Raw genomic sequence first — 144,179 nt, 5'->3', positions numbered from 1 at the left:
AAAAACTGGTAGGCGGGGGTGTCAAAGTAGTTGTTTTTTGGATGCGGGGTTAAATCTTATGTGACGATTAAGACCCGAAAACCTTCACCTCCCTCGAAGATTAAATTACTCCAATTTCCGTTTCATCCGAATACCCCCCGTAGGACCTTAGTAGTGTATATATACGTCGAAACATTCTATTTTATTTACGTAGAAAAGGGAGAAAAAATAAAACCGTCACGCTAAAACAAATTAGTGTTTCGTTGGCGATAATTACACTGGCGACTGTACGAAAGCTAGTATTTTTTATTTTATATTTTTCAAATTACTCGTCTCATTATGTTAACGAATATTAATCATTATTTTGTTTTTTTCTTAAACTTCGTCTCATTTAAAAACTATTATTTTACACTATATCCATATACATAATTATATGCATTATAAGATTTAAACACATGTGGTTCAAAACGTTATTTTACAGAACTACCGTGGACACCCGATATTGTACTGTATGCTGTATTTTGTTTGCAATAATATTATAATTTAATTAATACGAATGCGAATGCCTACGATTTTTAAAGGATCCATTGTATACAAAAAATACTACTTTAATAACGATACATATATGCTGAAATCCGTATAATTTATATTCTGTACTGCTCCCATGGCTCATACCCTAATTGATCGATTGCCCAGTTATCCATAACTGCCCCGTACGTTTTCGAGGTTTTCGTATTATTTCGTCCATTGTTTTTGAAACAATAATAAAACCGTTTTCGGTAACAATGCGGATATGCATATTTTATTTTTTGTATAAGTTTTACCGAATCGAAATGAATACCTTTACATGCTAAATCTCTTTCCATGCAAACATTTATAAATTCACGAGAGAATATTTGAACATTATGACAATTTAAGATATTATTTTGAAATAAATGAATATCGTTATCGTTGCGTGTGATTGATATTGAACGACAAAAATCGGGAAAGATTATAAAAATAATTTATTGATTACGTGTTTCTCAATTTTTTTAATAGTATTTTATCCGTTACATTTTACTCGTTATGAATTAATTAATACATTCATGGAGGATAATAAAAGATGTTATTGGTATTGGAGAAAACGATAAATCATTTATTTCTTTGTTAGTAAATACAATTACAGTGCAGTTTTTGTTTTTTTGGAAATATACCTCAGATTACTTAATTAAAATATGTAGATTAACTTGATTGGATACATTAAATCATACAGTTATAATTTATGTAACATAATTAATTTCATAACTGATATAAACTGTTAATTAATTGTGTAGTCTTTTTTAAGCATAATTTTTACAACACAGAAATCATGTTAAAAAAGCTGTTTGCAAATAAATCACAAGATATTTATTTATAATATTTTTTTTACAATCAATCATATTATATATTATATTATATGATATCAATTTGATATATAATTAGAATCATAAAAATAAAAATAAAAAATATCAAATTGAGTAAAAAGTGATGAGATTTCAATTCACCGATAAAATCCACAAAATCCAAATTAATATTTATCGAAGCAGCAATAATACAAATACTAAATGAAGTGTAAATCCTATACCAAATAGAAAACCATAAGCCAACATTGGATGTACTTACATAATGATGGTTACGAGTAATTTTTCTAATTGTCTGAATTCATGCGTTTGAAAACAAACTTATTGTACATGAAAAAACAAAATATTTCAATGACGAAGTCCAATTACATAGACCTTGGTTTAATTTTTGTAAAAAAATTATCTCCTAAATTAATGTTAATGTTATGATATAAGTTAAACAACATTTAATAAAATTACTCCTTTAATTTGTTCAACTATATGTGGAAATTTGTTTTGTTTAAATTTACAATAACTATTGAATCAAGTGATTTATTGTTATTAAATGGATATGATATTAAAAAATTCGATGGATTTATACAAGACAAATATATATTGTTTTATATAATTTAAACATAACAATGAAGTTTTTGGTCTTATTATGACAATGTTTCACTTATAATTTTTTTGGTTAGGTATTTCCAATACACAAGGAAAACTAAAAACAATGATAAAAATGTCAAAAAATATCATAAAACAATATAAAGCAATATAAAACAATAAAACAACATGACGTTCTTAAGAAAATTATTGTATTTAATTGATTTATGTTTAACATTTTGTAGAGTTTCTTATGAACTTATAAATATTTCTTCAAATCTTGGTTATATTAAATTTAGAAAATTACGTAGATATTGCATGTACATATTACCATGTGATCAAGTAACGTTTGAGTTTTTCGTCATATTATAATTAATGGCAAAATGTTTGCTGTTCGTGGTACACCATAGATAGGTTAAATTTGCAAATACAACTGAATAAAAAACTAATCAATTGAAAAATGTTCAATAATATACTGAAACAAAATATTAACAGCAGAGCGTTATGCATAATTATCATTGTAGTAACTCACACCCATTGTGCCAAGTATGGTAGGACCAGCGTGCGGTTCTGTAGATTATTTGTATTGAAAGCATTCTACTGAAATAGATATTTATTTTTTCTTTTCGATTTATTGGAAACGATTTTTTTTTTTTTAATTCGTTCTATATTCGTAAAATCGTTCTTAAAATCGACTTTACGAGAGAACGTATGAAAACTTGAAGAAAATTTGACTTCGTAATCAACTGAATCACGAATATTTAGTTATGGTTAAACGTTGTATAATAATTCATGACTACAGAGCCAGTGTTCACACTTTTAAAATCCAGTTTTCCAGGAAACTATTATAAATATATTAAAAGTTTGTTTCCAAGTATATTTCATTTTTCCATCAAATAATCCTAAACATCTTTTTTCTCATTCCCACCGAACAAATTTTTGATTTAAATAAACGGATCGATACCATGAACGTTTACAAACGCACGATTTAATTTCGTTTTTCTATTATCCGTTCCAAATACACTGTTCGTAGGTCGACGGTTTTGAAGCGCGGTAAAGTTAGGTGATCTTATGGTTATGGTGATTCGAATGGTAATCACCGCCATAGGTATGTTGACCTATATGAAAATCAAATTACCTTCGATTTTATGTTAATGTCAGTAAAATCGGAGCTCGTCGACGTCGTTATCGAACGGCTTCATATTATTACGTGCCGGGTACTTTGTGCGGACATCCGTTACTGGTTCTTGTGCCCAAGATAAGTGTTTATGCGCGACTCTTGCACTGCAGGAGACGAAACGCGTTGGAAGTCTATGGGCATTATCTGCGGGACGGTTATGGGCCATCGGATGATTTACAGCACCCATCCCTCAAATGTGCACGAACCGTTTGTCTTTATTACACGTCACGGGTTCGGAACGGAAACCTGCGAATTTAGACATGATTTCGAACTCTGTACGCTCTACCGTTAACCAATCCACGTGCCAGCCATCAATCCGTATGCGTACAAATTTCAAAGCTAAACTGAAATCGTCATTTCAGTTATTACTAATAACCTAGTGAATCAATGATCTACGGTGATCACGTCGCCATTGAAACAATTTTTGCTTCGTCGTGTTTTTACGAAACCAAACATTGATATTTATGAAATAATGTGAGCGATTTGGTTCGAACTCGATATTTAAGTCCTAACAGTGTGTGTGTATACATGTTATTGGAAATGTGTTGGATATAGGCATTGTAGAGAAATCTTAGGCATTCTGTTGCCTGTTTGACAACGCATTCAATTTAAATGTTATTTTAAATAATGCCTAGGCGATTTATAAAATCCCAAGAGTTTCTATTGAATATCGCCAAATGTTACGTTAAGTATAGTATAAATATTAGTTGTGTATTTAGTCAAAAAGTATTCATTATTTTCATAATTTATTTTTAATTTATTTATAGAAGCATACAGCTGATGCGTGTCATTTGGAATAATATAAGCATTGTTTTAGTTTCACATTTTGTATTTTTGCATGTACATTAAGAAAACAATCCGATAATCGCGTGATGTTTTCTTTTTCTTCAGACCATTTATAAATGGAACAACTTCGCCTAATATTTCATCGAATTTCTCATTTGGTAGAAATACAGTATTTTTTCAGCTTTTCTGGTTTTATTTTATTTGGTATAAAACATTCCGACGTATTTGTATAATTAGTCATCAAAATACTAAAACTTAAATTTCATCAAATCGATTAAATATAAAGTGATAAATATCACTTTATCAGATATGTTATAACATAATTTTGCTTATTTTTTCACAATCTGAGATGATAAACCATTTATCTGTGATATTGAATACATGATTGTCAAACATATAAATGTATGTAAAATATAAATTTTCTTACTAAGATACACTAAAATATAATTATAGGTAAATTATATACATTATCTACTCGAGTTTCGGTATCTATAGAGTACCTAGTAATTTTATCAATTTTATACTTTTCCTGCTCATTTTTGATATTCTATGGAATGCCGGATTAAACACTTTGCCGGTATAATAAATATATAAGTAATTTTGGTACTACTCAAAGTCGTTCTAGCATCGTAAAAGATTGCATAATAATAATATTTCGTTGATAAAGTAATATACCGAAATCGGAATAGTAATTTCCACGAAAATATACTTAATATTTTTCGTACTTGCGTAGTTTGTCTTTACTGTTAATAAAGGAAGGAGAGAAATTTTACCATGTTGCGAAATGTGTTTGATCAAAATGAAAAATATTCTTGAAACTTCAAAATTCGTTTTTTTCACGGTCATATTAGTTTTTTTTTTTTTTTAGTTTGTAAACGTTCGCGATAAACACTTAATAATGCGAAATATTTTAATTATTTTTTCCCATTTTTTCCGTAAGAACGCGTGATAATTAAAGTAGTTTAATCTGTACAAAAATATCTTTGAGTAAGTATAGTACATAAGACAATTTAATCAATTCGAATGCTGTAGTAATTCATATTTCGTTTCCAATACATTTATGAAAGCGAAACAGTGGTGTTATTTTATTGACAATACATTTGTTACGACAACGGGGTCAATTTTTATCAGGAAACAACAGAACAGCCAAGTCCACTGCTGTGTGTCCATAAAATGATATTTCCGTAACAGTTTTCGACGTATAAATACCAAACCTATAAATTATATTTCGAAATTCTGTTTAAGAATCAGTAAGTTTCCTCTGTAATACTAAAATATGACTTCATGTCTCAAGCATAGTTTTTCCTTTTTTTTTTCTTTACCAATAACTTTATTTTATGTGTACTATTATTATACGTCATTTTAATAGTTTCTATAACGGCTCAAATATTTTCTGTAAAATAAAAACCATTCCTGTGCTTTAAATCTTCTTAGAAACACATTTTATTTTTATGAACTTTAAATTGTACTGGATGTGTATAAAAGTATTATTAAACAGTTCTGTGTACTTACAATTAGAAATTGCGGTAAAAAGAAAAGAACGATAGAGTAAAACTTTTAGGTGGTGATTGTAAATAAAAAAAACCTAATAATAAATAGGTATATGCATTTGGAGAAGCGTTGTTAACAGTTCTACCAAAACCACAAATAAACCAATCCATACCAATGAAGATTAATAGGTAACGTAATTACAAAGTGTAAAATATTCAACTGCAATAACTATTTATTTCTCTGACTTTTCGATTTGGTTCTTAGACCATTATTGATAAAACAAATGTTATAATTTACGTATATACGTATATGGTTGCGGGTTAGAAATAACTGATATATCTTGTAATAAAAAGAAATTATTGGTTTGAAATAATTTACGATACAGATTTTTTTTATTTACTTCGCAATATGTTACTATTACGAAAACTACGACTTTTGTAAGTTTCGTAATTTTTAAAACTTGAGTGTTTTATTAAAATGTCAAAAAAAAACTATTTTATGGCATGATTATTTTGTCTTTGTACATACATATACATTTTTTAATATATATATATATATATATATTTAAATATTAATTATATTTCATAATTAATTGCTATTTTTCTATCACTCAATATTTAAAAAAATGCATCATCGTTTTGTATTTTCCATCAACAACTCAAAAATGTATGCTTAGCACATCTCGTTGTAAAAGCAATTCACGAACACCTAAATACCAAAACACTATTTGAAATCAACTATCGTTAATTTTATTATACTTAATGGTAATGATGTTTTTTTTCAGTTATTGTTATTATTTAAGAATTTTTCAAAGGAAAATTTGTAAACTCATCTCAAAATTTAAGTCAACCTTAAAAGAATTATTAGTTTATTTTATGTATTATAATTTAATAATTAATTAACTCTACGCCCTAATTAGTATTTATTTGTTTACGGACTATTGTGTATTCTCGTATAGTTATTAAAATGTTTAAACATTCCGTTAAAAACTTTTTTTGAAAAAAACTGTGAATGATTATGCTAACTATGTTTAAATATTGAAAATCAAAATTTAACACTCGATGTTTAATCATAATGTCGAATACGGTTTACGTAATAAATAATATTTTGATTAGATACTTGATTATTTATCAGTATAAAAAGTCTATTAAAATAAAACGGAGTCCATTTTTCGTGAATACTTCACATTTAAAATCGTAAATAGTATAAACCAACAATTTACCAAAGGCAAAAGGTTATTATATTTTATTTTCCTCTAACTTATCTCATAAATAATAACTAATAATCAGATAGTAACGAAATCATTGAATTCAAAATTATTATAGAACGTGTGGATGTACGCACTCAGTAAGTTATTATTCATTTATATGTGTTTTTATACTTTAGTGAATTTAATGTGAAACCGTAATGATTAATGAATATTTTATTCATTTAAAAGTAAAAACATTCGTACGAGGTTTAATTTAGAATTTTAAGCGAAATACCATTTTGTCCAATTCGTGACATTTATTCTTTTATGGTTGTACAAAAATGTTATTATTTCAATACCAACGCAGATGAAAATATCTCAACATTATGTAGAGCTGACAGTATTGAAAATAATTTTCGGTATTATGATTTCGATTTGAATACCGATTTATAATGGTATACCGAAAAAACCGAAATCATTTGGTATACCTACCGAAAAATCGTAATGATTCGGGATATTAAAAAAACAATACGGTAAATAAAATCTACCAAGTACCAATATATTTAACTTTAATATCGTTTCACTAATAAACAACTAGTTTCACAAGTAACTAGTAAAACAAGTGGATTTTGTTTAACAATACTTAACTATCTACTATAGGTACCTTTTTTATTTATATTTTGTCATTTTTTAACAGATGATGATGTGGGAACTGCTTTCACAATGCTTCTGTGTAGTCGAAAAACCTATAGGCTATAAAATAAACATGAATATGTATTTTATATTTATGCTGTTAAAGTTACAGTATTAGTTTAAAACTTTGAACTTAAAATGTAGTAAATTTGGAGCTACGTAACCAGTAGATAGATGCTGGTACTCAAGTTCTACTGATGTTAAATTAATTGCCTATAGCCATAACCTAACCATAGTAGATATCGATTCATAATATACAAAATATATTATAATAAACATTTACAATAGTTAAACATAATATTAAATATAAACAGAAAATTTTCATCGTCTATACGGTTAACGGTTTTCACGGTATATCGGTATTTCGGTATACCGAAAATACCGTCAGCTCTTACGCTATGTAATCATAAATCGTTCGAGCTTCAAAATGTTCTTTAACCATTATCATTCCATGGATAAATCTCGATCGTGGCTTGATACCTTTATAATTTATTATCTACATGTTAGTTTAGGTACCCGTACAATATGTTACATTGATCGCACGATATAATACACACATAATTATGTCACTGTGCCACGAATAATGGTTTACGTGTGCATCGCGATGATGTACCGTTTGTATTTAACGTCTCATAATAATTAGCAAAAGGCATTATTAATATGAGTTACGACATTTTAAAGAAGTACAAATAAACTGTTTTCTAAAATTCTAGATGGCTGCACCGTTAGACGGTCTTTCTTTGTTGATATAACGGGTGAGATAACGTTTAAGATCTTTTGTTTTCTGTAATGAATTCTATTACGGGTACATCGAGTACAATTACATTTTTCTCAAAGTAATTTGATCGTCGACGATAATACCCAGTACGGAGAATTTTGATGTTCATCTAAAAAAAAAGCCCAAGTTAATCTAATCCTTGATACTTTATATGTTATAAGAACACAGTCAACAGTTTTGTAAAAAAATAATTTAAAATAATTAAAGCTGTAGATGAACAAATTCAAAGTGAACCGGCTTAAAATTAAACTACTCGTATACGATTTAAATTTTAAAATAAATGTTAATTTTTTTTTTTTTTTTATTTGCGTTACATAATCTATACAATTTGAATAGATACAATAAGCGTTAATGATAATATAGAAAAAAGACATTGAATTTGATTTGAATAAGCCGCCTATCGACGACACTTCTTATGGCGTTATATTATACAATTAGAAGTTCGTGGCACCATTTTTTTTTTTAGTATTTTGGGAGGGTTTCTAGGGATAGGTAAAGTCAAATATTTTGCGAAGTTGTTCTGGTGATTTTTTAAAGAATTGTGGTACCGAGTGTAATAATTTGTAGCAGTTTGTTCAATTGTTTTCATTTTTAGGTCGGAATGTAATGTTTGATTTGTTACGTAGAATGGAGCATTAGTAATTAGGCAGAAGATTTTATTTTGGAATATATGGATTTTATTCAAGTATGATTTTTTGACAGATCACCAAATCTGAATACCATATATCCATATTGGTTTTAGGAGGAGCTTATAGAGATTAAGTTTTATGTGAAGAGTAAGTTTCGACATCAAATGCAGGATTTGTCTAAGTAAACGTAGATGGGTGTTTACTTTGAGCTATGTACAGTGGATATAGTGTGACCAGTTCAGTTTTTTATCGAAGTATATTCCAAGGTATATTGTTGTATTCGAAGTTGGTATTATAATATTATTTAATGTTATTGGTGAGCAGATTCCATGTTTGAGTGTAAAGGTAATATGCCATGACTTTGTTTCGTTAATTTTCCAGTTTTTATATCAAAATTCTAGTTCATGAAGGTGGGATTGAAGATTTTAAGAAGCCATGAAAGGATTTTTGTGAACGGAAAGAATGGCTTTGTCGTCTGCGTATTCAGCTACCAAGGTGTTTGGTGAGGTCGGTTGGTCAGCAATGATTATGTTAAAAAGAAGAAGGGCAGATATCGCTCTTTGTAAGACTCTATCGTTGATTGTGGATAATGATGATAAACTTGTGCGATATCGAACAGCGAATTGACGTTCATTGAGGTACGATTAGTAAATTAAGTAAAATCAAGGTGGTAGAATCTTTTTAAGTTTATAGAGGAGACTATCATGCTAAACCCGGTTGAAGACTTGTGCGACATAAAAAAAGACTGCGGTACAATATTGTTTTTTTTTTTCAGTGAAACTGTGATTGTATCCGTTATGCGATTTATTTGATGAGTAGTGGAGTAAAAATTACGGAACCCAAATTGTGTATTTGGGATAATTCTTGAGTTAGATATTATTGAAATTATTCTTTAGAGGATTAGTTTTTCCAGAACTTTTGAAAAAAAGGAAGGAGACTTATAGGTCTGTAAGAAGTTGGAAAATCTTGGGGTTTTCCAGGTTTTGGAATCACTATTATAATAGAAAATTTCCACTGAAGCGGGAAGCGCAAGAGACGAAGTATGGCGTTAAAAATATATGTAAGAAGAATTAGAGTTTTCCTCGGTAGGTGTCTTACGACCTCATATGTTATGAGATCGAAGCTAGGAGATGTTTTTTTAGGAAAGTTTGATATGCAATGTTTGACTTCAATTGGTGAATAGGCTTTTGGTGGTAAGGACATTTGCAGCGGTGATAGCAAGAAGTTTAATATGAATTGATTTTCTATATTGGTGTATGGTTTAAAAACTTCGGTTAAATAGTTTTGGAAGAGTTCGGCTTTTTCTGAATCATTAATGGCCCATGTGCCATCAGGATTTTTAAGAGGAGGGAAGCAAGATTTGTCTCTAAGCACTTTTTTTGTAGTTATCTAGATTGAGCCGTCCTGGATAGAGAGATTCTATGTATTTGTAATATGAGTGGTTTCTAAATTTAACTTGTAACATCTTTAAATGTGCTGTTAGCGTATTAAGACGTATTTTAACTGATGGATATTGCGACCTAGCACGCCGTTTTTCAGTTATTAGGTTACGTATGTTTGTAGGTAAGTTTAACTGAAAGGGTTTTTAGATATTTGTAGTTGGGGTAGTAGAATTCCATGTAGCACACCGAATATAAGTTGTTAGTTTTGTTATGGCGTCATCGATATTGTCTGGATATTTTAATTTTATATCAAGTTTAGTTGTTTTTAGGAGCAAATCGTTGAACTTTACCCAGTCGGTGATTTTATTTACTAAATAAGGGTTGTTTGAACTGATGGTTAGTAGTACAGCTGAGTGTTCGGAATGTAAGTCATTGAAGTTTTCTACACGGTAAAAAAGGTCGTTTAGAGCTTTTGAAATAAAAAAACCAAGTATACCGTTAGACGTTTGTTTGGGGATGATGATTAGTAAATTGGGAGTGAAGAAAAGTAAACTTGGTATTGTTTAGGAAAGATGAGCTGTTATAGGTTATTACCAAGGGGTTGCTTATTCGGCAACCCTAATGAGAATATTTCGCATTAAAATTTCCGTCAACAATGAAGTTGTGGCCAACCGAAGTGAAAAACTGTTTAAAATGCTGTGTCTAGGAGATCAATAGGCCGCGGCTATTGTTATAAAAATGTGGTTTAAGTTTATAGAGATTGCACAAGCTTGTAAATAGTTATTGGTTGAATTCGGAAGAGTGTTGAAGTGTATAGAAGTTCGAACTAGTATTTCAGAGCCAGCATATGCAGTACCATTTGGGTAATGAAACGTGTTTAGGTGATATCCAGGTATGTTTAATTCAGAGCGTTCGGTAAGATGGGATTCGGATACAAATATATATTATAAGATACATAGCTATGTATATTCATTTCTCGTGTAACACGACTGTTAGTTCATTTACGTAATTTAGAATGCTATTGCAGTTCCAAAGGAGAATAATAAGAGAGTTTGATGTGAAATAGTTATTTATCATTATTATTTTCAATAAAACGTGAAATAACAGTAGTAAGAAGAGATATAAGTGGGGTTATTATGGACCTAAATTTTCATATGAAGTTGTTCAGAGTTGAGTTAATATCGGTTTGTTGATTTATGTTGGGGGGTAAGGTATCTTGTTTTATGCCAAAGGTTGCTTGAGAGTAAGATTTTTGTGGCTGGGAGGCTACAAATGAAGAGGATTGAAGTTTCGTTTGAATGCTAGCTTGTGTTTCGGAGGGATTTACATTTTGGGGGGAAGGTAAATGTGTTGGTTTGTAGCGTTATTTTTGTAGTTGCTTATGAATCTGATATCCTCGGTAGTTGGACGGATGATTTCCTTCACAGGTAGCACAGGTAGTTGGAACGTTATCTGGTTTCTCGCAAGATTATAACGCATAATTTTTACCGCAGCGGACGCAGCGTGGAGTATAACTGCAGTAGGTATAGGAGTGGTATTTTTGTATGCCATTGTCGAACGTTCACTACTTGTAATATAGTGAGATTAAAGTTTTCTAAAGTTGATTTTATATCTTTGTAGGTTGAAGAAGGGTGGAGGTTGCGAAATTACTTTTCGCTAGCGAGTTGAAAAGTATGAAATTGTGCGTTGCTTTGGCCGTTAAGGAAATGAATAACTTGACGATAGTCGTTAGAGATGTTGGCTTGAAGCTTTATGTTTTTTTGAGAAGTCTTGCAATAAAAACCGTTTTCTCCGTCAATTTCAACGATTGATTCACAAAGAAGTTTGTAGTGTTTTGGTTTGAAATGAAAATTGGTGGTATTTTGTCTTATTTATTCCGTCTCATTTGATGCAGTTATCTCTATGAGGTCGGTACGGTCGCGGTTGTGTGATTTATTTATATCAGTGTTAGTAGTTATATCGTCAAAATTAAAAGTGCTTGTACCTTTAAAAACTGCGAACGCTTTGGTGACGAGAATATTTTCGGGGTGGTTTGTGGTGGATTTTTGTTGTGAGGGGTTCTTGGAGAACGAAAACCGTTGTCATCCTCGGATAAACTTTTTTTGTTTACTCGGCTTATTTTTATTTTTAGTTAAGGCACATTACACAGGTATTTGTGTTGATTGCTTTGGCATATTTGTAATGAAAGCGGCAGATGTGATAATAATATGATTATGATTATTGTGGTAGTGTGTGTGTGCGTGCGAGCTTGTGAACTGTGCTGTAGATAACGACGAGCTGGTTTGTTATCGGTAATCGGCTCTGCGCGCCGCGCTATCGCGCGTTGGTTGCGTCCTCATCGTCAATGATGAATTGCATATCAAATAAACTGTTCCAAATTTTGAAAACCACTTCTTTCTTCGACGACATAGTCACGTACCCTGGACGTATTACACTTGGAAAACATTTTATCCAAGAACACAAAGCGTATGACCCGGAGTAGAATACACATAACACGTTGTCAAAACAAAAGACTCGTAAAAACGAGTACATTGACCAGAAATAATCTTTAGCAAAATTGTCATATACAGGTCTCGTTGTAACTGATTTTTGAATGATGCCCGATGAAAAGATAGGAAAACATGATGGTGCGAGTTTTAAAAGTGCGTTGATTGTTGTCCGTTCGTATTAAAAATATAACGAATATCTTAGTATGTGCCGCAATAAACTACACTCGTGACTCATATGTTGACGTAGAATCGACGAGGTGCGTTTTTAAAAATTATTATTATAATACATTTTACGCTACAACATTGTACGCTAAATTTCAATCGGAATACAAATATCATGGGCTAGAGGGCTTTCTGCAATTACGGATTTCGGATGACGAATTCCTAACACACGTGATCGGTTCGGACTTGAGGGAGAGCACGACGCATTATTCTTGGCGCGGGTATAAGCAGATGATTCCGTGAAATCAGGATATTCGGCAGAGTACGATTTATCCCGTATATTCCTAGTGACATCCAGTTAACGAACTCGTATTATTTCGATGTTTTGTACGGTTGGCTATCAGGCCATCATTTTTAGTCCCTGCTGAGTTCGGTGCCGGTATCGTTTTCAAACCCGTATCGAATATCTAATACACTAAAACGTTTCGGAAATGTCATGTACGTAATCGTTGTGTCACGCAATGATAAATTTTGTGATTTTCAAACGTAATTCGGTATTTTATATTTTTTTTATGTATATATATATATTAAGTTTTTTCATAAAATATTCGAAAAGAACATTCTGATTCAAAATGATCGATCGAAAAACCATCGATCACGCTATTATAGTTATAAACATATGTTCGGACTGAAAACGAGCATTCTGTGGACACAATTATTTACCGTCACGGTGTATACGTCGATTTCAGTATTGATTTACGTGAAACGAAACACTTTTCGACTTATACACTTCTTTTAACGTTTGAAATGTATATTTGTATACGTTTTCACTACCATGACGTATGGACGCCCATGGTGCATTGTAACGGCGTTAAAGTCACGAACCATGTCGATATTAATCATTGCAGTGCAAATTGTGTATTATAGTCACTTGCGCATTGTTTACACGACGATCGTCGGAAAATCGCACCGCTACACTGTGCCCGCGAGGAATCTCCCGAGTGTACACTTAACCTGTCCCGCGGTCGTTGTTCCCAACGAACACGTATTTCACCCCGACGCAGAAACATCGAAACGACCGGTGTAACACGCGGTGGACACTATAACAACATTGAATAATTTAATGTGTCATTACGATTTTAGAATATTGCATATTGCTCCGGCAATGCTGGTATGCGCACAAGAGACACGCAGTAGCCATCATCAGAAGTCGTGATAATCCTTTGTGTTGATCCGGACGGAAACGGCATTTAGAACGTTATCGTTAAAAATCTATTCGGTGATTATTCATTAATAATACACGGGCAATAATAAAAACGCTACGGAACGTTTAAACGAAAATATGGTACTTATTCGGATTGATAACGACAAGGTAACGTTTTGTCGCTCTACGAATTCCGCGTTTAGACCACTTGGGTTTACAACGTTATGTATGTTGTTTTGCGTTGATGTAAAAGTATGATAATTGACTGGGTAAAAGGCTACATACGAATTGCGTCCCAAAATAAAAAATGTAATAAGTGAGTAAACGAATTGCGTCTGACCTTATCTAATCTACTACGAGTACATGAATTGCGTACGGGTTTGTTTAAATGATTACATGTTCGATGAACATGCTTTAAGCATATAATAATTTTTGTGTGGCCGTTAATTTAAATGTAAGGATGTAGGTTTCATTTAGGTCAAAGTTGGTGGAGAAAAGTTCAAACGGTTGGCTTAAGCCAAGAATACAAAAAAAAATCAGATATCAGTATTTTCTTAAAATATTTTTTTGGTCTCCCATTTTTAAAACCAGATGAAGTGGAGGATTGTTTTACGGACGATATTGTATTAATTTTACCCGAAGATGAAAAAGTACAGAAATTTTCTGATTATATATTAAATACATATATAAAGCCTGATTGTGACTTCCCGCCTGTTTTGTGAACAATGTATTCATGCTCTATAATTCGAACTACGAATATCCATGAAACTTTTCACTCCAAGTTTAACAGTTTGTTTTACTCAGCACACCCCAATATATTCCAATTTATAAATGTTTTAAAAATGTACAAAAAGAAACTTATATTAAACAACGAAGTATTCATTTAATTGAAAATAGACGTTAGATGATGATGGTGTGTGAAAAAGAAGATTATTTAAGACAAAATATGAAAGTGGCCAATTGACCTGTCTTGATTATATTAAAAAGGTATCATTCAAGTTTTTACCAATTTTTTAATTTTTTAATTTTATAATTATAACTTTTTTTATTACCATTTATTTCAATTATTATATTACATTCCTATAATTTAAACCTACACATTTCATTTACTTACATATAATTGCATAATAACGATAAAAATCAATATTTTTAACCTACCAATAGTCATAATTTGCTATCGACAGTCCAAAGTCTGTATGAAACGGGAAGGAAATTAATGTTTTTACATTGGTACGCAATTTGTGTAGTTGTTATGTATGATCAGGACGCGATTCATATGCAGCGAGGTATAACACGATTGCGTACGTTTGTCATTGACGATATGTTTTTAAGCTATACAATTCCGTACGATTTTACCTGATTTTTAACTACACGATTGCGTACGAAATTTTAATCGTTGATGCCAATTTTCATACCAATATTGGTGTATACCACATGCCTCTATAAGATAACTTAAAAAAGATAATAAATAATTTGTGTTTTATTACTTTTATTATCTATGTTTATTGTATCTGATATAAAATATATCAGATACAAAAAATTTTTGTTATTCCCGTTATATTATACGATATTTTCCGAGTTTCAATAAAAGTAGTAGGTTATAGATGTCAAGGAATCCAAATTTAAGCATTTTCAAATAATTTATTAACAATAATTTCATTCAAATAAAAACTGTCAATTTTAATTATTTATTAATTACTTTTCTTTTATTTGGTTATCCTCATTTTATTTATTATTTTATTATTATTTTTTTTTTATGAACTATTATAAAACTGCTATTATATGTATTCTATATATATTAGATATAATATGGTGAAATTAGTAAATTTGACAACGTAGTATTTATAACGTTATATTTCATACGCAATCGTGTTTATTCATTTTTCTTATCTACCTTTTTGTTACTCATCTACAAACGTACGCAAACGTGTTGACAAAAAGGACAAACGTACGGAATCGTATTCTACTCAGTGGACTCCATGCATAATAATTACGTTTTTTACTAACAAATATGTTGAAACGTATAATGATTATACTCACAAATTGGGTGGAGAGTAACCTATTCAGATCGACTGAACGTCCGAACTTGCTTTAAAGTTTGTACTTTTTGTGCCGATAAACTATAATCTTGATTGTGATATCGTATCTAAACATATATTTTACATCCCGTGGGATTCCAGAAAGTTCCGCTGGTTTCTTTTTACATGAAATTTCAGAACCTTCGATCGTATATGGTTTATGAGTTATCTATACGCCACGAGGATTCCACGATTGCGTGTTCGAATATTCTGTGATCGCTGCAGTCTTATTTTATAAATTCAAACGCACGAACTACTACAACGACGTTCGAAAGCTGCGTCCACGTAGGCACTACCAATTTTCATCACATAATGGCGTGTATTCTAGAAAACAATGGTAGCAATGACTATACAGTAAGCTGCATCGAGCCGTTTACTTTACCATTATGGGCCACGTTCTGTTTGAAACGCGTGATACTAGTATTCCTACAACACGAATAACGCGATGAAATCTTACAAAAACGAATACATTACTAGATAAAAAAAATGCATTATATGTACATTGAAGTCTAAATTCTTGAGAGTACACCATAGAATCTACGTCTTACATGCCAATATACTACTTAGTACTTCAATATTATTTAAAATATAGGCTCTTGTTTAAGGTATTGACGGTTGAAAGCGATCTATATTCACGATCATATTTTTCACGTTGATCGTAATGTATAACCGATGGATGAACGCGCACTCTGCCTACCTGGTTTCGACGTTGATGTGATGTTTATTCAATAAAAAGGTCGGGGTGGACCAACCTCGAGGTTGTTCCGGGCGGGTTTATAGGCCGATTAAAAAAAAAAAAATGTAAATAAAAAAAAAAAAAAGGAGTCGGCCGGGTCAGTGCACGGTTCGAATGTTTAGCAAAATAGGTTTTTGGTTTCCACACCAGCAGCCATTGTTCGTGCCACCCGATCGCTGAGGTCAAAAGATCGAGAACACCGTTAACGAGAAACCGCTTCGTTGCTGTCCCGCAGCGATCGTGGACGAACGATTTTTCTTTTCGACGCGCAGTCGAAAAAACATAACGTATAACGCAGTCAGCGTTATACGTCCGGTGTACGATGGGAAAGACCGAAGAAAAGTTTTTACGCATTCCGATGGTGAAATGATGATGTTGTGGCGGAATTCCGAAATCTTTCGTTGGAAGCCGTCTCATAAGGAACATCAGACGAACACTATCCGACGATAGATACAAAACAAAATTCCTTTAACGGTTCCGAATATTGTTTTAATTCAACGATTCGTATCACCCGGGACGAGTGATCAATTGCAAACAATTCGAAATAAAAATATATAATGTCTTAACAACGGAAATGATACTGCGTAGATTAACATCAAATACCTACGAACCATTTGGGTATTATGTAAAATCTAAAAACACATACGCAAGAAGTTAGATTTCACAATAATTAGCTTAGGGATCATGGTGGATAAATACTTCATGTGCGAGTAAATATTTAAAACGAATATAAACCAGGTATTATTTAAAATCGATCAGGTACAAAATCTTTTTTTATACCTTATTATCTTTATTGTGAATTATTGATAATGTTCAATGTTTTAAAATAATTCTGCTCGTCTCAGTTTTTGAAGAAAAATCAAAATGATTCATTCCCCGGTAATGTACCTACCTAAACTTTTCCCTGAAAAGTTGCTTTTTTATTTTTTATTTCATTGATATAATTACAAATAAAACTTGTTATCATGCAACAATTATTTAACTATATATTTTAATAACGCAGTACCATTTTAATACTCGTATGTTTTACATTGTGAACATAAATAAAAACGGTTTTATACATTTTTTTTTTAACTTTGTGTTACAACTATTCACAATAGTTATTATCATTATTACATCATTATGAAAAAAAAAAAAAAACTTATTACAACTAAACTAAGAGTACAATTATTACAATTAAATGAAATGTTAAATTAAAAAGCCTGGTTAGAAGAGAGAAATAGTAAATACGATTACTGGAGGTGATTGGGAAATAAGAGAAAAAATAGCTTTCAGTTTATAAAGGATCTTAATAGAATTTAGTAATTTTAAAAAGCACGTACTTGGATAAAAATCGACAGTCAAAGAGAATATAAGGAATTTCGCAAATAGATGGAAAGTTTGAGAGGAATCTTTCAAATAACGGCTATATAACAATAAAAATAAACAGAAGTAAAAATAAATTTAGTTTGTAATTATTCTATCAATTAATAAATTAATTAACAAATTAAATAATTAAAAAAATAAAAAAAGAGTCAAGAATTTTTATGTAGTGTTACTTTGAAACCCACTTCAATGAAGTCCACCAGCTCTGTAAGCAATTATCTATATTCTACATTACTTGATTACTTATAATAGAAATGAATAAATATTGTATATTATTGTTTGTTTATTTAAAAAAAAAAAAAAAAAACTATTTTATCAGTGAACATGAAGTGCATAGTAAATGTCATTTCATAAATTAGACTGGTAAATTATAAAAACAACTGTAGAATTTATAACCTCAATGTCCGATTCACAAAGAAGTATACACTTAATGAGTATATTTTTTTTTTGAAATAAGAAAAATGATTTTTTTTAGTTAAAGCATTTTTATAAATAGAACAATATCTTCAAATTGATGTAACATAACATTATATTTTGCTTTGTGTAATATTATTATGCTAAAAAGAAAATTGTGAGTACACAAAAAAATTGTTATTTGAAACGAATTTTATAATATTATAATAATAATATTAATATTTTTAAATATTCCATACATTTAGTTAAAAATAATATTATTTTAATTGCTTCGTTTTTAACTTCCATGTAATATATATATATACTTATACATAAAGATGGTCGTAATAATTTTTGTTAATATTTCAGTGTATAATTTTGTTTATATTTTATAATATTATTTTAATGACTAAGTATGAATGCCATCCGTGATTACATTGCGAAATCCCGGTTATCTCGCACAAATTAAATAAACATAATTTAATGTAAAATCATTAGTAATTTAAGAAAGTATTATAATGACGTAAAAGTTCCATAAAATCGAAAACTGTCACGAATTATGGTGATATTACTATACATCAATTTTTTATTATACTTATATTTTTTTCACACAAGACTTGAATATTTTAACTTAAAAGTCCAATGCAAATAAATTACAATCAAATTTAAGATTTGTAGAAGAAATCTACAATCAACAATCTATTTTATTATTAAATTTTAAGTTTTATTGGTTACTATAGAATACTATAGAATGATTTCAAGAAGTGATAATACGTAAAAGAAATGCTTTAAATGATATAGTTTGTAATTACATGGCTTTTATATACGTAAATCAAACTATGGCTGGTTGTTACTTACTATTTATATTTTTTGTTCAATTTTTACTTCAAAAACCATAATTTTATTAATTCTGTAACAATAGTAATAACTGTAGTTTTGACATTTTTTTTTATTTTCATTTTCTTAAATTTTGCTGTATTATATACAATCTTTATGCAAGGCACAAGATATTCAGTGTTATTTTTATTGAGTATACATAAAATTGTAATAAGTCACGATACAATGATCTTTTTAGTCTATCACGGAGATTTCCAAGAAGAATTAAGATGGACAGATTTTTTATGAGTGGATTGTAGTGGTTTGGAAGTTTAAAGTAAAATATTTTGCAAGATAATTTGGCTTCTTGGTTAATTTTCTTTATATTGAGGTCATTATGAAGTGTATGATTTGTAACAAAAAAAAAAGCATAGGTGATTTTACAAAATAAGATATTTTGAAAAATTTAAATTTTCTTAGTATTTGGTTAGCCAAATAACTCCCCATAGTTGGAGTCTGTGATTCCATATAGGTTTTGAAAGAGATTTGTAAATAATAATTTATGTTTTTAAATTTGTGAATTTTTTATTTAATAGGAGTGTTTTAAGCAAACGGAGTGTGCATTATGAAGTAGTCTTTTTGTTTTAGTATGTTTATTCCATGTCAATATTTTATCAAGATCAAGTCTAAAATATTCAACCAAGTCTGAGGTTAGAATAGGAGTATTGTTTATAAAAACATTTGGAAAGTCTCTGAGTTTTTACGAGAAAGTGACATAACAAAACACAAGAAAATATTATTACAAATTATTATTATATATTACTGGCAATATTATTACCAGTCTTATAAAAAATACTTTTGAAAAAGTATTAAAATACTAATACTAGTATTCGAATAAAATAGTGTTAAAAATACTTATAAAATACTATTATAAAAATGTATTTCACGAATACTCACTAAGTATTTGAATACAAATACAAGTATTTTTTTTTAATTTTATATTATATAATATTATAGTTAACCCCCCCCTCCCCCACCAACAGAAAAAAATTGTGTCTATGCCACTGATTATATATAAGTTTAGGTACCTATATTATGATACTAATTACTATAGATTTAACAATTTGATATATACAAAACATGTCTGACTATTTGGAGGTCATGTTCACATATTTCATTCACATATTATATATATCTACTATTATTAATACAATTAAATGACAAAAAAATAAATAAAAAATGGTATTAACTATTAATATAGAACTATTTGAAAAAATTTCCTTAAAAATTACAATAATAAACCCATATAAAATTGGATGTAGCATTTTTTAAATTTTTAACATTGTTATATACTACTTTTTCTGTTATACAATTTTTTTGTGTTTATAAATTGAATCTCATTAATATAATGTTTTCTTTTTATATAATTATATTATAATATAACCTAGATAATGAGATAAAAATTTATCTTTGATACTCTATATTCATGAAATTAATAAACATGAAATTACATTTTTAGAGTTAAAACTTTAAGATTAAGCCGATAATATTATTTTACATTTATACAGGTATGGTTAAAAATAAATTACTTTTTAGAAAATAAATATTACCAATTGTAATTACAATATAAATAATAACCATTGCATATTTTAATAAATTATTTACATTATTACTTATTGATATTTGTCACAACCTATAACAATTAATACTTATTAATATAAAATTAAGCAAAATAATATTTAAAAAAAAATATATGATACCGTTAAAACGGTTTGAAATTTAACAGTTTTAAAATTAGTAATATTATAGTAATATCTTATTATTTTATTACTTATTAGATTCATCAATAATAACCGAATATTATTCTTAGAAGTAGGAACAATTATTAGGATGGAGAATTATTATGATTATACAATTATTAAAACGAACTTTGTGGTATTTAAATACAAGTATTTACAAAATGTTAAAAATACTTTTAAAAAGTATTCAAAATGCTTAAAAAATACTCTAAAAAAATTGTATTTAGAATACCAAAAAATACTTCAAAAAGTATTTTAATACATGTATTCAAATACTTGTATTTGAATACTTTACAAGACTGATTATCACACCGATTGTGGTTCGCTGTTTTGGTAGCTAACCTTAGCCACAACTAATCGCAAAACCACAGGTGATTTTGTAGACGACTAAGCTATTACTTGGTTTTTCATTCGGAACCTAAAACGCATTCAATTCGCTCCATATACACATAAACTTACTACAAATATCAAATGGGGATTAATGAATCAAAATCAACTCTTTGCACTTTTGCACTAAACCAAAAAGCTCCAAAAACATGATCCTCAATAATTTACCTTTCCTTCACCACATAAAATATTTGCTAAGTCTCCATTTGGACCGACGACTGACCGTTTCCATACCAAGCTAATTACTTTCAACAACCGACTCCTTCTAACTTCCAAACTCATAATTTCAAAATAATTAAGTACTCCCTTTAAAACCTATATGGCCAAACCGAGCCTTCGAATATAAATTAAATCCAAACGTTCTAATCTAAATACATCCGTCAACGTACGTGCATTTCGATATCTCAAACGATATAGTCCATAATGACGAATTCATCCCAACAGTCAAAGAAGTAGCTGAACATTTTCGTAAAATTGTCCACTTAACCTTAATTAACGGCCACAATCCTCTTGTTTAAACTTATATTTTCTCAATATCCCAGGTGTAACCTCCTGGAAGGCGTTTAAAACGTTTATAATTCCGGGACATTAAAAATTATTAAAAACTGTTCGCTATAATGAAGTTCTATCACGTCAATAGTGCTAGTCGTAAAAATATATATTTATAATTTCACAAAAAAACGTGTTAACAATTTCGCTGCGACTATAGTGTTTTGTTTCTCGCGTTCTTTCAGATGACCCATCGATGTCGGTAGGCATACGGTAGCAGCAGCAGCTGCACCGGTATCGATTAGTGCGGGCCGTGGTAGCCGCGATGAACTCTTCATGGCCCGTGGACAACGGGACGGCCGTGGTGGCCAACTCGTCGTTGTACAACGACACCGTGATGTACTGTCCCGTGTTCGACGTGGGTGGAGGCGGCGGCAGCGGTGGCGGTGCGGGCGGCAGCGCCGGCGGTGGTGGCCGGGTGGGCGCGGCCGTCGGAGGCGTCGGTGGCGTGATGAGCGCGGGTGGCGTGATCGGCGGCGTGGACGGCAGCAACGGGACCGCCGCGGACGACGAGGTGGACGACTACAACCTGCTGTTCGAATTCGTGGCATACGGCGTGCTGCTGAACGTGATCGGCGTGTTCGGTATCCTGGGCAACGTGATCTCGATGATCATACTGTCCCGGCCGCAGATGAAGTCATCCATCAACTACCTGCTGATCGGGCTGGCCCGGTGCGACACGGTGCTGATCGTCACGTCCATACTGCTGTTCGGGCTGCCGGTGATCTACCCGAGCACCAACCATCTGTTCAACTACTACTTCAAGGTATACCCGCTGATCGCGCCGGTCGTCTACCCGATAGCGATGATCTCGCAGACCGTGTCCGTCTACCTAACGCTCACCGTCACGCTGGAACGGTTCGTGGCCGTATGCCATCCACTGCAGGCGCGCTCGCTGTGCACGTACGGCCGGGCGCGCGCCTACGTGGTGGCCATTATCGTGTTCTCCGTGCTGTACAACATCACCCGGTTCTGGGAGGTGCGCGTTCAGAAGTGCATGCACACCGGCTACGGCCAGTACGTGTACCAGGTGTATCCCAGTGAGCTGCGCAACGACAAGGACTACATATCTATTTACATACACTGGATGTATCTAGTCATCATGTACTTCATACCGTTCGGGTCGTTGGCCGTACTCAACGCGGCCATATACAACCAGGTGACAACCTTCCCTACCAAACCCTCTCCCGCGGTAGTCACTGGCCCCGCGATTCCAGAACCCAGTACCTCCCGTCGTGTGGCGTGTCCCGTTCGGCCGCGCAGGTTTATCGGCCGAGATAGTGCGCCCGGATTGTAGACGGACGTTGTGCGGCCCAACCGGCAGGACCGCAATGTCAACCCTACCGGGAGATAACACTGTTCGGAGATTCGATGGACGGTTGTATTTCTAACGAGTCACGTTTCTCTCTGGATATCCCGGCATCTGATACAGTTTTTTGGTCCGAGTATTTCTACTCGAAATTTAACGGTTTATCACATCCTAATTTATACTTTTTTATATTTTAAATGATTAAAATCACTTTGAGTCCAAACCGAGTTACAATATAAATGGGTTTCGAAAGACTATTTTTTATCCATATTCGGCCAAGTGGGTTTTACCTATGTGGAGTTCACCCGTTTTAATGTTGATAAGATGTGCGATTCGACTACATCGTTGATTCATCCGTAATTTTCATTAATATGCAAACCATTCGTAAACGCTTTCGGCTGGAAACGTCTGGTTGGTTTCGGGGGATAGAATGTTTCAAAAATGTTAACAATGTGGGTACTCGATGAATTGCGCCCCGTCTGTCCGATTATCGCGTTTTTCTAAAATAAAAAAAAAATAAATAAAAAAATGAATTATCTAATATTTTTTTTGGGTAAAAGCGCTCGAACCTTATGAATAGTATACATGAAATAAATGTGTTTTTCAGTGGTAATCGAGATTATCGAGTAAGCAATTTTAAATGATGCGCTTGAGCTTGTAAAGCACAGCGTTGCGCGATAGAGACTAGTTGGCCTTTTTTTGTAACGTCTGCCGTTAGACAGTCCTAGACAGTCAACGCTAAATACTATGTACCATGTACGTTCATTTCGTTTACTCGGTCTCATCGTGTTGCGCACCGTATGTAGAAATAGAGATAGTAAATAAAATATTGGTAGTGTACCCGGGAAAATACAAATAAAAATTATCAATAGAAAAATAAAACCATGACAAATCGATCATTTTGTGAATGAAAAATTATATTTCATTTTAAATAATTTTAGATGTGAATAATAAATAAAAATTATTCTGAACAGTCTTGTGAATTCACTTATGAATTTATTGTATATTCTGAATTAATGAATTAAATAAATTGTGAATAATATCCAAAAAAAAAGAGTAAATAATAGTAAAAAAATAAAATAAAAATTAAAAACAAACGAATAAAGAATAATTTTTTTATTCGACTTATGCTCAACTCTGGTGTACCGACACGAAATGGAATCAATATCGTCAACTATCGTTTTAATTTGCTAGGGGAGAGTTAAAACCAAATGCAGGCGTAGTGGTCTTCGATTCGAAAGTCATCTACAACGAGTTGATCTCGTGTTTATTTTTTTCCTAACTCCACACGTAAACAATGTAATGGCATTTTGTAGTTCGGCCAGCGTTCAAAATGGACAGCTGATAGACATGGTTCAAACCAAAAATGCGATGTACTGCTGTTCGCGCATTGCAAAAATGTGAATTGGTCCGGGCAGACGCTAAGACGCGTTTTAAGTCGGCCAGTGAGTGTGCAATGAGTTTGGGTGCGATATTTTCACCAGTGAATTTGCTATCGTTACGACGCTGACTTTTTTAATGTTTGAACACAATAAATAGTCACCTAAAATGCACCACGGAGAATTAAGCACATCTCTCATTGTTAACGCGCTAAACAATTTAATAACATGTTCGCGGTATATTTGTATACATATACTGTTATATAGTACAAGGATGGTTCGCAACACGCATACCAACGCATATTTATTACCACCGCCTTTTATTAGTTTTATAACCTCATCGACCATCTTAACTAGAATTTAGAATATTATGATGTAAGGGAATTCTTATTTCTTTTTCTTTCCCTTAAGACATACAATCTAATATATTATTATGAACTACAAAAACGTATACATTATTTTTGAATTTATCGTACATTCTTCCACAATTATTATAATGATTCGCTAAAATAAATAAATATTACGTTCCATTCTAGTTTTTCGTGTACGAGAAAATAGATAATAATTCTAAAATATAATATCAATATTGAAAATGGTTTAATAATAATTTTTTTATAAAATATTTATACTGCAGTAAAAATTAATTTTTAATTTTTAATAAAGGTTCTCTTACAAGACATATGAAATAATAGGTATTTATAGTTGTTTTATATAAAATTGAAAAATTGATTTACGTATATTTTATACTGTAATAATGTATATAATGATACTAAAAAAAAAAAATAAATAAAAAAATAAAAACGATTAAATTCATGTGAACATTTTAGAACATTTAAAAACACGAAAAAGTGTTTCAACTAAAACTTCTTTTGTAAAAATAATTATGTTCAAATATTACTAATATTGGGTTCAATAAATATACCAATATCAATAGTTGTGAAAATTTCAAAAATAAAAATATCCGCGAGTTCGCTAGCAGATGGAGGAAAATGATTCGGTCCAATATCTTTCAAAAACAATTCCAATTATTCTAACTATACGTTTATGATTAACGTATTACATAATCTATATGATTTATTGTATACATGTAATTAAGTTACCATCACGTACCATTAGATCTTTGCGTCTCAGCTCGTATTTTCAAACATAAATAAATATCGTACTATAAGCTTTTGAGAATATTATTTGCCAGTTTCCAAAGCGGTGGTATTCAAAGAGAACGCAACAAATACATAAAGTTTAACGCGTACATCCGTAAGAATAAAATAAAATATAGTATCTATACGTTACACCAGTCAAGTGATTTTAAATTTGAACATTTGCATTTGATATTTCGAACAATACATAAAAAAAAAAAAAAAAAAAATTAAAAAAATATCGCATATAGGATGGTGAATCAATTATCTGCGTGTATGGTGAAATACAATAAATCCCAATAAATTGATAAAATCGTACCGAGCCAATAGTGCACAGAATGTTTGATGATCGGGCTGCGAATCTATTATCATCACACGCGTAATCCCGACAAATGGATAGGATAACGGCAATCATTATTTCCGCATCTCGTAATTCGCTGGCACCACGTATCGTGAACGAGGATTATATATTTTGTTCAACCCTAGCGCAACGTTTTTGGTGAGGAGAAAAAATAAAACACAAAACCAACAGCGTACCCACTGAATACGAGGTCGGAAAACCGACCACCGTAAGTGTACGGTCAACGTTTGCGGCACGAAGACATTTTCGTGGCAATGAAATTCGATCGGGACACGTGTGCATGTTTACGAACAGACGCATTACGCGTTTCGAAAAACCAACATAAAAATGGGGAGGGTGGTTTTTTTACTCCCGATCGGCTTGACCGGATACGGGTTTTTTAACGATAGCATTTTGTGAAACGGGATGCAATAAGAACGCGACGGAAAAATCGTCCTTCTGCGCGGACGCCGTTGAAAAATCTATCCCAGGAGCGTTCGGAAACCAGCATGACTTGTCACGGCCACGTTATTCGATGAGTCGAATGATTTACGATCACGCGCCTTTCGCTTTTGTGATGTTTTCAATAAAAGATCTAGAACCGCATGCAAGGCGCGTGGCAACTATGTAGTCCTCTCCGAAAGGACCCGTACCGCGAATATTTTGAACTTTTCCTTCCTCCGACGCGCTTGTTCTGTAAGTTTTAATCTACTCGTCACCAATGATGTGTTTTGTTTGGAAACCCAAATCGTTTACAAACACGAACGGCATAGTTATTACTGATTTCACGTTTCACGTGTATGTAACAACGGTGCGGATTGGATTTCAATGCCAAAATACTTGATCGATTTGGATCGCTACCCAAGTACGGTCGATTCGTTACCAGTTTTTCGTGTGCATTCTTCTGAATCCGTAATGCGCACTCGACCACAAGGGTAAAAACTATAACTGTCGTATCGATAAACCATTTTCTTGAACAATGATGCCTATACTATCGGTTTTTTGCGACCACATTGAAACTATTTACAGCAATGTAAAATAAAATAACTTTTCGTCACGCGCTAACAGCAGGTTTCGTTTTTAACATATTTTTTCGTTCGGACCAAATACTGTTCCTGACGTGCGCACGATTGTGTTACACTTATGCGTGTAAGCTCTAACGTCCGTGCTTCGCATCGGAGATATCGTCACGTGTGAACCACAACGCTTTTTTTAGAAAAATCTTCTCCATAATCTTTTTTCTAGAGAAAGATAGATAAGACTTCGAAAAACATACGCCTATAATAGTGTTACGGGCACAAGCGATTATCAAAGATGTCAATGTGAGATGAAGTATAAGACGAATACATTTTCTATTCGAATAGCTGGAAAATAATGTAATTAAAATTTTTACAGATTTTTGTCACGTGGAAATAAATAATATTATAATATTAATATTTAAAAAAAATAAGCACATAAAATTAATATTATTTGAAACTGACGTAAATCTTTAGTAAATAAGGTTAATAAACCTTTTAAATTATTCATTGTTATCTACAACGTTTATTATTGGAAATTATGTTAGAATAAATCAACGTTTTTACTGTAAAATATAATTTACGACAAATTCGGAAAACTGTCGATTTTACCATTATTGAATTCATGTATTCAATATTGGCGAGAACGTAAAACTATAGATTAGACAAAAATAATCTGCCTAATTCATGAAATCGATAAATTACAGTTTGCCGATTTTATGAAATTTTTATTTACGTCTTATTTATTAAATTCTTTAAAAAATTATATTAAATGAAAATTAAATAAGTATTTTATTGTATCCGTCAAGATCAAATTATGATTAACTTATAATATTGATAATGTAATTTTTTTCAAAAAAATTGAATTATAAATAGTGAAATACATTTTTTTTTCTCCGAAACCCGTTGATTTATCATTTTTATCTTTCGGATTTCAACGATAGAAATATCATTAGTAATTATTAATTACTTGCCGAACTAACAAAATGAACTTGGCAAAAAACCAAAGTGTGCGCTTTTACTGTGTTACCACTAGTAAAAAATACGTGTTCGTGGTTTAATTTGTTTCAATTAACCAAGTGTGATTTACTTGTGCTTATCCAAGGAGGATCGAAATACTTTTTCGATATAATAACTGTGGAATTTTGCAGCATAAATGTTTACTTTATTTAATTTTACAGGACCGAACACAATACAACAATTCTCAAACTGGAGTCACGACCCCCTTGAGAGTCACCGACAATCTTTTTAAAGTCGTCAATACATCAAATATCCATTTATAAATATATTTAAGAATTAAAATAGTAAAGAGATCATATTTATTCCTTGTTTTTTTTCCGCTTGATGAAGCCCCGTTATAGAAGCCTGTACGTGCAGAAAACCGTTACTTGTCACAAGAGACATATTTGATATGATCGCTGTTATTATACGTGTGCGGGTTACGATTTTTAAGTTTTTGTCCTCCCCCTCAGCAAGGCGGTGAACAAATAATGTCTGGCCTCATCCCCTCTCTTGCCTGTCAAAATTCAATTTGTCAAATAAACGGAAATATCTTTTCACGTGAAAAGTTTTGCAAACATTTTCCAGACCGAAAAAAATTATATCCATTCTCAATGCATTATATTATTACAATCGTGTGTGGTATTATTTTTTCGTGCTTCAGCCGAATGAACAATTCACAGTTTAATCACTTGAAAATAATAATTATCGCTCCAAATGTTTTTGTTATATTTTTTGGTGCCAGGAAGCACAATCTTATATATATATTTTTGATAAAAGCACTTTGATGTAGCTAAATTGCCTATTCAAAGCGCCGTCACACCCGAGATAAAAAATGATGTTCTCTGTGAAAAAGAAAGCAACCGATTTTTTTTGTTAACAATATCCATTTGTCTTTTCGTTCTCAATATACTCAAATACGTGTTTGAGCGAAGCGTTGTTTTTGTACATAAATTATACATACACATGCGCATACATACGTATTCATATATTTATATATATATATATATATACATAACAATCTATATTACATAAACATAAATGTATTTTATTTTGTTTTTATATTTGCTATCGACAAAAGGGTACGGGATGCGTTAGTTCAGCAACAAAAATTATGGACTAAATGCACAGAAACCCAAAGTGTCACTCATTGGAAAATATCCACTTAAATCCTGAAAACATTAATCCCGGGATATTTATACGATATCACGATAATCCGATCGAACAGATCACATCGAAATAATTAAAAATATAGGTCCATGAATATGGAATTAATTGCGGAACGGTACACCGGAATCAATTACACAAAATGACTCTACTGAAATGTGGTCCCGAGTAATCGTTAAGATTTTGTCATTAAAATATAATACTGTTATCTTTTATATAAGCCGACAAGTCGAAAAACGTTTTCGAAAACCAAAGGTGATTCATATGCACGTATTATGGTGTTGATATAATGTATGATATGATATTATGTACCAGAGTTTGTCGTTCGACCTGCAGTGTTACGCAAAACGTTCAAGAAAGGTTATGTAAACCATTTATAATATGACATATTGTTGTTGATGTAAGATGCATATATTGAATTCTTAAATCTCCGATTATTATGATTACCTGCGCATCATTTATTTAAAAAACTACATTTTCAAGAGATTTTATTTTATTTTTAACGTAGAAATTAAAACTTAAAATTAATATTTACGTGTAGACTTTCATTAGGCCTATGATACAAACGAGTAGCTAACATATTGCGTCATTATCTTATAGTGTTGGAACGAAGTCACTGGAGCACATTCGTAATCAAATTTATCGTCTAAATCGTACAGATCGTATGTCGTTCTTGGTGTAGGTTTTAAAACAGTAGTGAAAAAAATAATGATAAAATCGACAGTGAATGCGTGTTGTTCCATTGATTGAATTATATTATTTTATTTTATACAATTAAACGGGTTTCCCCTTAAGTATAACAGTAACAATACAATAATTAGAATAATAGCATGACACAAGATAACATACAAATATTATACGTAATACAGTAACAGGGGTAAAAATAATAAACAGAATATTAATTTACAGTTTAATTAGTTTTATAATAGTTTATTAATAGTACATTTTAACAATAATTATAAAAATAAAAATAAATATTTAAACAAATTATTAACAGATGAGGAGTCTTCGTTGGCGAGTGACATCATACGTCTTAGAGGTTCATTTTATAAATGGTTTGTAATGGTGCTAGGAATATGGAAGGTTTTTGTGGAGTGAGTTGCATACGAAAGGTTTTTAAAATTTATTTGGGATAGCAAACATAGGGAATCATTATAAGATATTTCAGCGCAGGTGTTTTATGTCATAACCGACGAATTAGCCGGTTTCTGGTTTTGTTATAAACAAGCATGAAGACTTAGAATAGCTAACGATAATTAGAAATTATTTAACGAAAACAATTAATAAAGTGGTTATAATTATTTTTTATTGTTTTATTACCTTTAAGAAATATGTCAGAAATACGTCGAAAATAAATATTATAAAAAAAAAAAAGGTAAAGTATGAAATTGAAGAAAAGTCAGTGGAATAATTAGAATTTAAATCCAATACAAAATTCGATAGCATTGTTGATAGATTTACTAAAGGAATATTTTCTTTTGAAGCTACTTCACCGTATATTTTTATACGTAGCTGGAAGTGAGCGTAGTGAGAATATTTGCTGGTGGTATCCTAGAAGTTTTGAGTTGTTGATTAATTCCAGACCTGTTGGAGCCAAGTGGATATTTCTTATTGTGAGCCATAATACATTTTTTGTTGTACTGGTAGCCTTTATAATTGGCGGTTTGTGCGCCGGAACGTAGAGCACGTGTTGTCAATAAATCTGATGACTTTTTGCAGTCTACGGTTAGGTGATCTTGGCAACATTTCTCGTAGTGTGGTAGCTGAGCGCAATATCTTAGAGTGTGTCCGTATGAATTGGCACCACGTGCGTTGGTTAAACTATTTCTGTTTTTCAACGATACTTTTTGAAGTGAAGTGGTTTGGTCAGTCTAAATACATTGACGTGAAACTCGTTTTTCTGGAAGTTTACATTAAATACATATTGATTATAGGATATTTGCTCGTCATAATCAAAATATTCTTTACGTTTTGGATGTTAAAAACTAATTCAGTTAGGACTGTTTTGATGTCATCAATGAAAGCGGTATGATGACAAATGACGAAGTATCGCTTTGATTGGACGAATGTGACATGATGAAAATGTATGTAATGATAAACCAGGGACTGGAAAGTTTAAATATATCATAACCAGTACTCATAAGATGAAATAACTGTTCTGGTATGGTTCCAGTACTTTGTTCAAAAAAAATAAAGGTATCGGGTCCTATTATTGGTAAATGTAATATTATTTCTTATCCACTGAACATACTATAATACGAGTATAATAATAAATAATATATATATATGCATATATAATTATATACATATAATAATATATAGCATAATATAGCATCGTTCACTTGTTAAAGAGTATTATACTAATATTATAGTAGAAAACGAAATACTATTTAACAACATATTGCAATCAATAGAATTTTTTGTTTTGGTTCATTAGGTTGTTTTTTTTTTCACCCGTGTAAATTGTAAATGTATTAGCTAGTGGATTAGGAATAAATAAATAATTTCTAATTAAATAAATAACAAAATCACCATGGGCTCCCAAAGTACGTAAATCAGGTGCTTACAACAAATGAAAAATCTACTTACCATTTGTGTATTGAGAGCGAAAAAAATACCGATTTCTACAGTTAACTGTATTAGAAACGTTTGAAAATTACACAATGCGCGTTTAGGATAGTTTGATATAATAAACTATAAAATGTTAAACAGTATAACCATATATTATTGTTTGTCGTTAAAACGTAATATAATACAATACAATTTCCAAGAATTTTATATTAAAAATGTTTAAATTTGGAAATTTAAACGGTTGAATTTGCTCACCAATAATATTATACATGGCAACAAAATTAGTTCATAACGTTATTATATTTCAAGTGTCAAAATAAATTGATCGATTCAAGAGTATATCATATTTTATACTTTAAAGGACATGAGAAGTATACAACATTAATTATAATGATATTATACTAAATAACGTATAAATATGAAAGTATTTTTATTTTATTTTAAGTATATTTTTCAACAATACAATATTATCTTGTATATTTTAAAAGTCTTTTTACACGCCGAAAACTTTGGAACATAAAATGAACTATTTTCACGTTGCGTATAGCGTTCATTTTTAACAGTTCGTTCCAGAAATTCACCAGTAAAAGCTAATTTATCAGAAGAAAAAAAATAATAATAATATGAACTACGTGGTTGTGTATAAACTTTCGTTTAGAATAATGATTTTTTGGAGAAAAAGATTAATAATTGTTGTATAATGGGTAGTATAAAATGGTCGGAAATGAAAACAAATTTAAAACTTTTATGCTACGTCGGTGTATAATGTATATACAATCGAACGATAAAATAATTTCTCAAGAGGTTTCCGTTAATACGGCTAATGTACTTGGCGTTCCAATAACACTTGGTAATGCAAAGTTATTCAACTAACTTGCCTTGAATATTTAAACTTTTCGGATGTAGAATTTTTGAATAAAATGCGGCCTGAATGTATTTTAGCCGTAACATCATCAGACCACATAGATGGTTTCGTTGCGGTAAACTATTACTGTTATTATAATTATTATTATTATTATTATTATTACTACTTTATAACTTTACCTGGTAAAAATATTTGTCTTGTTAATTACTTCATCATCAACAGCATTCGTGGACCGTACACTGAGTTTAATAAGACTTAATGTTTTCAATGATCATTCGCAGTAATTTCCAGTCTAAGGGGGGCATGACTTCTTAGGAGGGGGTCCTGAAAACATTTGGGGGACGAAAGGAAATGTAAGCAGAAATCATGGAGTAATTAAATTATTACCATTAAAAATGAAAAAATATAATTACTATTAATTTTATTGTATAATGTAGAATTTATTTGCAAAATGCATGTACCTATGCATAAAATGGTCAATTTATTTTCAATTTATGAGGATAGAGTGAGATTTTTAAAAACCTCTAATTGAGGCTATCGAATAGAAAACATTGGCAACTACTGACATACTGAGATTGCTTTAGAGGTCACTCATTGTTTCATTTTTCCACCGATCGTATATGATATATTTTTATGTAGGCATATCGAATCAAAACTGCAACAATCAAAAATATATATTTTATGTTGTTCTGATTCTATTCTGGCTCAATAGTCATAATACGTTGGTAAAAAATAGTTATTCATATAAAACCAATAATCGCGTACAGTTGTTTATCGATTGATGTTAAAAACTTGAACTTTTATCCAGTAATTATTGTTTCATATTTCATCCAAATACAACAAAGCACATTTGATCTTTCTTTTTTTTGTGTTATATTATTTTTTTATGTTAAGTCTTGTACCAGTTTCAATTTTTTTTTTTTTTAATTGTTTCGATCCACTAGCGAGTTGCGGTGTAGCTTTGTAATGTGTGACGTACAAATGACATAAAATTCCGATTAGTCTGAATTAATCGAATCGTGAACCAAGTTTACACTTGGAAGAAAAACTTTAAGAATTCCGATATAATAATATTATAAAGGACTTTTGATCTGGGTAGGACGTATCATGTGAGCGGGCATTTTTTATGCAACGGGTTCGCATAGAGCTATCTCTCGTGCACGTATAATGCACTGAGTGCTATTGTAAATAAAATTAAAATAATTTAGTAAATTGTAAAAAATTAAATCATTTAATTCAAAATTAATTTCTCATAATAGTTGTATAAATTTAATCGAAGGAAATATGTGAGAAAATGTTCAAACAAAAACTGTATATGTTTTGTCTGACATTAAAATTAATTAGTTCAAGTACAACTGACATACGTGGTTTTGAACCAATAACGTTTCACGTAAAATCAACCCATACGTAAAGTTTTACAATTTCCAATTTCCGCTATTGTCCAATTGATAGCGTATTATAATTCATTATAAAACAGAGTTATGCATAAATAATTGAACCACCCATTCTACATGTGACGGGTATTCCGATATCTTGATCACGAACAACAAATCCGATATCCTCTTTCGGTTACTGTTGACGGATAAACTTTCGGGTAAAACCATCAAATACTCATCTTTAGAACTATACTTTAAATCGATTTTTGATTATAATTTGAAATCTAAAACCAGCAAAGTTTAATCGAATTTAACCTCAATACAATATGATAAAAGCAAATAATCGGATTTTTTTTTTTTTTTTGGCCAAAATATAATTCACAACATCTCAAAATATAATATTTTAATCTTATACTTCATTGCTATTATTATTATTTTTTTTTAAGGTATAATATTTTTTAGTTAATACCTTGTTAAGTTCAAGAGTATTTGTCAACTTAAAATAATATAAGGATTATGGTGTAGTATTATTTTGGGCGCCGCAAAAACTGCCAGCCAGACGTTAAAAATAAAAATAAGTTAATGTTTTGTCTCCCTTGAAATGAATTATTATTTTTACTGCAGTCGAAAACATTTTTGTCTATTCTTTCGAGTCGGTACCGAATACAAACATTATATATTTAATGAAATTTTCGTACTAAACACGATATAAGTAACCGAATGACATGTGCTTTGTTTTTATTTTTTATTGAGTTTTTTATTTGGAGGAATTATTTAAATAACAAGTCAAAAAATATAAATATCTTATACCGAAAATGTACGATATAAATAATACGGTTATTGATCAAAGCAAATATTATTATAATATCGCACGACATTGTATGATTTTGCGTAAATCATGAAAACGATTAATTAATATTACTTGTTGAATTACCCGTCGCTGCCGGGTTACGGTAAAAAAAAAAAAAAATCTAAAAGTAGAATAATTGTATATAATAAATAAATATTAAGGATGTATAACGTATACACCGTTCGAATAATGTGCAGTTAACGTATAGGAAAAACGTATATGTAAAATAATTTAATTTCTTAAGCTTTAATTGCATTTATACTATAGAATACTAGAGATACTATAGAAGATATACGCAATATATTTATAAACGGAAAAATTGTAAATATTTCACCGAAAACAAAAAAATTGATAAACAAATGAAGTTCGACGAATTTGTGTATTATTATTATAGAATTTCTTTATAAACTGTATTCAATGTATCTATTTTGTTGTTTGATATTATTTGTATTTTTAACTTTTCAGAAGAACTAACTCTGGATATGGCAACATAAAGTTGACCATGACTAAATACAGGTTGGGGTAAATACAATCCTACTTTATGCAATGTTTGACCCTGCGCTTTGTTTATAGTCATATCAAAAGCTATTCTTATCGGAAATTGACATCTGGTAAATGAAAATAGAAGAGTTGAATCTGACGGAGTCAAATCAATTCTAGGCAATAAAATACGCTGATCAGTTCCTTAGCCAGTTATAGATTCCAAGTCTAAAGAATGATCATACATATCTCGTACAATAAATCTTGTGCCATTCATTAGATCGGAGATCACATTTAAATTTCTCAAGAATATTACAATAGCACCTTACTTTAGTACCAAACTGTACGGAAGTAAATCGCTTAAATGTAAACTATCTAAAAATTCTAGAGGAAACAAAAAAATCATCACATTCTTTTGACACTGTATTTAAAGTTAAATACGTTTTTTTCTGGCCCTAGCAACATATTGACAACTGAATTATTTATTTCATCACAATGATCATTTTTAAGTGCATACATTGCAAATTATGAAAAAAGAGACACATTTTTTAAATGAAAAATAATATTTCCAAATATGTCTTTTATTATGCGAGAATCATTTGATAATAACGATGGTTTTATTTCAATTGAATATTCGTCTGAATCAGGATTTATTAGTGGATATTCGCCATTTTCAATTTGTAACAAAAACTTGGAAAATTAAATTAAATTTTGATTTACTCGCATATTTCTAAATAGTTTAAGAATTTATTTATAATATTTAATTTTTATTTTCTATTTATAATAGCAACATCATATCTTGGTAAACCAATTGATTTCAATGACTGACCATACAATTTTAATGTTACTGAAATATCTGATAAAGTTTTTTCATAAGCAATAGTGGCATTTGAAACTTGTATAAAGTCTTTACTCATTGCATGTTCAAATATTTCCCATAAAACGTTAGCGTTATAAGGTCTCTGAAAAATAGATATATATCCAAACATTTGACGAATTTGCTTGGACATTTGAAAAATGGAAACTTCACTTTAACAATAATACCACTCTGAACAAACGTTTGAACTCTGAACAAACTAACTCATTTAACAATACAGCAAACTTTATACTTCTAATAACTATTTAAATAATTATTTTTTTGGACTTTTCTCTTTTGATGGCTTATCTACACACCGAGTACTTTCGTAAGGAAAAAAAATCATGAAAATCGTTCCAGTAGAACTTCAGATATAACTGTCATAAGAAATCGCCTCACGTTTTAGTAATATATATATAAAGATTCACCGTGATTGCCTGTAATATAATTATTTAATCGGTTTCTATTTTATATTTTAAACATTGCAATTATCACCTTCAGAAATATAATATTAAACGAACGTGTCAAAACTAATCGCGTGAGTCGAGTAAAAATAGTACTCGCGAGACGTGTTTATTTATCTGGCGCTTTGAACTTATTCTTGAACGTCTTGCTAAAAACCGTTTACACTAATTGGTTCACCGTATCTTGAAAATATTATACGAATAAGGTACTATACTTTCTTCAATTGGTGTTAATTGTACGGTTCAACTACTCGGACATGGGTCCTTCTAAAATTCTAAAATGAGCATTGATCTCGCGTGGTCGATTTGAATCGAACGCATATACCATACATTCGAGATATGATTTTTTTTTATTATAGACTTGCAATGGTTCAATTAAAAGCTGATAGAATGACGACCAACCGACGATCGAGTATATACCTATAATAGTAGTAATGTACCGAGACAAAATAAACTAATCGACTTAGTTGTAAATTACGAGTTCATGAGAGGAACTTATAACGATTCTGTTATTATTCATCAGTTATTATCATGTCACTGTAGGAAACGCGCAAAAATACTAACCTCCTGGGAAAGTGAAGCGCACGTAAAAAATACGAGCTTACATAATTCGTGATATTTAATAACGATTATTACACAAGCAGCCCTATGTAAACACATCGATCACATTCTCCAAAAAGAAAAACAGATATCAACGTGTTTTGATTGAATCATAAGGTTCGACGAGACTTAAATAGGTAAATTTTTATCGGTCGCAGTTAGGGGCGCGCAGAATCACGAGACATTAAACTTAAATTAAACAATCAAGCCGCCAAGTTTAAGACCTTGGCGCGATCGTAACGGCCTCTTCCCTTCTTCCCTCCCCACCAACCGAACGAACGGAACGAAATCGCAAAAGTAAAACGCCAAACCCTGAACGCGTAATGGCGAACACGGTTTTATTTCGTGAAGACAAAATTAGAAGACAAAAGTATTTATATGCCGGCTGAACGGGTACACGACGCGACGGAACGCCGTTAGCCGTATTTATTGCATTAAAACCACTTTAATTATTTCAAACGATTAGTTTTACTGGGACTCTGCGCGTGGTTCGAAAACGACGGTTGCCGCGCAACACGTTATTGTCGGATGCGCGTATCGTCGTACGGTCCTGCGCTTGGATTTCGACGGTTGAACGTCGGACACTATACCGCGGCCGTGTTGATGGTGTTTGCAGTGCAGTTAGTAGTAGTCAGTTGTTATAAATGTAGTTGAATAATTCGAATAAATAGTAAACTAATTTAAATTATTTATGTATAGTCGGTAGTGCAAATTTTAGTCGAATATTAGTCGGTATTAGGAACGTGATGAAAACCGACTAACAGTCGGTAGTAGAAAACAGTCGCTTGTACCTATCACTAGTTTGCACGATGGCGATGCGTTCGAACGGCAGAACGGAACCGACAGGAGCGTATTTAGACTTAATTTTAGGGGGGGGACTCAAATCTTTCCTCTAATTAAGGCTCAAAATTAACAAGTAAAATTATTGATAATATTTAAACAAGGTGAATCCATAATATTAATGTTTTTTTTTTTTTTTTAATTTTATGCTGGATCCACTTTCCACTTAGAATCAAATTTTGTGTAGTTCTTTTTTAACACCTGTGTGCATTTTGGAAGTTACGCTTATGTTTTATTTGATTTTTCATTAAGTATGGACCCAAAAAAAAGCCCAATTCAGTATTCACAGATTCACAGCCACGTGTAATTTGATTTCGTTATAAAATGATCAATATTAAAAAAAAATTTAATGTGTATCTCACATATAATCGATTCCTTAAACATGGAATCTCAGGAGGGTCACTTCCCCCCCTAAATACGGCACTTAGAGTAACCGAGATCGTTCGTGGCTTAACGCGCGCTCCCGCACCGTGACACGGATCTTCACATGCAATGTTAGACGAGTCGCGTTCGTTGTTCGCACGTTACCCGATCCCGAAATTTTGTTCTTCGACTGGGATCCACGGCAATTGTTCGAAGCTGCATGGCGAAAACCGTGGCAATAGGTCAAATCCTAACACTAGACACGCGCACCTATTCCGGTCGAAAACTTGTAGCTTGAGGAAATGCGATAAGGGAGCGATTGATCCCAGAAACATGTAGGGCGACCGCACCCACGCGTAAGCTCGAACGCGAGTGAGAAACGCCTCCGGCTACAGGATCGATTGGGATTAGTGGAGCGGTCGTCCTTCCGTTTTAGCCCGAGCGTTTTATTTCCCAATTAAACCGACGACGTTCCACGCTGTCGAATAATAACGTTCCGCGTGGACGCGTTCCCTTTGCATCGCAAGTATACAACTCACAGCGACCATAACATACCACAACGATCGACGGACGTTTTCGCCGGTGTTGATAGTTTAGGATCGTAGATTCCTGAACTTTTGAGGTAGTAGTTGTTTGTTAATTCAAAAAATAACAACAATGTCGATTCTACAACTTTTATTTTAATAATTAAAACAGTGCGTCAGTTTTTACCTGACCGTCGTCAAAGTCGTACTATTGTAATTATTAAAATAAAAGTCGTAAAATCAACATTGTTGTTAATTTTGAATTAAAAATTACTACCTCAACAGTCCTGGCATGTAAATTGGCCAGCAAAAACGTAGGGACGTGGGCCCTCGAACGTGGTACGGATCATCGATCGAACACCGTATCGGAGCGCATCAACGGCACACGTCACCGGGTCTCGTTTTCGGTTTACGAATTGCCCTAAATGCAGTACGTTCTGTGCCTGACGAACCCAAGCGAACCGCAAAACATGTACGACAAGGGATGAATTAGGGGGTGAAAGACAGTGATTCATCCCGGGCGTAAAATATTAGATGAATAAATAATTTTTGTAATTATTAACAACTAATTTGATATTTTTAACTTTGTTATATACTGAATTTAGGTTAAGACTCAATAAGTATGATTGTATATTAAATATTTACAAAAATTTCTCGAGAAGAGTATTTGATTATTGGTCTATGATAGGGCGTCATTTTAACATTTTCCCCGGGTGTAAAAATTCCTAATAATAGTTCCACCTCTGCGTATCGAATACGTGCACCATCGGCCATTTCGGGGCACCGATCGACGCTATTTGCAACGTTCGTCGCGCCGTGGGAAGACTGACAATTTCGACGGTTAATCGTCCGTTCTCGTTTCGCGATCAGCGTTGCGCGTTACTCGTAATCGCCGATTATTTCTTCATCTCCAAATATTTCCGTCGGTCGTGATCGATACGGGTATCTGTCTCTACTATTCGTTTTTCCTTGCTGATTGTCGGCACCTAATACGTATTCGATGATGATACGAATTGTGCATGTTCAGCACGCTGCAGCCCATTAAAAACTCTTCACGTTTTATTCCATTTTTTGTTCGAAAAGTTAATACCACTGAGACCGGAGCAGCATAATATTGCTAGATTATTTGAAACAAAATTGTATAAAAAAAAACTTATTAATGCAATTTCGGAACAGTCATATTTCCATCGCGTTCAATTTTAGTAAATACCAACTCGTACCCCGAACTTCAGCGCTACTTTACGACCAGGTTGAATATGCATAATTGCTGTGACAGGTATTAATATTGACCCCGGACCGACTAAACCACGCGGTTTATGTGGGTATTATTAGAAATAGATGACAGGAGGTTTAGCTGTACGTGCACGACAATAAGGTAGACTTTAGTTAAACGAAATACTTTGTACGGTGTAAACACAAACATTTTATAATTACATGCGGCACACATATTTTCTATTATGCAAAACCATGACCAATCGATCGGTATTGTTTTAATCAAACTCGTTTTTAAGTATTTTGCCCACGTACTGTACAAAATAATAAAAAAAAAATATATATATATATATATAATGTTTTAGTGTATGCGAACTAATAAAACGTAAAATATTTAATCTCAGTATGACGTATTGGAATCGTAAAATCTTACACGTTCCTAAACGAAACCAAATGTTCATTTACGTTTACCATACTAATATTTATTACATATATACGTTAAACAAAAAAAAACTAAATGTAGGTACTTATAAAAAATACTCGTCAAAATTATCGTATATTTTATTTATCGTAATACATAAGTACATCAAATAATTATATAACGTTTTATTTTTCAACGACTGGGAGTAGTAAAAAGGTAACTGAATTCTTTTTTTTAATTTTTATATTTTTTAGTTACATTTAGTTACATCTCGCCAAATCACCCACTAATCCTTCACGTGACCACCTCCGATTATTAGAATATCAATACGCTCAGTTACTATAAATACAACGAATTAATAGTTATAAATGCGTTTTATTGTAATTCATTGAAGTGACCATGATTTGTGAATCATGTAAGTTGTGTAAAATCGGGTATACCACAAATCGTTCATATACACATGCATGTACCATTGATGTCCGCATTTTTCCTTTAGGAAATAACCCATTTAGAAAGAAATTCTGCGAGCGTGCTCATTCTCGATTCCACATAATCTTTCAGCAGTGGATTACGATTCCATATTTCGTTTTAAAAACAATTCGATAACTTGAGCTTACGCATAAAGACGACAATAAATTGAATAACCCGCGATTCGTAAGTAACATTTTTATACGTTGGTAATTTATTAATATTTGTTACAATATTTTTTATTAAAATAATCTACAGTCTGTAGTAAATTGTACAACGAATAGGTTTAATAAGTTTTGAATATTAAAAGATTGGTAATTATGAGTTGGGAAATTACTTAGTGCTTAGTAGTAACACCCAGTACGTGTGTTAATTATTTGCGAGATGCCATAAATGATCCGTACATTATTTCCTATTGAGTCTGCGTTGTGAGTTGAAGAAGAGTGTAAATGTAAATGTTTATTTATAAAATGTGTTCGATTATAGTTTAGTGATTACAGGGTTAGCGAACGATTAGAGATTATTGTGAAATATAGCATAAAACATTTTGGCTGTTTGATTTAAGGTTTGAACTATGTGATATTTGTGTACGTTATTGTTTGTTATTTACCCGGTTAGATTTAAAGTGTTAGGGCCGGGAATATAAAATTATATTATGTTCACCCCGGTTACTGATTTGCGTTACCACTTTTCCAACGACCGATTAGCAGTGTATAATAATAGGTAATAGCTCAATCAGAAGTTTTCGAGAACACCTAACAAAACTGATGAGTTATGTGGTAAATAGTGTGTAAGGTGTGTTTTTGTTGGTGTGTACTTATAAGTATGGAAGGAACAAAAAAGGTAACTAAAAATAATGTAAAAAAGTAAAAATGGTAACTATGTTGCTGTATTTTACAAAATAAAAATAATTATAATAATCGGCCCTTCTGGACCAACAATAAATAATAAGATTTAAAATAATTAGGTAATAACAAAAAAAAATTCACAGCAACATAGACGAATCAATTAAATAATAATTAAATAGTTATGACCCTTTTGGCACAATAATAAATAATTTATGAATAAATATATAAAACTCAAAATTTGATGAAGCACACACTGGCCAGCTGCAACTACCTAAAAACTGTAATTTAACACACAATAATAATAAAAAAGAAATAGTGGCGATTAGCGTATACACAATAATAATAATTGATGCAATTCGTGCAAATAACAATTTAATAATATTATATTAAACAACGGAAATTTTTGTATACAATAAAATAAGAAATATATGTTATGAGGCGATTCGCGCACACAGAACTTTCTCCGACGGTAGTTTTTGCGAGAAGAATGAATAAATCGCATACGAAAATGACAATAATACACACCCGACATGGATTTTTCGGTTACATAACTCACAATTACGGACAACGATAAACAGATAACAATAATTAAATAAAATAAATATAAACTGATTAACATGCAGCGATTGCGTGCGTGTGTGTGGGCGCTTATCGGCCGTCGACGGGGAATTTAGGCAGCCGACGTGGAGGCATATTATAAATATTATTTCTCAGTGCAAACACAGAGAAAAGTAAGCGGAGACAAATGGATTGGAAGGCTTGCATTTTTTCAGTACCTATTGTATTGGAGGGTTTTGCGGAACCGCATAGCCATAGTAGATTAAGAAAGAATTTTTAAATTAAAAAATTATAAATTATTTTAATTTTAAATCACAAGAGGAGACGGGCGATTAGGGCTTTCCATTTATTTTTATTATGAGAATTTCAGGTTTTTTTTAATCTAAAAAAAGGAATATATATTTTACTTCAGATGAAACATGGATTGAAATATATTTCATTGAAACTTGTGGGCATGTTAATTTTTTTACCGTAAATGTCATGAATCAAAACTTGGATTCGTTTATTTTGATCATCTACCATTTGGTACATATGTAGATAATATTAATGTATTTTATCATATGAGAAACTACGGTTGGATTTTTACGGAAAGCCACGACGTTATCAACGCAAATACCGAACTCGGTAATTTTGGAATGTCCCAAATGACAATTTACAATAGTAACTATATGTATTGATAACTAACGGGCGGGCGGATACTACGGATATGTAATTATTATAATGTTCTAAAACATATGTTTAGATAGCTAAACAATTAAACATAACCAGGCATTGTGAATAATATCGAGTATCGTAAACAAATTATAGGTAGAGTTGCAGAGTTTATGAAGTATTTTCAGCATTTCAAAACATTTTAATCAATATTTATTAAAAAATAATTTATAATGATAATACATTAACAGCGGTCAGCTGCAGAGCATTGCTGTGACATAATGTAAAAACTATAGTGATCATACTCGTGAATTATGACGTTAGACGAAAGTCGCCAACTGCCTTCATGATAAGCGTCAAAAAGATAGTGATAATCGCAACAGAAGTTAACACGTTGTATACCAAAGACAAAAACCCATTAAACATTTAGTTTGTACACAAGTTATAAAATACTTAAATACATAATAAGTAGTATAAAAGTATAGTATACGCACATAAACATGTGAGTATATATAGTCCCCTTAGCCGAGGGGACTAATGTGTGGAGGGGACACACCATAGCAACGTAACTGCGTTCAATGCGATTTTTAATCAACAGTAATCGTTTGCGAAAAGATACCATCGTTACTTTCTTTGGTTAGTATTACCGATTAGACATCGGAAAACCCAGTGGCAAGTACTTCATGGGTCAAGGGAGAAAGTCGACCCCCCCGAAAAAAATTGGGTGGTTAAAAATATTTGCAATTTTCTAAATGTTATTTCAATTTTAAACATTTGAAACTTGATTGGACCTAGATTCATGCCTTAAGTGCTAAGTTCCACTACCTCAAGCTTCAAAATTTCCTTTATTGGAGTTGCTTTGCTAATTTTTATAGGTAAGGAGTGGGTGGTCGGTTAGTTATTGATCCGATCAAAATCTACATGATTTCTAATCTTTACATGAAAAAAATCAGGGGAGGGGGGCAAATTCACAGTAGACCTAACGTATATTTCTTTTCCTGCCTCCGGACGAATGCACGACAATCGCCCCAATTACGATCCCGCTCGACCCGATAACGGACCAGCAATTGAAACGCGCGTGCGCACGTTTGTTGCAGGTGCGGATGGCGAACAGGGAGCGACAACGGTTGTCACGGCTGCAGAAGAAGGAGATCGGGTTGGCCACCATGCTGCTGTGCGTGGTCGTGGTGTTCCTATTGTGCAACGTGTGGGCGCTTATATCGAATGTGGCCGAGGCGTTCTACGGAATCACGGTGGACCAGCTGGTCAAGGTCAGCAACCTGCTGGTCACCATCAACTCGTCCGTGAACTTCGTCATCTACGTGATATTCGGCGAGAAGTTCAAGCGGCTATTCTTCAAGCTGTTCTTCCCACGCGGCGTGTGGATGTGCGGCTTGCGCGCGGCCGACGGTCGCCCCGGCGGCCACGCGGCCATGGACGAGAGCGAGGCCACGTGCAACGGCGCGGCCGCGATCGAGTGCCGTCACATGTCCGGCCTGTCCGACAGACTGAGGCGGTCGCACCGCAGCCGTCACTACCACCATCACCGCCACGGCGGCGGCGGTGGTGGCGGCGGTGGCAGTGGAATCGGCGGCGGTGGCCGAAACAGGACGACGTCGCGCAACGATCGCGGAGGTAACGATGGCGGTGGTGGCATCGACGGTTCCGGGATCGCCGGTGATCAACGCGATTTCCTGTCCAAGGCGACGACCAACAGCGGTATCGTATGGGAACACTCGATGACCACTACGACTACGAACGTGAACCAGATATAACGGGTGACACGTCGAGCGCCACTTTCGATTGTCCGCGGCACAGGGCGTCACACGGTGACTCTTGTGGATAGCTGAACGAATTCGGATTGAAACGGAAATCCAATAATCATATTTTATTTAGAAAAGTTAACTAAAAAAAAAAAACCCGACCAAAAATTGTGATTTTACGTATAGTTCTAGAAAAATCGACACCCTTTTATTTTTATCGTTCGAAATCTGCATAATGTTTATGATAAAAAAATCAACGACCGGTTGTTGTTTTTCCGTTCAATAAAACACTCGTTTTCGATTTGCGGTCGAAATCTTTTCCGACGTTCGACCTAAATGTAACGTACGTGTAAAATACGTGACGAAATGATTCGTGGTTCTTTCCGCAGAAAACCGCGGACGATCGAGAGTACGCCGCGGCGTACACGAGCTAGGCGCGGTAGGCAACCGAACATGAGCCGACGGATGCGGCGGGCCGAAGAGACGGTGGCATGACAATGATGTCACGGAACAGGGTCAGGGTTATGAGCCGAATGTAGAACACTTGGAAAACATGTCCGTGGGAATGAAATTTTTCGAACAATGCTTTTTCTTTTTCTCCGGGGATCGCGGCGGCCAAGTGTTCCGCGATTATCTTCAACAACATTTTGCAATGGTCAGACCATGATTCCCCTGTATACTTGGCCGGCTGAATCTTTTTCTTCTTCTCTATGGCAATCGAATTCTCGTCAAACGTTTTTCTCGAACTCGCGCTCCTCTCGAATATTTCTACTATTAATATATGCATTATTATTACTATCAATACTATACAGTGCGTATATCGTTTAATGTATATAATATAATATAATTATTATCATGTACTCTTAGTCAATGTACCGTACGAATCCCAAGTGTGTTAATTTATATATATATATAATAATTAAGTGTAACGATTTCGTAATAATAAGAAGCGAACTTTTTATCGCGTGACCGACCATATCTATGGGAAAATGTGGGCGTTTAGTGTTTCCTTCTTTTTAAAATGTTTTTACCTAGACACTGAGAGCAGAGTGGTGATCCGAAAACGGACAATAGCAATAACGATAAGTGTAATAACCTACTTAATCCTCTTAGTGTCTCGTATGAAATTGATTTTAACGCAGATCTATTATATTATTCTTTCTATGTATAGCTTGATTCACGTTAAAAAATCTTTCCGTTCAAGTTCTGTAAACGTGCTGGATGATTGTTTTCAACAGGTAACGTAAACCGAACATCTGTAATCGCATCGTTGTAACGCTTTCGATAAATTCAAAAAATAAAATAACGATGAAAAATTATACGATTTCTGATGAAAAAAAAGTGATGAGATGATGGTTTAAAAATTGATGAAATTAATCGTTTGAAAGTAGATATAAACTGACGAAAAATCGAGATACGCTACTGTGAAAAAAATCATCCTGCGCAAAATGCATGTATGTATATATATTTTATAAATGTGTGTGTGCGTTAAACATTTTCAGAATTAATAATAAATGATTGAAGTATATTCATAAATTGAAAACACGGGTTTTTATTTCGATTCTAACGTGCACTGTTTGCGTGTACCCTGCTAATACTATTGTATAGTATTAATTTTCCCGTCAGTACTATAATATATTTGCCACGATTTATGCAAAACTCGTGTGGTAACCAGAAACCGTACGTGTCTTATGTTTAAACAATGATTTATTTGATAAATAATCATAATTTAATATATGGCATAAAGTTATTTGTATTAAATTCTAAATATCAACGTTTTCGTGAAGCTATTTCCGTTGCGGATAAGTTACTCTTAACGGGTACGATTCGTATGCCATTGGTTAAAGTGATAAAGAGATTATCAAAATGCAATAGCTTCTTCGACACAGTTCAAAAGAAGTGCATTATACGTTTCCTTATTCCGTTAACATGGAATATATAAAATTTGTTCTTTTAAAAATAAATAAGCTATTACTTTTCAGTATAAAAATTAATCTTGATTTTCTAGATTATTATATAATACCTACAATTTGTGATTAATTTTTCATAGCGATATTGTCAAAAGCTCGGTTAATTAGTACAAAATTAATGTTTTCGTATTCATTATAGTTACTAACCAGTCAATTGTCGTTCTAACGTGAATAGGTTAGACGATTCATTTAGCTCAGATTTTTTTTAATGTTTGCTTGTCTGTGTGTAAATATATTTTGTGCTATGATTATTTGTGTGAACATTACCATATTAGTATACATTCAAAGGTAAGTTCACCGGAGTTTTTGACGATTCCTGTTTATTTTTATGTATATTACTACATTGGCGTTTAGTGGTGTGGAAAATGTAGGGAAATATTTTCCATAAAATCAATAAAAGAATTTTGTCACGACGAGCCCAGTCGATAGTATACTCTACTGTGCAGGAGAAGTTCCGACAGGAGAAATTCTCAGACGACAAAACCATATCTTAAAATATGTAACTAAAATTAAAAATCTGTCTTATCACATCACTAATCATATTCTTCACAACCCATTACCCTCTAATCTATTATCCTCTAGAAGAACATTATTTGAAAACTTTAAAACTATTAGTGAAAATCTATCCTTCTAAACACAAACTCTAAATAAAATTCAACCGTCTCACCCTCCTTGGCTCTGGTCACCAATCAACAATACTAAATTGACCGAATACTATAAACAAAATACTGAAAATTTAATTATACAAAACCAGTTTTTGGAAATAATACACCAACAATTCCCGGAATACACCCAAATTTATACCGATGCCTCCAAAAATACAAATGGTGTAGGTTTCTCTGTCATCACAAACCAGGAAAATCATCTTTTTCAACTACCGTCTTCCACTAGCATATATACAGCTAAAACTTACGCTATTTATGAAGCATTAAAAATTGTCCTATCTTCAAACCCGAATAATTGCAGCATTATCATCAGTGACTCTGAGCGCCCTCTCATCAATATCAAACCTCTATTCTAAAAACGAGCTCGTTCAACATATCTAGAAACTAATATCTAAATAAATAGACCAACAAGTTTCATGTGGGTCCCCTCACACATTGGGATATCCGGAAAAGAGAAAGCTGACACTATAGCTTATGAAGCCATCACATCCCCTTCTTTCACAAAGACACTAACCTCATCCGAAACTTTCAACATCATACAGCATAAATAAATGAAAGAATGGCAAACATTTTAGTCTAACCTACCCCTCTCTAACAAACTTAGAAACGTAAAATTTTCTACAAAAAAATTAAAATACCCTCCTAACGAAGAGATGAAGTAAATATTACTCGAGCTAAAATAGACCACTCACATTCAACACATGGTTATCTCATAAGAAAAGAACAAGCCATGGTGTGAGATACTTGCAATAAGACACTAACAATAGAACATATAATCATAAATTGCACCAAATACACTGAAGTCCGCAAGATCCTCAAAAACCCCACCATACTCCATCAAACATTCAACGAAGACAATACAGATGCAATCAATCTATTCTTCCATAATATAAACATAAGTCATAAATTGTAATCACACTAAATATGTCAATATTTGTAAATGTTAAAATGTATACATATTTATATTAATTTAATGCAGGCTAAAGACCTTTGATGTCGAAGCCTTAATAAATATATAAAAAAAAAAATTTGTCACGAGATACCTGATAGATATCAGCCAGTACCAACATCAATATAATTTTTGAACTTGTTCTCACAACCGTTGGTGATTTGTGTCTTGGAATGAAAGGGTTCACTACGCTGCTAAAATATTAATGTGGTCAACCAACTGAGGAATTGCAATATTAAAATTGACTCGGCTGATTCTTGCCTCAATATACACTGCGGTTAGTGGTAGATTTAAATTAATCACACATTTACAGAGAATATTGATGGTAGCAACCATTGAGGTATTTTTATTGGTTATGTAAAGTAAATTATCTAGTAAAGTGATAGCCACGAAGAATGGCTATCGAATAACCATTACATAATTTATTTGGTGCGTTGTGAAGCGTCTCTAAGATAAAATGATTGTGCACAACACCGATAAAAATACCTTAGTAATTGCCACTAAAGATGTAGTGTATAATTGAATAATCAAATTATTCGAATATCAATATTCTATGCTACAATACCTATTATTATTAAACGTTTCGTGTTGCGCGAAAACTTAAACAAATAATTTTCGTTACGTATTGTATTGTAGCATCGAATACTGATATTCGAATGGTCGAATAATTCCCATCACTGATTGCTACCATTAATAGTATTCGAAACTGTTTGAATCTTTTGAAACTATTTTAAATCGCTGGTGGTGTGATCTAGTCGAAAATTTAATGGCCGAAAGTTAGTGGTCGAAAGAAAGTGATCAAAATGCCATTTAAAGTTTAAACTTCATTTTAACACATTTTTAATGAAAAAATATATATTTCGAGGTCATTATTTCAAAAAAACATATAAATAAAAATTATTGTATAAAAAAAAATTAAATTATTATTAAATAATGTAATAAAATATTGAAATAATTACTATAAATATTTGTAAAATTAAAATAATAAAATAATCAATAAGTAATTACAATTTTATATTTTAAGCTATTCCTTCTATTATATAATTAATCATAACCTTATTCTTAGTTGCACTAGTTTTAAGCATATATTATACTTGAATTTTATTTTTTTTTTAGTACCACGTTCATAAAGTGATACCTGCATCAGTTTCGTTTTGAATAGATTGTAATGTTATGATCAATATATGCAATCTTACAATACTAGGACCTACTACGATAAACCTGCACATGGGTTGCATCTTTAAAAACATTAATTAGATAAAGCTGTAGAAAATCTAATGATTATCTTTGACCAAAATACCTATTTGGTCACAAAATATTATGATCCTATTAATCAAATATTCGACGATTTGTTTTTCGACTATAAATCGAATCGATCACATGATATTATGTGTCATTAGTTACAATTTACGTCTCAAAGATTTCTGAAAAATTGCGTACTCGTATAAAGTTGAGGAATAATAACTTATAATAATTTTCGTGATAAAAAATAATGTGATCTTCTACAGAAAACGAACTTACTTCTCAATAATTTTTAAAATTTAACCGTAAACTTTTATCCACACTATAATTTTAATACACCCTAAACTTATTTATTCTACACCGAAAAAAGTTTGAAATTCGCTATAGTTTAAAACCAAATTTATATAAATAATTCTTGGCAGTAATATGTTGGAATATTTATATTGAAGCAACAAATTAAATATACTTAGCGACTGATAAAAATATGATTTCATCCATTGAAAATCTATTATTTTAAAATCAATACTACAAGAAACTTTCATTTTGTTGCGAATTATATTTTCTATAACAAAAATAACAACGATTAGGTTAATTAATTGAAAATTCTTAGCATATAAAATAGTTTTTCTTCGAAATAATCGAATATAAAATATTAATAATATTATTTTTCAAACATATCTTCTGATAAATTCATTACAGTGAATAGTTTTTAAACTAACATAATATACTTAGGGGCTTATTGACGAAAATACATATGGGATAAAGAGATAGTCTGTCATGTTTTGCATTGCATATTTATTGTATGTTGTAAATACACTGGAATTCTATGTTTAAATGTTCATAATTCTATAATTTAATTATTTATTATTTATTTATTGTAATGTTTATTTTATTTTTTATTTTTCTAATTTTTTTTATTTTTTTTTTATTATGGTTAATAGAGTCATGATATAGTCTCTATTAACCATAGAAATATTTATACGTACACAATAAGCATACAAAGGTTTTTAATTCAGCTGCCGAGCAACAAGTCCGAATCACAGAATAGATTTAACTTACAAGGTTATGTAAGTATTTAAAAAGTATAAATTGTTACTGTGAATTGATAAAAATTGTGTTTATTTATACCTAACTATATGCTACCGTTTAATTTAGTCGTTTTACATATTATTTCCTCTAATTCAGAAAGAATCTATATCACTGTAGGAACTATAATGGATATAAATTTAATAAATATAATAAAATAAAGTTATCGCTACAATTTTTGAAATTTTATTTTTAAGAAATTTTGCATTCATATAATATGGATTTAAAACCTCATATCCTCAATTTAAATATGTATACAATTTTGTCCAGTTTAAAATACAGTTTTGATAACTATGAAATTCATTATTTAATTTCAAACGTTAAACTGCCACTTTAGTAGTACTCAAATATTTTTTTCTGTTCTACAGTTATCTATTATTTCGTTTTCATAGAATTGTCCAAATTGTTTAATGTAATGAACGAATAACTTTAAAACTTTTAAATTCCACCTTTTGGTTTCATGATCATCGCTATACAGTAAATTTTACAACAGTTACCAGAACTATTCAATAAGGTAAAATTTTTCAAATAGTATTCAAAACTGATTGTTCTAGGATATTACAAGATTTCACCTTTTTAAGAATTGGTATTTTTTCGACTCACTTCGTATTGGTTTTATTGACATAAAAGATTATGTATTATATAATATTATATTATTATTATTATTATTATTATTATTATTATTATTATTATATTATATTATATTATGTATTACATAGATTATATCTGGGTTCTTTATTATTTTTATTTTTATGAGAAACACTGTGTTACAATAGTTACTACAGTACAGTAATTAATTATATTCACCTGTAAATAATAATATTATCTGTCTGTGAGAACAACAAATAAAATAAATTATTCTCTTACTACGCAAGGATGACATTTTTTGGATAATTAACGGTTTGATGGATCGGTTTTATGAGACGGTAAGACTAATAACATTATTCCCATACGTCCATTACAACACAATATAATTGGATAACAGCAAATACCGAGAAATCCTTGCTTTTTTTTACGAAATACTTGCTAACTTTATTATAAATTAAGACGATTATAAGTTGTATCGTTTTCTTTTAGAATAATTCATTAAATACTATTTTCATACACTTCGAGTGGTTCTAATTTTTCACGAGAACATGTAAGCTATAAGTAATTATAAGCACTATTAACGCATTTTTGATCAGATTACAATATATTAATTGTTGGCAAGGGTGAGTAGCTAAAAGTAACGTTACCGTTCATCATTATTCAATTTTGTATTTTTCAGCGATTTCGAAAGCCTTTACCTGTAGTGGCAGGCATTAACGTTATCAGTCTTGCTGTATAATCGTATCATTGTGTGACTCTACAGTGTTATCCACGGTGCTTTTAAATCGTGACACTTTTTTGAAAAGGGCATTATAATTGTTTATCGATCACTTTATGCCGGGATGATTTATTATATCGAAATTGTATCTTTAAACGCAATTTTTGAGGTTCGATATTTGTACCTTGTAAACCATCCGAAAAACCTACAATTCGATCATATTGACTTCATTAATAATATAAATGATAGGTCAAATTATCTTCTATCGCGTACAATCCAATTATTTTGAAGCATTATTTAATTTTTAAAATAAATAAACAGGGATCAATACGATTTGATTGCACGGATGTTTTATAATTTTAAATTGACACTAGAAATATATATAACGCTATCCAATAACAGTTAATTAATTGTGTACACTTATTGTAAATTATATTTTATGAAAACCATATGTGTAATGCAATGAAGTTAAATTTATATTCAATTACATTAATTTTCATCAAAAATGTTTTGCTCGAATCTCGTGGTTTGAAAAATAAAAATATGAACTCAAATAATAAAATTTAATTAGTTATTTCAAGGTAAATATAATATTTGAAACTTTTCGTGTTTACAATCTTGATCAGTGTTAGTTCAAACAATTCTGGCCACTCATATTTTTGTTTTGTTTTTTTAGTATTAAGTTAAATGTAAATAGTACTTTCGGATAAGATTTTTTTCGTCATTTACACAACTAAGATTTACGTTTAACTACAAATTGCACGTTTAAAATTTGACTTTTCGCTACCTACCAGATACACCATTTGCATGATTTTCGAAAATTCGTATTAACAGTTACATATGACGGATACATTCGTCGTATTTTCAATAAGCGAGTTCGTCCATTGTAGTGTACATCTAATATTGATTTCTGCTACGTTGACGTAGGTAATTACATATTTTTCGATTATATATATGATGAGGTAGTTGAATTGTTGAAAAGCTAGGACATTAAAAATAATTCTTATTATGTTTTTCTGAATACGTCAGAAAAATATAAAATTGTGTATCAAAATTAGCAATGCTGACATTTTAGAAGCCTAAATCATATTATCTACGATGATTAATTAATGTTTCGAGTATTAAATACCAGTTATAAATCATAACCGCAAGGTAATAATTATGTGTTATATTCTCATTAAATGTTTAAATAATTTAAACAAAAATAGAAAATGTTACTTACGTTTAATGTTTACGTTATAACTCACCACCAAGGTACATTTCTATTTTTAATCTTATCAAAAACTTGTCTTCAATTTTTATAATAATCTGAAACTTTCTGAATATTGTATGCTTCAAAAATTGGCTATACATGTATAAATACTACGTGCACATAGATCACGGAATAAAAGAGGCAAAATTATAATTTATTTTTTTTCAAATCGAGTCATTCAAATATTTATATTGATGTCGAATCAATTGTTTTTCTCTACTATCTAGAAAATTTAAAAAAACTATCTGTGTATTTTGTATGTGCATTGACCATTTTTACAATTGTTACACTGATAGTATATAATCCTCGTTAGAATCTGTTGTAACGTTTAAAATTTTTGCTGGTCGATTGTTCCAAAATGCATTATTTTTACTCATAAGATCTGCATTAGCATAACCGAATAATGTTTTTTGAGAATATCGTGGTAAAAAAAATACAGAACGACACCCAGTAAATGTCTACTACGTAGTGACAGCATTGTTATCGGGCCGCGCCACTGGTCATAAAATAACTTAAATCCCAAAAACTTATATATTAATATTAGATATCTATGATTGAACGTGAATAAATAACTGTACACATTTACATTTATCATAATTTTTGAACTTTTTATTTAAAAGAAAAAAAAATAAGATAAAGGCTCGATGTCACTTGATATCCTTTATTCGTCTACTTTACATTTTTATTCGAAAAAATTTATATATTCACGTATTTACATGTCAATATTTTCGTCCGTACGTACGATTTGTCACCGTAAACATTACTACATTCATCTTCTAGAAGTGAATTTCTTACGATAGTTCTAATGATTTATTAAATCGTGTTATTTCAGCTTTATCGAAATCAATTAGAACACATCACTCCGTATCACCGAATAATTACTAGTCTTGACGATTGTTCAAACCGAAGACAACCAAAAGCACACAATAGATAGGCGAGACACTTCTGGTAACATGGTTAGATAGTGTTCATAGAATACTATTGTATGCGTTTATAATACGAGTTAAGATTTAGTGCGACACATGAAAATATTCATAGCAGCAAATTCCTAAGAACTTGAACAGTTTTGGACATACCCAAAATGTTTATTGTACAGGATTTAATGAATTGCTTTTATCTATTTAAATATATCTCGCTCTTTAAAGGGCTTTTTCGGCACACCGCGTGATGCTATAAGTTTTCACCACTGTGGACAGATTATGCGTTACGTGCATTAAGCCATAAAGTCTTACAAAAGTATCAACTAAATCATACCACACATTTAAACGGTTATACGTCCAAGTGTTAAATATCGTAGCCTCGCGTGCTGTGCTTTTGTGTTCTTAGTTGTGCAACATGAAAAACTTTTTATGCAACATGAAGTTATTGTTTCAAAGCTTCTTGTGTGAAACTCGAAGACAGATTATCTGAGTGAAAATAGACATATACACTTGTATATGTTGTACTTTACACTGAGAGGACGCCATACCCGCATGCGTTGTCTCCGTCTGACGCACGTACAACACAGCAAATTTGCGTTTGGTAGTTCTAATATAGTGATGTTAGCTTTAATGTTTAAGTTAACTGACCTTTAATCAAACTTTTAGGGAAGAAAATCATTTGTTTTTTTTGATTATCTAATTTTTCCGATATTATAATTTTGAAGCATGTTATGAGACCGTAAAATATTACAATTTAAAAAAATTCCATAACTCGCTTAAAAATTAAAATATCGGAAAAAACCAACCAACCATACACAGATATTGTTCTTCGCTTAAAGTGTGTTTAAAGTTCAGTTTACTTTGGTATTAAAGCTAACATCACTATATTTGAACTACCGAATGCAAATTTGCTTTGTTGTACGTGTGTCAGACAGAGACAACGCATGCGGGGTATGGCTTCCTCTTTATGTAAAATACAACCTATGTCTGTTTTCATTCAAATAATCCGTTCTCTTAAACATATTACTATCAAACACATTTTAACAATAACAATGTTAGTACAAAGTTGGGGTAAGATCCTAAGAATAGATTTTTTACGCATGTGTCAAGAATTAAAAGTCTCCTGTCTAATAACTAGTACTAAACGTATTTATCCAGATATTATAAATGATCGACATAAGTAAAAATATACCCTAAACCATCTGAATGTATACTAATATAATAATAATAATAATAATAATAATCCGATACATATAAATAGTTGAATATTTTAATTTGTATAATTATTATATTTTGTATGTATATATTTTCTTATTTTAGTGTAGAATTTAAAAATAAGTAATCTGTAATTTGATTATTCTATTTACCTACATATATGCATTTGTAGAAAATCGTATATATTTTTAGAAAATACATCGATAAAAATGGAGTTTTGAAACTTTGAAGGAATAAAATATAAGTTTATACGTTTATTGTTGATTAAGATATAGTTAGTATCATTGTAATCAAAGGATTGGTTATAAAGAATTTTTTTTAAAAAGACCGTACAAAATTTAGGGATGACTATAATTACATAGTACTTAGAGTGTTATATACATATATATAGTAAATAGAAAAGTAACGCACCTTATTTATCATTGTACAAATATATCGGATTAATACTTACACACATTTATTTATTTAAATATGATACGATTTATTCGTAGATAATGTTAAAATTGAAAGCATTTAATATGTTTTAAAATTGTCCAAAATTGTTTAAATATTTTGAAAAATTAAACAAATTATATAGAAAACAATAATATACTATGATTTTATTTTTATAGGTTTTAACTTTAAATGCAATAATAATAATAATTATTATTATTATTTTAATATACTTCTACTTAAATAAAATAATAAAATATAAATTAATATCTATTACTTATTAAAATCTAATTAAAATTTTCTGCGAGTATAAAATAAATTGATCTATATTATATAACATTAATATTTAACAAAGTTTAAAATACAAATAGTATTTTTTGATTATAAAAATTAATTATATCAGGAGTATATATACATCATTGAATGGTATAATCAAATATTTTTTTTGGGTTTTAAATTAATATGACATTGACAAAACATAAATTTAATTTTTAGTTTTAGTTGGGTAAATAAACTTTTTAATAGTAACTCAATAAACATAAAAAAATATTTAAAAATTAATCAATATTATTTAATATTATTATAAAGTATTACATTTTTTTACAAAACTATAGAATTTTTTTTTATTAGAAAATTTTTGAAAATAATTTCATTGTTGTTAGGCAAATATTTTTTGAAATTAAATAAAATACAGTAATTGAATTTTTTAGTTTTAAATTATATTAATAATCATATAAGATATTTTCATGTTGTAGTGTTAAAATATACACAATTCCACGAGATTCATATGTTTAAATTATGATTAAAATAAATTTTCTTATTGGAAATATTTAAGTGCTCAACTTATTGTTTTTGATATTTTTAAAATATATATATATATATATTTGAAACCGTTTATCTTAAAATATAATTGATACTTATTATACTAGTTTGTAGTACTATAAAATGACTAGTAATATAAATATTAATATATCATAATATAAATATACACCAAGAAAATTGCATTAAGGTTAGTACTTTATGTGCCCATCAGGAATAGTTGCACTGAATGAGGTAAATTAATTTTATATAATATGTTCTCAGTCTAAAATATTAAAATAAAACGCAATTATGAAGCAGTATAAAATAACAATAATAATAATAATAATACTTATATTAAACCGTTGTATTTGAAATTCATTTTTTTTCAAATTGTTATTGTTATTATTATGAATAATTCATATTGATGAAGAAAAATGCAGATTAAATGTTATTTTATTTTTTGTCTCGAATGAAGAAATGTAAGACAGTTTGTGTTTAGAGTTCACATGAACACTAATGGTCTATTCTTGTGACGTAACTACATGTTTCTCAAGAACCTCAAAGTGCACCTTAGTTTTGAATTCTGATTTTCAACATCTTCGAGAATAATATTACTTGCGTTATAAAAGTGAATCCAAACCTAAACAGTAAATATTAATCTAATACTGTAATTATAAAACGAGTAACGCAGATAAAGTTTAATAAGGACTGATAGTTTTCTAATCGAATCAATATATTCAATTCAATGAATTCCGAACATTTTTACAAACTATTTATTATTTTTATAATATTATCCATCCAGTGAATACACATTTACATGTTTAGGTATTCGTACAAATTATTTCTGTTGCTGTTGGTAAATCAAACCTAGAAAAAAGTGATTAATTGCGATCATAAATTAAAATGTATAATCCAACGTTTATCGACGTGGATTGGGAGGAAATGTTGAAAAAACGAGTACATATATCAGCAACATCGACCGCCATAGTCGATGTGCTTGTTTAATGTACCTATATAAACGATTTATTAGAGCTTTTATTCTTTATTTTAGATCAGATTTACAATTATGACCTCAAAACATATCATTGAAGTTTTTCAACCAAGTTCAACGAATACTTATACTGATCCGTATTGTTTGGTAAAACATCGAGAAGAAAAAAATAAATTCAAAAAAACTTGTCATAGAATTTCTTGAAAAAGGGAATTTAATAAAATATATATACAGCAGTTCATCCAAGTATATAAACAATACGTCCGAGTCATATACATCAAACCAAATATTATTACCATTACAACCATTTCTCTAATGTTGACATTTTACTAAAACATATGATCGGTGACTCTAGTACATTTTTATAATATCTAGAAGTATGCGCGTATAAAATGTCGATGCAGTACGGAGTTAGGTTATTTAAGTACCGGAAATTGAGCAAAAAATTGTTCGATCGAGAATTATGTTACGTAATAATATGACCTCTCGATGTCTTTTCCGGTTAGACGAATATCCATCGTTTAAATCTAATGATTTGCTATGTTGAATGACCTTATTATGAAAAAGTTAAACTGTAAGGTAGGAAAACGAGAAACTTGAGACAAATAGGGAACAATTATTGTTCGTAAATTATAATTAATATCATACAACTTCTGCGATTATTGGCATGATCGATAACGTAACGGATCTATTATTCATTATATATTATCATTATGTCTTCCGCATCGTAGCAAAAAACGTTTAAAAAATCATACGAATTGATTTTTAATACCTAGTCCCTTCTAGGCTCATCATAAATTCGCACAACCGATCGCCGCCGGTGCGGTGCGTACAGCGATCTGATTGACAGTGACAAATACAAATAAACGAAGCAATAGTGAATCCGACTGTCGGTATTTTTTTTCTCTGTTAGAAATAAACGCGTTTTTATCTAATCCCGAAGTACGCATAAGTAATACTCGTACGTTTTTCCTTACGACGTAGTCATGACGGACCTCTCGTGGTTGTCGACACCACCGGCACTCGAGCCGAATTACCCATTGTGTGAAGCAGTGGCGTCTCACTGTTTTTACGGGCAAGGTTAAAAAGAAGAACCTTATATATTTATTTTACTTCCATTTTTTTTTCAACTAGGAGCCCACAAATGTTTGATCTGGAACCGGTGAATGGTGTGTGGTTTTTCGATTGTGCGCACGATGCAAGTATTGGTGATATATATACGTAGATGTTTTAACGAGACTAAAGGTTTTCGAAAAGTCTACGCGGATATCTTGAAAATATGTCGACATCGCGAATTATGTGAACCGCATTCCTGGGCCACGATTTGACGTATGCGAGATGTCCTAACATCGAATTTTCATACGCGTAAAGATATTTTTGCTAAACAAAATAAAAAATAATCCATTTCGTAGACTTTTGACTGGGACATAACGTGCTGTTAACTGTTTTGCACCTACGTTCGAATAATATACAGACGACTGCTGCCATCAACGGTGTGTGACGTTCGTATGATGCAAGAAGGTACTATTTGAAGGCTGGGTGTCCGTGAGCGCGTAGCTCGACATAGAATTAACATTTCTTTTTTTTTTTTTAATTAAATAGGTTCGTTGACAAAATCACGGGAGGGAGAGAAAATAATGCCGACCATGATACTATAAAACACGATAACCAATACGTATTGTAGCGTATGTTTGTTAATGAATATTTACGTTGATATTAGCCGTACGATATAACCGTTATTGATTGATTTTATCATCGCTTTGATCGTCTGGTATATAGCAGTTAATTTCTATGCGGTGTCTATGTCTAGTGTTTATTATAAAGGGAGTATATAACAATATTAAAAAAAAAATAATAATGCATTTTTTGGTTGAAGTGTAAATAGCACCAAAACTATATACTTGTTATTGTATATTTAATATTTATATTCATATATATGCACGTATACACGTAATATGACCTTACGAAAAATTAGTGTAATTTTGAATATAAGTAAACAATAATAATAAGTATTTTTTCGTATTCGACTGTTAACACAGTAGGTACATAAATGATGTTTATGTATAAGCAAATATTATACAAAATAATAACAATAAAAATAACAATATTAAACTAAATTTTTATCTATGATCGAATTATACAAAATATAATTGCAAATAGTGATTTAAATGTGTTTATAATACATGTTTTCATATTTTATGTAATTTAAAAATATATTTATTAAAAAAATATGATTTATAAATAAAAACCTATAAGAAAACAAAACAATTTTAAAGTAATGTTTAGTACGATATTATCTTAAATTCATAATTCATAATGAATGTTAGTAAACCAAAAAATATAAAACATTAATTTAACTACAGAACTAAAATTTGAATATATAAAAAAAATAATACAATACTTTAAAATAACAATAACTATAAATTAGTCGTTGAACATTTGATTATAAGTGATCGATATTTAAACGATTCGAAAACATTGTAAATAATAATTGATGAACAACCTACGCTTTGTTCAACTGGACGGTTTTAGTAGAAGTAAAAATCATCAAACTTTGCAACTAAAATCATTGACAATATTACCTACTTACAATAGAAATATTGTTAAATATTACCTATGTTGTAAGTACATTGAATACAGTGTAAAACGGATAGAAAATAAATTAAATAAAAATCTATTAGTAAAACGCAGTTTTAATTTTTATTTGTGTATAATATTATTTACTTGTCACGGCGTGTTATAAAATTACAGTTAAATTTCGTTTAATTGACAGTCGTCAGATGGAGTTTTAATATAGAGTGAAATGGAAATTGTCGTTTATGGGTCCGACTGCGCAAGTTGGCCGCACAATAACTGTTTATAAGGATTTGAAATAATAACAAATTATTGTTTATTGTTTTTTAAAATAGTTTCGATTATAGTTTTATTCGACGTCGTCCATGACAACGATGAAGTATAAAAACCGTATCGGAACAAAACTACTGAATATATATGTCTACACGCATCAAGTATATAACATTCTTCCCGACGTATCCCTTAATCCTCACCATTGATATAAATCATATGAATAGACGGACGTTAATTTAATTAAAATTTCCCAGCTCGAATAGGTTATTGAACTAGGGTAAGTAATCGGAAAATAAATACAAACATATATAGTTGAGAATATAAAATAGTGACCCAGAGGCAATTATATGATTTTACAAGACACAAACAAACACACAGATGTACACAATATACATAATATACACAAAATACACATACGTGGAAAGATAATAGAATGTTCAGATGGAAACAGATTCTTATCCCAAACATTGTTGTTCACCAACACGAGCGAATACCATCCCAAAGGGGAAGGCTACAAAAAAAAAAAATAAATAAATAAATAAATAAATAAATAAACATCTCTAAATTATATTTAGAAGCGATTAGTCTCTTCTTCCTCTGCCCTGGCCGTCACCCTTCGATGACGTACCTCGTTCGGCCGACCGGAATGCGGCGGCAGCGGTCGACTGCGCCACGGCCATACGCACGTACATAAATGGATTGTACATTATACGTACGGTTATCAATCATACCGGAAACAAATGCAGTATCGAATGGGGCGAGAGGTTAAGAGAAAAAAATTCACCATGGATACCAACGTACCATCCCCAACAGCCACCGCGGTCGTAATATATTATCAATTTTAACCTTCACTCACGCCAATCTATCAAAACATTGTGCCTAGTAAAAAGTTAAAACTTTTCAAATAGATGGGAAACCAAGAACTATATTGTTCTCCGCATGCATCTCGCTGAGACGACACCACCGGGTGGGTTTAATTGGGAAATATCTTCAGCACAGGGCGAAGAAATTATTCGCGCAAGGTCTTAGGAAAATATAGACCCGTTGTGTTTTTAATTGTGTTTCGAATTTGTTAGTTTTTTTTCGGTAATTTATTGAATTTACAATTAAAAAGTAAATAAACAATTTTATGATAATTATGATTAATATATCTTAAAATATAATACCTAATTAATGAGCATAATATGTCATATTCGATATCATACCAATTTTTACGTAATTCTGTGTACCTAAGTTAAGTTTATTTATGTCACGAAAACTTACACATAAAAAATAAAAGTAAGTACGCGGACGAATCACGCGATGGTGTGAGAGATTTATATCGAAATCGCATGTATTCATCGTAACGTGACGTACGTTTCATTATAACCGGTCGTTCGTTAAAAATGCGAACTATTTCACAGAGAGTTTGTATTTCACCAATTAGGTTTAGGTTAAACATCGATTTTCTTTTTTTTCAAATTTTTCGGAAATTCGCACGGTATAGAAAGTTTACTTTTGTGAACCATGTTATCGTTTACTACATGGTTATTCGTTTAATACCGTCCAAAATGTCTGACTAGTTGAGTTTAACAGCTATTTCATAATTTGATATTTTTTTTGCTTACATTCACCTATTCTATTTCTTCTAAGAGCTTCAAAACATCCAGCTGTATTTAAGCATATTCCCGTATTCTATGATATTATTTGAATAGTGCAGCAGTTTTTTTGTTCAGTACCATGTCAGGCGAACGATTAAGATGGTTTATGAAGTACTGAGTTTAAAGAAATTTTACATTTTTAACATTACATCAAACGGTTTAGTATTCCACTCAAGTTCAAATAAAATATATAATTTCCGTTTGATCAAAGAAACCGTGTTTTTCTCTAGCGTTTATTTTGAATGTTTTACTTTGTTATTGCAATGAACAATTTTTAAACGAGTGACACTCGAACTAACATTTAATAAACGAAATCGTTCAACGTAAAACACCACATATTACACAATTCACACCGACGTGATCGGAAAGATGATTTTAGTTTACTGAAATCTAAATTATTGAAGACGAAAAAATATTATATATGGTATTTATTTATATATTAGGAGCAACCTATGCGAGACGACTATAAGTAAACCCAAGCGAAGTCCCCCGGTGACCGAACGATTTGAACCATAGGTTCGAAACCCATTTTTTCACTCAAGACTCTCGCGCCTACCACCCAGTGGTATGTCCAGTGGCCTAAGAAAACTCGCTAGCTAGTGCCCCTGCCAAACTTAGAAAAAAACGATTTTTAACCAATTAGAATTTGATGTTATGTTATTTTTTTAACCTTAAATTTTACTGTCCTTTTAAGTATACGATTTATAAATATAAGTTATTATTAGTGTTAATTTTAAACTTTGAAAATTTGCTTTTCTTGCTCTATGACTGGTAAATTCGTTGATAATTTTTTTATATGAAATTTTTATTTAAATTCCCTTGTGCTGTTGTCATAATTTCATCATTAAATTCATACGTAGTGTGTAGAAATAGACAACATCTACGGATTTCAAAAAGTATAATAGAAAAATGTCGATTATAGAACAAAAATACGACTTTTGCATAATTTTGCGTTCCTTTGCGTCCCCTCTGGCGTAGGTACAGTTCGCCATACCCTTGCTATGCCACTGGGTATGACATTCGTGGACATTGGCCGCTTGTTCTCGGTGTTATGTTCTTGTAGGCGCGCGCTGTTCAGCCACGCGGTGAATAATATTATTTACCAACATGTCCAATACAATATTAGCTCTGATGTTTTCGGATCTCCGGGTCTTCAAGTCTTTGTACAATGGCATTCGAAATTGGAAAACATTTCAAATTCAAAAGATAATTTTATTTAATATCGCCTTTAAGTCAACGGTGTCTGGTAAAACTGGAATAGCGAACGTGCAGTGCCACAGGAAAATTCTTATACATTGTATATTACCTGTTGTTACGGACGTTATCTCCTAAAACGTTGTTCCGGAATGATAAGAATAAATGTTTACTGACAAAGAAAAAAAATTCTATATAATTTATATTAAATACATAATGATATATTATTATTTATACATCTTGTTATTAATGATTATTTTCTTTTATTATAGTATAAAATAACGAATTATCCACATAAAAATTAAGAAGAAAAAAGTAAACGTAATAAAAACTGAATACAAAAAGTCGTTCGAGTTTATGTAATAACTGAACACGTTCTTTCCAAACACTATTGTACGTGGTACACCGCAAACATTTGTTTTCCAAAACTTCGTGAAACATATTTGTTTAACAGGAGAAGTAGACAATCTACCGTGAAACGCAAAGTATAATTTGATCCTAGTCCATATACTTCCCACAGTAGAGGTCTGCACGCGCGATCGCCACGACATCATTACTCAAAAATACGATTGCTTTCCAGTTCTGACTACGGCGCTACGATGCAACAATACCTGCTTACTACAAGAATAAAATAAAATGAATAAATTCGCACTACGTGAATACGTGATTACAATAATTTTGTTTTTTACTCAAAAATACAGAAATAATGTCAACCTTGAAATCGTGTATTATAAATTGAATATTGTTTGGGATTTCGTGCATAAATATGTACATATGTAGGTAATATATATTATGTGAACAAATGCATGCACTATGTAAGTAAGTAGTATATGGTGTACTAATCTGAATAAATTATGCTTGAAATAAATTATTGAAATAAAATTATATGAGAAACGGATTTTTATACACATTATATGTGGTTTATCAAATCCGACTGGTACAAAACACAGTTTCCAATGCACCTAAATAACAATTTAAAATATACGAATAACGCAAACGGACATTAGTTCACAATCGGGATTCCGATGTATTGCAGGTTTAATTAAATAGTCTGGAGCGTTTTATCATTAACCGTCTTCTCAGCACGTTTATACATTTCTCGGTCGGACGGCAAAACCGGTGTCATACGATGCGATTCGATATAGTGATTGACGACGGATCGTTCACCAAAAAGATCGTCAGTAACATTATTTACAGTGTACTATGTTCGATCAAGAGGTCTGGGCCTAATGGGTAAAATATATTTATATAATTGTATATTTTTTATTGAACCGAAAAAACAATTTTTTTCTTCTCCGTTCGAGTTAGGATGGCATATTATCGAGGGCTTTTGGTACCTAGTACTTATGTTGAATCCCGACTCCATCTTGGATAAATCGTAATTCCGTTAACAGTGCACACTGTAATCTATGTATATATATATATATATACTAATATACTATTACTGATTCAAAGGAGTGGGACTATTGCAGGATATGTGGCTTTATTACAACTTGTTGTCGTGGAACACCTGCAGCCGGTTAATAAATTAAGTTTTCTCAATCAGTTAACGATAAATTTTAGTATATGAACCATATATGTTCATGTTAATATTATGTTAAATTTATCTGTTTATCGTCCTCAAATTCATCATTCCGTTCGAAGAGAATGCATACTAACCTGGCATTGGTCAGATTATAAAACCAAATTCTACTTAGAAAAAATTACCCTCTAATAAAATGTAGTCCCTTCAATCGTATTAGTCAGATTTTTTAAAAAACTGAAAATTATATTTTCTGTTACATCTGTCACATCCACAATTATTTCGTTTGAAATTTACGGCCGTGGCTTTCATGAGAATTTATTTCGCAACCATAATAGGTACCTACTAACCCGAAAACGTTATGGATAATATATTTTAACTGAGGTTTCTGTATATTATTCGTATCCAAAACGAGTCATTTGATGTATTTTCACGAGAATATTATTCTTTGTTTGAAAACTCAGTTTTTCTGCTACTCGGTTTTTATACCCTCATAAATCACTAGTTCAAGCTCGTTCCTCGGCGCTCTTCAATTAATTTTTTCGGATCTGGGTTTGTTTAACCAATCCTATGTATAATCATACGTGGATTATAAGTAGTATTTATTTTCAACCCTATGGTTTATGCACAGAGTAAATCAAACGATAAAATATATTACAAAAGAAAAACGCAATACGTAATACGTAACGCCGTTACTACACTATATAGTCGAAAAGTATTAAACCACTTTTGTTCGGCAGTTATAAATTGATGGTAGAACAATACAGATTTCAATAATTTAATTTTAATCCAAAAACTCTATCGAATCTCAACACAATGCGTAGGCTAATAATCTAATCAGTAATCATTACTCATAGAAATATATTACTCTACTTTTACCGAAAGGATATTTTATCCTTTTAAGGACATTACGCTCCAGAATGATTTTAATAGTTCTCGAGGTTTAACACTATTGGATTAAAATTTAACATCTAAAGTTAGTAAAAAATATTTGGGTATTCTTTTTAACACTGAATTTAATTCTGACTCTCGTGATCATATGATATGATGTATAGCTTAAAAAACGATTGGTATTTTAATATGTATATTAAAAAATTTCAATCTATCGTCTTCATTGAAAATAATGAATTGCCCCGTTCACTATTGGAATATGCATTTGTCCTATGGGACCCTTAAATGGTTACTGATACCTGTCAATTAGAATGTGTTAAAAAACGATTTTTACCTTCCAGAGTTTTCATATTAATAATATATCATCCTCCTCACACACAAACCTTCTTTCATCTCATTATGAAAAATAATAATTAAAGTTTATAGAACTTTTACAAAATTCGGTAGATGGTCGTCTAATGCTTCCTTTCTTCTTTCTTTGATCAATTTTAAAGTCCCTTCCCTAATCTCTAAACATAATTTTCCTTATCTAGTTTCTACGTACACTACTAATTATGGTATATGTAATACCGTTGAACGTATGATAATGTTGGTAAACGATATACCCCTCAACAAAAATCATGAAATTAGACGTTTGTTCATTTTAATTTTTTATTTTAACATTATTGTTATAATATTAATATATTAATATATTCTTATATATTATATTTGTATTAACTGTAAAAACTAAAACATGTATTAAATCGCTGTATTGGGCCCGTTAGTAAATATTATATATATTAAAAATAAATTGCCATAATTTTTAGTCTATGGGATAAACTTGCATTGCTATATGTTATAATATGTTATATTAAGACGGGTTCGATAGTTCGATACAAATTTTATAATAATAACATATGCATATACAGATGTATATCTATAATAATAGCGATGGACCTAATGTATTTAGTATTAAAAGATATAATACCATATTTTTATTTTTATTTTATTTTTTATTTTATATTATTGATTTATATAATAATTAAATAAATGAACTATCTTTAGTATAATTTTTACTGCACCATTGAATGAAAATATAAAATATACACACTTATATCTAAATAACTGTTTAATTTAAAAATTTTTAATTTTTCTTAAAAAAAAGTGACTGAATAGCCATTTCTTAATTGTTATGATAATTTTCATGATTAAAATTTAAAATTAACTACGAAAAAAAAATTAAATATATAATACCTGAAACTTTGCTTTATTTTATCTTATTAATAATTAATGAATTGTATATTAAATAGTATAAATAAATAAAAACATAGTCATATACTTCAATCAAAAAAATATATAAATTTTATCAATAATTATAATTGATCATTATACAATTCTGTGTACAGACGAGTTTTTAAAATCATCAGTACCTAATGTCTTCCAGATTTAAATGTATAGTAATTTCTAACTGCAGTTAAAAGCTAAAGTTTAAACTAATACATCTCTCTTGAACATAGTACTTCTTAATTTTTTTAATACGTTAAATCGTTATAACACTAGTACCTATATTATTTTTGTTTAAGAACGTTTGGAGTTGATACAATTCCTTTATATTAAACTTATAACTTATTGTAAAACACGTAATAAGTATACGAATCAAATATTATAATTTATAATTCACACACACACACACACACACACACACATTTCATATTTCACTCGTCAATTAACATTTATAATTATATATCATTACTCTTATAGAAACAATCTATTGAGAGCAATCAATTTTTTACTCCAATCGGTATTGTCACTTTTCGATCGGTGTAAAATAATATAATGTATTATAATTTATTTTTATTCGGCAAAATCTTGAGACAACCAAATTGAAAATAGAGGACTACATTTGCACGGAAAAGATTGATTATATTAAATATTCTATTAACAACAGTGTCAAATTTGAGGAGTACCTAAACGAATTAGACACGCGCGATGCTGTAAAAAAGCAACAAAAATATAAACTATAATTTCTGCATTAAATTCACAAAAATAATAAATATATTATATGCTCAATGTTTTATTAACACTGCAACAAGACGGTTTTCATTACAGATTAAAAACGTCGTATAATCTTTTCGGTTCGTCTAATAATAGTATGTTCTCGTTAAAATAATAGCATTAGATTTTAATACTGTAATTAAAATCCGTCGTGTTATCATACGGTACACAACATTAAAACTATCTGATTTAAACGTATCGAAAAACTTCAGTACAGTAATTGGCTACAATCAATTGAGATGAATAATGGAAACAAGCCATTTGTTTGAATAGGTATCCGATGTACATAAAACGACCAAAAAGTTTTCCAACAAAATAAATTCATTGCAGTTTATTACTATTACGTTATGTATTCGATTAATTGCCCAATAAAAAATAATTATACGATTTGAATTTTTGCAAAAACAAATATTTGAATTTGTACATTACATATGTATGCACTACATCTTATTTTACTTAACGAATATTATGTAAAATACAAATTGTGATTTTTTCTCTATACTACAGCCTATTTCCAAGAAACCATTAATTATGAACTTCAAGGGAGAAAAGTAATAATATTACTTGTATATCTTATGAACAAAATAAAAATTACAAATATTTTTTTTTTTTGCAAATGATTTTCTTTTATACATAGAATATTATAATATAAGAATACAATTCTCTCACAATATATATTTATAAATTATATAATATATAATATAAAATAAAAAACAAGAGGATATACTTTATACGACTTTGTAATTTTTATAACCATCAGAAAATTAAAAATTTTGATAAGAGGTTTTGGAAGAGTTCGCAAAAACACTAAGTTATAAATAATTAAAAGGAATAGTCATATAGTTAATACAATTTGAATTGCATTTAGATCGACGAATTTTAGAAACCAGCTTTCATGTCTTAAACCATGAAAATCTAATATATTAATTTTAAGAATCCTACATCAATTTATAGCAACAGGTATAGAATTTCTTACATCAAAATATTTGTTAAATTAAAGAATTTTTATACTACTACTTTTTGTATCTAGTACAATATGCATGGTTGACGGTAGACTGTCATACTGGTATTTATATAGAGCAATTAATATATTTTTAATACACAAAGTTTTGATATTATATATATTTAGTTCCCGGTATAAATTTTCATAATTGGTAAACTTTGGTTTATTAAAACAAGAACTTAATTATACTATTTACAGGCAATATTAAAAAAATTGTATGTAAGTCATATGTCTGACCCCATAAAGTTATTCCATATTTCAATATTTATTGACCAAACGATACGTTTATAAATCTTGTTATTTGTATATTAACTATATGTTTTACATTATTGAAGTTATAAAAGAACTTACTTAGTAAATTGGTTAAAGCATATATATATATATATATACTTTTCTCGAGCTCTTTTAATTAAAGATCAATTAATTATGTACTTACTAGTATTGACATTAAACAATTCAATTGCAACTGTAAGTATATGTACGACATCTAGGTTACTTATTTTGCATTTATAATGCCGCCGATAAATGGTGGTTTATAATTTCCTTTCTTGTTGGCTTGATTGTTGATGGACTAGGAACAACATTTATAAACAACAATTATAATGTCATCTTCATCAGTGAAGTTTTCATTTGATATATAGTCCATAGACACAACTGTAAAATAAAAATTTCTTAGAAACATTGTATTTGAAAGTAATGATTTAAAATTATTAATTTACATTAATTTTAAAAATATAATTATAAAATAAAATAAGTACTATAGTCTATAATCACTATTCGTATAGAAATACGAAAATAATCTTCAGGAATTTTGGTATACTAATATTGAATTACCGACTAATCTTGGTATTTTTATTTTTCTTCATCATTCATGGATATAGATAATTTTTCTGATTTAGTTAATATTTCTTTGAAATTTCTTCAATGTTTTTTCGCATATCTTTCTCTTCACTTAGAAAAGTTTCAATATGTTCTACTGCTTCACTTAAATTGCATTTTACTGACTGTAATACTTTATTAACTTTACATAGTGGCAAAGTTATAGAGAAAAGTTCTGTCGCAGTTATCACGGATAAAATAAATCCACTTGTTGTTTCACACTTATATAACTGTAGAGCATTAGATGATGTTTCAATATCTACAAATAATTGTAATTCTTCTAATTTTGCAATAATAGGTTTAAATATTTCTGAAAATCTTAACATATCATTGTAATTTTCAACCCACCTAGTCTCACACATAAAAGTTAATTCAGTCCGTTTGGTTTGAGGTAGAAATTATTTACTTTTATATTTTAATAGTTCAGTTCGCTTAGCCGATAGTTTAATAACATTTCCCACAGGTTTTATTATTCCTATACTATTACGAATATGGTGAATATTTGACGAATGGGAAAGTGCTAAGCTTAATGAATGTGCGCTACAGTGGGTACAACCACGGATATATAAAAAATATAAAAAAAATAAAAATAGAAATGTATAAAAATAAATATAAACAATTGTTTTGTGTAACTATAGACTCAACCTTCTTGTTAAATAGTTCTAACTCCCGAAAAACCCATGCATTAAGTACATCGATTGTTCCTTCGAAATACTCGTTAAATTGAAAATGTATTATAATTATAACGTGTACAAATATAATATAATATTATTCTGTACAAACGAAAGAAAATGTTTTTTTCAAGATTAGGTGAGGTATTCTTCTAGATATTGTTTAAAATATTGTGTACTCGAAAAATGTATCAAAACACGCTTACCGAAACTTTTACTTGGAAAACAAGAGAAAATACTCCGGAATTTCATATTTAAATAAGAAATATTATGTGTATTTTAAAATATGTTTATTGTCAATTTTATCGGGATGAAGAGAATTTCAATAGTGTTTAACTTTTTTGAAAACACCGAAAAATATTATAAAACTATTAAACAAGATTATTTTTGCTCGATAATATTGTACAGTGTTATAATAATTATTATTATGGTGGGGATTTATATGTAAATATAATACATACTTGTCATAATTGATAGTAATCAAATGTTTCTTCTATAGAAATATCTGTTAGTTCTATCTGAATGTTTTGAGCTATGGTTGAATATTAAATATTTGTTTATGTTTAAGGTTATTTAGATATTTTTACTTCTATTACAAATTTTTGTTAAATAAATAAACACTTTCCATTTAATCCTGTTAAAAATATACTAAAAATTACTGACTGCGCCAGTCGTGTACGTTGCAAGGCTCGATTCGCTATGCACTGTTAATATTAGATTAGGTTAGATGTACATATATTGGTTAAGCTTAATATTCATAAACGAACGTGCCATGTATGTATTATATGCCGTAGCATGTGGTCGTTGTGGTAGTCATTGATGATGAGTATCCTATACTATAACGAATTAGTTTAATGTATTTATTAAGGTATATACAGTGCGCATGCACTGACGATCTAAGATCAATAGCCCGGTGAAGGGTATTGTGTCCCTGTTATATAGGGACGTGTGGCGGCATGGACTGTAGACCGGTCCTTTAAAGATAAGTCTTTACTGTTCGATCTTTGTTGTTCGTGTGGGTATCGAAGAAACCGTTATTAATTTATTTAAAATGGTTTAAAATCACGTAAATACGAATAGTATACATTATTATAAAATATTTGTGCCGTCTTTTACAACTGAATGATGCACACCATTAAAATTTTCAACTTTTTCAACGATTTTCAACAATTTTTCAATTCGTTTCATGATTGCGAATGTCTTAATACCGATTAGTATTGATTTTGAAAGATTTTTTTTAACGCAACGCCAACTTATACATACCAAATTTAAAACCAAATTTCTGCTCTAGTGGAATTTAAAGTTACGAAAAATTAAATGCTCTTGGTTTTTAATTATATTTGTTAATCCATTTTAACTTGTAAGTTTAAACTGATACTGCAAAATAAATAATATGTACTAGCTTCACTATAAGGTTCACAGAGAGAAGTGAGAATTGTCATAATCGCAATGTTTGTGAACTACAATTAAGATGACATGGACCGATATTCGATAATATCAGTAGGGATGTAACGTGAAATTTGGTAAATAATGATATAGGAGTGCACAATCATGAAATACGAAGCATAATCGAAAAATAAGAGCCGGTTTATCATAAAAAAAATTATAACCTTATGAAATAGGTTTTATTAGCAAATTTAGTTTCCTACTAATCATTTTCACTTTTCCTCATAATCGCCGATTACTTTTAAGCATTTATCGTACTGCTTCACCAGCTTATTTAACCGATCTACATAGAATCTCTTCACCTGTAAGTTGAACCAGTTTTCAACGGTGATCTGAAGTTCCTTGTCATTTTCAAAGCGTTGTCCACCGAGCCATTTTTTGAAATGTAAGAAAAGGAAGTAGTCACTAGGTGCAAAGTCGGGACTGTACGGTGGGTGGTTAAAAAATTCCCAACGAAAATTTTAAATTTTCTCTTGGGGCTTGGCTGCAGTGTGAGGACGCGCATTGTTGTAAAGGAGGATTATACCGGATCAATAAATTTTTGGTATCCAAGTTTTTCTATGACACTTATGTAGACAGTAGTTCGTCCAAGGTTAGGAAATTTATCAGCCAGGGTACTAATCGTCAACCGACGATCAGATCACAGTTTTTGTTCCACCAAAGAAACAATTTCATCTGTTTGCCTACTAGGCCTACCACTCCGCTCTTCGTCACGAACATTTGTTCGTCCATTTTTGAAATCATAACACCATTGTCTTACCTTTTCTTCGCTCATTATAGTAGGTCCATAAACTAGTCATAACTCTCGATGAATTTCAAAAGCTGAAGATCCTTTTGCACACAAAAATCTTATTACAACGCGAACTTCACAGCTGGCGAGAGCAACGATTATCACGGACATTGTCTACTGTACGCACAACTAGGAAAATTACTACTGAATCAAAACAACGTCTGAAATAACTGCATGAGTAGTGCACGTACAGATATGCACAAGTTTGAACGTGTTATGACTTGTCGATTATGAAATATAAGTGATCGGCCCCAACTTTTCGAATATGCCTTGTAGTACAGTTTGGCAACGGTCACACAGTTTTATTAAAAATATTTCTAGTGCAAATGGGCTATAGAAAAAAAAATGTGATGGGTGCAAGTGGTGGGCTATTCCGCTCCCGCGAGCACTCCATACGGATGGTAATAAGACGCGTATGAAAATGTAACACATTATACTATAACAATATATGCGGTACAGCCGTGATGCGTCATTTAAAACGATTCTCGCTAAATGTTAAACCATAGTATTACATTTAGGTTAGTAATGAGAATTAAATCCGTATTCTTCGAAAATCCTATTAAGCCAAATTTCGGATTTGTCAGATTTATAAATTATGAAATTATTATTATTATTATTATCTGAATATTGAGTTTGATATTTTTGAAGTCTGTACACTAATCAAAAATTCAATTTATAACAAAATTAGTGTAGTCATCAAAACTTTCATTGCAAGTCATAAAAACATTTATTAATTCTAGTTAAATTTTTGAAATTTGAAAACCGAATTTATATTAAATTCTAAAGATTCTGGATTTTTTAAATTTGGAATGACCAGATTTTGTCTATCTCTAATTTAGTTAAATGTATATTATGACGTATAAGAAATATATCATGCGTTACCCAAGTAATTATGTGCTATCGAAAAGTTGATTTCGTCAACTTTTCAAGGTGTGTTTTTTTATACACTGATTGCAATAGATTCTACGGTAAAATGAAATTATAATATGTGACGAAGTTTTGATAAGTAGTAAATAAAGAACAAACATACGTGAAATATAATGGTATAATATGTTTTAAAAATGTCTAGGTAAAAATTTCCATAAAAAAATTTCCGAGTAAAAACGTTTATATACAAAAATGTCCACATAAAAAAGTCAATTTTCATATAAAAGTAAGACAAGTTGATTATCAGATAAAAATGTTAATATAATTATAGTCAAAATAACAAAATAAATTATTAAAAATAATAATGTAATTTTTATTAATTTGTATTTAAATATTTTTTATTTTATTAGCAATATTTTTAAAAAGTTCTCAATTTATTTCTCTTAATTTTCAAAATCAGTACGCAGAGTTGTTTTGTTTTTGTACGTATATATAATATTTTCTATTTTTTAAGGAAAAAAATTATTATTGGTATGTGCATGATGTGAACACAAGAACATTACATACAACATACAATGTCTTAATGCATAAATATATTTTCATCTGTCCTTGATGGTACTTGGACAATTTTGTATAAGGTTATTTTTACTTGAAACTTTTTTTGTGAAATTTTTTACCGACCTCCACTTTGAAGAGTACGTGCTATGTGATAAAATACATGGCACGGTGCTTAATAATATTTGTTTACAATGGAATTCCGGAAAAGTACACGGTACTGGAAGGTGTGGTATCAGAAATCTCGTACGCGAATTCGTATTTTATTGCTCTATGTTCGGAGGATAAATATAAATAGAGGAAAAATATCCCATAATGCAAAAAAGTAGGTACGCTGTCCGCGAGGATTACGTATGCGGCCATTCCACGCAGCCAGTATACAGTGTGTTCGTAGTGTATGAAAGACCTCATTTCGTAGCCGAAATTACAAGAGTATAGTCATTCAGAGAAGAAAGAGGGCGCAAAAATTATTAAATATCGCAACTATAACCAATATGACTTAAACGTGATATGCAGTAAAATTTTTCTTCATACATCTATAACGAGATATTGGTTGTTTTATTACTCACGTTTTCCCGCCCTTTCCCTCGCATTCAGGACCATGGATTTTGGATGGCCAAACTTTTTTGACATACTGATCGCAAACTCGCATACATGGTGTACCGTATCGTTTTTTTTGTTATTGTTTTTTCCCCGTCAATAACGACCGACCAACTTTTAAGCATGGCATAGGCTTCTATTATACACGTTATTCATTATGAGTTTAATTTTTTTATATTCTTCATTTAGAATATGTACACAGAAAAATTGCCTTCCATCATTATTGTTGATATTATAAAAATTGCTACTATCTACAAAAACGAAATGTAAATAACGAAACAAAATTATCGAAAAATAATCCAAAATTTTGAGTTTTCGAACACCAATACATTTCCAGAATTTCCAGTTGTTTAATATCTTTATTTTTTCATTTTTATATTACATAAACATTTTATTAAGGAAAAAATATTAATTTTTTTTCTGTGTTAGTTTTATAAGTAATAACAACATAAATACTTAATATATTATTGTTTATTAGTTAATCGTTTCAAAAGATGTTATTCTCTGAAAACACAAACGAATAACACCAAATCCATAATAAAATAATATTATGTTATTATATTTATACTATGGATACTTTATTACTCACTGCTTGTTTTGTTTTGTTGAAGAAATATTGCTTTTATATATATATATATACATATATAATATGATACACAATTTGATTGTTTTACTTGTGTTTTACAATTTTTTTATGTACAGATTTAATATTTTTAACGGAAAAACATGATGATCCGTTTTATACGTGTATGGTCTGCCATACAAATTCAAAAATTGCGCGTTAGCACACGTATGGAATACTACATTTAGTAACACGTCATGCAGCTCATATCGAAAGAGTTTCATTTTAACGTTGTAGAATCCGTGGCCAAAGAGAAGGAACAAAACAAAAAAATAAAAACCACACATCGTTGACATTGTCTTAAAATAGTACCTTATATATTAAAAATACCGAAACGACAGAGTAACAGACGAGAAAAAATGTATTACGTCGAAATATAGTGTAAAATTTATTTTTAGGCTAAAGTTAACGACGATTGCAGTTGGTTACGAAATAAAAATGTGTTTTTATGTGTACACGTATAAAAAATACATAGATGGAAAAAATATAGAAACCCGTTGAAAAAGTATCGTGACTATGAGACCGCTTTTTTACAAGATGTGAAATTAATTGGATAAGGCAGCAGGTGTATGTACTAGAAAACGATCAAGCGTGTAGGTGGTCCGTTCAGTCGAAACAATGTACTATAATAATTTCAGTAATCGCGGAATTCTTGTGGCTTTCCTCCTACGATTCTCTTTTGCCGTGTTTAGTAGCATAAATGTGGACATAACATTATTATTAATCCATTCAAGTATTACGGTTTCGTGTACTGAGTTCCTAGGTATTTAAAGTTTGTATCGTTCTCCATACAATGCGCATTGAAGCCGTGAAAATGTTGATTTATCAAATTCCCAAGGCAACGTTATGTTATAGTGTAATATGTAACCATATGCGAATTTAATAAAAACAGTGTACCCTGCAATGGTATTTTACTTGGTACGATATTTGTTTCGTTTCCGAATTTATATTTTTTGTTGGTTACGCTGAATGATTGTGATCGAATATTGTTTATAAAGGCGAAAAACATTTATAAAAGTATGTACAATGAAAAAACAATATAAAACGCTCTTGTATTAAAGTACAATGGTTAGGTATACAAAACCACAAACTTATACCATCTGAGTGGTCAATCTATTTTTGAATAATTTTTTCGATGAATATTTATTAATAATTATTATTTATTTACTTGGTGATACCGACTTGATGTTAAGGACGTATATGAAGCCCAATGCGATCTACAACAAAAACGACACCACCGCCATAGGACCATATTGGAGAATTCCAGTCACTAGTTCTTCGGCGGCCAGATGTCAGCGATCCTTTGTGCGATAATTGAAACTGACAAAATGTAATTTAATCATACCATCTGGGAACTCTTGACGTTTTTTGCGAGTTTGATCTATATATAAGTAGTCGTTTACACAACTTATCACGAACAGGGACAACGTTAAACAAAATTGATATGTAGTTGTTACCAAAATCTACAGTCTGTCAATTCAAAATGTACAGATTAAAAAAAAAAACTAATTTATATCTTCGTATAATACAGCGGTTCCCAAACTGTGAGGCGCGCCTCCCTTGGGAGGCGCAAGCTTTAGGCAGGGGAGGCGCGAGCCGCGTGGTAAATATTGATATTTTTGAATCAACAATAATTTTGTTGAAATGTCATAACTATTCCAAACAAATATTTCATACTGATGAAAAAAAATAATAATAAACCAAATTACTCTATAGAATTGCTTATCTATGTATTATAAAATCAATAGTATTACTTAAAGTCGCGTTATATTCGTACAATAATATACTTGATTCGGTGATTTCCATAAATGTCGTTACAGCATTATCGCATTATCGATAACCGAATATTATTGCGTCTACTCTACCTAATAGTGTAGAATTGTAATGAGTAATGACCAATATTAATATATTTGCACGGCAATAGCAGCAGTAGTCGTCGTGAATGAACCGTACGTAAGGTGTATTCGTCATTTTCGAATTGCGCATTATCAACTCGTGTTTTATATCTTTTCTGGAAAAATGGAAAAATTTCTTAATATTAAGAGTACAACCAAGCGTTTAAATGAAGACAACAATAAAGAAGAAAATAAATGTAAGTTCAGAAAATACGATGATAGTTATTTAGACTTTGGTTTTACTTACATTAAAATAGACAACGAAGAACGTCCGAAATGTGTTATTTATTTAAAAGTATTAGCTGCCGATAGTATGATTCCAAATAAATTAAAGCGTCATTTTGAAACTAAAAATGGATCGTTAATTAATAAAAAACGTGATTATTTTGTAAGGCAACGTGAACAATTAGAAAAACAATCAACCAGTTTTATTAAACAGACAAGTGTTCCAACCAAAGCACTTTTAGCTTCTTATAAGGTAGCATTTCGTGTTGCTCAGAGTAAAAAACCTCATACAATTGCTGAAGAACTCATTTTACCATCAGCAATTGATATGGTTTCTACTATGATCGGGGAATCTGCTGCAAACCAACTTAAAAATATTCCCTTGTCTAATAATACAATAAGTCGGCGAATTCATGATATTTCTGAAAATATAAATGAACAGCTTATTAGTAAATTAAAAAACAAAAATTTTGCAATTCAACTTGATGAAGCTACCGATAGTAATAAAAACGCACACTTGATATGTTATATTCGTTTTATGGACAAAACAAATATTATAGAAGAGTTATTATTTTGTAAACCAATTTTCGTAGACACTAAGGCTCAAACCTTATTTGATATCACTAATGACTTTATGAATTGTAATAATATTAATTGGGAAAACTCTTTGGATGTATGTACAGATGGGGCTCGAGCTATGGCTGGTCATTATGATGGACTTCAGGCTTAAATACGAAAAAAAGCTCCAGAAATGATATGGACTCATTGTATAATTCATCGAGAATCTTTAGCATCACAAAATATGTGTCCATCGTTAAATACCGTACTTCAAACAGTTATAAAAATAGTAAACTACATAAAAACAAGGCCTGATAAAGCAAGGTTCTTTAAAAAAATATGTGAAGAAATGGGAGCAAAGCATACTGCGTTACTGTTTTATTGTAATTCTAGATGGCTATCAAAAGGAAACGTACTAATACGAGTGTTCGAACTTAGACAAGAACTTTACACTTATTTGAGTGAAGAAGGTCATAATGATTTTAACAAGTTTATTGATAGTGATTTTGTAATTAAATTAGCGTATTTATGTGATATTTTTGAAAAACTTAATATACTCAACACATCTTTACAAGGTAAAGAAACTAATATTCTGCAATTATATGATAAAGTGGTTGCTTTTATTAAAAAAATCGAGTTATGGCAAAGGAAACTAACCGAAGAAAACGGTAAAACCATGTGTTTTTCATTTTTAAAAAGTTTTCTTGAAGATAATGATCTTGAATTACCAATGAGCTCACTAAACATAATTTCTGATCATCTGATGACTCTTAAAAATCATTTCGAGAAATATTTTCCGGAAGACATCATACAATACAATTGGATTAAAGATCCGTTTAGTGAAAACCCATTACTAAATTTCACAACTACTGAAGAAGAACAATTAATCGATATTTCATCTGATTCTTCGTTACGAATGAAATTTTCTTCATTTTCACTTTTAGAATTTTGGAGCAGCATTAAAGATGAATATTCTGAAATATCCAACAAAGCTTTGCGTGTACTACTACCATTTGCGACATCGTATTTATGCGAAGTAGGCTTTTCTGCAGTTGCTGTATTGAAATCAAAATATCGATCAAAACTTAATATTGAAAAAGAAATACGTGTGGCTGTCACAACATTGCTACCTAATTTTGAAGAATTATTAAACAGAAAACAAGCACATTGTTCGCATTAAGTTTAAATATTAATACGCATTGTATTTTGTAATACTTTAAATTGAAGTTTAGTAATATTTACTGTTAACTTATATTTTCATAAAAATAAAAGTGTTTGTATATTTAAATACTATAAATTTGTAATTTAATTTTTTATGGGAGGCGCAATTATTTTTTTAATTTTTAGGGTGGCGTGAACTTAAAAAGTTTGGGAACCGCTGGTATAATAGGTACCTATCATATGAAATATAGCTAAAGAAATCTGAGGAATTCCAAGTTTAGGGTGTCTCAATAAGAAGGCAGGATTTAAATCTGCTAAAAATTAATTGTATTTCTTTTAAAAAAAACATAACAAATATATCATACCTTTCTGGAGAAGTTAAGGTTTAACAGTGAAAAACAACATCAGGGATATGACGCTCCTTACAAGCACTTCAGGCGATTATTATTTCCATAAAATTAACATTATTCGATCACACATTGTCCCATCAAGTTCGTTGAGGTTACGACGAATTTTTTGCTTGAGTTCCAAGATATTTCGATCGTTGTTCTGGTAAACTCGTGACTTAGTGTATTCTCATAAGAGAAAATTACACGGCATCAAATTATAAGATCGAAGTGGGTAGCTTTGATCACCACGCAACGAAATTAGTCTATCCAGGAACTTTTCACGCAGCAGTTTGATTACTCCCCTTGAAGTGTAACAAGTTGAAACCGAATATTTTTTTGTTAATTTGGTCCAAATAAGGCCAAAGAAAATTACCGAACTCAGTAGATATTCTTGTATGGTTACAATAAGTCAGGGCACAACTTGTTACACTTTATGAGAAACAATCCCTCTGCTGCGTGAGAAGTTCCAAAATAGACTAATCTCGTTACGTGGCCAAATCCACCCATCTCAATTGTTGACTTGATACTAACAAACACTTTTTCTACACTTATTAGTTTAGTAAAATTTTCTTAAAAATACTCTAATACTAAACAAAAACAAACAAAAATAATAGATTTTCTACTTTAATAGAAAATAATGTATACTTACCCAAATGACGATTACAAATAATATATACATATAATAAATACATATTTCCCCCATAATTAAACATTTTTATTCCAAATGTTATTTATGTTATAAATTTCCTCGGTAACTCGAAGTTTTGATATGTCAAATTTTTTTTTGTCCCTTATGACTTCGAAATACCGAGGTTAGTTTCCTATATTAATTATGATACATTTAAATATTAAATTGATAATATACATATATATATGTGTGTGTTAGAAATTATATGCTAAAACACGATGAATAACTAGATTAAATATTTTAAATTGTTAACAAATGGTTAATATCAAAATTGTACAAAATCACAATATTATAAATTATTATAGGGTATATAATACACCCATATAATAGGATAATGTTAGCGTAAAAGGGAAAAATATAACAAAATAATAAAAGAAAAACTATGTGTAGTCAGAACTATTATTATCAAGCCATAAAAGCTATATTATATTATGCATGGATGAACGAAAAAGGCCAGTATGGAAGGTTAAATGGCTTACTGTGCCAAAAGACGGGTACCACTACCGTAAAAGAATTCTTTTACACTTCGTAAAATATTTAATCATAGTAAATGTCATTTGATCTACACTTTTTAAGAATTTCGGAATATTTAGGGAAGGCTTTAAGCAACATTAATCCGTTTTTAAGTATTAAATGTATAATCAGGATATAATCTAATGCATGTGAGTGCTTCACTTATTTTATTGAGAACTCAAAATACTTAAAATAATACAAACTGTATACATTTGATATTGATTATAATACTGTAGTAAGGACATTGTGTTTCTAAAAAATTTAACAGAATAGGTAATTAAAGATATAAAAAGGTTAATAAAATGTTACCGTTTTGATGTGATTAAATTCCAATATCATTAAGTATTGGATTCAGTATCTGTTAAACTATAATATTTCGTTTATTGCGTTTGAGTTCGGTTCGATATAAATTATTAAGTACCAAGACGATTGATTAAAGTATATAGTAACTATTGTCATTATCATCGAAAATATGGAATCATTTGAAACAGTAAATTTGTAGACTAAACGTCTTACAATAGTATGAACATTTTTAAATACGATTTGTCAATCGTGTGCTACTGTCAGAAATATCTCAATATTATAATTGTCATATTATTCATATTGAAATATATTGAAAATAAAGACAAATCTTATCATTTTCAAAAATAATTCTTAATTACGTGCGGTATAGTCTCATTGTAACATTTAATTTATCACAGGGAAAAAAAGCATTTGCTTTTATTTTTAATTAAATTACTTCAAACCTAAAATGATTGGTATTCTAATGACTTATGACAAGAATTCCCTTTAAAAAAAAAAAAAAATAATAATAAGAAGTATAACCGTAATTTTTTGTGAAACATTCAACACACTAAAAATATAAAATAACTTATAAATAACAAGAAGTTTAAAATAAAATAGTGACATTTCGTTTATAAACCATATCACACAAAATGACTTGATTTATCCAATTACATATAAATGCTTTTAAAAATCGAACATTATTTCAAAGATTATTTTTATTTCAGAAAATACAAAAAGAATAAAAAATAATCTTACCACTGAAATTTTCAAATCAATTATATGATCTTATGATGTACTGTTTGATACTTTTGAGGTTGTTTATAAAGTACTACTAGCGAGTTTCGATAAAATAAAATAAAATATATCATTGTACAATAAATAACATTTTTGAATATAATCATAGACTTTCACAGAATTCCAAGTATAAACCTTATTACAAAATGCATTTAATTATACGGGAATCGATCGGGAGAACAAGTGTATTATTATAATGTTATGAATTGCATGAGCCAAGTTACTAAGCCATTGTTACTAGTGCGCGTATTGAAAGCTCAATTTTTACTACGAAATAGATTTTGTAGGAAATTATTGATTGTACACTTTTTGTGCTTATTTTTTATATTTTGACAAATTATTCAAATATAAAAATTAAAAACTAAACAAATGTCAACCGACAGTAGATTTTATGATATATGATTAAAAATCTTGAATAAAATTAAACAACGGGGAAGTCACCGATATACTATCTATTTTTACAAGAAACTGAGGTATTTAAAAATAAGTTAATAATTATTTAATATTTGTAAAATGTTTAATGCGAGTAATACTAATTAATAATTATTATATTAACAAATACATTAAATGTATAGTTTTAGATGTTTTATGCATAGTTCATTGTTTTTCAGTGTATATTTCAAATATTATTTTTGTGTGTTTTAAATACTACAAATCCCGAATCCTGCTTATGACACTTTGAAGAGGAATGGCAAACCGAAAAGTATTTACGCGAAATATAACGTGAAAAACGTTTCAAAACATCGTGGGGCATCGCGATACTAGTCTTGCTGGCGGGGACGAATTCCTAGACGCGGTATCTGAACCGAGGCATTGTCACTAGGGATGTCAATACCGATCGATGGTACGATGTTTAAAATATCAATATAAAAAACCAATTATCATCGATAACTATAAATATCATAATTTTTGTATTAATAAAAATCGATATTATATCGATAAAAAATTTAAAAAAACCAAAAAATAGAAAATCGAAAACCACTTGGTTGTAAATGATGGCTATAAAAGAGTACGATCCAGTATGTGCGTAACGAAAGCGATACACGCAAAACGCAATGAACGCAATACGTAAAGGTCGACGTCAAAAACAAAACGAACGCGGCTATAATAGTCGATGCGTATTTCAGAAAGAGTTTATATGTGCAACTGCGAGATAAAAAATAAAAATAAAACACCACTTGTAAATTAAGAAAAAACGCTTCGAATAACTTTTTACTTCTAGGTTTTCCATTTCAAAATATTCTACTAACAAAGCGGCGTACATTTTCTGACTATATAAAACATATGCGAATAAGTTCATAAATATTTAAACTCTATATTATATTATTGTAATAAAAATCAACTACTGCACGTATATGCGTAACGCGTATCGGAGGAAAACGTTATACTTATAGTCATATTACTATGTAAAATTTGTTTCAACATAATATTATGTGTACGTCACATTTTTCTGTTGGAAATGTTGAAAGATTGATTCGACACGTAATCGTTTCGAAGAGGATATACGATACTTAAGGCCAACACCTGTTGACCGTCATCACCAACTTGATCTACTGAGGTGAAAATTATTGGAATGAAAAACAATGTTTCATTTTCTTGCCGTTTGAAAAATCACAAACATATTACTTTTATTTTCACTACTGTAATCCAAGTGATAGTTACAATTTTATTAAAAATTAATATTTTTATAGTAAAATATCAATCGTTATTCTTATCAAAATTGAAATGTTTACTATGATATGAACAATGATTAATAAATTCTTATATTTATATTAATAATAATACTACTACTACTACTACTAGTTTTAATTATTATAACCAGGGCACCAAGACGTTTTTATAATGTTATGGGTATAACGTTATACTATTCAATAAGCGATTGATATCGATAACAGATAATATATCGGTAAACGATAAACGATGAAAAGGGATAACGTGACCAGCGGGGCGGCGCGACGCAGGTCTTATCAAAGCTGCTTCGTGACCGCACCGGTGCACGGGTAGGCAGTGTTGTGCGACGGAAAAGTTTAACACATGATTCGCACATGATTTTATTCGAGATGTTATCATCGTGTTTCGTTTGGACCCGTTGATTGTAACGTTCGTGCGTCGAATAACACTTCTACTCTGAACGGGCACTCAACGCACGTAACTGCTGCGTCGGTATATAAACTACGCGCGGACCAAAACCTGAAGGTACTGGGAACATCGCAGTACGCCGAGCACCAAAGCCGTCTTGGTGCTCAAATGCAGAGGCCCATAGGCACCTGGAGTTTAAGGGTGTTTTAAGTAAACCAAAAAAAAGCTGAGTAAAAACGTCAAAAGCTTATTTTGTACGATGATTTTTGTGTAGCCGAAAGATATGAGTTGTTCATTTAAAAAAAAAATCTTTTGACATAATGAGATCAAAAATAAAATATACATAATGCAATCACACACAATTAAGCGTTCTTTATTTATTTGACATTAACATTTTAACGTTGCTATTCATCAAAAAAAAAATTTTCTGCAACTATGAATTATTTTTATCTGTAGGCAGTCGTATCAATACGTTACAAATTAAAAGTTTCTATTATTCTATAGAATTTCTATTATTTTTATTATTCGGGATCCCAGCCAGATGGGGGTTCTGAGCACGTGCTCCGAGTGCCCATAAGGTACAAATGGAATTGCCGAGTACGTTAGCGGCGGAAAACCGAACGCGCAACGCTCTCTAGCCCGTGGACCGTCGTCGAACGAACGGACGAAACGGAAATACGATTTTCCGGGCAGTCGCGATGCCGTTACGAGTCTGGTGCCGCCATCTTCTCCGGGCCGAAACGGTGTCGGCGCGCGCGGCCGAAGCGGCAAGACCCCTGCTGACACGCGCTACGAGCGCGCCTCGCAGATGGCGCTATCCGATATACCGCGTCGGCGGTGACCGCGGACACCGGAACCGCGTTCACGGTCGGGCGGGCCCCTCGGTCTCCTCCTCTGCCTTCTGTCGTTCGGCACACGGTGTGCGCGCTGTAACCCGTTAGTAGACGATGTAGATCAGATGTGAGAGCACTGTGAACGTCGACGCCGCCGCTGCTGTTGCTACCTATATCGTGCGATCGAATTATTTTTCGTACTCCAGTAGAAAAATTGTTTTTTGTGTCCTAACGCGCGTGCCCCACGCCAATGCGTAAACTTGGGTCCGTAAACTAAACGAAAATAACGTTGTTATTTCAACCGCTTAGGATACGTGCAGTCCATATACGAACGGATATCCGATAAAGTGTCACGAACCGTCGGGTCGGTTTCTTTCGGCGCGGGCCTACGCCCCGCAACGATTTGATTATGCTCACGTCGGATTGACAACGAGTCGAATTTTTCGCGATAGATACGACGACGACGACGACACGGTGGCACGCTGAAAGTTTTGTGAGATCGGCTGCCGAAAACTCGAGTCGAAAAACACAACTCGCCCACAAACGCATCATAGGTCACACGGCTCAAACACCCTAAATACTTTATCGGCCGCCCGACGAGTAAGTTTCCAGTTTTATATTATCTTGTATGTGTGTATAAATATATACCATGTTATAATTGCGTATTGTATAAAACGTAGATAAATTACATGATATTGTTCCGATCCGAAACCATATCGACTCCCTCCCCCTCCTCCTACGACATAACCCCTGAAGGTTACGCAACAAACTTCGGTCCGTATCGATTTTAGTAACCCTACACTGCGCAGGCTTCAACTGCACTAATATATGCTGTTTTTATCGTGTACTACATGTATATATATTTATATTTACCTGCTACACCTTCCGTCAACAATCGCATATGAACATTGCATGTGCCCGATCTTGCGAACGTGTGTTATGGACTAATTTTTGATGCTTGTGTGCGCTTAGACCGCATTTGACAGTTAATTTTCGACCGGCAGTATAATTATTATTATTTTATTATAATAGGTCAGGCGTTTAAACCGTAAAAAGCCACCTAACCCTAGTTATTATTAACGTACTTTTGTACGTTTTTATAAATTTTCAACGACAAACGAACCCTTTTGTAGCACGACTTGATGGAATAATTACTATATCCTTACCATTGACTGAAGCAGCTTACATTATTTACAATATTTAAAATCTGGGAAAGTGGCTAGGTTATAGTTTTGACATCTGACCCTCCACCACCCATGGTGCATTCGAATTATGTGTAATATTCATTCATAAATAGTTAAAGTTACTTAACACTTAAAAAATAAAGCTGAGCACTTCTATATGAATACAAGTCAAACATTGCGTTTGTACGAATATTCTCGTACTTATTTTTGTGTTTATATCATAAAATATATTCATATCACATTATTGTAACAGTGATCATATTAGAATGCATATTTTATAAAAATCGATTAAATTAAATTCATGATAAAATAAGTCACATCGTCTTCGATACACTTCGTTATACAATTGAGTTTCTATCATTTAACGAAAAAAAAAAAGTTTCAAATCGTTTAATTTGGCATAGTTAAAAGTAATATTATATTCGAGTAAATTTTAATGGGAAACACGTAAAAACACTATACAAACATCGAATTATACTTATTTTATTTTTATACAAACCATGATTCAAAGCTAAATGTTTCAAACATTGATTATCATTTGTTTTCTTCTGTTTACATTTACATGATTTACAAAATGAATACCGTTATAAAAGGTACTCAATACAACTGATTATTTATGTATTAACACTCATAAGAAAAATAAGATATTGTTAAGAAATGGATACTAACAGCCTGATGTTCTAAGAATCATCGATTGTTACATAACTATTATTGCTTTAGAAAATAATTGATTGACACATTATGTTAAGCCACGTCATTTTAAAGCAGGTTTATACAAGACAAGACAGGATAAGTCACCTGTGACATCATCGTGAAAAAAATTATTTTTTTTCTTATCAATTATCAATCTTATATCAGAAATAATCGTGTAAAAACATGAATCGTATGAAAAATTATAATCAGTATTGTTTTGAACACATTAAAAAAAATTATTGAAATTTATATCAACAAAAACAAAACTTCGAATATATCATAGGTTATACGATCCCTTATTATAGTTTTACTCAGCGTAATATTATTTGTTTGTAAATTTTTAAAATCACAACATTTTTAAGTGAATACTACATTAAAATATACACATAATGGTTATGATAATTTATTAACATTTTCTGAGTTTACTGTTCATAAAAGGAAAAAAACTCGGTAACATAGTATGATGCATCACGTAGTAATAATATTAATATAACAACTAGGACAGTAAAGTGTTGTAATTACCAAGATACTATATTGGAGGACTTATCTCCTTCAAACGGTAAATTAATAGCCTCTGGGAGTAGATATGAAATAGGCAGTTTACCTAATCCATGTATTGTGTGTCCGTACGATGAAAACATTGTTATTATTACTTATTAAATTACCTTTATTCTAACTGTCAATCACCATGAAAAACCTTCAATTTCGAAGGCATTGCTGATATATCAAACGTTTTGTTAATGCTGTTTTTTTGACGTTTGTCCAAAGTCATATGTTATTGCTTGAAATTGTATAATGTAAATTTTCTGTATTATACTGTACAAATCATCCAATGTGTTAAAACAATTTTATCGAAACAACAGCAACGAAAGCATACGTTCTAATGAAGAGTGATACCAAGGAAAATTATGTAATAAAATTGATTTCTTTTTACGAACACATGTAGTGCTATACCTATAAAAAATAATACATTGTGTTACACTTTATTACCTATCAAAATACTCTATATCATATTAATATCTTTGTATTAAAATCTAAGGTATAGCTGGTATTGGCATAGTTTGAACTTCTATTAATCGAAATCGATATGGTTTTAATTAATTTTTTAACAATACAATGCTAATTGTTATAAACAGATAGCAATTTAATTGCGAAAATTACTACTGAACCTAATAATACAATTCAACGGATGAAAGCGTCAACTAGTTAGTCAGGATAAAAACGTGCGTAGTACAGTACATCATATAATATCCGTTAAAAAACTTAGCGTACATCATAGTTTTTTATGCGTATGGTTGCGGTCTTTTTTTGAATCTAAACGTAATACTACCTACATACCGATTCGGGTGAAATGTCTCACATTTAAAATATTATTTTAGAGATTAACGAACGTTTTCCATTGCATCGTTTTGTGATATAATAATGTATATAGCATAACTATCTTGAGCAATTAAATCTAGTTTTTACCGGGGTCTTGGAATGATGAAAATATATAACATAATATGGTATATTCTAACGTGTTATATTACGGGTCATGTAGAAAAACATAGTAGCAGAAAGTGAGCTGCTGTCGCAGCTGGTTTACATTTCCATTTATAATTTTGTAATGTTAAAATAAAAATGTTACAAAGCGCATCGAATGTGACATTTACCCATTGTCAAATGATGACGTATAGTAGGTTAATTGAACATTATTGAATATTTACGATTATCTGATTCCCATATTATCGTGTTCATGTAACATAATTTTGAACTATACGTATATTTCTTCGTGTGTAACCAGTGACAGGTTAACGATTGTATTGCCTAGGGGCAGATTTTTTACCGTTGTACCCATCATAAAAAAAATTTCTGCAATAGCGTTAAAATTCTTTAATTCATCAATACTTATAAACATATCGTTACGTCGATCGTTTTAATAAGTATAACTGTTAGTATTTTACATTCAGTATCATTTAATTGTATGCTCTTTCTACTCATATTAATTGAGGAAATATTAAGCCCGTTTGTTTTTCAGCCAATATGACTTGACAGTTGACGAGATTACAATTATGATATATGTGACTCGAAAAATTAAACAGACGATATAATAGTAAAAAAAAAATTACTTGGTAATGTACAAATAAATCATTTAAATAGGAATATTAAATATAGGATAACATTTAAATACCAAATTCAATAATCCGATTGTTATATATTGCAATACAACCATATTGGTATATAATTAACATAATTACTGATGTGAACATATATACAATTACTCGAAAACAATTTAATAATATAAATGAAAATAAAAAACTACGAGGGCTATAATAATAATATAATCATTTTAATCTTACGCTGAACGTTCACTCACCTGATAATTCCACGGTAAATTGATAAACTATTATTATTTGTTGTGCATATTCTTCAATGATTAAAAATTTTTCCTAAAAATTATAATACAATGGAAAGCTTTCATTTTTGGTGTTAATAAATTTCCACCCCTAATAAATATCCGCAGAAGGCTACTGAACCCTTTACCCCTACTCTCCTAATCCGGCACTGTGTGTACCCCATGCGGGAGAGTGGATTTCATTTATTTATTATTAAAAATTTCCTAGTATAATAATATAATACATGGGATCTGATTCTGGTGCAGTTTTATTAAAAAATACCTATTAATTTCTGCTGTCCGAATTTTCTTAATTAACCGTAACAATTTAATATGTGGTGTAAAATTTGGCGTGCCTAATATTTTTATCGTTATTATTGCCATTACATGTAATATAGACTGGAGGTGATAAGAGCCGCGTCTAAATGTGAGTTGTAGGTTTATGTCGTTATACTTTCTACAAGTGTCGTTAAATCGTTTTGTGCGTTTTGTCTGGATTCTAAACGAGTCATTTTATTGATTTAGAATTTCTCGTCTAATGGACGGTTATGTATAAAATGTGTACAGCAATATACAGCAATGAAATTTAAATCTTAAAAACTTTACGTTTTGTATTGATAACGAAATCGTGAACTTTTATGAACCGTTTCTACACAAAATAATATATTTGTCGCGTTTAAACGCAATCAAAATAAGAATAAAAATTAGCATATTAACACTTTAAATCGAAAAAAAAAAACCACCGCTCAAAAATATAATACAATATATTTTATACATGTAAAGTGCATGCGTGCGGCAGTCGGGTACGGTATACACAAAGGAAATAGGTTATACCGCCTAGTTAGAATGATGAAATGAGGTATAAATCACGATCTAGTAATTAGGTGCACTAGGTCATGTTTTGCACGAAATGAGAGTGTAAACATTGATTTTCGTATTTTATTTAAGCTAATCAAAATTTGTTTTACTCCACGTGCAAACATATCTATACATCTATATGTATATATGTTTGTAAACGTGTATACATATAGACAATGTCCTAAAAACAACACAATATTCGCCGGGATTTGCGCGTGTATTAATGTGTATACTACGAGCACGTCTTTTAACACGGACTATACATTATATACTGTAAATGTATATACACAGTACAATACAGAAGTGATTCTATTAAAACAATATTTTACACTGTATGCGAATTATGCCACGTGGATTTCGTAAACATTTTAATTGAACAAACACTTACTCCCAGGGATAAATAATGATCAACAATGAAGTGAAAGTTTAATTACCAAAAATAAAGACATGTTGTAAAATTTATTAATTATCTTGTGGTGGTGGATTGCGCAAAACGTTCAAGTGGTCCACCCGCAGACCATAATAATGGTCCGGATGGTTGACGGCCGGCAGCCCGTCAGATATATGTTTTATAATATTTTGCCCTCTACAAAATTATAACAATAACTATGTTCACGGGCTGTCATACACAGTAAGCTAAGATCTAAACTTTCAACTTTTCTTACCTCACATTACATATTAAATAAACATTTACAGACATGCAGATGAAGATAAATTAAAAAGTGACTTTTTTTTTTAATAAAGTTTAAACCAATTTTGGCCTATTCCATTAAATAATACGTTTTAAACAAAACCATATGTTTTTATTTCTTAAATATTTATTATATACCAATCTATCTAATTTATTTATTTAAAATGTAAATTTCAATTATGTCTCAATGAATAAAAAGTATTTATCACATACTTTCAAATTTTGTATAGTACATGCTTTACTTTTTTACTACATAAGTATAGTAGTTAGAGTTAAGCTGGATGCTATAAAAAAAAAAAAATTAAAAAAAATGTATGGTAGTTCACACATTTTTAGGTCTTACAGTATACAGTTGTTGTTGTTGGCCATAGTGACGTCTTCTTTATGATATTCTCCGGATAATAATATAATATATTGTCCGAAATCTATAACTAAAAAATAAAAAAAATATAAATAAAATTATACATGAAAAGTATTTCATATTATATACTACCATCAGACCGTCACTTGAATCGTTTTATTGCTGTTGCAATGCGATGTTGATGATGGTTTTCCTTCGTGTTTTTTTCCTCCGATCTTTGCTCGCAGCTACATTATTACATATATACATAGAGACACTATTATCGATTCGTGTGGAAAGACAGATACCGCGGTAATTCTGCAGTAGCCTCTTTATAACATTTGTATGTATTTTTATATGTATTCGTCTACTTGTTACAACAGTCTTCGCGTTTCATGGTGTGTTGCCATTGAACGAAAATTGCACACAAATTACGTCCCTATAATTCGGCCGCCGACGTTTTCGTTGCAAATTTAACACCTCCGTGACGAACTGCAAATGTGTAGATGCAGTGCGACAACATTTTCCTTGCACTCACACTGATACACTAATGTCTGGCGAGAATGTATTTATTATATTTTTCAGTTGCAGACATGCCACTGGTAAAAAAAATGGTTCTAACCTTTAATTACATTCGGTGCATTAAAATTGTGATTATAAAGTAAACGTTCGAGAGACAATCAGCTGTGCTCGTATATGTGCGTTATGGTTTTGGTTATACCCAAATATACACTCCATATTTGTGTATCGCGTGTCTTCACGCCCCGGTCATTTTCCTTACCGGTTTTTTTTTTATTATAACTACTTTACGCGCAGATGCACGTCTCGAGGTCATCGAGGATAACGTCCCCCACAAAAATGCAAGATGGTGTTTTTTTTCATACCCACCGGATTTATATTTAGTTTGCACGTTCACATCCACACAGCAATCCACCTACAATCGTGGACAAATGCATATCCTATATTATAATGCATTGTAAAGATAAACTACAATAAGCACGGTTGTTAAGTTATGTACAATATTCCAAAAGTATGAAATATATCGTGTAACAATCAAAGGCCTTTTCTGTGTACTCTGCTGTTACAGTGAAACTGAAGAGATTTTTTAGTGAAATGTCTAGTAATATGAAAGAAATTATTTTCTGCTGTACGTCATGATTATGTGAGAACGTAGAATGTATTTAAACATTTTGCGTGTGATATGTGGATTTATTAACAAATGATTTTATGACCGTATTATTATTATTATTTTTTTTTTTTTGAGAATTTTATGAATTTCTCTTGGTGTATTAATTATTTACACGATAATTCTAAACTTTCCGGTTTTAAAATACTTTTTAGTGTTCAACTTTTGAGGAGACGAGTTTTTCAACTTTTCGTTGGGGTACGATGTTGTCGATTTAATTTTCACCAAGGTCGTAATTTAGCGGTATCTTCTTGTATCGATTACGTTATTAGTGATGTTCTTTTATTATTATTATTATTTTTTTTTTCTTGGAATGTTGACAAAATCCATGGCGACAATCGATGTCCACTTGAGAACGGGAAAATAGAGGTAGGTAGGTAGGTTCGAAATACGTAAAATTGTATAACCGCTTCCGGCGCTGGGACATCGTGTCGTCGTTATACGGCGGTATTCACGAGGTGGAATCGCGTAGTGCATCAATTCGCTTAGATCCAGTCCACCGCAGTGGCAAGTTTCTCTGCGCGCGCGCCACCGCCTCGGTGACTTTCCATTATTCTTTATATATTTATACAATATTATTATTATTATTACTATTTATTTACTAGAAAAACAACAAAATAATGTACTGTTATAATATCTGTTATGCCTGACGAGAACGACTGTGTAGTTGCTGCTGCTGCTGTACACCTGGTCCGGAGACCGGTTTACACGATATCACGCGCACGCGTCGATAGAAAACAATATAATATATACGTGCTTGTCCCGTACATAATATATATTATAAATGTACCGTACAGATATGTGCATAATGGGATTATTATATTCCAGGTAAACGGTATCCCAGTCCGGTACACGTTCGCGGTCGTGTCTCCAAGTTATGAAACGTTGAAAAGCACATTATCCCGACGATGACGATTCGATTTTAACGCACGTTGCTGCGGTGAAAATAATACAGTATCCGTTGTACGAACACCATATCGCGTATTAGGTATTGTTGTGTTTTGCATCGGTTGAAAGTTATAGCCTTCAATCACGTGACAACAAGTTTGAACACACTTGAGGTATGCTATAAAATTATTTATAAAAAAAAAGTCGATCAAAACAAAGATATTTAAGAGTTAGTTTACATGTACGCAATATTTTACGCGTTATAACATTAATGTGTTCATACAAATACACTCGAGGCTAAACTACGACAAACTTACGATACGTGTTGGATAAAGAATAAACTACTGCTCGTACTATTTTTAGAAACTTTTTAGTTTCACACGCGATTTTAAACCGATAATTATCGACTGCTAGTGCATTCACGACTGACGTTTATTATATTATATAATAATGTAAATGCATTACTAACTGTAAAATCGAACTGTCGAATGTTTCACCTTTACCTTTAATTCGTTGACCATGAATACGTTTTTATTTTTTAACACACTAATTCACAATGTAGGTTTTCGGAAAGTTTTATAGTATAATATTATCTATTCACACATAATATATATTGCTACACCAAAAGTTATCCTCTAAACTAGTGGTTCCGATTTTTTTTCTTCGGTATTCTTAACCTAAATATTTCTTTAAATTGTACCCCTCATACCTTTTAAACTTTTTTCACAAAACTACCCTGAAGATGTTAAAAAAAAAAAAATAATAAAATATAATGTAATATATATATATATATTTATATTTTGTAATAAGACGCAAAAAAATAAACCAATTATTTTACTTGAATATAAAAAATTGTAATATAAAAATATAGTGAGTTTTTTGATCTTATTTTAAGTTACATAGTTTTTTAAATCAAGTTTAAATGATGCTTGAAATAATCTTTAATCCGGAGCTGCGTTATGTTTATTTCTATTCTTATTATTTTATACACATGATATTTTATAATCCATCAGGCGCATAGAAAAGCGAGCGTTTTACTTGTATAGTCCCACCTCCCCGAAATTCAGAAAAATTATTAATATATTTTTATAAAGCAAAAATGGTTTATATAATTATATAAGTATGAAAATATACAACCTAAACCCCAAAAATAAGTTTTTTATACATGCGCCTGTAGTCTTCATTGTATACTCCATTTCTATAAGATAAATTAATGGTTAAGTTTTAATTTTTAATTATTTATTTACTGCATATTTCTGAAATGAATCGTTTTAAATTAAACAAATTCAATATTTTCCGCCACTTCCCAATTTTTTTTCGCGTACCCCAGATTGGGAATCGCAACTCTAAATAATGCATACACATCGTAAAGTAAAGGCGAAAATTGGATAGTAAATTTATTAAAATAATCCTAGTAGATATTATGTAATAATATGTAAACGATACATAGGTTAAGAAACTTTCAAATTAACAAAAAGAAAATACAAATTAATGTAAACGATATGTAGATTAAGAAACTTTCAAATTAACAAAAAGAAAATACTAATTAAAAATTCAAATTTAGACGCGATTTACATATATTATAATATACTTAGTAATATTATAATGACATTCGGTAACCTTTGTTTTATTAAAGTATATACATATAAATTTACACTGGTATATCATTAACCAGATTGGACGTGTATGCTATCCACATGATACGAATAGGCGATCATTACGACAGCACAACACGCCATTAATATGTGCGATTGGTATAATGCATATGAAATGTATTCGATTGGCGTCGTACAAACAGCAAGCTGTAAATAAATCATGAAATATGATATAATTTTAAAACCAAATAACGGAACGAAAAGCAATATAAATAACCTTGGCATTGATAAAGACGAATAATAAGCCTATAGATATATACGCGTACCATTGCATTACATTTTAGTAAAGTAATTGTCCAAAAATATTATTGTTTCATTGAGATTTCTGTATTCCGTGATGGTAAAAGTATTATTAAATATAGTTGAATATGCGAGCGTAAGTATGATATTGCTGAAAATTATACATTCAAATTCGGTCTAGATGTATTGGATTCTTTTCGTGTGCATAATTGTAGAAATTGGAAAAAATTCTCATAAATTATCTTCACTTAACGTAGACATCAATGTTATTGTTTATTATACTTTCCAAATTATGAATGCGTTTTAATACGTTTTAACCCGGGCTGTATTAAGAATTACTTCTAGTGGGGGGAGGGGGCGACTCAATTTTTTTCTTTAATTCAGGCTCAAAATTTACAAGTAAAATTTTTGGTAATATTTAAATCAGGTGAATCCTTAATATTTGAGGTTTATTTTTTTTTAATCTAATGCTGGATCGACTTAGAATCGACTTTTGTGTAGTTATTTTTTAACATCTGTCTGTGTTTGGAAAGTTACTCTTGTGTTTTATTTGATTTTTCACTAAGTATGGCCCCGACAAAAAACCCAATTCATTATTCACAGCAACGCGTAATTTGATTTCGTTATAAAATGATCCACATTAAAAAAAAATTGAAATATGTATCACACATATAATCGATTCCTTAAATACGGATTCAGGAAGGAGATATCACCCCTTCGCCATCCCCCTAAAATACGCCCATGGATTCAAAGTTCAAATCCGTAACCATAAATTAACCGGTATGACGTGTAGTCTTGAGTACAGTTGATATAAGTACAGATACGCTAATAGTAAACACAATACAAATAACACTAATATATTATACACACATCGGGAACATTTTAGCAATCGAGTGCAGTGTGTCAGTGTGTTGTTATTATGCTCGTAACGAGATCGGTCAAAAAACCGATTGCGCACCGACAGTGATATTGTTATACCGGTACACGTTAAATTGTAATTGTATTATAATACAAAACTTGTTATACCCATTTCATTATTCGTTCCCGTGTTTTGATATTCTTAACAGAAGTTTTACAATGATTATTGTTATTATTATATTATTCATTTTTATTTTTATTTTTATTTTTTTTTAAGAAATTTTTTCAAGTGTAAATTTTTTAAGTTTCTGAATAAATAAATTATAATACTCATATGTTAAACAAAGTGAAAACCCAATGAACATCTGTACAACGAAAAATATCAGTATTCGTTAAACGATGCGTCCGAATTGCATGTCACGTCTTAGAGGTGTATGTCCGAATTATATGCCGGAAAGTCATGCGTTTGAGCGAATTTTTAAAAATTGCAATGTATTTGGGCAATTTAGCATTTAGCTTATTATTATAAATTTTTAAAATTTAATTTTGTATAAGTATGTATACGTACGTATGTATAGACATCTAATGATGTCCAATACCAGATAACAATATTATGTCGATAAGATAGAGTATTGACTATAGAAATAGAGTAGTATATACGATTAACTTTAAAATTATATGATATAATTTCTGTAATATTACCTATTATAGATAAGAAAGGTAGAACTTATGTCAGAATGAGAGGGAAAATTGATTGATAAAATACAGCATCCCAGGATATTAAAAATAAGTAATAAAAAAAATTGCTAAAATCGAACCGGCATGCAATTCGGACATACATCTTTGAGACGTGGCATGCGATTCGGACAGAACCCTCTAAGACCTAGCATGCAATTCGGACATTTTTTTTTTTTTTGCATGCAATTTGGATGCATCCCGTGAAACAATTCGAAATATTCGAAATGTTGAACACAATCATAACCACCATTTTGTCAATAAAACATTTTTTTTTTTTAGTGAGGACATATAATAGTACCAAATATGATGCATGATATATTCAATATATATATAAGTTAAACCCCTGTTGAAATATATTTTATAAAAATATTACCTACACAATGATATTTTCATTTTAAATCGATCAGGTATCACGTATTTTTCACAATATACAAACCAATATAACCAATTTTTTTTTTTTATTTATTAAGTAAATTAACAATCTATGCTATTGCACAATAAGATAATGTAATGCAATTATTTATAAACCCATGAAAAATATCAGAGGCGGGAAATCATCCTGTGGTAGAAATAAATCCAGTGATAGCTTATAAATGCAAATATGTACACTTAGCATTGTTGTTTTTAAAGAAAATTTCGACATCATTAACGGTTTAATCGACGGATCAGGTTATCAAAAAGAAGTTAGAGGGTTTGAATGGGAATGGAGTTTTCAATGGAGATTTAGATAATGTTTTTTTTTTTTTTTTGCTAATTGGCTTACAATTTCTGTATTGAGGTTTTTGTGTAGGGAATTCTTTAAAAAATACCAAGACACTAAAGTAACGACATGAAGATAAATATATTTAAATTCCTGAATAATACGATTTTTAGAAAGCACAGTACCTCCTCAAATTTTAATTCTGTAAGTCCAAATAGGTCTTAGTCCCTTCTTCTTATTGTTTCTTTTGTTTTAATAAGCATTTTAGAGTTTTTTTGGGACAGAACAGGTGAAGATAATTATTAGGTATTTTACGCTTGCCCTTTAAGTGAAGGCCCTATGTCAGCCTTCTGTCAAGAACTATTCCTACTTAATTTACTTAATATTATGTTGGAATAGAATAACCCTAAAAGTCGAAAGTTGGAGTATTTCTTTTTTTTTTTTTTAACGTAAATGGAACAGTGACCAATTTTTTTGTATTTTTTTCACTTTTCATTTAGATGCCCAAAGATCGATTTAATTTAGGTAATTTTGTAGTGTATCAGCAACTGCGATTGGATCATTGTCAGATACTAGTGTTGCCGTGTCGTCTGCGTATATTGCTAACAAAGTAAAATTTGAATTAGGAATGTCAGAAGTGAAAATATTAAATAATTCGAGGGAGATATCGCTTCTCTGTGGTACACCAACAGTTATAGGGTAGTAGAAATAAAGTGAGTTACCATGTCGAACTTGAAAAGTACGATTTTCTAAAAACGAATAAATTATTAAGAAATAAGGTGCAGGTTATTTTAATTATTTTAATTTGATGTCAAACTTGATCGCTTCTACCACATCCAAAAATACACCAGGCTATTATTATTTTTTTTTTAAATGAAGTGGCTTAACGATCATAAGCTATACATGTGTTAAATAGTAGAGTGATTTAATCTAAATGCGAATTATGTATTTGGAATTATTGAGTTGGAATTTGAAATTAATTTAATTATTAAAAAAAGAATTTTCTCGAAAAGTATAGCAATTAAAGGAAGAAAACGGATGGGTCTGTAGAAAGTCGTCTAATGTTTGGATTTATTTGGCTTGTGATTTAAAATTATTATAGACAACTTCCAAATAAGGGGATAGTAACTAATTCATAGCATGGAATTGAAAATATGAGTTATAAGTATTATAATTTTATCTGGGAGGTGTTTTAACATCTTATAAAAATCAGGTTGTAGCCTATAATAAATCAAATGATTTAATTTCGATATGATGTTTTTTATTTCACTTGGGATTACGTGGTTTGCAAGTATTGGTACAAGGAGAGAACTATCAAGAAAGATTTTTATAACTTTAGTGTGCTCAGAAGTATGAATAATATCGTCGTGGGATGACAATATTTGAGCCGAATATTCACCAAAAAAGTTAGTTTTCTAAAGATCAAATATAGCTAAATTACCATTGGGTTTGATTAAAGGTAGGACTTGAACTTTAATTCCTATTAATAATTGATTTAATTTGATTTAATTTAATTAAAAACATATTTAAAAATGTATGGAAAAGTTTAAAATGAGATTAATACAGTATTTATTACGCATTATTTACTTTTATCATGGCGGACACCGCAGTAATTCAACAACAGTTTTCAATTATTTACGTAATACTATGGTATCATAATTTTTACAATGCATAGATGGTAACCCGAAAGTAGTTTTAGTTGGCGAACGATTACAATAGACACAATATATAACATTGAATATGGTAATTTTACGAGACTTAATTTTTAAGATAGGATAAGTTTTCTCGAAAATAACGGTGGAAATAAAAAAAAAAAAAATTACTCGAAACCAAAAACGCATTATTGGTTTTTCCTTTATATCGTTTCAACCATACAATTTCAAGGGATTGAAAAACATACATGATTATATTTTAAAATAAACAATTATAATAAATAACACACATTGTTTGTTTGCTAATTTCTGATAACGTCGTAGTAACAATTAATCATTTAAAAGCTAAATAAAGTATATCCGTTATCTGATAAGGTCAATGATTTTTTATTCACAAGACGTTAGGCATACATGATATTGTAATACGACGCGTATTGAAGTCGATTAAGAACAAAACCCATTAGTCTAATTTAAATAATCGATGCTTCGCTACTACCGTAAAAACAATTTTAAAACATTTACGGATTTGTAATGATTAGTACTATTAATCGGCGTAACACGGTCGACTACTGTTTTTTAATTTTTTTTCTCTAATATCGGGTTATGCATCACAAATGAATAGTTTGCTAACCGCAATCGATGATGTCACATCGAAATAAAATCTAACGGCGATTTGAAAGACGATAAACAACTATCATGCACATACCGTATTATTCTTTGACAATTATAGCTTGGTTAATATGCGATTTTTCACAGTGTTTTCCGCAGTACATCGTAGCGCATTGTTCATTTTTTTATTTTTATTTGGAATATGCATTAACGTACGATGGACAGAATATTGTACAACATATTTTATAGAAGAGAAAATAATAGGTTCCGTAATAATTACATGCACACGTATTATATTTTATATTTTATATATGTATACAGTATATCCTCGTTTTGTATATTTCTGTGTGTATTAATTATACATTTATAAATATTACAGCCGACCGTTTGTGTAAAACATTTTAAATCAAAATACTACATAAGTACATGCGTATACACAAGTTTATATATATTCACATATACACAGCTGGTAGTGAAATTACAATTATTGGTTCAAAATGTTTACTGCACATTTATTGTAATATGATATAAACGCACGTGTTGATTTAAAACGTCCTGTTTGATAGCTTTTTAATAATATATGCGATATAGTTCGATGCCTACACGCGGTGAAAACCTATAGGCTACCGCGACCGGAACGACACCAAAACAACATACGCAATGTAATCGATGCGATTCTGGTGTGCACGCAAAGTTAAATACGTATAAGTAGCGATCGTACATAATTATTCAAATATCGGGTTCCGTTGTTTGTGACGAATTATGCGCGTATAGAAAGCGAAACTGGTGCTGATGAAGCTGGAAATCTTATAATTCGTGTCGTCGAAAAAAAAATATACAATAATATAATATAATATAGATAATAATAATAATAATAATAATAATAATAATAATGTGTTTGTATATTATATATAATGTATTATTACATTCCTTGTCGTTTAATTTTTTTTCGCGAATACTAGTTACAGGGACGAAACGATTTGAACCTTTGATAAAAATGAATTATTATTGATTGTCCATGGCTAGTGAATTTTCAACAAGGCACACATATCGTAGTGACGTTGTCTATTAAAAAGTATTCGGGATTCGATACTCCTTCCTTGTAATAAAGCACCATGTTCTACACAATGTCGTGATGTAACAATATTTAGTATAATGTGGATAAAGTTTCGATTTCTCATTACTTCTCCGTTTTGTGGTTAGAGTGCAGTATAATGTAATGTAATGTTGATGAAATACAGTGCGTATTAAACGTTTCCGATATCTAAAACCTTATGTTCGATCTGTTAATCTAGTAAACGTACCTACCTACTCATAATAATTACTATATTCGAAATCATTTATTAAAAGCAAAAATACCGACAATAATTTACAAAAGAAGATTGGTAAGAATGTAAATTAATGAAAATGATAATCAAGACGAAATGCATTTCAGTTGGATGTTTTTGAAAGTTTTCAAACTCAATCCAATTGTTTTTCCAATCAGTTTAATTTTGACATGGTAGTGTTTTACGTTGAATACCAAAGTCATATGTTAAAATAAGTTATCGTAGTATTAATTAATTTGGATTTTTTTTTCAAGTGGGGTGCTAACATATCATCAATTTTTGATTGATTTGAATCCGTTGTATTCAATAACTTTAGTAGTTACAACCTTATTTAAATAACGCACAAATATCTTAAATTCTAGAAACAATGATTAATTTTATAAATAATAATATTCAACGGCAATATAATAATATACTATTAAGTAAATTAATAACTATTCAGAGAAAATCGTACAAAATCGCTGCAAAATAAATTATGCGCTTGACGTGTAACAGACAGTCGTTAAAACACACAACATCCAAAACTGTTTCCGTAAATCTGCATAAGTGTAGGTGGTATACTTTAAGAAGTGATTCCGGAAGAACCGAAATAAAATTAACCTGCAGTACAGTAAGAAGTAGTAAAATTCGATTACACTTTTGCAAAGCATCCCAAGTAAAACTTTGACGTTGGGCGGTATACATATTATAATGTATACCATACCGTATTACGTTATAATAAATACATTTTATACCGTGTACAGAAGGCTTTTATGTTGCATTTTTTCAATTTATTTATCTTATTGAATTATGTATATCGTCCATCGTACATGGAAGTCAGCGCAGCACCGACGGAAGGTGTACCCGCCCAGGGCCTCTCCATTTTAAGTGCCCCGTGCTCGAGCCCACGCCTTTTATGGGTTTTAATGATTTATTAGTCTATAATTTTGTTTTCCAAATTGAATAATTAGTACCCCCTTTCGTTTAAAAATGTCAATGTTGGAAAATAACGTAATGGAAAATAATGCGTTACTGTAATGCCGTTACTTTTATGCTAATAAGTTACGTAATTTCATAAGAATTTTTACTTTGTAACGAAAATGCATTGTACATTTTTTATACAAGTAATTTCTTTGATATAAAACGTCAGTGACGTAACTAGGGGTAAGGTTTGAGGGTTTTAACTTCCTCCCCCCCTCCGAAATTTGTATGAGGTTTTTACAAATTCTATGTAGGAAAAAAATTGTTTATCTTGAACACGCGAAACGGCTGATTGATATGAAATATGAATATTATTCGTATTATAATTGATAGCTATAATAACATAATAATATGGAACGTTTTGTAACGTTCTGTTCAACTTTAAGACATCAATAACCTTGCTACTACGATTTCTTGATAGTCGATTGTATAAGACTTTTTTTGTGGTATCATTTAAGCACTTTAATTTATAATTTAAATATTTTACTCATAAACCTAACTTAATCTCACTTCTTTATTCCCACCAAACATCTGCAGAAAAGCTTATCTTTTCCAAAATCACAACCCCCCTCCAGTATAAATTTTACACGCTTTGAAAAATAAAATTAAAATTATAAAGTTAAAATGTAATATCCATATTAAAGAAAAATGTTTTTGGTAAGTTATGTAAAATAAAAAAATATGTCACCCGAGTACTAGGGCGTTTAAGAAAAATATTTTTGAGTCCACTAAAAAAAAAATCTAGGACCCCGTGAAAATTTGCTACGAGCCTCGCTAAACCTCCCACCGGCGCTGAGTCAGTATCTGACAGATATTTGAATAAGACTATATGCAAATGGTACATGAACACGCGCGGGCACAAGACGGATCGCGCGAATTGACGAAATAACAAATGTATATTTTTATGTTTCATTTTAATATCATTATTATTTCATTTTTTTGTTTGGTCCGACCTACATTCTTAACTTCGTTACACGAAATCGGTAAATAATTTACGAGTGAAGGGGAACAACACAGACTGCGTGTACCTATATTGTGTGTGTAACGGTTCACGATTTCCAGTCGGCGTTTCGAACGGACCTTGGAAAACAATGCGCATAAGGCGGTTCGGCACCTTTTTCACGAAGTAATCCAAAAATCGAAAAAAAAATCGTTATCTGAGGTCAAAATAAACAAATGCTCGAACATACCACGTTAATATCATCAGATACCGGATTTTCACGGTTCAATATATTCAACATATAATCAAGCATTATTGTTAATTCAGTTAAATTATATTATTGAGCTATAAAACAGAACCCATCTATAGAACACCAATCGGCAAGAAATCCGAGAAATGTCTAAGATTGTGTATTTCTATTTAACGATTTAATAATCGGTTATTAACTAATGCAAACAAAATATAATTTAATTTAAAGAGTTGTGTCTGATTCGAGGCTCGAGCTGTATTTAACCCACTATTAATGATACTGCACTAAAAACATCGGTTGTACCACAATGCGAAGAATATGTTCTATACAATAATACTATTATTTAAGACTAAATAATATACGTCCTTGTGTATTGTAATAGATAATATTCTAGTGCTCAAGTGTTTTCTTGTTCGATATTGAAAATTTCTATTTTTCGATTTTCGAAACGTTATTTGTATTATTATTTTTATTATTATTATTATTAGTATTATTATTTCCTCGAGTGCTAATGTATTATATACACCACTCCGATACAATAATCAGCTGTCATCTTCCATTTCCCATCTCCTATTAGCTATAACACTAATTTCTCACGCTCAACTAAAATCAGGCCAAAGCATTTTTATGAGATTAACATAATAATAATGTTCTATGAATAATTTTATCATTCTATGGCAATCACGGAAAAAATATATTCCTATGATGCAAATCGGTTGTAGCAGATGTGGCGTATTTAATGTTGTAAATTGTATTTCAGTCCAAATTTGCATGCTGTTTATAATCGTACTAGTCGAAATCGGATTATTACGCCAAAAAAACAAAGCTCCGGTGAATATAAATCAACTTATTGTAAATGCGGTGTTTTCTAAATAATAAGATTCAGAGGAACGAATGTCTTGAGTATGATGTGAAAAATGTAATTCGATATGCATTATTTATCGCAGGGCGTATAATTTGGTCATTATTATTATTTTTGTTTTTTTTTTAAACGTCATTATGAACTTTTCTTTATTTACGTGAGATTTTTTTTTATATTTTATGAACCTTTATACGAAGCTTTTATCTGCAGCTACGTACAATTTTTATATTTTTGTTCCCTTCCTATTACCATTTAGTGTACCAATAGTCATTTTTCACATCGAGTTTCTCACGTTAAATAAAGAAACGAAATTATTATTTTTATGTAGAAATAGTTTAATTTTCTGAATACAATATGGGTAAAAAGCGCTCAGATAAAATATTTTGTATTATTTTATAATGATCACATATATGTGAGTAAAACTACTAAATGCGACAAACATACATAATTTTCTTCATTCAACTTTTGTTTTGAGATAAGTGCATGAGAACATTACGTAAGAATTATAGACAACAATATGATTGTAAGACATAATTAATTACATACAAAATATATACTTCTTCTAATTGTGGAGACAACACTTTTGTAAACTACCTCATAACTGGATTTTCGAACGTATTACTATAGTAGTTATACACGATAGCTTCTGTATGATCGCACGTCAATAAAAATAATAATAAATTAAAAGCATCGCTAAATGCTATGCTCGACTTCAGTATGATTATATAAATATATTACTCGTAATAAAAATTGGAACAGGTGTAGCTATGATTGACGAGCAATTATTATTATTACTATCTAATTTATATTTAATTCGTTAAAACGTATAATAACATTATTTCTACGACTACACGTATTATAATCGGGCGTCGGACAGCGTTACGCCATTTTAAATTTAAAAATATGGTTTTCGAATTGTATTAACACCAAGGCGTATGTGTTATTTTTCTTTTTATGCAATTGGAGGCAGTATAGTAATAATAAAATAATAATAACAATTCAACCATTTACTATTGTGGTACATGTATTGTGGCAACAGTAGTGCGACACTGCTGAGCATGCGCCTGTACAGGTATATCAATATAGTACAAAATTATTATTTATTGTAATCCCGCGCTTACCACATGTCAAGAAACAAATATCATAAGCTCAACTTTTTACAACACGAACATGATAATAATTATTTTTTTTTTTTTTAAATCGTTCATTATAACTGTTTTTATTCCGTACTGATATGTACTATAAGTGATTTTTTCAAGAGATATGATAAGAAAACAGTAAATTGATTCGAAACAATATCCTACATTCGATGCAGCGGTAACTGTACCGTACATTAATCGAATTTGTTTTTAGGTCGAGTTGTATGTAGGTACATACATACCACGTGCGTGTGCTCGTACAGTGGTTCGCCAAGCGCGGTGCCTGTGTACACGCGTACCTCACGCGCGCATAAATATGTATATGGGAATATAAATTATTATATAGGTACATGGGAATACGAATAGAATCTCGTATGACCGCGGGCGAATACGTGGTCAAAAAAAAAAAAATTGAAAATAATAATAACGCGCAGAGTACATTGGCACTATGCGTATATTTTGCCGGATTTGAATATATATATATATATATAGTAAAATAAATACATTTGGAGAGACAAAAAACAAAATAAACAATTTACACTTAACGTATTTAAAATAAAAAAAAAATAAAAAATATTCGAAACACGAAACGTATGGTTGTATTTTTCGAACAAAATTGTTGTAAGACTAGCTTAAATACGAGTAGTCCATCGTAAACTGATAGTATCATCTCGTTGATGTTTTTTTTCCAAAAAACGCGACCGTAAAAACGAATATTACACAAATGTGTTATTTCTTTACGCGTGTTTAGTTATAATACGAACACATATTTTTTACTACTACTAATTCACGTATTACGTATATCGCAAATAACTGGTGTAGATATATATAATATGTGCAGGTATAATGTTATACGAGCATTTGACGTTTCGACGGCCATGTCGATTTAAATGTCAAGCGGTCGTTAAAGTCTACGGCGCAGCGTGTTCGTTTTGACCTGAATTCAGTGCGCGCGAGAGAGAAAAAGATATTCGAATTGGTTTTCGTATCTATATGTTGCATAAATTAGCGTCCGTGGATTGTATATGATGCACAGTGCGACTATACGTACATTATATATAATATGGGCACACGGGTTGAATTCGTGATACACGACTGTCCGTTTCTGCAAACGATATACAAAGCTGCACGCGTACCAGTCAAGTACACTATTCTTATGGTGTTCGAAGTGGACACATTTATGTCAAACGATAGTAATGATAAATTAGCACGTGTGACTTACGATTGAAATCTCACAATAACCATGTAAATCGCGAGTCGATTTGCAAGAATAGGATTTCGATAGTTCTTCTATTGACGTCCGAGAACAAAAATAATGTGCATTTTAATTTTTTATTATATGCAAATATAAGCGTATATCAAGGTCGTGAATGTATTTCAAATTTTGGAGCGATTTTTTCATGGTCAATCGAAAATTTCGAACTTAACATTTCAAGTTACCTATTGCAGGGATTCCACTGCGGTTTCGTTACATTGTCTGGGTTTTTAATTTCTTCATCGCTGCCACCGTCGCGGCCGTACGCGAGTTCGAGTTTTCTCATTGTTATGTCATACTATCATCATATCCGTAACTCGCCACGAATGCTATGCAGGTTATTAAAAATGTAGTATAAAATATATATTCACGATTGTGTATATATTATATGGGATAATATATATACCATCCACAACCACGACCTTGAAATTATAACAATGAAAAATCCTCTCATATAATCGTCTAGGCGATATATTTTCATTCAATACGAAAAGTAAACGTAAAAAACGAACATACACAAACACAAATATATACGAAAAAAAAGTCTCAGTAATTTGGACGCTCGAAAAAGAATTTCTGTTTTGTACATATTAAAGCATGAAGACAGAATTTTTTTTTTCGTTTTATGCACCATTAGAGTGTAGTTTGTTTCGGTTCCTTAGAAAGAAAAAAACTCGAAATAATAATAAGCGCAATGCACATTTACGTCAAATCGCCGCGCCACCTTCGGAATTCGATTATAATCATCATCGTTTTATTTAGATCCGAAACCGACGCGGAAAAAATAAATTAACAACACCGGAAATAAAAGAAAAATCATTTGACAAAAAAAAAAAAAAAAAAATTAAAGGAAACAAAAGGATGAATATCATACATAGCGTTTCGTACACCATAATAAAAATTAAGGTTGAAAATGGGTGGCGTTTTGTGTATTTCGATATCCTCCATGTTAAAACTATAAAAATTAAAAGATTTTAAAGTGTTATACGATTTTTAACCGCAATCAAATTTAGCTAATTATTAACTTTTAAAAGTATATGTATATAATGCAGTAAATTATTTTTGTTAGAATATAATACGAAAACATTGTCCAATGACCACGGTGCATGTGTCACAGTGCAGCTAACGTACGCCCGCTGTATTATATGTTGTATCTTAGTGTAATTATTCGACACAATGTGTCCTAATATAACCATAACGCGTGTATATTTCCGCGCCAACATGCGTTAAACCGCATTATTACGTTTGCAACGATTTTTCGGTGTGTATTTCGACCGGTGCCCTAAGGCAGTACCCAAAACGCCTTACTAGTCTCGTGTCGATTAGCGGCGCGTGTCGGTTATTACCACGCGCGTGATACACAACTGTACGACGTATAGGTAATACCGTTAATACCACATTAGATAATATATAGCTACAATGGATGCTGGTGAAATACGTGTAAAGGTTGTAGGATACTACGTCGTATTCTGATAATATATTGTATTTGTAAACTTATACCATTTGGGCTTAGTTTCAGAATGGCCCTGAACGAGGGAATAGTAGCTCAACCGGCCGCAGTCGAGGAGCCAGCGGTCGAAGATCTAACAGCTGCTCAACCGTTGCAAGAAGAAGACGACATACTGACCATAGAAGAGGCTCGGAAAGTGATCAAACAGCTGAAGGATAGGTGCCGGTTTCAGGCGCAACAGACATTGATGTGGAGGAATAGAGCAAAAATGCAGGTATAAGTCGAGTCGAACGGGGTCGAATTGAGTATTTTTGGATTTTTGAAACAAAAAGAAAATGGGACAAGTATATCGTTGTATTATAGGTCTTTAATTTACTCGCCTATAAAAAAGGGTTTTCATCAATAACATATTATTATACAAAATAATAATGTTTTCCTCATTGCTCATTTACTTAATATCACTCCTATATTTTTATTTTATTCGATGTACGAGATCTGTTCAAAAAGTACCAGGACAAATGTTGTTACAGCTAATATACACATGATAATCTTTTAAATTATAAATAAATAAATACCCCACGTGCTAGTAAATATTTAAAAAAAAAACCGAAATCATTATCATATCACAGTTTAATATTAAGCGTGGTTAAATCTAGTCAGTCACTTTCGTGCGCCATTTTTGATATGTCCGAAATTAACGAATAACATGTGTGTATCAAGTTTTGCTTGAAACTTGGTAAAATGCAACAAAAACATATGTAATGAATAAAACTGATTTTGGGGATAGTTCATTAAGTCGTTTCATGGCTTTCGAGTAATTTAAAATGTTCAAGGATGGTCTACAGTCAACTGAAGATGGTCCACGTTTTGGAAGACTGTTGAGATCCGATGATGTGGCAAAAATTTACGAAAAAATGCGAAATAACCGTAAATTAACTGTTCATGAGTTAGCAAATGAGACAGAAATCTCAATTAGATCTTGTCATGAAATCTTCTCATAATTTTCTAATTATTTTTTTAATATTTATTAATAAAGTACATTTTTCTTAAAATTCTTTGATTTAATTTTCTAATTGAAATTATCCATAACTACTGATTAATTAATGAAAGCAAGTCCTTAGTATAAATCGAATAAAACATAGTAGAATAGTATTGTTTAGTACTACTAAAGTAATAAAAAATAATATTTAAATATGTATTCAACTATTTTTGAATTATTATAACTCGAACAGAATTCTTGAATGGATAATTTACTATTGGATTAACCATTTCATTTTAGATTTACATTATTGTATTATTTTAAAAATTAATTTTTTTTCATTTGCAATAAGTGATTACGAAATTCCCAAATGTATAACGATTGAACAAACTGTTTGTGTAATATAATTCTATTTTCTGAAGTTGCACATATTTATCAATCAGAATGTATAGCTAGCAGATCATACCTGAGTTAACAGAAACTACCGAGTTCAATATACTTATACTAGCTGCAGTCGCACATCGCTCCGATGAAAAAAAAAGAATGAATTAAATGAATTACCTAATAACAAACTACCCGAAGGGTTTACACATTTTGTTAACATGTTGCGTTGAAAATATGTTTCAGCTAACAAAATTGTAAATTTGTTAGACTAGATATCGAATTCGATTCAGTACGTTTACTCTGCAGCGCGGGATCCAAGAATTGATGGTCTTTCGAGAAATTAATACTAACTGGCTCGGGGTTCGCTAGGCAAATATTTATTTTTGTTCTTAGTTTTATTTTCATTTTTAGAAAATACTATTGCATTTATAATTTTACTGATTTACTTATCCTATACATTCAATACAGTTTCAGATAACTCGTAGTTTCCATGCTCCTATTTTGAACAGCAACCGTTGTAGTCCTACCTAAAGATAGTGTTTGACTGTATTGAGTCGGGTAAAACACGATTGCGTACGTTCGTTATCGGTGATACCTTTTTAAGCTACATGATTCCGTACGATTTTACCACCTGATTTTTAACTACACGATTGCGTACGAAGATTTAAAGTTTGATGCCAATTTTCATATAGATATTGGTATATACCACATGCCTATACAAGATAACTTAAAAAATTTAATAAATGCTTTGTGTTTTATTGCTTTTATTTCTATGTTTATTGTAAGTAATATCAAATATATCAGGTATAACGAAATTTTGTTACTTCCGTTATATTATACGGTATTTTCCGAGTTTCAGTAAAAGTAGTATATTATAGATGTTAGGAATCCAAATTTAAGCATTTTAAAATAATTTATTAATAATAATTTCCTTCAAATAAAAACTGTTGATTTTATTTATTTATTAATTACTTTTCTTTTATTTAGCTATCCTCATTCTATTTATTATTTTATTATTAATTTTTTTTTATGAACTATTATAGAACTGTACATGTATTTATTATTTATTTTTCTATATTTATTAGATATAATTCGGTAAAATCAGTAAATTTGATAATGTTGCATACAATTTCATACGCAATCGTGGTTATTTATTTTTCTTACCCACCTTTTTGTTACCAATCTACAAACGTATGCAATCGTGTTATACCCATTGAGCTCTCCGTACACGCATAAACGTGATTACACCGAATAACTGGTTCAAATGCGGTTGACACGCACTAGATACGTGGCCTATCAGTTCGTTATATTTATATTATCGATGTATATCCAGTGCAAACAGAACAATATACTACACAAGCAATGATACAGTCGGAAACGAGTGGATTCCTTTTTTCAAACGTACGGCACGCGAATGGAAGATATAATCGAATATACTGAGTGTGGTCCACGTAGTCATTGAAATAATATTATTTGAGGCAGGTGGAACAACGGTGTGGATTATGCGTAAATGGGCCATAATAAAGCCCAATGGATTTTTAGCGTACAAAGTCGGGATATAATAACATTATTATTTTTTTTTTTTTTATGGGTAGAAGGGTGTATAATCGTATTTTAAGAATCGCTGTTTTATTATTCTGCATGTTTGAAATGTACATTCAACTCCATTACAAGAACTTAGTATAACATAATGTAAGCATGCTTTCTAAGAAAGTTTATCCAAGTACGTGATCTCATTTCGATCGATGACCAGTAACGAATATTAGATCTCTTTCCAATCAGAGCATCTTTTTCAAACTTTTATGAGTATTTTGTCATCGCAATATCACTTTTATATTTTATGAATATTTAAAATTCTCAAAAGTATTAACAGAAATAAATATTTTATCTTTATTATATTTATCTTGAACGAATTATAGTTATAAGTGTATAAGTATAAATTATATTACTAGAGTATTGATTAGTATCTTTTTATGTTTTCCTAGGAAAAATCATTAGTACGTCTCTGCGTCTCTCTACAGCCTCTCATACCAAGACCAACACTCCCTTGGGCTTCGGTGCGCACACATGGCATACGTATATAGTTTGTATCGGGCCCGTAGGTTTTTCTGACGAAAACGATGAAACGGACATGTTGCACAGTGCGTTCTATTATACTATTATACCGATCGGGAAAAACTCGAAACCGGAGAGAAACAATTTACTTACGATATAAAATGACAATTTTCCCTTTTTTTTGTTTGATATTTTTATTTTTTTTTTCGCGAATCAATAATCTAAGGTCCGACTTGTCTCGCGGCGTTTAAGGTCGACCGCCTGTGCTAATAACAATAACAATAATAACATTATGGCATCAACCGATGACGTAAAATCTCTCACGTATCCCGCGCGCAGCCGCCGTTACTATGATAATATTGACACTATACCCCACGGGCACAGTACAGATATACTCGCTGCTATTTATTATATATTTTTACTGTATATTTCGCTGCTATATCTCCTCCATTCGTTCGTGGTGAAATGCGTTTAACCTACGCCACGACAAGTTCAAGGCGGGCGCTGCCACTGGCACAACATTCACAGGCGCCAGCGTCAATTTTAATATTGTAATGTCCGGTCTATTATCTGTACTTTTTCTTATTGGGAAAATCGTGTACCCTTCCGAGGTCGCCACGTACAAAAAATATCGGCTTCAAGAATATTCTATATACCTATTTATAAATTCAAATACATACACACACACACACACACCGAAAATATATCATGAATCGTACTTACTCTAGTGGTTTTATTTTATCGATTAATTTCGTAATTATTATTACAGCAAGTTTAATTTATAATAATTAACTTTTGTCCTTCAGTGCTATGAAAAACAAAAAATCACGATCAAACAGTATATACAGTATCTGTAATAGATCCTTTACCTATGGTAATCAACATGTATTTGTATAAATGTATTTTTAATTTTATTATATGTGAATATCATGTGGACGCCTACGGGAATTTCGCTTCGTTGCAACGTGTTGTTGCGAATACATGTTTCGGAAAAGTGTGTATTTTTTGATAACTACATGATGTACCCGTGGCATACATCAGTGGATTACAAATTTATTGGTTTACATTACAATCTAGCTTAATACTCAAAACTGATTCTACCCTAAAAATGCGATCTTCGAAAATTATTTTCTTAGTGTACATATACAGGTATATAGTAAAAAATATATTATCTCGGCATTTCAAATGAATCGGTATGGAAATTTTGGTCAATGAGTAAGTAAGAGGTATTTGAATTACGTTTATAGATTAAAATTCATATTTTTCAAAACGACAAACGACGACTTTAAAAGTATATTCTTATAATGGTATAACAAGTATCACAACGTTACCGACCATAGTATATCATTATTCGCCGAGTACATTTTTATACTTATACAAATCCGTTAAACACGAGTTAATTACATTATTTGCATTTCAAAACTAAGTAGGTTTATAACAATATAATACGATACATCACGTTAATATAGTAATAATAGTAATAATAATGATATGTAAGTGTTTTATACGTACGCGTAGTATTATGCGAACCGAAACGGCTGCCAAAGACGGTACCGTTAGGACCCCACCGCAGACCTACTAAATAAACGCAAGATAAGAATTAAAAAAAAAACTTTTCGAAAAGTAATTTGGATTCATTACCTCGCGCTTTTCCGTCTCGACGAAGTACAAAATAAAAAATAATAAATCTCGGCAATAAACGACCGGGGAAACAGGCTCGCTGATCTAACGGAAAGTCTGAGAATAACGATAATTACTATTGCTATAGTATAATCGACGACTAGTGTCGATCCATCTTGATCAACGCCGCAAATCGAATTCGGTTCGGTGCGCCGCTCTCGTTCGCGCAACACGGCGATATCATCATGTGATTCATCGTCGTCCGTATATAATATAGTACTGTTGCGTTGTTTTTCCGTTGCATTATTAATATTACCGTTGACTATAAATACTATGTATTTATACAATTATATTTTTCATCGATCTTCTCTCCTCTATTATTCATTAAAGAGTCATTCCTACCGGCGTCGTCTGACACCAGACCGCGTGTGATAGTCTTCTCGTTAATTTTAGTTTGCTTTTTCTTCCATTTCATTTTATCCATTCCATATTCAGTCATTTCTGATCCTATTTACTACCCGCATTACCTTAATAGGATCGATCGACTTGAATTACTTTTAAAATGCGTCAAATTTCCTGTTTTCTAACATGTATTAAACAATATACATTTTTTTCTTTTTGCTAATAATGCGTCGTTATTATATAACGATGGAATGAAAAGAAGATTCACTCAGAATATGTACAAATAAAATATACAAACCGCGTAAGATAACGATTTCTACGCTTTACCTAAACAAGTATGTGAAACGAGTCATGTAACGACAGCGGAATGATATTTTTGTTGATGAATTTTAAAAATTCTATTATGGAGATTTCATATGGAAAAAGTTATTATTTCATTGCTATTGAAGGACTTTTGTTGTTAATTGATTAACATAATATAATATGTGTATAGAAATTTTCTCAGAATGTTGAATATGTGTATGAACAATTACGATGTATGCATACATTAAATATATTGTATTTACGAAGCAGAAAGTCTCCGAACTACCGATGATACATTACGTAACGCTATAAGAATGTTTTGTTATTCATACCTGAAAACTAATATTTTTTTAAGTGACAGATAAATCAATATTAATACAGTTATTTATTTTAGTAAAAAATACTTAAAAAATCAGCATTTTATATTATTATTTCATCTTTTCTGGTATTTCTCTCTCGTACTATCAACCATCAACTCTAATATTATACCATATAATTACCTATCGTATACTTTTCGTTCGTTTGCCTAACAATTCCACGATATCACGCCACGTTTCTGATAAATCGTTTAAGTGTTTAACCTTATTTATTTTCCCCGGGTAAAATGTAACGAGTAATCAAGTAACCTGTTCAACGATAGCTATTAGAACGTAATGTTTTAGTAGTAAACACAACTGCGAAATGTGGAAAACATTCTGAAATATAATATCATTAAGCATCATTATAAAATATTCAGTGATATTTTTTCCAAATGTCGTTTTTGGTTTATAACACAATCTTTGAGACCTTACGGTTTTCACTACCTATCTGGTTCATTGAACTTACAGGTTCGAAAAGTACTTGCCTGGGATACACGGAACGAACATCATAATATATTTTTTCATCGTATCGAGCGTTATATTTCGAAATTAGGTCCCTGCGACGATATATCCGGTTCTTTGGGAAGCAGCGGGTTTTGTTAGCAAAACCGTAGGCCGTGAAAAATACCGTTCCCCTTACCGAGGTCAAGCGGGAAAGATTTTCTTGGGATTAGAATACGGAGGATGAGCATCAATACGTTGGGACAGCGGTTCTCAAATTGTGCACTTTTTAAAGGTACCGTGGTCTACGGTTCATAACAATTAATTTAAAATATATAGAATTTTTTTTCCTTGTTATTTTCGTAAAAACTTTATAGCAAATAATGTAATATTTTCTATTGTTCATTCGGACAATCTCATCTTAAACTTCTAATATTTATATGTAATAATTACAATGATAATAAAAATAATTTTTATTTAATTATTTATTAAGTTTAATAATGCATTCATTTATGATCAAATTTTTAAAAAATTAATAAAATTAGTTTTCTATAAGTATTTGTTTTTGTTCTGTCTTTCGTGGTATTCATAACAGGGCACCATGGCTAAATTGGGTCTAAAAAAAAGCAACGAGAGAAAAAAAGTTTGGGTATCGCTACGTTAGGACATTGTTACCGGGAATACCTAACCTGGTAAAACGTAATCTCTGAGGTGAAACACGCATGGATCGAAAGGGGTGCTTTTGGTAACACTTTTGGTCCATTCGCGGCGACTGTATCTATCTGAGGGTGGGAGCGGTGATGTCGCGTGTATCTGGGTACGTTGCTTTATCGTTCACGTTGTTGTTGTTACAGGAGGATAGGCAAGCGCAGATGCGGGCCGAGTATGGGAGCCGGCTGGAATCACTGACGTCCAACCTGATGCTGTTCGAGGCGCGACTCACCCGGAAGCAACGGGCCATCGGCGAGCTGCTGGAGTACCGGCAGTGCATTATCGATCAGCAACAGCACGTTATCAGGTGTCTGCACTCTCGGTTGGCCGACTTCGGCTTGACTGTGGCCGATGGCCCGGGTGGTTGCGTGGCCGGCTGTGGCCCGGGTTGCGACGACGGCAACGTGGATGATAGCGACAGTGCGGTCATCATGGAGGAGGACGAGTCGGGCAACAGTCAGGTGGACACGTCCGAGCAACGACCACCATCGCCGTCGCCAGCATTACTGCGGAAGCACCGGCAGCAGCAGCAGCAGTGCCGCGATTCGGATGAGGAGGCGGTGGCGGCGGTGGCTGCGGTGGCTAGGGCGGCGGATGGCCGGGGAGGGAACGTGACCGCGACCACATACAACCGGGTGATGAGCAACCACCGGTCGGTAACCAAGCCCAAAGACGTCAAGTACAAGCGCATCAACAAGGCCAAGTCCAAGTCGCTGGAGGAGTTGCGGGGCCGGCTCAAGAACTGGGTGGACCGTGGCCAGCGCATGTCGCTCACCGTGGACCCCACATACGGGTGACTGTGGTCGCGGTCGAGCGTGTCAGGGCTGCTGAACAGACTTCGACCTGCTCGGAAACGCGGTGGCCCGTGATGATGACCAGCTCTCTCCGGGCACACGTTAGGCGACCCGACCAATCGACACCGTGTCGCAAGCTTTGCAAACTACTCGCAGTTCCTAATGAGCTACTACCCCCCCCCCCTCAACTATTACCGAGTGTCGTGCGGAGGGTTAATACATTATTATTATTGTAATTATTATTATTGTTATTATTATTATAATTATTACCGTTACTGTGCGTCTCCCACTACACACCTATTATTGCCGAACCAGCACGTACAGTTTTTTATTGTACCGTCGTCATCCCACTAAACCCTCGTAAAACCACCCATCGTACAATATCGCATTAGATTTACGTGTGATTGATATTACGAAAACCGTTTTACACCTAGCCCTAACGGATTAACCGATACGTCCATTGTGTACCACATGCATGTCCTTTTTAAGACCTTTTTATCCGAACGTGCACGGCGCAAATACACGAATGCGATATCAAGGGGAAGAAAATATACTTGTAAAAAATTATTATGTTTGAAAAATTCGTACGCAGATGTGATTACAAATGTATTTGATTCTTACGGTAATTCTAAAGTCGTTTCATTGGAATCATAATTTTAACCCTTATAGCATTATTAATATATATACTCATTAATTGATAATATAGAATTAAAGTCAAATTTTGCAGGCCATGCCTGTGCGCGAAAGGCACACTACCCGTATACACACGCCTATATTGTGCACGTTTTTCGTAAGCGTATGCAATGGTTATTTATTACGTACTCGTATTTATATTATAGTGTTATTCCGATTTGCGTTTGAGTCTCGCACAACATTAGCATAACAATATGAACATCGCGTTCACGTGATTTCATCATCAGGAAATCGTATTGTACTATCTTAATATTTGTGTTTTTCATTTCGTTTATATATTTTTACTTTTTTTTTCTCTCGCAAAAACCTTAAAACTCCGGATACGCGTGTGATCAATACTATGCTACGCAGCAGTTCACAAGAAAACCGTGATCCTGTGCAACGATACAATAATAATCCTTACGTGTACGGACCATTGTCGTTCAAGTCGATGTATAGCCGTCGTTTAATTTTTTTTTCCATTTCATCTCTCACACGATGATATTCTAAAATATAGTTATATTATAAACCAAGATTTCGTAACGTCGACTCGGAATATTATTATTAAACGCGTGTGTTTATACATATGCGTGTATACATCCGCACTTTCGCCGCAGCCGTCCAATGTACTATATTATAATATTTTTTTAATTTTTTCTTTTTACTGCGTATCTACTATTGTTATATGCTATAATTGAAGTATTTGAAAATTAACATATATTATATTTTATGTAGCTAAAACACTGCTGCAACGTCCGAAACGCATAAACTGTTTAACGTTTGCATTACACTGCAATGTTGTAACTTTGCCAGCACCTGAAAAACTTAATGTATTTATAACAATTATAATATTATACTACGTTTTGTTATTATATATGCATACAATTATATTTAACGTACTCAATTACTCAATGCTTAATCAAGGTGATGCTCGGACTCCATATATTTGGTTACCTATTATTGTAAAACATTAATTGTATTGTATTCATAAACAAACCAAAGATAAACATTTGTAACTTGTTTAAAAACGATATTATTATGTATAATCTCTAAAATGTTTAAAATTTTATATTACTATTATTATTATTTATTGTGACCAACACTGGACGTTTTAAGTGAACGATCCAACAATGATATTACGATACTATGATAAGCCTGTAACATTATATAATTTTTTTTTTTTTTTTTAATACATGACGTATTCGAAACTATAAATTATGTTTGTGAACACTGTTATGATGACTACTCGTCTCTGCTGACCTTATGACGATTGTCCGATCGCATCTGTTCAACTATGACTTCAGACAACTGTTGTCTTTTTGGATCAATTATTGACGTTACTTGATGTATACTCGTCATGCCTGAATAGTATACTCAATGTTGAAGCATATTTTTCTTCAGAGTATTACGATAATAATATTGTTATAATGACGGTGAACAAATGTAGTATTGTAAAACAAACCTATGGAGGATGAATAATGATTAATATTATGAATATTTATGCTAAGATTGAAAAGATTTGTACATATCAAGTCAAAAGCGTTGAAATAATTGTCCGTAAATACATTACTTGATATCGGCATTAGTTTCTCAAACACAAACTTATAGTTTTGAATAAAAAAGATTATTGATTTTTCTAAAAACATAAAATGCTATGCACTTGTATAAATCTTGTATCTGACAAACGATGTTCAATTTTGTAATATTATTTCAATTGTATACTACACTAGTAGCGAGATTCATTGTACAAAATAGTAGCCCATCGTTTATTACTTGTAAGGAAAAGTTAACATATCGCTCTTGTTTATGTAAGGTAGGTGTCAGAACGTACAGAAAATAAATAATTTTTAAGAATTTATATCTATGTGATGTAAGATATTTATAAAATCAGTAACGTATAATTTTTAAATACATTCAATTATTTAAATCATTAACAATTTAATGAAATATCTAACAAAATACAAAATAAGAATATAACCTATCCAGACAGCAAATGCCTTATGTTTTTACTATAATAATATCCCGTATTAAATATATATAATATAATATAAAAATATATTATAATTATATACTATTATAAAGTATATTATACTTTAAAACACTAGTTTAAGTTTTTAAGTTAGGTTCATTTTAAATTTAAATTTTTTTATTTTACGTATTGACGTTTGGGAAAATATGTATTTTAAAATAAGTTGCTTGATGACATAATACATGCAAATTAATATTAAATATTTACATTTATTAAAACATAATATTAATACATGATTGTCTCCGTAAGCTAGGCTTGTTGTGGAGACAAGAGTCTTATAACAACTATTAGTACATACATAACTACTAAATAAAAATATTTTAATAATTATTTAATTAAAAATTAAGTCAATCATGGTTGTTTCTGTGTTTATAAGTTAATTAATAATGTATATAATTTTTAAATATTTTAAAATAACAATAAAAGTCCCAATCTGATTGGAATACAACTATGATTTATTTATCTAAAACAGTAATTCAATTTTTACATTTACCATTTTTTTTTTTTTTATAAAGTCTAAAGTTTGTAAACGAATGAGTATAGCAATTTATATTTATTTATTTAAACATTCTCTGTAAATCTATTACACTGTCCATGCATATTATTCTCACCACTAGTCGAGCTTTCAACACATTTTTTAACATCCAATTTGATTCATATCGTCCATTTATTTACATAATAGGTCACATTTATAATTTAATACAGAACATTAACTTTAATTTGTATTATATTTAACATTTATACAAATTAAAAATTATAAGTACCACTTTAAAGAGAGGCTAGATTGTTTTTGACCGAAATTAATAACAGCTCAGTTTTTAGGCCACCGGCCCAATTTTGACAGTAGCTTGTCACTAAATCTGGTTCTGCTATTAGGTATATTTAAAATAAAGCGCATATCTCAATTATATAATGTTAAAGCGGGTTGTTCTAGTTGTCCATTTTGATAACGTTTCTTCAGTTGATGTGCAAATTTTCCTAATAAACTTAGAATAACCAAATATATTCCTGTAAACAACTAATAATATTTGATATATTGAAAACATGTAACAAGAAATATGAATGTTTATGATTTTACAGGATTGCAAACAATAGAAAATAAATTAGAATTAGTTAGTATGTATTTTGTAAGACAACATAAACAAATAACGAATAAAGTATAAAGTAATAATGCGTATTAATCGAATATTGATCATGATACTCAACATAAATATCTTAAAACACTAAAGCGTACTTGGACTTATTTTGCGTATTTGGATAAGCTATATGTGTACTTTATAATCAGTTTTTGCATAATTAATTTTTATAATTTACTGTCACATTTATAAGATGAAAATGAATAGTTGTTTCTATACGAGTAGGCATTAATGTGTTAGGCGATTTTGCGATCAGAAAATTATTTTATAATCGGTATAGGTACGATCGGTGTACCATGTTCGAATTACAGAAATATAACAAATACTGTACACTGATGTTTAAAACTGTCGTGTGTACTTTAAAACCCATGGAAATAGAATGAAAATTATTAGTTTGATTTTTGTTCCTTGTTTGATGTTAAGAATTAAAAAATTAAAAGATGTGTATCGAATTCGGCGTTCGAACTAAAATCATACAGTTTTACGTACAACAAATAAGTACTCATGTATTTTTATTTATCATACTCCTGTAATGATATGCGCCTAAGCATTTATATAATTTTTAAAATTTAATGTATAATTAAATAATTATAATATTTGATAGTTATTAAATATAATAATAAGTCGTAAGTATTACAGATAAGATATTATTATACACACACATATACACACATACACGCGCACACACACATACACATCATATATAAGGAGTATAGTTTTTTAGTTAAGAGCAGAGACGTGTTCTTGTCGCCTTTTTGTATAGACGGTCAAAGACGAGTGTAAAAGACTACACAGATTGTCTATGCAGAAAGACATAATTAGTTGTAAAACGTTCTGTAAACATTTTAAATACGTGTATTAATGCGTGTAAAAAGAAGTTTGAATAAAATTATTAAAAGTGAGTAAAAGAAAAAGTTATTAATATTTTAAAGTACGAATTGGTTACCTTATCTTATTCCTCAAACGTCAACCACGGTTTTCAACAGGCAGGTTGACACAATCATCGGAGAGGTAATATTAAATATTTATAATATAATAAGTAATGATTTAAAAAAAACATTAAATATTTTCCGCAATAACTACCAACCAATATAATATTTTTTAAATCATTATACTCTAATGGCGTAAACTAATGGGTTGCACGGAGTCACCCTTATGACACCTGAAAATACTATTGGACCACAATAATATATAATCATGACTAGGGAATGGATTTTAATTTAGTATAAAATTTAAAATATTTAAATATATATTTGTTTATTACTTAATAAATATTTATTTATAAATTTATAATATTTAGATATTTAAATTGAAAATAACATAGAATTATTAAATAGTTAATTAAAAAATATAAAAAAATTAAAAATATATTCTGAATCATCATAGTCTTCATGTGGGAAACAGTTAAAAACAACATATAGCTTGAAATTTTCAAATGTAAAGTGGCGGCGGTTCGGTCTTAACATTGCTTTGTAACGGCTGAATGACCTCTCCACATCAACGAACGTGACAGGTGCATATTTCATACACATTATTTCTTTTGGAGTGTATTCAATTTCTGAATAATTATTATTTGGAGTTTTGTTTAATAGTATGTCTCTTATTGACATTACAGTATTAAAACTTGTGTTTTTTTCCAATACATTTTTTAATTTTGAATTGGTCAAAACTCCAATTTCTCCAGGAACCCGTTCTAATTGCTTTATGGCATTATCAAATATTTCTAAGCTCTCCGTTAGTGGCATTTTAGAAGTTTCTAATTTTGAAATTGTATCAACCAAAAATCCAAAATTAGTCGAAATAAATGCTAAATTGTTTTGCAAATTTTTACTGTCTATGAGCTCAACAGTTTTTTTTTTATTACCATTGCAGCTTCGGAATCTAAATTAAAGACAACGTTTCTAATCTTTTCAAAGTTATTTGAATAATATAATACAGCTGATAACCACGTACCCCATCGAGTTATAATAGGCTCGGGAAGTACAGTTAAATCCGGGTACAAATCTTTAAATGTTTGTATACGACTTGGCGCTTTTAAAAATATTTTTTTTACGTTGGAAATTAATGAATCAACTTCTGAAAATTGAAATCTAATTGTTTCAGCTATACGATGAAAACCATGTACTAGACAAGTTAAATGTATTATTCTTGGATAAAATGTGTCCAACACTTTTTCCGCCTTACACAATACGGCGCGGCGTCCGTTAAAAGTAAAAGTACATTATTTTGTATTATACCATTCGGCCACAAAACACCCATTGCATTATTGACATATAGTTTTGTGGTTGCATTTATCTAATTCTTCACAGCACAATAAAAATGGTTTAGATGGTTCAGTGCTCAATTTTCCTACAGTAACATTTGCGATATATCGACCGTCGGCGTCTGCTGTTTCATCTACTCCAACCTAAATAGGGCCATCTCCAATGATATTTTGAATTTTCGAAATAGTTTCTTCATACACCCCACTAACATAATTTTTTCTAAGTGTACTCTCGTCGGGAATTTTATGACCAGTATATTTTTCCATAAAATTTTTAAATGCAACATTTTTCAATTTAAAAAGAGGAATGTCTGAACGTATTAGTGCACGACACAAATCATCATTAAAAACTGACTTACTATTGATAGATGCGGATGATGTAGAAATAAAATTTTATTGAAATATAAGCTTTCTGTCTTTATTGCCTCTATGTTTACTGGTATTGATGTGCTGAATAACATGACCACTTTGGTCGATAGATACTGATTTATCACAAGACTGACAGTATAAAACTTGTCCATCACTCCTAAAAGTTTCATTCAGAAATTCTTCCAAATAAATACTAACTTTTGACCATTTTGTGTGAGCTACTTTGGGCATATTTAAATAGTTAACAATATTATATTATACAAACTACACTACTCACACGGACACAATACGAAAATAACGCGATCCAATAACGCTCATACGAACACTGATCGAAAAGTGAACACATATACCAGTGCTACCAAACTTGATAATCCGAAAAATGGGGGAAAAATTCTAAAAAATCGTAATTTTACCCAAAAGATTGTACCAAAAAAAAAACTTAATATAAACGTTACACATAGCCTATTCCTAATGCAGAATTAGCATGTATAAAAATATGTATAAACTGCACAGTTTGTGTAATAACAAATATGATAATAAGAATAATCTATACACTTTTAAAAACTAGTGGTGCATTACGAGATCGTAGATGTGACAATTACACTGAGATAGATAAGAAGACAAGTAGGTACTTTATAATTTTTTTTTTTTTTGATTATCACATTCCTTATCATAACTCCGGGAGATCTATGGGTATTTTATTTTTTGTAATCAGTTGATATTGTATAACTGGCTACTGCAATATGACAATATTTTAGTAAAATAATTTTTGTTCGTGGTTTAAATTAACAAGTAAATATACACGGATTTATTTTATAAATCAAAATAGGACAATGTCAGTAAAGAACTTGTCTCAATAATCAATTACTGAGTTTAGATATAGGTATTATATGGTAATATATTTCCATATATTATATAATAATATATTACCATATATTATAAAATAATAATAATATTGTTATAGGTATTATATTAGGTATATTTATAAATATTTAAAACATAAAATTAATACAATATATAACAAAAATAAAAAATAAATAACCTTCTTCAACAAATTGAATATAAAAATTTTAAATATAATACACATGGACTTACTTAATTTAGCCGAGTAGGTAAAACATGTTTATTAAATATATATTTCTCAGTCATAAACAAATTCAATACTATTTTCAGTATCATTGTTTATGTGATTATACATAGTAGAATTTATCATGCCCAGCATAGTTTTTGTTATTTCTATTTTTTTTAGTGTTATAGTATTTTTTTATAGTTTTTTTGGTGTTTTCTTTGGCACTCAAAATGCCATTTAAAGTTTTGGTGTTTAAACAGTTTCTTTCTTTGATTTTAATTAAATTAATTTTAGAAAACATGCGTTCACACGACACATTCGATTGAGGCAAAGACAGAACAGTTAATAAAAAATTTGAAACATCTTTAAATGGATATTCACCATCTTTTTCAAATATCTTAAGTTTAATCCAAAAGTCTTCAACATTTAAATTTAAATGAAATGCCATGTAATTCGAAACCAAACTCTATAACACTGAACATTCTCCAGCTGGTATCAATATTTTGGTAATTTTTTTTAATTCTAGGGAATAACTGAATAAAACTAATTAGAGAAGCTGGTCGTTTATCGCTAAGGACTTTTGAAGGTGTAATATTTTCTAATTGCATTAATACTGGGTCATTGAAATTGAATCAGGCTCTTATTTCCTTAATACTAATAATTAGAAATCTCCTGCAGTGCTCTAAGATATCTTGCACCATAACATGGTTCTTTGCAACTTCTAGTGTTTGTAACATATTCATAACGTCAATTCCTAAATACATTTGGTTTAATGGTAGAAAGTATGAGGAATTGTTTGGATCGACTGATAAAGGATTGTTACACCGTCTCATATACGAATAAAGTACATCAGTATAAGTTACGGACATTTTACTAAAAACCAACCATATAACTGGTTTGTCACTCTGAAACAATTTATTGAGGTTTACAAATTTTGGAAGGATCCATTGTAGGAATTTATAATAATTTAATACAGAATGATCAAGTAAAGCATGAAAAATGTTTTCTGAAGCTTTGAGTTTATCCTCAATCCAATGGGATGAAAAAAATAATTTTAGTGCAGGCCATTGCTCAACTATTCTATTTACTACCATACTCAATAAAAGCCATCGGGTCTGTGCTGGTATTAAAATTTTGTGAGGTGATATATTCCAAAAGTCTTGAAATTGCTTAAATTGACTTACTCTTTTACAGCTTGATTTGAAATAATTATAAATGTCCCTGGCAAGGTCTTCACAAGTGCGTGGTAAAGCTTTGCATGCAGGGCTGGCGCATAAATGGAGCAAGTGGCAAATACATTTTTGAATATAAATCCCTGCACAATCAAAAAATTTTTTTGAATATTAAAATCTACATCATATTGCAGTATCATTCCCGCGTGGACAGTCCGACTGTGCGCACGCATTTATCCAACGCTCGATGGTTATCCTCGTATCTCTAACAAATACAAACGGAAAACATTATATCTAGTATCGAACTCACGCTACTCAAAAATCCTCACCATTCTCGGATGTATCCTGCAACAACATCCCACCAGCACGGTAATATACTTTAATTTTCTTACTAAAATAATATTAAAAATATTATTCACCTCTTATACATTACGATACTTATGCAACCAGCCGCAGGCATCGCTCCCTCGGTAACCTTTGGACTGTCGATAAGATAGCGTCATTATGCCGCAGATAAACAACCGGACCGTATCCCCAATTAAAATTGTTGACAATAAAATCATTAAATCAACGGACAAAAATAATAAAGTAAAATCGAAAAAGCGCTCACTATCTACTTCACCGCCACAATCACCTACAACATTAAACATAAATAAATCAAAGAAATTCGTTACCCCCAACCGCTACTCAATTCTCACGCAAGATGACTCGGGAACCTATTATCGCCGACGACACTAATACTAATAAATCGCCTGACCATCAAAATCCGGCGCAAATACATACCACAAATGATACACCAAAAGAAATGTTGCCTCCACCTATATTTATCAAAGGCGTAATTGACTTTCTTCAACTAAGGAACAGCTTCATCGAAGAAATCGGTCCAACTAGCTTCTCGTGCAAATCTACTTCAAATTACCTAAAAATTCAAACAAATAACCCTGACAGCTATAGAAAACTAATCCACTTTCTAAAAGGAATCAATGCACAATTTCACACCTATCAACTCCAAGCTGATAAACCACTCAGAATAGTCATCAGAAATCTTCACCCCTCCACCCCAACAACTGACATAGCATCAGCAATTGAAGAGATAGGACACTCTGTCAGAAACGTGATTAATATTAAACACGCCCAAACAAAAACTCCACTCCCCATGTTCTTCGCCGACCTCGATCCACAAGGAAGCGACAGTGATATCTTCTCCATCACTACATTACTTCACACAAAAGTAAAAATAGAAGAACCTCATAAAAAACGCCAAATCCCTCAGTGTCAAAACTGCCAGTCATAAGGCCACACTAGAAAATATTGCGCTCACAACCCAAAGTGTGTCAAATATGGAAACGACCATCCCACTTCTTCCTGTGAAAAATCTCCAGACCTCCCAGCAAAATGTGCCCTGTGCGAAGGAGCACACCCTGCTTACTACAGGGGATGCACCATATACAAACAACTATCCCAAAGACGTCCCAACATCTCAAGTATAAAACCTAGCCTCCAGCAGCCATTCAACTTCAACTCTACACACCAGCCCCAGCCCCAACAATCAAATAAAGAACACCTACCTACCAAATCAACGTACGTACGCAAATGTAACAGAGGGTCACCCTCCTCCCAATAATATCCCGGCTCCAACAAATAATAACGAACAATCCTTTTATAAATTCATAGAAGAATTTAAATCAATCATAAATCCTCTTATCTCTCTTCTCACCACTCTTATCTCAAGTCTCCTCAATAAAAATGCCTACTAATAAAACAACTTCAAAATCCCTCCTCATCTTAACTTGGAACTCAAATGGTCTAACAAACCATAGAGACGAGATACTAGCCATCCTACAAAATAATAGAATAGATATCGCCTAAATATCTGAGACGCATTTTACGCACTTATCTCACCTCAATCTCCCAGGTTTTAATATTATTAAAACCAATCTCCCAGATGGCACTGCTCACGCAGGAGCTGCTATTATAATAAGAACATCCTTGCTATTCTATCCCCTGCCACCATATCAAACAGATCACTTGCAATCGTGTGGTATCCGCACAACACTCAACAATATTCCCATAAACATCCATGCAGAGTACAGCCCGCCACGCCACACAATCACCAAAACCCAATATGAAAACTTCTTCGACTCTCTTGGCCAAAAATTCATTCTCGGAGGCGACATAAATGCTAAAAATACACAATGGGGCTGCCGCGCAAATAACCCTCGTGGAAATACCATTAACACCCTAGCGCAATTACGAAATTACAAAATACATGCTCCGCCCTCGCCAACATACTGGCCCACCTCCCGAAGGAAAAACCCAGACATTCTCGACATATTCTTAACCAAAATACCAAACAATCTTCACAGTATAGTAACCTACTTAGATGATCTCTGCTCTGACCACTCATCGGTTCTCCTCACAATCAACACTATGCCACCAAACAAACCAAGTAAACCTACTTTAACTCAAGGCGCTATAGACTGGGTAACCTTCAGATCCTCCCTCGAAAACAAAATAAACCTCAATATAAGTTTAAAATCCCCCAATGATATTGACGAAGCAGTTAACTTCCTCACAAAATCCATACAAGAAACGGCATGGTCCTGTTCTTCCCCTCCCACTCCCAAAAGCACCACCAAAAACCTCCCCCTCTATACCAGGTCCTTAATAGCGGAAAAACGAAAAGCCCGAGCCACCTGGCAGAGAACAAGATTTCCATCCGACAAACGTGTTTTCAATAATCTCACGAATAAACTCAAAAGGCACCTTGCCCAAATTAGATCCGAAAACATCACTAAATATCTAATAGGTCTCTCCTCAAGTGACAATTCACTTTGGCAAACTACCAGAAAAATACTTCGTAGTCAACCCCCAGTTCCGCCCTTGAGAAAAGCAGATGGAACATGGGCAATAAACAACATAGAAAAATCAAATATATTCCGTCACCATCTGGACTCTACATTCAAACCGCACGCCGATATTCTATCCACTACCCAAATTCACAAAATAAATCACTTTCTACTCTGTTCATTGCCAACGAGTCTCCCTCCAAAACACATACGACCAAGCGAAGTTAAATATACTATAGACAAATCTGCTCGAAAGAAAACCCCAGGCTTCGACCTAATAACCGCTGAAGTAGCTTCCCAACTACCCAAAAAAGTCATACTTTTATTAACTAATATATACAATTCTATGATAAGACTAACTTACTTCCCTGCTCTATGGAAATTTTCAATAATAGTGATGATACCAAAACCGAACAAACCTCCTGATACCCCCAGTTCCTATAGACCTATTAGCTTACTCCCACTCTTCTCGAAAATTTTCGAAAAACTTATCTTAAAACGTATTATTCCAATTATCGAATCAAATACTCCAAATAATCAATTTGGCTTCCGTAAACACCAAGTCCACCGCTTAGTAGACAAAATCTCATTCTCTCTGAAAAAAAAACAAATATGTACAGCCGCATTCCTAGACATGGCCCAGGCCTTTGATAAAGTGTGGCACCAAGGCCTTCTTTTCAAACTGAAATCCATATTCCCTCCCTACTACTATCTATTATTCAAATCATACCTCGAAAACAGGAACTTTGCTGTACGCTCTGGTTCAGCCTTATCTGAAATAAATCCCATCCACGCTGGAGTTCCCCAAGGCGCCGTAGTAGCCCCACTCTTATTCAACCTATACATCTCCGACCAACCAACAACCAACCATACAATCACAGGTGATTTTGCCGATGACAAAGCTATTATGGTGCTTAACTCAGACCCTGAAATAGCCTCCAACCACGTTCAAGTCCATTTAAATCTCCTCCAAAACTGGTAGAGAGATTAGGGGATAAAAATAAACGAATCAAAATCAGCCCACTGTACATTCACTCTAAGGTCTAGAAACTGCCCTACCATAACCCTCAATAACATACCCATTCCACCCACACAAAATGTCCGGTACCTTGGACTCCACCTGGATCGTCGATTAACCTGGGCCCACCACATCCATACCAAACGTATTGCCTTGAATAACCGATCCCGTCAGCTACGTCTACTCCTTACATCTAAACACATCAATCTGAACAACAAAATACTTATATATAAACTGCTACTAAAGCCCGTATGGTCATATGGTATACAACTTTGGAGTTCAGCCAAACCATCCAACATAAATAAAATTCAAATATTCCAATCTAAATGCCTTCGACAAATTACCAAAGCCCCCTTTTACGTCTCAAACGATACACTCCACAAGGACCTGTATATTCCAACAGTTCAACTCGTAGCCAAAACTTTGTATAAACGATTCCACTCAAATCTCTCCAACCACCGTAATCCTCTAATATCAAACTTATCCACCCTCAGCATTCCAGGTGACCCTGGACGACGTTTGAAACAAAAATGGTGTCGGGACCTCCTGACTGAATAAAACCCATCCGCAACTCCAAAGAAGTCCCATCACTGGATGGGTTTTTTGCTCAAGTCTTCAGTCTTTTTATATAAATCTACTACAACACTTACACTTATTGTAAAAATAATATATTTACAGATTGTGTAATAAAACAAATAAAAAACAAAAAAAAAATAAAAATATTGCAGTATAAATTAATGTGTTACCTGGCGAAAATTCATTTAGTCTAGATGTTACAGAATTTGATGCACCAAACATAGTGTTGCAACCATCTGAAGCAAATCCTACAAAAAATAAAGTAAATAGGTGATTACAATATAATTTAATAAATTAATAAATAATAAGTTGTTTCTAAATAAAATTTCAACTCAGTTACCGATTAAATTATTCAACGGAATTTTAGAATCTGTGAAAGCTTTAAGAACTTCATCAAATATTTTTTGACCAGTAGCTCCTTTGTCTGCACTTTGTACATCCTCAAACAACTGGACGAGCTTGAAAAATCTTGTTTCGAAAAAATTGGATGTACTGTCGAAATACTTTACACATATACACATTGTTTTCACACAGCCAACATCAGTGCTTTCATCAATTATCACACTAAACACTGTGTTTTGCAAGACATTACAAGTTCTTCAAGAGAATAATGTCCAATAACATTAGATACAAGAGCTGTTAATTTTGCACGAGCCAATGATACATTTGAACACATTTTTGAGTCCGGGAATGCTGCCTTACATATTTTTACCAAATGATGGCTAATATTGAATGGTAAATTATGTTCACTTATAAAACTACAATAGTAGTTATACTTAAGATTTTTTAGTTTGATCTGCTAACTTAAATTGATCTGTATTATTTAAAAATGTACTTATCGAATTTTGTCTACTACCAATGGAACTCATCGAACTTTTGTGTTTTTTTGTTTGAGCATATTTTTTAAGTATACTCAATTCAGCAGTCGTTTTTGTAATACATAACTTACACTTAGCTAATAACTTATTATTATTAACTGGCAACAACCAATTGCTAAAATCTTTATTTGTTAACCATTCTTGTCTAAAGTTTTGTTTTTTGTGAGAATAGGTTTTGGAATTTTCTCCTCGTTTCCGTTTAGTTTTTTCTGGCGTCGAACATCTGTCACTTTCATTTCCACTCATCACGAAAATTCGATAAAATTAGAATAAAACAAAAAATAATTATAAAAAACAACGAACCCGTGGTCACAAACAACAAAATAATATAATCAACGTGCTCCGAAGACTAAAAATTATAATATGAACCGTCGACAATTCACAGTCGCATGTATAATGTTATAACGTATTTACGTATAACACACTAATACACTATATTAAAATATAACAATAAACATTAGATTTTTTTTTTTTCGTAGTAGTTAATCGGTTATCAATTTTATAAATAGCTTAGAAACCCACAACGGTCACAACAATGTTCTAGGATCATAATACCTCAAGGCTCAAAACAATAATACTGCCATAATTTATATATTTATTTATAGCCATCATAATTGGTTTCATAGCTGGTAACGTGTACAATACAAATATAGACTATGAAGTCGAGCCGACGATTGCCGACGAGCAACGACCTTATCCCGAAAAAAGATAAACTTGTTTTAAATATTTAATTTTTCAATTTTTCCATGTTTAAATAAATAAATTATTACTATTAAAATATCGTATTCTTCATGATCCATCAAAGGGTTTGATGGGGGATGGTACTTGCCACTAAATTATCGTACTTCCCCATGATCGTACCATTTGGCAGCACTGGCATATACTCATATACTGAAATTACTACCTACTACTTAGATAACTAGATAAGATATCGAATCGTTGTCGTTTGATGTCAAAGGTGTACAGTACAGAAACCTAATCGTATCGCAAAATAATAAAATAAAAATGGAAATTCTTCAATAATACAGAATACGTATATTTATTTGTAAAATAATTAAAATATACACGGAAATTCTACAATATTACATAATTTATGTATTTATTTGTAAAAAAATTTAATTATTCTAAAATATTTAAAAATATTTAAAATAAAATTAGCATCAAATTACTTGAAATTAAATGAAACGTATACATATATCGAAATTTTTCTAATGCTATTATTACATAAAAATATTTATTTAAATTAAAATCCGTTCCCTAATCATGACCAAAATATAATTTCTACAGTTTTAAAAAATTAAAATTTATTTAATTTAAAAATTTAACAGTAATGAAAAACTGCAATATAAACAATATAATAATAAAATAAGTAATTTTTGAAGGATCAATTTTTAAAATCCGTGCTGATGTACTACAGCGTTAGCATAATTATATATATATTGATCAATATTTTGTTAGTACTATTCAACCGGTTGCTAACCTTGATTGTAATGCTAACATTAGAAATGCATTTAACGTTTTGGGTAATAATTTAGATTCAGCAGATCTAAGTATGGTATACGTATATTTAATGGAACAAAATATAACAGAAGAGATGCAAAAAATACCATTACCAAAATTAGAGCACTCTTTATCTGATTCCAACGAGTTTAAAAATATTACTATTTCACTTGCTCGTTTTATAGCTGCAAAACTTCACAGTTCTGACGTTGAATAGTTAATAAGTGAAAGCAATATTTTTAAATCAATAAATCGTCAAAATTTGTAGGTAGAAACGAAAAATAAATATAATTTTATTAATTTTAACATAACTGCTCTAAAAAATAGGAACCCAAGACTGACAATGCAGATATAGTTAAATCAAAATGAACGTCATATTAAATGCACACCTAAAGCCATAGTACACGAATTATTTAATGGGATTTTTATGGATGCAACAAAAATAAAATACAAAAATGAAAAAAATTAAAGTGATATAAAGTTAAAAAAAGAACGTTCTAACATCGTATTATGTATTATACATATAAATAAAATGGAAAAAGTAATGGGACATAAATTAAAATAAGATGTTTTAAACAAGAATGTTTATTATTTTTTTTCTTCTTAATAGATTAAATTTTAAATTATTCCTCCTAAATGCTGAAAATGTTATTATTTGTAACTATAATATGATATTATATTTCAAGATCTTAGTTCTATTTTGATAAGCTTATTTTTAAAAAAAATACGTAGTTGAAAAATATCCTGCAAATATTAATTAATATAATTTTAAAAATCCGCACACAAAATCATAAATGTTAAGTTTATACTTAACTTTATTAATTTTATCAATATTACCTTAAGTTGTTGAAGACATTTCAAAAATGTACCAAGATGAGAATGTCGACTTCAAGAGTTTTTTATCCAACATTTTTCCTCAAAAATGTTTCCGATCTTTCAACATGCACCCGTACCAAGCGTTAATTTGGAACAACATTTTTCTAAAACACATTATTATATGCTGTCCTTATAATATTACCGAGACAAATGTGGAACATATTATTTTTATTTATTTTTTTCAACACAATTGTAAATTATATTGTATATAATATCGTAGTTTATTAAAAAATAATTTTTAATAACCTTTTTCATAATTTTTCAATAAATAATACACATAGCTGTAATAATCAAAAATGATTTTGCATATATTTTATTTTTTTAAAGTCATACTTTATAATTTAAAGTGCACCTATACCTTAGTTTTTACCAATGTATATATTTTTAAATATATTAACAAATAAAAAACTCATGACAAATATGTGATAAAATAGGTACCTAAATTAATAATCTTAATAAATAAATGTCTGTTTTGAAATTCTCGGCCAGCCGTCATTTTCGTTGGTACTTTCAGTATACTTACGGGCAGTGGTGTTCTTGGGTTCTAGATTAGAGGAGACAACATTTAAAATAATTAAATCAAACGGTAGTATACATAACGTATAAGTAAATATATTTTTTTTTAATACATAATAATAATTGTAATCATGTTTAGTACTCGGATCACATTGTAAGCTAAATCCATATTTCTACATTTTGTTTTTCCTGGAACATTGAAAACTTCGTCAATAAATGTAGGATCTACTCCTAGCTCCCTTTACGTTTGTTTGTTTGGGACTGGCATATTTAATCGCGATGTCGATGATATTTATTCAATACAAGTTATGAAAACACAACACTGTCGTATATGTGTGATGCAATAGGCATGCATGGAAATAGTGCTGATTATACGAGTATGCGCTGAGGCCACAATATCGTTTACCTATAAGTAAATAAAATTGTGAAATGGTCATATTTATAATATTGGGAAATAATTATAAGGTTTTGATGAAGTATAGACACACAGTCAGTAAAAAAAAAAAAAAAAAAATGTATAACATTGAAAATGTAAATAATGGAAAGAAGGAGAAGACGGTTCCGGTCAAGTAGGGCAATGACGAATTTTTTGTTTACAAGTCCAAGCTAGAGGCTCCTTTGAGAACAGTAATTTTTCGTTTTGCTATATTTTAATAGAATACATGTTTATATTACCCTTTAAAAATTGAGTTTAAAATGTATTAATATTTTTATTATTTTTCCTTCTATCATTACTATAATTTTTATGAAAAATATTATTTTACAGAGTTGCTAGTGCGGTAGTAATTAAGAAGTTAATAAATTAATTTATTAGAGACACGTTTTCTGTCTAACAACTATCATAACGATGAAGTCATAATTGGACGGGAAAGGCACAGCATTTTTAACAATCGTGTTTCTTAGTTAAGACTTTGTTTGGAAGTATTTTCTTCATGTTTTAGTTAAGGACACTTTTTCTGTTCAGACAAGACTTATAAAAAATATAATTTGTTGTTGCGCGGGACATCAGATCACGAATTACCTGACAGTACAAAAGCACTTCCACTTTTCACCTGATGAAGGTACATCATTAATCGTTACACATGATGAGATAAAAAATTGAAAATACCAGGCACGGGTGAAACCAATCCATAGGTATATAGTTCTCAATTAAATTGTTCATGAGACATGTCTTTTCAGTTTCTTGCACGCGTAACTCTCTCCTTTCGCCACTCACCACAACACTCTGCCTCAGGTATGAAACATACTGCCTGCGTGTCTCCGAGGGTTTATCTTGGACAGAATCTAGTCTGTGGATGGACTTTGTTTCTCCGTAGCCGATATAAAAACCTGTGTATGCTTGTCATGTATCCATACAGATATATATTATTCTATGTGATTAATAAAGTAATGGTAACCGTTATTATATTTTAGGTTTATGACAGTTTAAATGTAAAATGTGAATGTGTATTGTATGTATGTAATCAAAAACTAGGTAAACAATGTCTCTTTGTCTCATAGGGAGCTTCACAACTTCTTACGGGAAGTTTTGACAATGGATTCACTTAGGATAAATACATTGTCTAAATTGTCTTTAGAACAGAATTCACAAAATCGTAAGTATCATTGTTTTTACATATTATATTACTTTTGATTTATTTTTTTTCGAAATATACGTGTTTATAAAATGTAAAACATCGTTACAGTTGTTTAAAATTGTTCGGCGGCTAAACGTGTACGCTGGTGTCTAAAACGCATAGTGTGGAACCAGCTTTACCTTATAGATATTTTCTATTATAACATATTTTGGGCTATCCTAACACGTCAAAAATATATTCATATTATAAAAGTTATTATTTATTTATCATTATTTAATTACAAACATTTTTTTATTACATCGATTTTAAAAAATCAATAAATATTAAAAGATTTTCAACAGTTTGCACTATTGTTGAGTATTTGTTTAGTAAGATGTTTTAATATTCACATATCACAAATTATTTTATGTTAAAGCACATATTTATAGTTATTGTATATCTACGAAATAAAGTGATCAGAATTAAAATACTATGAAAGTTGAACATTTTCTTGTGTACTATATACTGAAAACCCCGAACGCAATTATATCCCAAAACAAATATAGTATGCGGTAATAAAAAATAAAAAATGAGGTACAATTTAAATTTTAAAATACTGAATACTGATACACCTAACAAGTGGTAATTCGAAAATTATACATACCAATCAATATATAAAATAAGAAAGTTATTTGAAACAGGGTTTTGCATTAAGTAACAGTGATAAGTAAATTGTTTACAAATTTAATTTTCTCTTTGTCCTTAGTTATTGTTAGGATATCTAAATGAATATTAGTATTAACTGCCATGATTGAAGCCAATTAACGCTATTGATATTTTATAATATTTTTTAAAGAATTTAAAAAGAACAACATTTTTCTTACAGAAGTATATATCAAAATTTGAAACAAATTTTTCATTTTTTAAGAATCGAAAGAAACCGAAACTTTTTGTTTACTTAAAAACCGAAACCCAAATTTAATTTTTTTTTGAAACCGAAATCGAAATTCTAGTTTTTTGGGAACTGGTATCGAAACTAGAACCAATTTTTTTTCTTCTAAGAACTATAACCAGCATCGGATGTATGTGCACAAATATAAATTAAATCGATATATTCTGTATATATTCTGATTCAAATAGATCAATCATTTTTTGTTTATACCTTTTGTCTTTTAAAACTGTATTCCAATGTGGAAGTTCTTTGACTTAATAATTATTAATTTATTGTAAAACATTAAATATATTTTCCTCCGGAATTGGGTCAATCGACCCAGAACCAAAATAACGACAGGACAATCGACCAATATTAAACATACTCTGCATTACAATTACACAGAGTTGAGCAAAAACAAATCAAAATTATGAATAAAAAATAAAAGCATGAATAACTAATTATTTTGTGAATAAAAAATTATATTTTTTTTTAATTCGTTTTAGTTGTGAATAGTAAATAAAAATTATTCTGAATAATTAAACTTGTGAATAATGTCCAATTTTCGTGTGACAAAATTATGATTAAAGTATAATATTCATAATAATTATAATAATAATTTACATAAAAATAATAATGGTAATATATAATAACAGTGGAGCTTATGTTAGCAATTATCATACCACAAAAATTAAATATATGATGTTTGTTATACAAACTCTATGTAAATATTTGGTAGCTAAAATTAAATTTGGCCGCCATGTAAAATTGAATTTTCCTTGCAGTTACTCACAATATTTGATACTTGAAACAAATATTAATTATAAATGAAAAATAAATAATTAGATGACTTTCCTATAGTAAAAAATCATAAGAGAATGTTTTAATTTGTTTTTTAGATTTCTTTTTTTTATAATCGAAAATTATTAATTATCATTTGATAATAATAGATATTATAGTTTTTGGATAGTTTAAAATTTAAAAAACTATTTTATGTGAAAAAAATTAATTTTTAAAATAAGGTACATACAAGATGGATTATCCAAAATACGGGACAAAAGTGTTATTTTAAAATTTGTGTCGGGACACCAGGACACTTCAACACAAGATAATTCCGTGTTTTACGAGATGCATGAGATGTGAACAAAATATTATTAATTTGTAAATATAAATTAATATTAATTATGTGTTAAAATATTCAACTAGATATCAGCACTACAGGGAAATATTGAGTTTTTTGGTGAGAATATTACTAATGCGTTCATACCATACATTGGCCTTAAGTAGGGTTGCTATACGTCCCGGAAAACCGGTTTTAAACTTCGTGTCCCGGTGTCCCGAAAAATGATTTCGGCTTAGACGTTTAGAGGAAATGTAGTATTGTTTAATTTTTAATTTCGACCATTTTATTTCAAAGTACCTACATTTTTAATCGTAATCGATTAACAATATATGAGTATAATAAAAATATCATTTGTAATTTGCACATATAAATATACAATATATTTTATTTTACAAAAATATTTTTAAATATTATATTGCCGGCCATTAATTATCCTCTTCAGTGGTGTATACATAACTTTTGTATGGGGGGGGGGATCTGACCCCCTTTTTACTGGTCCTCTCAAAATATTAAAAGTTATATAAAAAATATATTACTGAATATTGTATTTGTTTTGTCCCAGTTTCGCCTTATAAATTGATGGCAACCCTAGCCTTAAGTTAAATATAGCCACATTTTTTAAGATGTCATTTTTCTATACAAATTCTAAAGTAAACTTTGACAATCATAATAATGGTGACAAACTTGTTGAAATTGATAGATGAACCTGGGTATGTTATTTTAGCCCATCTTATTATTCTCTTCTAATATTGAATATTTATTATTAAAAACACTTACAAATCCTGGTTTTCTAATTCGTAATACACTAACCATAATATTCTAAAATTATATTGTAAATATCCAAAAACAATACAATACATGGATGAAGCTAGTTTATGTGTATATGAATTTCGTTTCTAAAGAATGGCATGTTTGAAATTTTAAACGATTCGAGTTTTAATTAAACATTTCATTTTGAAATTTAAATTTAATTGTATTTAAATTGTAATAAAACGGCAATATTAATTAAGACAAGTATAAATTTCTATATATTTTCATCAGTTTCAATATTGACAATGAAATAAATGCTTATATTAATTAACCAGGAGAAGTTATCTGTAAATATTCAGTTAAAAATATATAAATAATAGTTTATTTTGGATTTCATCGCTACATTACATTATATGTACGATCTATTTAATATGTAAATCAACAAACAATTAATTTTTAAGTAATGAAAATTGCTTCGAATCCAAACGTATAGACCTATTAGTGTTTTTCACTTATGAAATTATGTACTACAATATTATAATAACAGGTACAAAAGACTATACAACATCGAGTAGTTTTTAAAAGTTAATTTTTTTTCCGTTAGCTAACCATCTGATAGTATTGTAAGACCAAAGTCTACAGCAGGACATACAACGCATTCTAAGTAAATAATTAACAAACAGTAGAAAAAAGTCAGATGCATAAAATAGGAATACACAATCAAATAGGTACACTTGTGTAACAGTTGTTCAAAATATACTTTCGATTCGTTGAGTTTTTTTTTTTTTAAAGTTATATCAGTTTTGTTAATTTTTTTCCCACATCGATTCTTATCCATACGAATTATTCAAAAGTAAAGTCTTCTAGTTACAATATAAATAATCCACTCGAATGATAATCATTAAATAAAAATTATTTTGAATTTATAAACAGAATAATATTTTCAGACGAATGTATATGTTTAATAATTGTCCTCGGTATTTGAATTGATTTACGTTTGTTCTCGGGATTCTGTTGTAATAATAAAATTATGAGCCATGTAACATTATTACTCTCGGCTTTGTGCGTTTCTGTGTATTATAAAAGCTTGAACACTAACGCATAACTATTACATCATAATAATAATTGATTTTTTATATTTTATGATAATTTATTGCGACTGAAACATGATTTCAAACAATACGAGTAGTACAATATTCTGTATACAGAAATTTATGGTAAATATTATATTAAATATGTCATGTCACATGATTGTAACTAAAACGTAAAACATGATGGAAATAACATGCTTGTGTTTAGAAGTATATTCTGAAACATAAAACGTTACACTTATTTTATCTTTTATCATTTTCAAACAAAATTCCCACGCGTAATAACCTAATGATCTTCTAACGATCGATACGGTTAAATACGTTCGGGACCGAAATTAGATCAATTAAATAATATAATCTTTGATACTTAAACGAGCGCCTTCAATTTTTATATTTTTTAAGCTTTTCAAATTCATAAAACAATAAATTTTTACATCAAATTGTTTCGATTCAATTTTAAATTCATAAAATATAAATTACTTGTTTTATCGAATTTATGTAATGGTTTTTAATTACACAAAAATGTACTATTTGTATTCGTTTTCTGATCCGATGAGACTGATATATAAGGCTTTTCGTGCAGATCCGTACCAAGAAAGAAAAAAAAATCAAAACATCATTGTCGAATTAGTCATTTCTCTGGTTTACTCAAATTCTAAAATAATAAAAGGAAGGTGGGTGATGCGTAAATAATTATGTGTCGTCTACTTTATATTAGTCCAAGATTATACTCCTCATTTAATTCACCAACACTACAAACATCTAAAGGAATCGTTTACTTCGCATAAGGTAAAAACACATCGTACGCGTCTGTGTGTGGAAATGCGTGGGTACAACGAATCAAGGCGGAAAAATATGTCAGAAGAAACGACCGGATAAATATTACTTTAAAACTGTAATAAAGTTTAGAAAGGAGGAGCGTAAATCATCATTACTAAACATGCTGATACATAAACGTAATAAAGTTAAAAGTTTCTTTTTGATTGGATGATGGGTACAGGTATTTGTCATGAACAAAAAATAAATTTTGACCAAAGCCATTTTTTATAACATTTAATACCGTGGTAATGTACCTTAAAAATGTGTAATAACCCAAAATTAGATATTATTGTGATGCACTTCAATGGGTCAAAAAAAAAAAAAACACAAAGTTCCGTCTATCATTTTCTATTTGAAAAAAAATTTTATGAAATAACCGTATACTTTTATAGTTTACGAACGAAAATGTCCGTTGAATAATTCATTTTCATATAGTTTTAAATTCGATTTTTTTCTATTTACAGGTTAAGTGCGAGGACAAAAGTTTACTTTTTTTCAACATTTTGTCAGAGATTCAAGCACACTTAACGGTATTACGTGTCTTTATCACCAAGAAGGCGATTTTTTTTAATTTTTTTTTTTATAATCAAAACACACTTAAACTTGTCTCCAACAGCACTTTGTGTCTCGAAAACTTCCATTTTTCACATATTATTTTCGTGGAACAAAATTATACGTCCGTGAACGTTCGAACAACATGTTTTACAATCGCGTCTACGTCGTTTTTTCTAAGCAATAAAGTGTTCCATTGTCAAGCAGCCCTGAAACTTGCAAACGGACATGTATAGAGAGAAATAACAACAGATAACGATATTATAGTATCGGGTACGCAATCGGCAGGTGCTTGAAAATAACCCAATTTGTCAACTAAAATTTCAACCTAAATATTTGTTATTTTCCATTGTTATAAGTAATATGAAGTGCTTCATAAGTTTCCACCCTGGAATTGTACTTTTGAAATGAACAGGTTAAAGTGTTTAGCCATGATTTTTTTTTCAAGTATGCGTTAAACGTACAAAGAAAAAAAATTTTATTAAAAATATTCGTGCAAGAAAAATATTAGGTAATTTTTATTCATTTATTATTATTATTTTTTTATACGTTATAATTTGATAAATAATAATTTGCTTTTGTATACAAGGTATGCGAAGGTAAGGGATTAAAATGGTCGACCCTTGTTCAGACTTGTGTACAAAAAATGCATTAAATACGAATGCGTTAACGAAAACTAAAAAATTAATTTAATTTTTTTTTTCAAGTCAATTTGAAAAAAATGAAATAATAATAATAAAAATATTTGGAGGGAATAGTAAACGCTTTAACATAGAACGTGTGTATTGTTGGTGACCTCTCCGCGTTTTATTTCTCTCGGACACGACACTGGCAGCATATATAAATAATATAACATTATATTGACATGCACACGATACGGTTATTAAGCGACAAAATTTACAGGGTGGGCTATAGGAAGTGAGATAAAAACAGATATAAATCAATATATTTTAGACGTACAGACATTTTATTGATATTTTATTATTTGTAAATAAGTACCATTTCTTATTTAAAAAAAAAAAAATATCTGGTATATGAATCCCATATTCTTTGTAGAATGAAACTAATCGATTCAAAACATTTGAATTAACACGTTGAAGCAATTCTTTATTAATTATTGAAATTTCAGTTATACTTGTATCCTAAGGTTATTCAGGGTGCAAGGTTTTGATGCATAAACGCGTGACAAGATATTCTCAAAGGAAAATGTCGCACACTGTCAAGTCAGGTTCCCTAGAGGCCCTAGATGCATTTCCTCAAAACGTGATATGAGGTGACTGGTGAACATCTTAATGGTATACATTGGAGGAGGGAGACATATCCCCCTTGGCATTTTCGTGTTTATCATGCATTTGTACGTATACTATTATAATTATTAATTTGTATTCGATTTATTTTGTCAGCTAATCTTATCTGTCAAGACATTACCACGGAAGAACAAAATCATAGATTTTGAATAAAAACCTATCGATAACGATCGCCGAGAGGAACTTATCATATGTACCCCTCCTTCCCCTGGATTACTGCTGATGGACGCTCTTGATCTTACCTAAGACATTTATTATGTACTGCTGTACTGCTATTATAATATATAACATATGATTTTTTTTAAAACAACACTCCAAAAAATTACTTACGCTTCACTGCAACATAGTGATAACCAAATGGCATTATCTAATGGATCGAATAACCTCATCTAGAACTTTCTACTCCTATTAAGGGCAGAGAAAAACCAGTCTATTTTTAACACTATTCCCGTGGCCCTCCCTATATTGTCCGTCCATGCAGGCACGTTTCGCATGTACGTGTTGTTATATAAGTTACCAACTTAGTGGCCGCATTTGTAACGATGATTGGACAAATTACTTTCGTTACCAACGTGAAAAGAAAAGGGGGACGAAAATTGGAAATTGAAACTTACGTTTTTTTTTAATTTGTATCCGTTATCGTTGACGATGCCGGTAGACGGTAGTACTTAAAAATTATAATTGACCATTATGAATAGTCATTAGCCAACAACGGCATTGGTAGATTTTAAAAGCGAATTATGTGAGGTGCATTTCCGTACGCATTGTAAATAATTGTTACCACTTTCATTAGTGATTTTTATTGTTCATCATCAAATTGTGATACTGTTCTCTCCTCTGCCATCATAACTCTCTACTGACCGACAACATTGACGGCATTTAGCCGATACCGTTAATAAGTAAGTTTCTGTTTTTCTACTTAGTTAAATAATTCACGTAAGTTTATCTAAAGTTTCTATTGTATAAAGTTTACTAGAGAATCTAAATTACACTCTCGTAAACCGAAACCCGAACAAACCTAAAACTAGAGTTGGGCAAAAACAAAGAATAAAAAATAATAGCATGAATAACTAATTTATTTATGAATAAAGAATAATTTTTTATTCTGAATAATTACGGTGTACTGAATAAAGAATACAATTATTTTAAAAAATTGTATTCGTGAATAAAACAATTATTCAGAATAAATGTATTCGCTAAAATCATGAATGATATTTATTAAATATAAAAGTATATTTAATTTATTTTTGTCAATTATTACATGCATTAATATGTATTACCTTTATATATATTATTTAAGTCTATTATTATTATACATCGTTATTTAGGATTACAATTTATTATTTATATGATTATAGGGAATAACGTATAACGAATAATGAATGATGAATAGCGAATTATAATACAAATTAAAATAATGAATAAAAATCAAAAATAAAATTAAAAATAAATCAATGAAGAATAATTTTTTATTCAAATAATTAATCGAATTATATTTTATTCGACTAATGCCCAACTCTGCCTAAAACATGGTATTAACCCTTTAACTGGAACCCGGAAAAATCTACCAACTTTGGTTCCATGGTTGAAGGATATTACGACGTCAATCATGCAATAATAGTTATAATAACAGCTGTCAGTGGCTTCACTTATTTCCGCCAAACCGTATCCAAGTGTCTTCAGTGCGTGCTCTACACAATTTTGTAAACTACGAATTGTTCCCGTTTTCGTTTTTAAAATGTCGATCGAAATCAACAATTGCTCTGTATAGTTGATCTTAAAGGCACACGACATCGCCTTTTTTTGTAACCGATATATATATATATATATATATATATATATATATATATATATATATATAAATATTATTGATGTACAACGATATTATATTTTAATATCGATATCGGACCAATTTTACCGATATCAATGTGACTAATTTATCATAAATACATTCCATTGCCGCCATATTTGTGCAGGTGTCTCGAAATAAAAATAACTAGCATCCAGCGAAAACGTTAAGTTAATCAAAGATAACCGAAAAAACGGATTAAAGTAAAATAAGAAAAATCTACATGATCTACGGAGTTTTATTAGTTGAGAACAAAATTATTGTTCATTACATTTGAAAATATCAAAAATCCAATTGAAACGAATGTTTTTCATAAATAATCGCGAAAAATCATTTATTCGGTTGGTCGTTTTCTACACACTGTATTGCAACATTATACACGTGTGTGTGTATGAGAACGACAACAATAATTGTATATATATATATAATTATATATATATTAAAGTGAAATACAATACCTGCCGTTTGCAATGATTTTAAAATGGTTCCATCGACGACCGCAAAGGCGTTAGACGTGGAAGATATGAGCCGCAACGTAATGCATTTGATATTGAATCTTCATGTTATACAGTTATTGTGGCAAGTGATAAAAAATACAATTTACACGGATTCATCGAGGAAAAGAGAGGACGATGCATAAAAGGATCTTGTTAAAAAATCTATGTTCGATTTAATAATCCGTCGATCGATGTAGGCGGGTGCGTTCGACGGATCTAGATCGAAGTGTTTTTAAAAAAGCGAGTCGGCCGTTCGACGAACAACACGTTTCACACGGCACATCTACAATTTCTAACAATCGTATGGATAAAGGACGATTATTAGATCACGGCCCACGTACATTTTTTATTCGAAGCGTGCTACACATTTCAAATCGCTTCGTACAATTTTAACGTTTATCGGTACTTCAGTTTTTTACGCGGATCGTAAAATTTTAATACTATAATATATATTCTCGTCTCTAGTATTGAACCACAGCTAAGTTATAAAATATTTAAATATATAATACGTGTATATCAGTATTGACATAGCTACAGGTATTAGGTACTTATTTTGTTGTACTGATTCGGTTGTAGCATTAATTTTTTTAAACCAAAATAATAATTGTCGATTCGAACGACCGTGTTTTTGCTTTTTCTAATCCGGTCCACCAGATTTTAATTTTTTCTAATTTGGCGATCTAGTTACTTTACGTTACCCGTCCCAGGGTGTAACCGTATTCGGTTCGGCTTTTGGTGCTAACGTCACGTGGCAAATGTAATCGAGAGAATCGAGTCGAAATCGGGATAGGCCAACAACGTCAATCGCAACCGTGTCATCGTCGACGAGATAACGGACGCTTGAATAATCATCATAACACGTACAATCGAACACCCGTGTGTTGATTCACAACCGAACCGGGTGAAATGAACTCCACTCGAACGATTCCCCGTACCACTTGGTGTTCGATGGCCTCGCGCAGTCGCAACGGGC

General features: G+C 30.9%; 5 protein-coding genes and 1 pseudogene across 12 annotated transcripts in view; 3 read left to right on the top strand and 3 right to left on the bottom strand.

Annotated features, from left to right (window-relative positions):
- Positions 1–45,279, top strand: part of LOC112686829 (FMRFamide receptor) — a 211,701-nt gene extending 166,422 nt beyond the window's left edge. For all 7 annotated transcript variants that reach the window (XM_025559282.1, XM_025559279.1, XM_025559280.1 and 4 more), the window contains 2 exons: positions 22,229–23,202; positions 44,434–45,279. In XM_025559282.1, the coding sequence (XP_025415067.1) occupies positions 22,309–23,202; positions 44,434–45,111 (1,572 nt within the window). In that variant the 5' untranslated portion in view covers positions 22,229–22,308 and the 3' untranslated portion in view covers positions 45,112–45,279. The remainder of the gene's footprint in view (positions 1–22,228; positions 23,203–44,433) is intronic.
- A 24,276-nt stretch (positions 45,280–69,555) lies between these two features.
- On the bottom strand, positions 69,556–72,787 carry LOC112686851 (annotated as a pseudogene).
- Positions 72,788–78,360: 5,573 nt separating this feature from the next.
- LOC112686850 (protein FAM200A-like) lies at positions 78,361–97,346 on the top strand. Its single transcript, XM_025559307.1, has 3 exons — positions 78,361–78,667; positions 78,743–79,190; positions 97,229–97,346. The coding sequence occupies exons 1-3, from the start codon at positions 78,361–78,363 to the stop codon at positions 97,344–97,346; spliced, it is 873 nt and encodes a 290-aa protein (XP_025415092.1).
- Positions 85,006–118,338, top strand: LOC112686856. 2 transcript variants are annotated; one of them, XM_025559312.1, is made up of 4 exons: positions 85,006–85,510; positions 93,065–93,297; positions 107,824–108,034; positions 115,158–118,338. In XM_025559312.1, the coding sequence occupies exons 3-4, from the start codon at positions 107,831–107,833 to the stop codon at positions 115,809–115,811; spliced, it is 858 nt and encodes a 285-aa protein (XP_025415097.1). In that variant the 5' UTR covers positions 85,006–85,510; positions 93,065–93,297; positions 107,824–107,830; the 3' UTR covers positions 115,812–118,338. The 2 variants fall into 2 exon arrangements, with proteins under 2 accessions (XP_025415097.1, XP_025415096.1); XM_025559311.1 differs by lacking the exon at positions 93,065–93,297 and having other exon boundaries at positions 115,158–115,811.
- Positions 118,339–123,368: 5,030 nt separating this feature from the next.
- Positions 123,369–129,199, bottom strand: LOC112686832. The gene is made up of 2 exons (XM_025559288.1): positions 129,132–129,199; positions 123,369–124,661 (listed from the first exon to the last, which is right to left on the bottom strand). Exons 1-2 carry the CDS (start codon positions 129,181–129,183, stop codon positions 123,979–123,981), a joined length of 735 nt encoding a protein of 244 aa, XP_025415073.1. The 5' UTR covers positions 129,184–129,199; the 3' UTR covers positions 123,369–123,978.
- Positions 129,200–129,293: 94 nt separating this feature from the next.
- LOC112686849 lies at positions 129,294–130,085 on the bottom strand. Its single transcript, XM_025559305.1, has 2 exons — positions 129,745–130,085; positions 129,294–129,558 (listed from the first exon to the last, which is right to left on the bottom strand). The coding sequence occupies exons 1-2, from the start codon at positions 130,083–130,085 to the stop codon at positions 129,294–129,296; spliced, it is 606 nt and encodes a 201-aa protein (XP_025415090.1).
- Positions 130,086–144,179: the final 14,094 nt, after the last annotated feature.

This window comes from Sipha flava, unplaced genomic scaffold (assembly GCF_003268045.1).
Source record: "Sipha flava isolate LNK unplaced genomic scaffold, YSA_version1 325_pilon_pilon, whole genome shotgun sequence".
NCBI lineage: Eukaryota > Metazoa > Arthropoda > Insecta > Hemiptera > Aphididae > Sipha > Sipha flava.
This window is presented reverse-complemented; position numbering and strand designations above follow the sequence as displayed.

Coding starts and splice junctions, on each gene's coding strand:
- LOC112686832 (XM_025559288.1), bottom strand. CDS start 129,183: ATGTTTGGTGCATCAAATTCTGTAACATCTAGACTAAATGAATTTTCG. Junction 124,662..129,131: donor ACTAAATGAATTTTCGCCAG/GTAACACATTAA, acceptor TTGATTGTGCAG/GGATTTATATTCAAAAATGT.
- LOC112686856 (XM_025559312.1), top strand. CDS start 107,831: ATGGCCCTGAACGAGGGAATAGTAGCTCAACCGGCCGCAGTCGAGGAG. Junction 108,035..115,157: donor GGAATAGAGCAAAAATGCAG/GTATAAGTCGAG, acceptor TTGTTGTTACAG/GAGGATAGGCAAGCGCAGAT.
- LOC112686850 (XM_025559307.1), top strand. CDS start 78,361: ATGATATGGACTCATTGTATAATTCATCGAGAATCTTTAGCATCACAA. Junction 78,668..78,742: donor TTTTAACAAGTTTATTGATA/GTGATTTTGTAA, acceptor CATCTTTACAAG/GTAAAGAAACTAATATTCTG. Junction 79,191..97,228: donor CTACTACCATTTGCGACATC/GTATTTATGCGA, acceptor ATGTACACTTAG/CATTGTTGTTTTTAAAGAAA.
- LOC112686849 (XM_025559305.1), bottom strand. CDS start 130,085: ATGAGTGGAAATGAAAGTGACAGATGTTCGACGCCAGAAAAAACTAAA. Junction 129,559..129,744: donor TTAGCAGATCAAACTAAAAA/ATCTTAAGTATA, acceptor ATTCTCTTGAAG/AACTTGTAATGTCTTGCAAA.